General features: G+C 43.3%; 3 protein-coding genes across 11 annotated transcripts; 1 reads left to right on the forward strand and 2 right to left on the reverse strand.

Annotated features, from left to right (window-relative positions):
• Positions 1-9,206: 9,206 nt before the first annotated feature.
• Positions 9,207-9,692, forward strand: LOC121489272 (60S ribosomal protein L17-like; the record flags this gene model as incomplete). Its single annotated transcript, XM_041752068.1, has 1 exon — positions 9,207-9,692. A coding segment is annotated over exon 1 (486 nt), but the record flags the coding sequence as incomplete, so codon positions are not given.
• An 11,574-nt stretch (positions 9,693-21,266) lies between these two features.
• Positions 21,267-57,771, reverse strand: ANAPC4 (anaphase promoting complex subunit 4). The gene is made up of 28 exons (XM_041752794.1): positions 57,469-57,771; positions 54,194-54,299; positions 52,159-52,291; positions 50,607-50,681; positions 50,440-50,466; positions 50,304-50,348; positions 49,533-49,617; positions 48,525-48,629; positions 46,614-46,697; positions 45,189-45,275; positions 44,697-44,761; positions 43,704-43,746; positions 43,495-43,571; positions 41,972-42,072; positions 41,840-41,891; positions 35,838-35,893; positions 33,525-33,571; positions 32,251-32,307; positions 31,847-31,903; positions 29,871-29,964; positions 25,942-26,039; positions 25,310-25,371; positions 25,191-25,229; positions 24,989-25,090; positions 24,129-24,203; positions 23,098-23,271; positions 22,306-22,429; positions 21,267-21,620 (listed from the first exon to the last, which is right to left on the reverse strand). The coding sequence occupies exons 1-28, from the start codon at positions 57,595-57,597 to the stop codon at positions 21,393-21,395; spliced, it is 2,427 nt and encodes an 808-aa protein (XP_041608728.1). The 5' UTR covers positions 57,598-57,771; the 3' UTR covers positions 21,267-21,392.
• Positions 57,772-58,533: 762 nt separating this feature from the next.
• Positions 58,534-109,593, reverse strand: ZCCHC4 (zinc finger CCHC-type containing 4). Of its 9 annotated transcripts, none has more exons than XR_005987438.1 (15): positions 109,461-109,593; positions 107,753-107,871; positions 106,913-106,995; positions 93,763-94,038; positions 93,243-93,323; positions 83,744-83,816; positions 79,878-80,028; positions 78,283-78,383; positions 71,139-71,260; positions 70,838-70,913; positions 69,114-69,165; positions 68,449-68,593; positions 64,409-64,642; positions 61,706-62,025; positions 59,113-61,622 (listed from the first exon to the last, which is right to left on the reverse strand). XR_005987438.1 is itself a non-coding variant. In XM_041753255.1 (14 exons), the coding sequence occupies exons 1-13, from the start codon at positions 109,591-109,593 to the stop codon at positions 68,300-68,302; spliced, it is 1,425 nt and encodes a 474-aa protein (XP_041609189.1). In that variant the 3' UTR covers positions 58,534-58,787; positions 68,275-68,299. The 9 variants fall into 9 exon arrangements, 5 of the variants coding, with proteins under 5 accessions (XP_041609189.1, XP_041609188.1, XP_041609186.1 ...); XR_005987439.1 differs by lacking the exons at positions 59,113-61,622; positions 61,706-62,025 and adding exons at positions 65,314-65,470; positions 65,684-65,832 and having other exon boundaries at positions 64,506-64,642; XM_041753255.1 differs by lacking the exons at positions 59,113-61,622; positions 61,706-62,025; positions 64,409-64,642 and adding exons at positions 58,534-58,787; positions 68,275-68,312.
• Between the last annotated feature and the right edge of the window lie 12,452 nt (positions 109,594-122,045).

Below are 122,045 nucleotides of genomic sequence, written 5' to 3' on the forward strand. Positions count from 1 at the left end.
CACTGCCCCGGGCGGCGAGGTGGGATTCACTCTCCCATCCCCTTCTGATGCTGAGGCCCCAACCCCTGCCCTCCGACTCCGCTTGAGAAGAGGCATCTTCAGTGTCCAAGTCTCACCTGTGGGGCGCCCGGGGGCTCCGTGGGTGGAGCGTCCGACTCTTGGTTCGGCTCAGGTCATGATCTCCCGGGTCACAGGATCGAGCCCCACGCTCAGCGGGGACCCTCTGGGGCTTCTCTCCCCTTGCTCTCCCCCCAACTCTCTCTCTCACTCTAAGATAAATAAATAAATCTTTTTTAAAAAATCTTTTGCACCCCCCCCTCCCGCTCCCCCGACGCCACCATGGCTCTGCTGTACGTGCCACATGCATGCACGATGCAGCCTGTCCCCGGCACCTCTGGGCCAGAAAAGCCGAGCACATTGTCCCAGGAGGACCGGCTGCAGGATGGGCCCAGATCCCCGGTTTTATCAGCAAAACCCAGGTGCCCTCGTCACTGCCTGGCCAGGTGATGGAAGCCCAGAGAGCGTGAGCCACGGCGCATGCAACGGTTCAAGAGACGCTGGAAGGAATTGCCACCGGCTGGCCTGGGCCGGCCCTTGGGCGCCCGCTGGCTGTGGCTGCGACGACCTAACCCAGCTGGGTGCCCATCCTGCCCCCCGGAGGTCCCTGCCAGCCGTCCTCACTGGTGTGGGGCCCCCACTGCGGGGGCAAACCAAGACTCAGACACCGGGCAGGGGTGCTTGATAAATGTCTGGGCGCCTCCGGGGCGAGGTCCGTATGCGGAGGGCTCTGAACATAGCTGACGGAAGTCCAGGCCCTGCCCAGCTGGAAGTGGGTCCCATATAAGCTGAGCCGTCCATATAAGGAAAGCAGAAAAGCGGCAGTGGGAGGAACAGCTCTCCAGACCCATCAGGGGGTCCTCAGCCGGGCCTCTGTCTGACCCCAGCCTCCGCCCTCCCCTCTCCCCCTCAGGGGCTCTCCAAAGGCTGGTTTCTGCCCCCGGGCCTTTGTACATGCCGTTCCCTCTGCCTAGAAAGCCCTTCCTCCTCTTCGTCACCTGGACATCCCCAAGTCATTCTGCAGAACTGAGCCCAGGGGCTGCCCCTCCTCCGGGAAGTCTTCCTGCCTCCCACCCAGGCCATGCTGTCCTGGCGCTGGGCACACAGGCCTGCGGGTGTCTGTGTGCTTGCCCGTCTCCCACCGGACCACGAGTCCTGGAGCTGGGGATGAGAATTCACAGACATATTATCATTTCAGCATCTGGCACATATGATACATGTTTGGTTCATTCACTCCACAAGTATGCGCAGGGCACCCGCTCCGCACCCGCACCTGCAGGTAACAAGAAGGCGAACTCCCTGCCATCACGGAGCCCGGGGACAGACGCTGAAGAGCAATCAGAGGGGGGTCTGAGCATCTGACCCTTGATTTTGGCTGGGGTCACGACCTCAGGGTCTCGAGATCCAGCCCCACATCAGGCTCCGCGCTGGGTGTGGGGCCAGCCGGGGCCCTCTCCCTCTCCCTCTGCCCCCACCCTCTCCTTCTCTTTCCCTCTAAAATTAAAGAAATAGTGATCCCTGGGTGGCTCAGCGGTTTAGCGCCTGCCTTTGGCCCAGGGCGTGATCCTGGGGTCCCGGGATCCAGTCCCGCATCAGGCTCCCTGCGTGGAGCCTGCTTCTCCCTCTGCCTGTGTCTCTGCCTCTCTCTCTGTGTCTCTCATGAATAAATAAATAAAATCTTAAAATAAGTAAATAAATAAATAAAAATGAATTTTTAAAATGTAACCCAATAAGTATAACAAGTGTCACAACAAGTGCGAGGAGGGAAAACCAACGCGGGGCAGGGTGGCACGGATGGGGGTGTGCTGGGCGGGGGCAGCGGCTGCTCTGCAGGTGCCGAGGGAGGCGTGGGTGCGGGCGGCCTGGAGCGGAGCCCTGAATGGAGCCGGGATAGGCCGCAGTACCCGGCAAGCCGACTGCCCGGATTTCAGTGCCAGCTCGTCCCGATCGCCTGTGCTGTTAAGAAAGTCCCCTGGCTTCTTCCTGCCTCAGTGTGCTCTCCTGTAAGATGGGAGCAGCCACGAGTGCCTGTTTCGAGAGCTGGCGAGGCGGCCCATCTCTGTAAATTGTGGTAAAATGCGCCTACATTCAATTTGGCGGCTTAACCGCAGTCAAGTTGTCGCGCAGAGGTCACCACCCTCTGCGACCACAGGTCCTCCCGTGTCCCCGCGCTGGAGTCCTGTGCATGAGCCGTGACCCGTCTCCCCGCGGCCCGGCCACCCCGGGGACTCCCTGGCTCCGCATCCCCCCGCCCGGGGCCCACTCCCAGGAGCCGACCCTTGCCTCGTTTGCCCCTTGGCCGCTGGGTCGCCCAACATCGGGGTCTCGAGGTCCCTTCACGGTGGAGCGTGGGTCAGAATTCCCTTCCTTCTCAAGGCTGAATAATAAGTATTCCATTTTACGCACGCGCCCCATCCCCGGGGAGCAGGAACCCTCCCCAGGCCTCCCCCCACCTCTTCCCCTCCCTCCTCCAGCAGCTGCGGACACTGGGCAGCTCCTGCCTCCTGGCCACGGGACGACGCTGCTGTGAACTCGGGGTACAGACCCCTCTTCAGGACCCTGCTTCCAGGTCTTTCCGGTGTAGACCCGGGAGTAGAATTACTGTGCTGGATCACAGAGTAATTCCATTTTTAATTTTTGGAGAAGCTACCGACCGAACTATGGCCCCTACTGACTGCGCCCTTCCGTGCTCCGGCAACCTGGGTAAGGAGGCCTGGTTCCCGCGCTCTCCTGGTATTGTGTCCTTCCCCCCCTTCCTCCCCCCTTCCTCCCCGCTTCCTTCCCTCCCTCCCTCCCTTCATCCCTCCTTCTTCTCCTCTTCTTCCCTTCCTTCTTTCCTCCCCTCGTCCCTTCCTTCCTCCCCTCCTCCCCTCCTTCCTTCCTTCCCTCCCTCCCTCTTTCCTCCCTCCCTCCTCCTCACTCTCCCTTCCTCCCTTCTTCCCTCCCTTCCCTCCTTCCCACTCTTCTTCCCTCCCCTCCCTCCCCTCCCTCCCTCCCCTCCTTCTCCTTCCTCCCACCTTCCCTTCCTCCCTCCTTCCTCCCCTCTCACCTTCCATCCTCCCTTCCCTCCTCCCCTCCCCTCCCTCCTCCCTCCCTCCTCCCTCCCTCCCCTCCCATGAACGGCACCATCCCAAGGGCATGTGCCAGCAGGTGAGCACCCTGTGAATGCTGCCCCATTGCCAGTCTGGCCCGAGTCCCAGGACCAGCTCCCCCTAACAGTGGGAAGGGGCTACACCCCCATGCCATGTGGTTCCTGGCCCTGGGCTGCATCTTCTCCCTTGTGCCTCTGCCCGAGCTGTCCTCCCCTGGGACGGCCCGGCCCGCTTCTACCTGGCGGGCCCCCTCCTCCTGGCCCCACCCTGCAGTCTCCTCTCTTCACCCCGACCTTTCCTCGGACCGCATCCAGCCTGGACCCCCCTCGTTCGTTCGGTTAGTTCTCTTTCGTTTGCTCGCCTGCTTCCTCTCCTCATGGAGACTCCGTGAGGGCGGGGAGCTTCTCCCCGTGGGTCACTCTTGGACCGACCACCATGAGCACGAGCACGCTGTCTAGCAAACAGCAGGTGCTCAGTATGTGCTGACCCGGTGGATTGGGATTGAATGAATGAGTGAAGGGCATCCCTTGGCCCAGACGGAACAAAGCTCTTCTGGGGTGCCTGACCTTGCCTGCAGAGCACCCCAAGCTGCCAGATATCAGAGTTATTTTTAAAATTGTGGTAAAATATGCACAACGGAAAATCTACCATCTTAATCGTTTTTAAGGGCACAGCTGAATGGTACAAAATGCATTTGTATTGTTGTGCAACCACACCGCGGTCTGGCTCCAGACCTTTTTTATTTCAAGAATGTATTTATTTATTTATTTATTTATTTATTTATTTATTTATTTGAGAGAGAGAGAGAGCACGAGCGGGAGGGGTCAGAGGAAGAGAAAGGGGACACGCAGACTCCCCGCTGAGCAGGGAGCCCAATGTGAGGCTCCCTCCCAGGACCCTGCGATCAGGGCCGGAGCCCAAGTCACACTCCTAACTGACTGAGCCACCCAGGCGCCCCTAGAACTCTTTATGTTGCAAACTGGAATTCTGGTCCCATGGAACACCAGCTCCTCATGCCCGCCCCCCCCCCCCTTATCTCGGCATGTCCCGGGCCAAGGAAGGCCCAGAGACAAAAGAAGCTGTCACACTTCCACCAAGATTTTAAAGTTCCTGTATATCATGGTGATGTTCTTAGTCGCCTCCCCAGTCTCCCATCACCATGGCAACAAGATCCGGTGACAGAAGGGAGAGGGAGGGGCCTTGCCCCTTGACAGCTCCAGAGCTGTGCCGCCATCAACTGTTCTGCACCATATTTGGAAGATCCCAAAGCGCCCAAATGGCTTTATGAGTGGACTTATTTTCACATCCATAGGGTTCCAGAAAGAGCAATGGGATTCTAGAGCAATCCACGGAGGCACGGAGGTAGCGATCTATTCATCGCCTGCCAGTGATCCCGAGGAAACATGGCAAAGAACAAAGAGAGAGGGTGAAGGAGACCTGAACACGTCCCCGGCCTTCTGATTTTACTTATAGATCAAGTTTGGTTTGTTCCGTTTTTAAATTTTAGTTATTTTAGAGAGAGAGAGAATAGGGGGAGGGGCAGAGGGAGAAGGAGAGACAATCTCATGACAGTCTCAATCTCCTGCTGAGCATGGAGCCCGGTGTGGGGCTCAATCCCCCAACCCATGACATCATGACCTGAGCCAAATCGAGAGTCGGACGCTCAACCGACCGACCACCCAGGCGCCCCGTACAAGAAGTCTCACATTGGATCACCTTTCGATTAATATTGGTGCACTTCCTAGTATTTCTCAGTGATAGCCAGCAGGGACTGACAACTCCTGCCCCTAACCTGCACACACTCTTGAGTTGCACACTCTCTGGGTAAGGACAGGGAGCTTGGACCAGGGCAAGCCACTGGCTGTGACGCCACTTGGGTGCCATGCTCTCGGGCCTATGCTCCCACAGTCCTCGTTCAACCACGAAAAGCCGGCACATACCAGGTTGAACTGGATCAGGATGGGGATGAGAACAGCGTGCTTCTGTTCTTCCACTGTAAAAGGAAGCCGACAGCATGACCTTGCCCGTGTTTGCTGCCACCGCGAGCTTAGGATGACATATCCAGCTGGTGCCCACTGCCCACACACTAACACAGCCAGATTTCCCGGAAGATGGCCTTCCCCTCGGGGGAGCACTTGAAGATCGTTACCCCGATGCCTTATGGTTCCCCTGAGAAGGCAAGGAGGGACCCAGAGAGAGAAAGGGGTGGGGGATGGGAACAGAATCCGTTCTGGATGCCTACTTCCCTACTGCCCTCCTCCCGCCCCACTGAGCTGCTCTCATGGCCCCAGGAGACCTTGCACACTAGGCCTCATGTGTTATCGGTCCCCCTTACGATGAAAACCCCAAGTCAACCTGAAGCCCAGAGTCCAAGTGACCTGTCCAAGGCCACACAGTTTGTGTGATCTGAACCCCCAGTGCCGGGGGATTGGGGAGAATAAACGAGGGGGGTTTCAGTCAGCCTTTAGGAACGTTTTACATCACCTTCTTCTTTTTTTTTTTTTTAAAGATTTTATTTATTTATTTATTTATTTATTTATTTATTTATTTATTTGACACAGAGACAGAACACAAGCAAGGGGAGCAGCTGGCCAGGGGAGGGGGAGAAACAGACTCCCCACTGAGCAGGAAGGGCTCCCAGGACTCAGGGCTCCCAGGACCCCAGGATCATGGCCCGAGCTGAAGGCAGACGCCCAACCGACTGAGCCACCCGGGCACCTCTACGTCACCTCCTTTATGTCTTCTTCCTCCTTCCCCCGGCAGGTGTGTGCCTCCACGGGGCTGACACCTGCCACCCCAGCTCCTGCTTTCAGCCCCCTGCTGTCACGGGGAAGTTCTTTGTCAGGAGGGAAGGCGACTTGTATCTGGAAATGGTTCCTCCGATCTTTTTATGAAAACCAAAGCTTGTGCTCTGAGCCTATGATGACACGTTAGGCTATTTAGTGCTGACTGATCCCCATTTGTGAGCAGAGGGAAAATTCCTCCATGTGTACACATCCCAAGTAAAAGCATCAAAACGATCCCCTCCGCTGAGAGTTGAACTGTGTGCCTCCCCCTCCCGCCCCCCACCAAAAAAAAAAAAAAAAGATTTACTGAAGTCCTACCTCTAGTCAAGACCTGGGAGTGTGACCTTACCTGGAAATAGGGTCCTCACTAATAGAGGTGATTAGTTGACGGTGAAGATGAAGTCACCCCAGAAGAATAGGGTGGGCATTAAATCCAACGCGACAGGGTCTTTATAAGTGGAGTGACATGGGGAGCTGGAAGCTGGGCGGTGACAGGGACAGAGATTGGAGTCATGCTTCAAGAAAGCACAGGAACACCAAGAAGCTGCAGGCAGCAAGGGAAGGTTCTTCCCCAGCACCTTGGGGAGGAGCTTGGCCCTGTTGACACCGAGATTCTGGACTCGTGGCCCCCAGAACTGAGACAACACATGTCTGTTGTTTCGAGCCACTTCGTTTGCGGTGTTTTGTTACGGCGGCCCTAGGCCCCTAAGAGGCCTCCGCCGGCAGCAGCCTGCCCTTCTGGCCACTCCGGCCAAGGCCGCTGGACACCCACAAGCTCCCTCTGTCCCCGCCTCTGTCCCCGCCCCCGGGTCCCACCACGGCTCTGAGCAACGCAGCAACCATCAGGGCTGACTTGAGGGGTACCCCAGAATAATCCCCCAGAGGCCCAGCATGGCGCCCAAATCCACACCAGAATCGCACAGCGCTCTTCCTCAAACTGTGGCCCCCCCGGATCAGAATCATTGCAGGGGCGCCCGGGGGGCTCAGTGGGATAAGCAACCGGCTCTTGATTTGGGCTCGGATCAGGATGTCCGGGTGGTGAGATCGAGCTCCCCACCCCTGTGCTCAGTGGGGAGTCCGCCTCTCTGCCTCTCTCTCCCTCTCCCTCTGCTCCTGGCCCCCTGTGCCTGGTCATGTGTCCATGCACGTGCGCACCTGCTCAAAAAAAATTAAAAAAAAAAAAAAAGAATCAATGCAGACAACGGAGTGAAGTGCCCCAGCCCAACGGACTCAGTATCCGGGGCCAGGAATCGGAATGTTCAACCGGCACTTCCTGGTCCTCTTGGCGCTGACAACCGAGAGGAGGCTCCGGGCAGGTTCAGATGCGGCCCGGCCCCCACCCCAGAACGTCCTGGGGCCCTGTGGACACTGAGGCCGGTGGGGGGGAGGGGGGTTTCCCCATGGTCCCCAGACAGCGCTGTACGGGAGAGAGCAGGTCAGGAACAGACCCTCCCGAGGCCAGCGGTGGCTGAAGTGGGAGGGACTTCAGGGGGCGCACAAAGGGCCCTGGGGCAGAGAAGCGCTCAGAGAGGGGACCCGGCAGGGGGGGTGCGCAGGGCCACGGGGGACAGCGGCTGGGGGCACGCGGGGGCCCTCCCTCTCTGGCCTCTCTGAGCCTGCAGGTCCCCATCTGCCCAAAGGAGGCCACTCCGCAGGCACCGAGTGGGAAGGGCACCCAATGCCAAGGCCCCGGGTGGCCCCAACCCCGGGAATAAGGGAGCAGGTGCAGGCGTCCCTGTGGGGGACCGGGCACCAGAGGCCTGGGGACACTGCCCGGGCCACCCACACTCCTGGCCCGCAGCTCCAGCTGCTTCCCCGCCCTCCCCTCCTCCCCTGGGGCTCTCTGGGGTGGACACTGCCCCGACCTCCCCACCCTCCCCACCTCTCCAGCGCTGGGGCAGAGGCTGGCCAGGAGAGCCAAGGGCCCTGGGGCCACCCAGCCCAGGGTCAGCCCCGACTCTGCAGGTGTAGGGGGCGCGTCACTCGGAGACAGGCCTCCCCGCACCCCCGCAGCCCGGACCTCCCCAGGTAAGGCCGGGCCTCCCCTGACACCGAGGCCCCTCGGCAGAGCCTCGGGGAGGCACCTGGCCCCACTGGTGACCTGCAGCCTCCCTGCCCAGGGACTCAGGGGACTGAGGTTCTCAAGTGCTGGCACCCCTGGGGTGGCCTGGTCACCTTTAACCCCTGGGCCCAGCCCTGGGCCTGTGTGGCTCCAGGAGGCTTAGAAGGGGTGGAGGAGTGGAGGAGAAGAAGGGGAGGTGGGGCAGCTGTTGGGAGCCACTGGTCTGGGCCGCGTGCAGGGAGCCCCTCAGCAGGGCTGGGGCTGGGACCCCTGTAGCCGGCCTGGCCCTGGGCCCCGTGTCACCCTGTTGGGCCCCGTTGTCCCCCTCTTGTGGGCATAGCTCTCTGCAGGATAGTAGGATTCCCAGATTCCAGTTGTTTCCAAAGTCCTCAAGGAAGGAGAGGAGTGGCGCGGCCCAGCTCGCTAGGGGGTGATGAGTGCTGGGTGCATGAGGGGGTGCACTGGGGAGCCCCGCAGACAAGAGGGAGCTGGGAGGGCGTCACCCCAAGGCCCCAGGACGGTCCTGCTGCTGGGCCGGGAGCTGGGCCTGCGGGAACTGGGTGTGCAAGGCAGGAGGGCTGTCCCCTCGTGCTCCCCGACCTCCTCCAGTGGCTGCTGGGCCCTGGGGCCTGGAGGGCTCAAGGCCAGGGACCCGGCAGCGGCGGGGAGGGTCCCCCGGACCCCTCCCCCGGACCCCAGGACCGTGGCGAGGGTGGGAGCCAGGGCCACTGTTGCTCGGCCGACAGGGTGGCCACAGCCTGGGCCTGAGCCTGGGCCGCACATTGGTGGGACGCTGAGCCAAGTGCCACCCCGAGGTGCCGGAGCCGAGGGAGCTACTGGGAAGCTCTGGCAATGGTGGGAGGACACTGTGAAGACCGACCCTTACCTATTGTCTGGGGGCACCGACGGAGGGGGGCACCCAGTCAGTTGAGCAGCTGCCTTCAGCTCCACTCACGATCCCGGGGCCCTGTGATTGAGCCCGTGTCCGGCTCCCTGCTCAACGGGGGGCCTGCTGCTCCCTCCCTCTGCCCTTCCCTCCCGCTGCTTGTGCACGCTCTCTCTCTCTCTCTCTCTCTTTCTCAAATAAATAAATAAAATCATTTTTTTAAAAGTACTGTTTCTAATGGCAGAAACTCGCAACAGTCTAGATGCCCGTCAACAGAGGAAGGCATCGCTGTTCCCCGGAGCGGCCTGAGGTGACCTCTGAAAATGGTTCGCTACTCACTGGACCCAGAAAACCCTACAAAATCGTGCAAAGGTTCAAATCTTCGTGTTTGCTTTAAGGACACATGTGAAACTGCCCAGGCCGTCGAGGGTGTGCATATCCAAAAGGCCACCAAGCTTCTGAAAGATGGCACTTTGCAGAAGCAGCGTGTGCGATTGCGTCGCTACAATGGTGGAGTTGGTAGGTGTGCGCAGGCCCAGCAGCAGGGCTGGACACGGGGTCGGTGGCCCAAGAAGAGGGCTGAGTTTTTACTGCACATGCTTACAGATGCAGAGAGTAATGCTGAACTTTTAGGTGTAGATTCTCTGGTCATTGAGCACATCCAGGTGAACCAAGCCCCCGAGATGCGACATAGAACTTACAGGGCTCACGGCCGGATTAACCCACACATGAGCCCTCCCTGCCACATCGAGATGATTCTTACTGAAAAAGAGCAGATTGTTCCTAAACCAGAAGAGGAGGTTGCACCGAAGAAACTGAAGAAACAAAAACTTATGGCCCGGGAGTAAAAATAAAAATAAAATCTAAAAAAAAAAAAAAAAAAGAGAGAGAGAGAGAGGAAGGCATCAATTGCTTGCCATATGCTGACACCTGGGAATGTTCTATAGAGTCCAGGTGACTGAAGTCTAGCTCTGTGCAGCAATGTCGGACAAACCAACGGAGCATAATATTGAACAACGAAAGAAGGTAAGTTGCACCGGGCCCTCTGTGCTGCTCTGTCTCCAATGTGTATGCACATATATTTACACGCACATATGACTTATTATCATAGAATCAAACACTGTGCTATATGATACTAAACTTCAACAACGTATGCAATAGCATAATTATTTATGGAGACAATATTTGTATTAATAGTAGAAAAACATGCCTGGGAATAATAACCAAACTCAGGGAGAAGGGGAAAGGGAGAAATCAGGAAAGGGGTACACAGGGGACTCCGACTGGGTCTGTATCACTTTGTTTCTTTAAAAAAAAAAAATCTGAAGAAAATCGGGCAACATGATAAAATTTTATAAACCTGGGGAGGTGCTCGGGTGCTCATATGACTTGCTCTTCTGCTCGCGGGACTCTTGCAGGAAATTTCGAGGTCTCTAATATTTCATGAATCTCATTGTGGGGCCCTCGGGTGGGCCCCCCGAGTCCTGGAAGATGCACCCTGGTAAAATCCAGTGTTGGCTTCAGTTTGTCTGAAGCCCCATGTGATGCGCGGCCTGCCTCCAGGAGGCCTGGCTTCTTCCCGTGTCCTCACTGGAGAGGCTTCCCCTGCTGCAGAAGGGGTCAGGAAAGCATCGTCCTCCTCACCGGGTACCTCGACGTCGCTGGGACAAGGAAGCCTGAGGACACCGGTGCAGAAGCAATTACTGTTCCAGTAATTATCACACTCGGAAGGGCCCAGCTCCCATCCGGGGCCCTGCGCTGACCTATACACCCTCGGCAGGTCGGGGGTGGTGGTCGTCGTTGCCTGCAGTTGCCAAAAGCAACACCAACCCTCAGGGTTTCGAGAATTTCCCTTTGGGGCAGAAGGCGATGCCCCTCCGAGTTGTTTCCCAAAATCCACACTAGACAGGCATGTAAGGGAAGCTGGGATCAGCCAGGCCTTGGTCCTGACAAGAAAAACCAAAGAGGTCCTTTGTTTCCGACCTCGCAACCCACACCTCTGGAGGTTTTACAGACGAAGAAGAAACAGAGCGTCCAGGAGGTTACAGGGTTTGCCAAGACCACGCAGCCAGTACCTGCTTGCTGAAGCCAGGCCGCGCGGCTCCAGGGCCATGAGGCCTCCCGTCTCCCTGCCACAGGGGGGGACCCCTGGATCCACACCCTCTATCTGCAAACCTGGGCCAGCCGAGGGTCAAAATCCAGAAGGCACCGATTTGAGAGAGTCCGCGCACAGGGATGGCCCTGTCCGTGAGGCCCCCGGGGAATCCAGGACAGCACGCCGCACCGAGACCTCGCAACACAGCCCAGCACAATTACGCATGTTAATATTTCGGCAGCAAAACGTAGTAATCTGCACGCTGGGGAAGGGCGGTGGGAAGTCCACGTGCCCAGGTGGGAAGGCAGTGGAAAGCCCAGCCGGGCGGGCCAAGCCTCCCAAATGAGAAGTTTCATTTCTGCCCTTCCTGTTGTGCCCTTGCGAGGCTCAGGTGGGAGAGATTCCAAAGCATCTGTCTTTGTTTTTTTTAATTTTATGTATTTATTCATGAGAGATACAGAGAGAGAGGCAGAGACACAGGCAGAGGGAGAAGCAGGCTCCCCCGGGGAACCCGATGCGGGACTCGATCCCAGGACCTGAGCTGAAGGCAGATGCTCAACTGCTCAGCCACCCAGGGGACCCAGCATCTTTCTTTATTTTTTATTTTTTTGTATTTTTCAGCATCTTTCTTTAAATTAAACATCACTCTAGTGCCCTCGCCGTGGTCCTCCTGCCCCCATCCCTACCAATTCCGAGCCCCTCCGTGGGCACCCCCTCTTGGGGACCCCCTCCCTACTCTGCTGTAGCCCCCCTCTCTCCTCTGCTCAGCCCATTGGTGCGGCCAGAACCGGCGCGAGGCTGAGGGCACCCGGCGGAAGAGCCAGGCTCGGGGAGGCTGCATTGGCCGTCGTCCCCACCCAAGGTCAGGTGGACACTGTCTCCACTTGAGTCTACTTCAGGATCCGCTGAGCATCAAGTGGTCACAGAGGTAAGAAGGAAATGATGGGCCCCAGGTTTTCATTGGGAGATTGGGAAAAGAGTCATTCATTCATTCATTCATTCATTCATCCTTTCTAGATGCTTCTCGAGCTCCTACTATGTCCCCAGCAGACAGAAGACCCCTGTCCTCATTGGAGAGGGGAGTCACACTTGGATTCAAAATATCCTGTGCAAAGGTGATGGGTGCCTTGGAGGGCAAGAGTTAGGGAGCTCAGGGGCTGGGGCAGTACCTGCGGTTTCAAATAGGGCGTGGAGTTGTGCCAGCAGGTAAGGCGGAGGAGGGAGCCTCGCTGACACGTCTAAGGGAGAGGGTTTCAGGCAGAAGGCACAGGACGCATGCCTGGGAGGGGGGTGGGGATGTGCCTGGAAGGTTCCACATTCAACCAGGAGGTGGGTAGGGCTGGCGAAGAATGAATAGAGGGAAGGAAGAGGAGTTAAGTGTGTCTGAAAGTGTCGGGGTGCGGCGGGGTGCAGAATCACTCCGGGGTTGGTCGTGTAGGGCTTTGCCTTGTTCCCTGAGAGAAGGAACTGTTGGAGGCTTTTTGAGAAGAGCAGGACCAGCGTATTGGTTACAGGGATCACTGTGGTGCCTCCCGGACCTGAGAGTCATCAGACTTGAGCGCTGGGCCTCTGAGTACAGAGGTCCACTATGACCCCAGGATTTTAGGACAGGAAGTATGGTCTGGAGAAGACCTGGGCAGGAGGCCCACGAGGATCCCTCGGCAGGTGTGGCCTGCAGCAGCCGGATGGTGGCACTGCGGATGGAGGGTGGGGCACCAAACCCACGAAGAACTTCAAAAGCACAATCCAGACTGGGTTTGGTGGATTGGCGAACGGAGAGTCTCAAAGACAAGCCGTAGGTTTCCAATCCGGGAACGTGGACTGTGGCACATGTTAATGAAATGACAAAAGTGAATATATCAAACATGAACACTGTTTTTTTTTTTTTTTTTCCTCTTAAATAGGCTCCATGCCCGGGGTGGAGCCCGACAAGGGGCTCAGACTCACCACCCTGAGATCAAGACCTGAGCTGAGATCACGAGTCGGACGCCTAGAAATAAGTCAATCAAGGAAAGACAACTGTATGACCTCACTCGTATGTGGGATTTAAGAAACAAATCCGATGAATATAGGGGAAGGGAGGGAAAAATAAAATAAGATGAAATCAGAGAGGAGGGAAAACCATAAGAGAGACTCTTAAATCTGGGGAACACACTGAGGGTCGCTGGAGGGGACGGGGTGGGTTACGGGGTAGCCAGGTGACGGGCATGAAGGAGGCCGCGTGATGTCATGAGCCCAGGGTGTTCTGTGCAACTGATGAATCCGTGACCTCTCCCTCTGAACCTGATAATACACTATATGTGCATTAACTGAATTTAAATTAAAAAAAAAAAAAGTCATCTGCCTAACCCACTGAGCCACCCGGCGCCCCAACCCATCTAAAGAGCAATCCTTAGATGACTCGGCCGGTGACCTCGGGCCCACTGCCAACCCCACCTCGTACGCGAACGGCACTGCGGGGGTGCTCCGCGCCGGGCTCGCTCTGCTTGCCCCTGACTTCTGGCCATCTCCCACGTGAAACCGTGTGCTCTGGGTTTGCAGCGTTGGTTTCTTCCTTAAAGAAGTATTTTAAATTGCGATAACCCGTGTGACCTACAAGTTGCTTTTTTAGCCTCTTTCAAGCGTGCCATTCGGTGGCATTGATCCTAGTCACCAAAGTCAAAGCTGCCTTCACAAGAGTCTCTGGGAAGCCTGAGGAGCACCTGAGTTACAGACTAGGAAACAAGATTCAGATGATTTTTTTTTAAAGATTTTATTTATTTGTTCATGAGAGATACAGAGAGAGACAGAGGCAGAGACACAAGCAGGCTCTCTGCAGGGAACCTGATGCAGAACTCGATCCCAGGACCCCAGGATCACGCCCCGGGCCCAAGGCGGACACTCAACCGCTGAGCCACCCAGGCGTCCCTCCCCAGGGGACATCTGACCCCATACACAGAGGGCAAGGAGGGACAGAAGAGAGATCCAGGCCACTCCAGCCTGGTGGGCGACAGGTGCAGTCAGGCTGCAGCCAGTAGATCCCCCCACCCCCTCCGCCCACCAGAACCTGAAAACTTGATGCCGAGGCCTCCACGTGGTTCAGTGACTATACCACCCTGGCCTCAACCCCAAGGCTACGTCCTTGAAACAGCTCCAGAGGGTGGGGAGCCTTGGATGACCCCGGGGCCGGCCCATGGGTCAACCGGAGGTCACATCCTCTTAGTGACCTTAGCCAACACAGGATGATCGTGTCACCAGGGCTGGAAGACCCCGGCCCCACCGGGAGGGGAAAAAGCGAAGTGGAGAAGGAAAAGCCGGTGCCAGCCTCGCCCCGAGGGCCCGCCCTGGGAGCCTGGGCCCGGACCCCACTGCGTCCCCGCCCCCCCGCTGTACACTTGGTGACAGTACGGTCCCCCATTCTAAGTGGCAGGTGCAAACGGCAACTGGATCAGCCTCCGCCCAGGACCGCCCGCAAGCCCACCGGGTCAGGTGTGCAAGCATGAACGCAGCTGCGTCCTCGGCCCTTGCAGGTGCCCCGGGAAGATGCAGAAACGCGGGGCCCGAATCCCGGGAGGCGACCGCAGAGCGGCCCCCTGCACCCACAGGCGCGCCCCGCAGGAGGTCACCCGGGCTGGCGCCGGGGCCACGCGGGAGGCCCCCAGGGATGCCCGGACAAGCGCCCCCGTGGCCAGGCCCTGCTGGGACTGACAGCCTCCCTGGTGTCTGCTCCCGTCCCACCTCGGCGACACCCCGGGAGAGCGCCCCCCGCCCTGCCCCGGGCCCCCCAGTCTCCTGAGCCCGCCCAGCAGGGAGCCCGATGTGGGGCTCGATCCCAGGACCCCGGGGCCCTGACCTGAGCTGAAGGCAGCCGCTTCATCGACTGAGCTACCCCGGCGCCAGGCCTTTCCTGTTCTCCTCCGTCCCCCTCACTAGGGTCCTCCCCATTCCTGGGGGACCTCAGGGCCAAGCCCTCTGGGCCACCTCTGGCAACGTCCCTGCAAATGGCCCTGACTGGCCATTGCCTCTCCCTGTCTTCCCCCCCCCCCCCAAATTCCAAGATTCCACAATTCTCCACCTTCCAATCCTCCAGCCCCTGTCACCGCGTCACTACCTTCCCAACCCCTCACCCTCGCTGCCTGGGCCGAAGTGGGTCGGCAAACCCCCAATCCAGATTGCACCCAACACGCCAGCAGGAGAAAATGATCCCAGGAAGCGCACCCCCTCTCAGCTGACACCTCACGTCCCCAGCAAGTGGGGGGAAGTCGCTGCTCCTCCTGTCAGCAGAGACCTCGACGCCTCCTGCACAGGGGAAACTGCACCCTGCTAGGGTGCAAGGGACGGGGTGCTCCAGCCAACGCTGAGCCCTCCCCGCCTTTCTGCCTTCTCAAGGATTTCACTCTCCCGCTTCTCCTTTTCTCTGGAAATGGTCAGTTCCTCCTCCTTTAGCACATCACTGCTGGGGACATATAAATATGCTTTCGTGTCATCAATGTTTGTTTGGTTTTTTTAAAGATTTTATTTATTTGACAGAGAGAGAGAGAGAGAGAGAGAGAGAGCACAGCATGGGGGGCAGCAGAGGGAAAGGGGGAAGCAGGTTCCCCGCCGAGCAGAGAGCCCAACGTGGGACTCGATCCTAGGACCCTGAGACAAAGGCAGATGCTTAACCACAGGCGCCCTGATCTTTTTCTTTTTTAAGCTCCCCATTGCCGTCCATGCCCCCTCCTACTCTTGCAGCAAAATTCTTCACACGTTGCCCGCACTGGCGGCCTCTGCTTCCCCCCTCCCTCCTGTTCCTCCCCAGCTCCCACGGGGCTCCGGCCACCGCCACCCGAGGAACCCAATGCTGTCGGTGTCGTGACTGATTTTCTTTTTTTTTAACTAAAAGCCATCTTTTACATACATGCTTTCTTAGGGTCACAAAAACAAAGGCCTTGAAAATTACGTGGAGGCTGAAAACGAGGGATCCCGATTTGGAAATCTACGCGAAAGGCAGCCGGTGTCCGGGTGGAGGGAGGTTCAAGGACATCGGGGATTGTTACTCTCGGTGGGTGCAGCCTGGACAGACCACGACAGGTTTTTTTTTTTTTTAAGGAGAGAAATGTAACCTGTCAATCGGTTTGCAAATTCGGGGGTTCGACTCATTTGTGAATGAATCTGACTCATTGTAATATTGTTAAAATCTCAGGATAATTTCTCTTTCGTATGTCAAACCAGAGTCCACTTTGCTGTCACCAGCATGTTTGGTGACCCCCGATCATGCAGGATCTCTGGAGCACCCAGCACGTGCCAGGCACCGGGTGTGAGGAAGTAAACAACCTGGGCACCATCTCGGCCACGGGGTTTATAACCTGATTTAGGCAATAAAACAGGCACCAGAGGAGGACATAACAGCAAATCGTGACACCTGGCATGAAAGGGAAGGGGAGGAGAGACTCCTAAAATCTCCGTCGCCTTTTCCGAGGAAGACATAGGCTGAGGAATTGAGAGTGAGGATTAAGCCCATGAGGTGTTGGGGAAGGGCTTGTTCCTGGCAAATGGCACGTCTCAGAGCTCTGGGGCGGAAAGAATTCGGTTCCTCCAGGAACAGGAAAGCCAGTATGAGTCGGGGGAGCCCCAAGACGATGGCAGGGAAGACTTCAGGGGCAAGGCCAGCAGAGCCGTGGGGAACATGCTCACAAACGGAAAAGTGCTCAGGTGCTCAAGTTTTCTCAGACACACTAGCCAATCCTCATCCCTCCCTTCCTCCACTTGTTGCAGCATGTGACATGAAGAAGGCTCCCCTGACGGGGTTTCCGTCAAACATGTCACCTAGGTGTCCTCCTGCCTCCCCGGCCACTCTTTCCAAGTGTCCTCTGATAGCTCCTCCTCCAGCAGGGAGAAAACGGGCTCTGCACCCCGGAGGACCCCGCAGCAATGGTCCTTGCCCCTTCCACGCCCACTCTGTTATGTGGACATCCTGACTTTACAGCCCAAGAGAGGTGTATTTTATATATAAATTTTTTGTAATCCTCCACACCTCTTCCTGAAAGGTAGGCAGGACAAAATGGTGCAAAGCAAGTGGTGGAAGGGAAAACAGGAAGTAACAAGTTGTCAACTTTAGAACGGTTTTTACCATCGTTTGACATGTTGACAGTCACGGATGCCAGTTTATAGCATCTAGCTGGGCTCCTAAACACCCAGTTCTACTATCTGAAAAGTGGAAAAAATACAAATCAAAATATTAATGGTTGCTCTGCAGCAGGAATTGAGATTCAGAACTGAATAAAAACAGTTCCTAAGTTCTCAGCCTGGTTGGGGAGATATGGGAACACTGGAATTGGAAGGGCCTGAGGCACAGATTACAAACTGGTCTCCTTGCTTTGACACTGAAAACGTCTATCAAGCGGGTGGGCTCAGTGTCACGTGGTCATGTGGCGGGAGGACTGATCATCTGTACAGCAATAACCACGCAGAACACTTAGCGTCTGGGGGTGCTGTGTGTTCACTCTGTACCCCCCAGAGCCAAGGGGACATTTATGAGTCGTCATCACCTGTTAGCCAAGCTGCCTGGCCCATACAGACCCACCTTGGCATCCACTGCTCGGTGGGACGTGAGCTGAAGGTTGAAGCGTGGCCCTCTGGGATTCAGTGGTACAGGCTGCAGTGCATAGACTCGGCATAATTAGGCCCACCATCGTTTAAACAGATTTACAGGACGGTGAGCGTGTTGCATGTAAAATTAATCACACAGGGGTCATTTGTAAGGAAAAAAATATATCCATTTTCAATGCATCTAAGGGAGCGGCTTTTAATTAAAAGATGATAGACCTCGGGGATCCCCCGGGTGGCTCAGTGGTTTGCTGCCTGCCTTTGGCCCAGGACTTGGTCCTGGAGTCTCGGGATCGAGTCCCACGTCAGGCTTCCTGCATGGAGCCTGCTTCTCCCTCTGCCTGTGTCTCTACCTCCCTCCCTCTCTCTCTGTCTCTCATGAATAAATAAACAAACAAAAAAAAGTTCTTGGGCAGCCCGGGTGGCTCAGTGGTTTAGCGCCGCCTTTGGTCTGGGTTGTGATCCTGGAGACCTGGGATTGAGTCCCATGTTGGGCTCCCTGCGTGGGGCCTGCTTCTCCCCCCTGCCTGTGTCTCTGCCTTTCTCTCTCTCTCTCTCTTGTTCTGTGTCTCTCATGAATAAATAAAATAAAATCTAAAAAAAAAGAGTTCTTACAAAAGAGTGAGACCATTAAGCAATCATTAAAAAAAAAATCAACCTCTACTAAAAAACAGCTTCCATAGACTATAGAGGTTCTTAATTTTAGTGGGCTTAAGATTGGGTGAATCCGTTAAAAGTCCCTTAAAAAGGCCTGGGCCCTACCCCCACATCTGACTGAGCAGTCTTGGGTCATCCACACATTTGCATTTTTAACCACCGGCCCAGGCAATTTTGATGTGATGGAGTGTGCATCATGGAAGATCCTGTTCTGGTGAGCTCAGAAAGTAAAAAAATATTATCTACATATTTGTAATTCACTTTCTTAGAACTAACTCTTTAACAATGGAGAGTCTCTAAACTGAGTATTCCTAAGAGTTTAAATACTATTTCCTGCTGTAAAATAATCCTTACTCTCATACGATAAAGTTTTTGTGACCTTGACTTCACATAATGCTAAGTACCCTCTCCCTTTGTTCAGTGAGAACTAAAAATGATATGTTGGACAGTCAAATATATATTCTAATAAATGCAATCAGTCTATAATAATTGCTACAAATGCAAGAGGTGCCTAAGAAACTGATTTGCCCCGGAGGATTCATGCAACTCATGATTTCAATTACAGCAGTCTTTAGAAGTATTTAGCACACTTGCTTGCTAGATTTCCTCAAGAATTACAAGTATTTAGATTAACTCAGACAACTATATCTATATCTGTATCTAAGAGAGATTCCCTAGTTACGGGGTCATAAACTCAAGGTTACATACCATCATAGTTTTCTTCATTTATATTCAAATGCTCTGAATAAAGAAGATAAAATGTTTTAGCATTTTGCTAAGTGTAAAATTTTTGTTTTGGAAAAAAATCAAGAACGGAAGGAAAAAAGAAACCTACAAAGCCAGAGAATTAGCAAGACTATTATCACAGTGCCCATTAAGGCACAAAAAAAAAAAAAAAAAAAAAAAAAGTGCTATTTAAATTCCTAAAATATCAACACATTTTATCCTTGAAAAGAGCAGTACAGAATTTTAATAAGTGCTGATCTTTATCAGGTGTCTGATATGCGCCAACCATATCGCTCTACAACACCCATTTAGTCCTCAAACCCTGAGACCGGTGCTCGATTATCCCCGCTGTGTGAAGGTCAGGGCCTGACATCCCACACAGCCTGTGTGGGGGTAAGCCCACCGCCCAGGGTCCTCCAAGCCCCACTTTGCTGGTCATTCACTAAATTCAAAACTCACATTCAGCATCAGCTGCTAAATAAACTAGAAATAAAACGATAGTCTCTATTGCTCAAATTATTTCTAAATATTAAAAGCAAAGTTTCTCATGGTGTGGAAATCATAGCCTAGATCTAAAAATAAAATGATAAAACAGATTATATGCACCACACTTATTAAAACTTAAGACCCAGGGACACTTGGGTGGCTCAGCCATTGAGCGCCTGCCTTCAGCTCAGGGCATGATCCCGGGATCCAGGATTGAGTCCGGCATTGGGCTCCCCATAGGGAGCCTGCTTCTCCCTCTGCCTGTGTCTCTGCCTCTCTCTCTATGCCTCTTATGAATAAATAAAATAAATCTTTAAAAAATTAAAATTAAAAAATAAAACTTAAGATGGAATTCAGATATCAGTTCAAACTCTTCTCCTTTAACATAATATAAACCCAGTTCCTAAATTATCTATCATATGCATTAAAATCATTAATGAAAAAACTATCCTCCTAAAATCAGGAATGATTCACAATTATTTAACTCAATGTTAAAAAAAAAACAAAACAAAACTCAATGTTAAGGTGTCGCTAGTACAGCAGCAGAACTAGTACCAACGCCTGGTTCGAGATGAACGCAGAGTTTGGGAGTCTCGGCTTCAATTCATCTGTAGGCTGCAGCTGCAGAAAGCAAATGTGCCCAGGTCAGAAAATCTTTATAAATTTCACGCTGAAGTCACATGGGACAGATTACTGTCTAATAAAGAACTGGTTGCTCATTGTGAAATTGTAATTCATTCTAATAAGCTGTAATGCCGCCTGAGAGATTACCTGTCTTGCTCACAAAAGCTAATTCAAGACATCTGTACTACGCCATGAAACTGACCGACCACCAAAATGCATTTATGCAAATTACAGATGAATCGTGTTCCAGGCCTGCTACGCACAAGGCTGCCCGCCGCACAGCCGCTCTCCTGAAGATGATGGCTCTAGTCACCGAGCTCATCCACACAACAGTGGCTTCTCTTCAGTTTTCCCTTCAAAACTGACACAGATCAGCCCCACTGAGGTACCTGGGGCACCTAAAGCGTGATGTGCCTCAAATCCTAGCCCAACAGGTACTACTGAAGAAACAGGTGAATGATACGGGACCAGGCAGTTACCCACTCCTGTGGATATAGTATATTTTCCTGCCTGAAAATATTTAAAGCTTTAAAAAGTGATGCTTTCATTCCATGGTGAACTGATACTAGAATTCATATATAAAATGGAAACTCATTGAATATTACTCACTTTAGGAATGAGCACCAGGAAATCAACAAGTGCACAAAAGCTAAATTAGGTTTCATTGATCCATGTTTCTTATGTTCCTAAGGTGTGACATAGAAAGCCACCGTGTGTCTTTGACCAATTCTAAACAGGAAAATGACACATCTAAATGCTGCCAATTCAAAGAATTCAGAGCTCAAATCCAGTAACAAAATGAGAAGATAATTATGTAGGTGTCAAGCGGTGTTTTTGCTATTTAGATCATAAAGACAGTATCCATCTTATTTAGCATCACAGTAAAGCAGTATAATTTTGAAAACATAATTTTAAAAGCATTATGGAGACCAAGAATCAACTAGAAAGGGGAAGATGGAAAAATAGGAATAAATGTTATCTACACATTTAAAATACTAAATGCATCAAAACCTCCCATGATGAATGACTGTTTAAATGTAATTTCTTCCGGAGAGAGGGATGATTCCTGACACCTATCTTTTAACAGAAAAGACTGAAATATTCTTCACATTCGATTTATGTTTTCTTTAAACATGAGTTGTGCACACAGTATTAAAAAGAAATCTTAGCAAAAAGAAAGTCTATCATAGTGACTATACTACCGAGAGAAGATGAAGAGGACTAAGGAAAAACTAAAACGTATGGTTTATTTCCTTGTGATACAAAGAAAATTAAAAGTGGTCCAAAACACCTCAGTCCATCTCCCATGTCCTCCCTGACGTGATGAGAACATACAAAATAATGGCAAGTGAGATCAGGAGTCTAGCTCAGGGTCAAGTTTTTCCACTTTGATGACGATCTCTGGAGCTAAGGCAGCAGCACCGGCTTGTTGATTCTCCGCCTCCGACTCAGACAACACTTCTTCCTTTATTTTCACAGGTTTATTACCGGCTTCCTCCTCTTCATCTGAAGATTCATCGAGCTCCCATTCATCATCTATGTCCATTTCAAATACTCTCACATGACGGAGATTTGAGCTCAACTGGAGAAAAGGTCAAGCATAGAATTTTTAAATTAATAGCTTAACTAACACATAATATACAAGAAGTCAGAAATCTGAAGAATGGTTTTTGATGAAAGTTATTTTCCCATGGATTCACAACAAAATCACCTCACTTAGCCTCATTTGCTGCAAAAGGATCTCCATATACCACAGCGACAATTTCATGATCATTGAAATCTAGGGGTGCTTGGCTCAGTCACAAGAGTGTGCAAATCTTAATCTCAGGGTCATGAGTTTGAGCCCTACGCTGGGTGTAGAGATCACTTTAAATAAACAAATAATATCTGGAATTGTACGACTCATTAAGCTTTCTCAGAATGAGAAAGCTACAGAGCCAAGACTACAACATGTTCATAATCAATAAAAGCAATACATCACAGGGACGCCTGCGTGGATCAGTGGTTAAGCATCTGCCTTCAGCTCAGGGCGTGATCCCAGGTCCGGAGATCAAGTCCTGCATCAGGCTCCCTGTGAGGAGCCCGCTTCTCCCTCTGTCTGTGTCTCTGCCCCACTCTCTGTGTCTCTCATGAATAAATAAATAAAATCTTAAAAAAAAAAAAAAGCAGTACATCAAGAAATGTTCACACTTCCTGAAAGGACCCGAAAGATCCAAAGTCACGTCCTCCTGTTATTCTTGGTCAGCAAACAATCTATAAATACTTACCACACAGGACACTTTGCGAAAACCATTCCCAGCAACATATTGTGCTTTCATACTTTCCAATAGTCGCCAATGCTTCTCAAAATGCATGGTACGTGTGGGAATAGCACTGCACTGTTCATCTAGCCTGGAGAAGGGAAAAACCAACCCCAGAATGAAAAAGTGATCTCCCTGGTTTATGAAGGGTTGTATCATTGTCCACCAGGGGTTCGACTTCTACTAATATTCCCATTTCCAGTGTAATTCTCAGCCACTGTGTAAAAAGCTGCGACCCTGTATCCTAGGAAAATACTGCAATTCCAAATAGCCAGAATGGCATCTTACTGAGGTTTCTGATTCCTTTTCAAGGAAAACAGACCTATTTTTAAATTAGAGAAGAGAGCCACTCACTTAAATCTAAGAAAACCAAAGTCGTTTCTGGAATTGGCTGTATCCCCTCCATATGGCTACTGAGATTCTAATTCTGAAAGGAAACCAGTGAGAGCAGTTCTACTATTAACTGGGGTTAACTGCTACCCTTGAAAATACAACAGAAGTACCATTCGCCATTCCAAATAATTCTCCACTTGATTTCACCAAGTACTTCTTGATTTTTTTAATAAAGCAAAAGGGCAGAAGAGCTGTTGAAGCCAGTATTTTTTTAAAGAAAAAAATGGTACTTCTGCTCAGCTGACTTTACTGCCATCCCTCGTAAACATGGTCTAGCATGCCTAAGGAATTAGAATTAGAATGTACGAGACGCATTAAAAAGCACCTGTTGTGTCCCAAAGACGCTCTTATGAATGAGTGAGTCACCTTGTGGAGTAAGCCCCAGTGAACTGATACTCTGCAGCAACTTCGCTGTCATACACCGAAGACAACGGCAGCTGGACCAGGAGTCTATCTCTTCCTTCGCGCCCCACGGTGTCTTTAAGAACCACGGTTACAGTTTCATCATCATAAAACTGTGCGTCTAAGCAGCTGTAGGTGCTGGAAGTGAAGTACTTTCTGTTACATCACAAGTGATTGGGACTACTGAGAAAACACTCCGGTACCACGCAAAAAAATTGATGAAACAAAACCCACGTGACATTCTGTACAATTACATTTAAAATATATCCTTGGTTTGCAGTAAAATCAGTTACCGACAACAGTGATGATTATTCACTAACGGAACTAGGCTCTAAAAATACGTCATCATGGAAAAGGAAAAATCCGTGAGGGTGAGGTTGATTCACGGTTCCGGAACACTCCTGACACCAAGTCAGGCCTTAAACCTATGGAAATTCCATGAATGGCCCCTTGTAGATATACTGGCTAAACAAGCAGGCTCACTTGACTGAAAAGTAAGATTTACAGATGAAGAGTCACAACAACTTCAGAGATATTATCATAAAAAACTCCTTTTATGTAAGGAAAAGTGAGTGAGAGAAGGACTGGCCTGTGATTAGCATCCATTCCACAGCCTCAGGGACGACTTTGGTACTGTTAGCCTTTTATTCCTAAGAACATCCCAGAGCAGTGAGAATGATGCCACCTCACATGATCGTTGGCCCACATGCCCCCTGGAACCACCTTGCTTTTTTAACAGACAGAGGAGCTCAAGAGTATCAATCACAGGAAACCACAGCTATATAAATTCCTCTAAGGCAGGACGGTTCTATTTGACCAGTAAGTCAATCAAAGTATAACCTACGTAAGCGATCCTGTCCCGAGCTGCAAGTTACAATGGCCTCCTAAGCGTAACGTCACTGTCCGAGTCTAACCACATTTCTATAATTAAACATACACACCCATCATATGTATGCACATGTACACAATCTCATCAAACGAGATCCAAGATTTACCTTCTTCTCACTTTTTCTGTTGTGGCATATGTGAAGCTCCCAAATTTAATAGCAATTAGTCCGTTAGTTACAGATCTTGAAAAAAGAAGGGGGGAAGAAAGAGACTGTGTGAGACAACCTGGATAGCCAATCATCTAAATGCCTGAAAGAACACGAGCCACTGTTAGTATGTTCACCCACACAGCACGTCCCCGACCAAAATACGTCATGCTCACTCTGCAGCACTGACAACTCATTTAAACACCTAGATAGACAACCCTACATCAGAATTACAACTTGGCTTAAAATCTTAGTCACTACAGTAGCTAGAAACCTTACAGAATTAAGGACGATTGGAACAACCAAATTATTTCTCTTTGGCCCCATCTTGGGTGTCAAAACATTTCCTTCAAATTCAGATTAAAATACTATCAGTATTTCTGTACGTGATCTTATGTTTTAGAACTTTTATTTCAGGTTCTCAAAGAAGTCTCTATAGGCAGGCCTCTCGTTTAATGAAAGGCATACTCAGCCTGAGGCAAAAATCCTTTCGATAAGGAACCCAAACCACAGTTCTGAACTGCTCCAAGTTCATGAGATACCATCCTGAGGGTTCCATTGTCATATTTTTTTTAACCCTAAAGAAATCCTGCATGTCACAGCTACACTTGCACAAAAAATCATCTAGCATCAGAGGGGATCATTCAGCTTCTTGATTTGGCGTTATCATCCTAATGACGTGAAAACACCCTAAAAGAGCAAGTCTAAGTCAAAGTCATAAGGCAGCTTCATTGAACCCCAAAACACTGGGGAAGGAAGCTGTAGGTTTTATTATTAAAAATCATACAATCTCATTCTCTAATTCAAACTTTAATACTTACTGGGAAATATCAGTATGTCTCCTTAAGATGCACATTTTATAAAGTGAATCTTCCAGAATAGTAAAAAGAAGATAATGTAGATTTGAGGTTTTATTATTCCACCTAAGGGAAAAAAATGTAATGTCAAAACCTGATTTTTAGCTATCACTGCAGAGAACAAGACTGTATTGCTCACATGAGATGGGGAGAAACACATACTTACAGAAAAGGAAACTTGAACAATCTGCGTGTGCAGTCCTGACTAGAACAAAAGAAAAAAAAAAAGGTTAAGAAAAATTAAACTGGCTGCTGAATTTTACCACCCAAAAAGTAAACAATTACCTTCTAGCATCCCTATATAATGGAATACAGATTGCTTGATTCATCGATTTTCCAATTACGTCCTAAATAAAACATTAAAAATACAATGAAAGTATTTACATACACACAGATACTCTACAGAAAGTACCTGACCATCATTGTTCAAATCTAGTAAAAAGCCATCTAGATCACCAAGCTTTCACACAAGAAACTTCAGTGACAGTCATAACAGCAAGGAAAAGAGACAGAAGAAATTGTGAGCTGAAAAGGACGCTGGGGAGAAGCGTGCATGCCAGACTAAGAACCCCCATCCCATCCCCAGTCTCAAGGCACCGACTTTCCTTCCTGAGAATGAGACACAACAGCTCTGTAACCAAGACCCTTTGTAAAAAGTCTGTTCTGGGAACACATAAAATAATAAGGTTGCCAACACTTTTGATAGCCTTGTTATTTGTTTACTTTTTAATTTATGTAAGAAACTAACAATAAGAGAGGAAATGTTAGGATGAACCAAATGAACCTGGCGATTTTGTTAGCCAAAAGCTGGATCCCGGCGTTTTCATATGGCTCACCTTAATGACTATGATCGTGAGTCACGTGTTATAGACACCCTCCCTCCTACACAAAGACATGCGTTTGTTTTTCAAACTTACTGCTGGTTTTTGCAAGCACAGATCAATAATGTTCTCCATCCGCCTTTTCACAAAATGCAATGATTTTCGAGGATAATACGGAAACAGCAAAGGACTTTCTGGTTTCAAGCAAAAAGAGAAACAGAAACAAAACCACGAAGCTATAGTAAACCAAATGATTAGGAGAAAATAATCTCTTGTCAGAGCCAGTCCGCACAGCTTCTGTGGCCGTGGAGAGCCCCCTGGCCGCTTCACTATCCCTTTGCACGACCTCATGACAATGACTGTGGCCTTCCGCCTCTCTTCCATCACCCCCTGCTGCCAGCCCACTAAAACCCACCACGCTTACTACAAGCCGAGTCCCGCAGCTTGGTACTCTAGTCTATTTTCCCCACCAAACTCTAACGGTGTGCTTCCGCTGGGTGTAAGAAGGGATGATTTGGGAACCACAAGACACAGGGTAAAACAGAGTTCTTTCTTCTCTACTCTTTGCCACAATGGGGTGACAAAAGCAGTCCACTATTGTTTTGGGAGAGGTTAATAATAAAAACAGAAACAGGAGGCAAAAACTAAAGCTGTGTCTTTTTTTACTTTTCAAAAGGCTACCCTACCAGGAGAAAGTGATAAATAATTGTTCGCTGAGAGCAACTATGCTAGATTCCTTTATATGTTATTTCTATTGCTCACAACAGCTGTACGAAGTAAACATCGCACACTCCAATTTATAGATTAAAAAAATGAGGTTTACCCAGGAGGTTTGGCAAATGCCCAGTGTGAAAATGACAAAACAATCTATACCCGTGAATCCAACCCTCAGACTCCCAAAGCCCACCTCTTCTACTGAGCTCTGTAGGCTTCCTTGACTCGAGGCATCTCATGGCACAGCTATGCTGGACAAAATGAGTTTTAATCACGTTAACATTTTAACCTCCCCACAGGTGACAGATGCTGTGAGAGCAGAGAAAGATATTTTTGGTCTTTGTCCCTGGCTCCTGGCACAGAACTTCAAAAATCCTCAGAATTTCCTGACTGGTAAGGGTGACAGGAACATCTTTCGTTGTAATGAGGTGAGTCTGGGTAGATCCCTAGATGGCTTCAGGATGAGAAGTGGTCACCAGAAAGGACTAAGTCCCGATGAGAAGCCTGGACTTATCAGCCCTTGTACCCCAACTTCCAGGGAGGGGAGAGGAGCTACAGTTGAGTCCAATCACCGATAGTCAGTGGTTTCCTCAATCAATTGGCATAATGAAAACCCCACAAAGAAGCCCTGACAAGCGGGTTTCAGAGGGTCCGTGGGAGGGTGGCAGGCCCAGGGCAGGCATGGAAGCTCTGAGCCCATCCAAACCCTGCCCTAAGCATCTCTTCCACTTGGCTGTTCTGACTTGTCTCTCTATAATAAAGCAGGAAACCTAAATGAAGTGTTGGTTTTGTAAGCCATTTTAGCAAATTATCAACCTGCAAAGAGCGGGTGGCTGTGGGGACAGAAGTGTGGGCCACCCAGGGACTTGATACTTAGGACTGAAGTCTGACACGTGGGCAGTCTCGGGGACCGAGCCAGGGAACCTGTGGGCTTTAGCACACACTAACCTGTGGTAGTTAGCATCACGACTGAATTGCAGGACACCCAGTGGGTGTCAGAATTGTTGTCGGGAGTGTCAGTGTCACACGCTAGCATGCTGACTGCTCGGGAGCTGAGCGTCAGGCATTAAGTGCTTTATCCACATTTATTTCATCGTCACAACCGCTTTTCTGCTCTACAACTGCCTCGCAATGTGGCTGAGGGCAGATTGCCTCACATCTCTGAACCCCAGTTTTCTCATCAGTAAAATGAGCAGATTCCAAACCCTGCTGCCCAGAGCACCGACTTTTACACATCATGCAACACTGGCTCTCCTTCACTTATCCTGTGAAAGTACAAAATACTTAGCATGTGATTTTTGCAAAGTGCTAGACAGATGTTTCATGAAGGTTTTCTTAATAGTTCCATAATGATGGGGGGTCTAGGTGGTGCAATCGGCTGGGAGTCCAACTCTTGGTATGGCTCAGGGTCATGGCATGGAGCCCTGTGTCGGGCTCAGTGCAGTCAGCTTGGGATTCTCTCTCCCTCTGCCCCTTCCCAGTGCACCTGTGCACACACACTCTCTCTAATAAATAAATCTTAAAATGTTCATAATGAGAGCCCATATTTCTCCACACTAAGAAACTAGAGAATTAATGAGTTTCTCCCCGTTCACATAAAACCTCAAGGTTTTAAGATATGGAGTTAATAATATGAAATGTTATCTTGGTTAAACAGGACCCCCATAGGGGAGCCTGGGTGGCTCAGTAGGATACGTGTCTGCCTTTGGCTCAGGTCATGACCCCAGGGTCCCGGGATCGAGCCCTGTGTCTGTCTCCCTGCTCAGTAGGAAGTCTGTTTCTCACCTCTCCTCCCGCCCCTCCCCTCCATTCATACTCTCTCACTCTCAAATAAATAAATAAGTAAAGTCTTAAAAACAAACATGGGGCCTGTAGCTAAGATTAGGCCTTCCTGTTCATCCACAGAAATGAGATGAGAAGAATAAAGGGGTAGGGTCTATTTTTAGCTCAATGAAGTTCTCAGGACCATTATCAGCCCACTCCCAGACAGGGTCCAGGTGCCACTGCTGCTGGCACATTGCTGTCAGCCCTCCTCAGGCTGTGGAGGCATCCTGAAGAAACACAGCTGTGGGCTGAGTCGGCTGTACCTTTATTCTCCCTCTACTCAATAACTAACTGACATCAATAGATCTCAAGCAATACAGAATGTCCTTCTCTGAAAAAGAATTGGGGCAGCCCGGGTGGCTCAGTGGTTTAGCGCCGCCTTCGGCCCAGGGCATGATCCTGGAGATCCGGGCTCCCTGCAGAGAAGCAGAGCCTGTTCCTCCCTCTGCCTGTGTCCTACCTCTCTCTGTGTCTCTGTTTCTCATGAATAAATAAATACAATCTTTGGAAAAAAAAAAAAAAAGAAGAAGAAGAAGAAGAATTTGGACGTCTAGGGTTAGAACAAAAGAGGAATAAGCCAAGTTCTGGGCCTCAGAGAATTCTATCCTCCCCGATCTATCTTCAGTCATTCATTTATTCAGATAAACAGCAACCAGATAGAAGTAGCAGAGCTTACCACTGAGTCGAGTTAAAAACTCAGGCTTTGAGGTCAGCAGACCCTGTGGGTCCATTATATACTAGCTTCTGTGATCTTGGGCCTTCTCTGAATTTCAACTTCCTTGTTAGAAAATATGGTAACAGGTGCCTACTCCCTGGGTTTCTCAGAGCATTCAGGGAGGAAATATGTGCATGGGGCCATTACCCTAGGGATCTAAGAAACTGATAGACTGTAATCAGAGCACTCTTTTTTTTTTTAAATCAGATCACTCTTTGAGAAAGCAAAGAAATATTGCTTCAAAAATACTTGTATCTAAAATAGTGAAGCTCGGACTTACTTAGTGGTTGCTATTTTGTGTTGCATCTCTAATAATTTTGGATCATTTTACTCTATCAACATTTCAAGATCCTAGAGAATGAGAGGCACAGGTAGTACACATGAAAAGCTACAATCTCAGGAGAAGTGTTATGCATCACTAGGCTTTTAGGAGTTCACAAATTGGAACTGGCCAAAGACTTCTCTCACCAGCAGGCTCTATAATTTTTTTCCCCAATATCCTACTTTTTTTAGGGCACAAAACAAGACAGTATGAGAATACCTGAGAATAAGCAATCTTCCTACATCACAGTTCATTTCAGAGTGTTTTCTACTGTAGTAATGTCATATACTATTTGTTATTTTGCTACTTCTCTAATCAAATGCAATAGAGCACAAATGATCTAAAGAACAGAGATAAATATCCAATAATTGTCCAGCAATACTCATAGCTAATATACTGCTCTCAAATCAAGTATAAACACAGCCAAAATCCACTGGGTTCATTAACTACCTTTAAGGTGGTTGCTATTTTGAAGAAAATCATACCACTGGTTTCCTTCTGTGTTAGGGGGTGACACAAGATCGTCATCTTCATCTTTCAAGTACTAGAATTAATAGAGAATCAAAATTTTAAATGTCATACACCAAAGAAGGAGGCTTTATATTTATAGACTTTATATTTAACACTATTCTATTTAAATGATTCTGTTTTACTGCCAAGGGCTCTGAAACTATATTGCTATTACTTCATGCAAAGTGACCAAAATTCACTAAATGCTGAGCCACTGAGCAAACTGCAAACCCCTGAAAGTCAGAATGGTACAGATGCAGAGACCACACACTGAGTTTAAATTTGGTGTTCCATGTTCACGAAGTACATTTTAATCTTGCGTGTGTGTATGCATGTGTTATAAATGAATTTTAAAAGTATCAACTACCAATCTACTCTAGGGCAGGAGTCCTCCGAGTATGGTCCACAGACCCCTAGGAGCTCCAAAGATGCTAGGATCCATGAGGTCAATACTATTTTGAGAATTTCAAAATATGTTTTGCCCTCTCAACTGTGTGGACCTTGGCACTGATGGTCAAAAGCACAAGCGGGAATAACTGCTGGGGCCAGGCGGCAAAGCCTCAGGCCATACTATGGGCAGCGTATTCCTGTTTGCAGCATACTGACAATTTCACTTCTTAGTTAATGGAGCTACTAAAATGATCAATTTTATTAAATCTCAATCCTGAAGTACAAATCTTCTAAAAATTCTGTGTGACAGAACTGGAAGTATACACAAAGCACGTCTGCTGATACCTAAGTACGATGGCTACCCTGAGGAAAAACGTTTAAGAAATTGTTTTAGTTGTGAGTTAAGCCAGGCCCTTTGTTGGTGTTAATGGAATTCCATTTTTATTTGAAAGAATGACTGGCAGGTAAGCTGTGATTATTCGTATGTGGGCATTTGGTAGACGCTTTCTTGAAAATAAAGCAAGCCTGTCACTTTAAGCAAAACAACTGACAGTATTTGTTGCCGACGATAAAATTTAAACATTCAAGCAAAAATTAAAATTTCTGAAAATCTGTATCTGCCACTGTGCGCTTGACAGCCATAGCACTTAAAGATTTTCTGATGATATTGGTACGGATATTCATAATATCAGATTTCTCGATACTGCATGAAGAAAGGTGTCAGCATTTGGAAGATCTGCATAACTCAGTAACCAGTATTTTCCAAATGATCAATACATAATATTACAAAATCACGCAGGGGTAAAAGATCCATTCAAAGCCCAAGACAGATGAATGGATTTTAATGTATCAGAGTATGAAAAGTTCACTGATGTAATTTTAGATTCCACATTAAAGCCAATCTTTAAGACACTATCTCTTATCAAGACTTGGTATAATAACAAAAAACATCCACAATTACCTGAAAAAGCCATTACAATACTTCTCCCTTTCTAACACCCCTGTGAGGCCAGATTTTCTTTGCAGACATAAACCAAAAAAACCCATCACAACAGACTGAAAAAGCATCTATGAGAACCTGTTTTCTATTAGGCCAGACATCGAAAAGATTTGCAAAACTACAAAACAATGCCACTCTTCACTAAATTGCTTTGTAAAACAGTTATTTTTCATTAAAAATATTTATGTTAACATGTAATGTTTAAGTAGAATTATTGCTACTTTTAAATAATTTTGTATTTAATACCATAATTGTCAATGCCTACTAATATCTACCATTGATAAATATAACCCATATTAACAAAAACTCTCCGGGGTCTTCAGTCATTATTAAGAGTTCTGAGAGCAGAAGTATAAAAATGGCTCCTCTTTTTGGTCCTTTACTAAAAGTACAGAGTTGCTATGTAAGCTGGCATTGTATTATTTTCTAGAAATTTTGGATAATAAAGACTAACACTGCTAAAGTTTTAACGTTAGTTTTTAATAATTTCTAAAAACAGTAATAACTAAGTTCCAAAAGCCCATACCTGACCAACTTTTTCAACGTTAAAGTATTTTCCTTTTCGATTATAAAGGTCTGGAGCCTAGAAAGAATAAGCATAAGCATAGTTTAACTCTTAAGTCAACTCACAAAAGATATAGAAAAAATTCTTAAACTTAATGAAAAGCTTAATTTTTTAAGGGAGCTGTTAGTAGCAGTTATCCTATTTTTTTTTTTTTTTTTAGAGATTGTATAACACACATCCAAACAAAAGCGGAGTTTATAAAGCCTCTAAAGTAAGTATTTCCATTAATTAGTTCAATAGTTTAAAAAGCACAACTGCTAAAAATGTCAACTAAGTTGGATTAAATGTGATTACTTCTCACCATTACCCAGGTTTATTTCAATTCTTTTCAAGAAAACAGCATTATAGAAATACCAACTTCCTACCTCATTGAAATGTTCCGTAAGAAATTCAGCAACAAATGTGATATCTTTTTGAGTCATCTATCAAAACCAAAAAGGAACAAAAAGAAAAACAAATCAAGACAAAAGAAAGCTTCCCGATATAACCTACATTATGTAATAATAAATGTGACCTTTTTTACTATCTTCTAAAAGCCATGGTACAAGGAGGCAAAGTTCCTTCAAAGAAATATCAATAGAAATCCAAAAGAGTATGCAACTGTGAAAATATGAAATCTCAAGGCTCTGACAAGCATGTAATTAAACATTTTAAACCCATTTTCCAATCAGCTAATCCAACAGCTACAGAATTCCTGATGGTCTAAAGTTGGTTTATTATTTTAGGCCTTGTGGTAAGACTGTGTGTGCAGGGTCCTTGCTTTGGAAGAGGAGGCTGTATGTCCAGAGGAGTCTTGACCTGAGTGAAGACCTACAACCCAACAGTGATGCTTGCCTTGGGGTCGATGTCTGCTTCCTGCAGTGACCCTACCGCCACCCCACTCCAGTTCTTCAGGCCTCACAAAATTATACAAGGAGGTTACTCCTCTCCCCAACAATTAACACATTTTATTTCCCCAAACAAAAGTAACAGTGATATCAGAGAAACAGCTACCGTGAACCCTGTTTTGCCAGGCCAGTCATCCTAGCATAAAAGACCTGCTCCTTGTAAGAGTCTCAGAATGGCAATCCCTTATTCTTGCAGTCCACTGGGGCTAATTTTAATGCTCTCCCTTTTCTCAGGCCCCATATTATCTCATCTATCTGAATCAGAGTGCGGGCAGAGGTGAGGATGAGTGAGCCACAGAATTCAGGTAGGAATCTTGCCCTAATCTGAAAGGCCTTACTTAAAGCAAATTCCACTGCCACTTGTCACAATCCTTACCGTCGGAGAAACCACGGTTTACCAGATATCAGCATTGGGACTAATATCTAAAGTACCAGATTTCCAAGGAAATAAAATGCATTCAAAACTTAAGGAAGTTATAAATATGGAACAGAAGCACCCTACATGATACAGAATACAAAATCTTCTATAAACATGAAAATTATAAAATTAGATAACCATGGCAAAGGTATTTTGCAAGATGAAAAGTAAGTAAAACAAATTTTTTAAAGAAAATATCAAAGGCTCACTAAGATGTATTTTAGTGTCTACAGCCTGACATCTTGGAAACTAGCAATGGTGTAAGAATACCAAGAGGAGCAGCAAAGCTGAGCTCAGCTAGAGCAATATTCAGCACACTGGGAAACATTACTACCTTATTCAGCTCCGGAAGCACGTGGTCTTCCGTCATTCTCAACATTGCTGGAAATATAAATTAAAAAACAATCTTTAAAGGAAAGCTACAGACGTTATTACAGATACATTTCAAAGACTAAATGTGTTTCACTGGCCTAAGTCTTCAAGAGTCAAGGAAATCTTTTCACCAAGGAAAACAGATTTTCCTTCTAAAAACTAAAGCGTGAAGACTTTAAATTTGACTTTTATTCTCAGGTTCAGAATGGCTGGTCTAACGATTCTAAACTAGTATTTTTTGTTTTCTCCTTCAACTCAACCCACTGCCACTCCAGACAGTTCGATGTGACTGCCGCCTTGTGTGAAGACTACGTATGCGGGGATTCATTCCTCTCCTAGCATATGATGTTTCTTTTCTTAAAATCTGCAAGCAACTCATTCCTCCAAAAGCCTTAGAATACCAAACAAACATGTTTCTTTCTCCTGGGTTTTGGCTACACAAAGATATTTGTACTAAGACTTATGTGTATATACTTACACTTACATACACGTATATTTATAGACTCTCTTTAGTTTCTGCGGCTGATTCATTTTGTCCTTTCAGAGGGCTGTGTTTTTGTATTATGTCCACCAGAGTCAAGGAGAATGCTGCATGTGCTTTTGCATAGTGTTTGCATATCTCCCTTAATTGCGTTCGGTCAGGAGTGAGCATGCTGGATGTGATTCTGCACAGATAATTTTAGAAACTGTTCTCAATTAGTTTAAACTTCTAAATTATCTGAAAAACAAGCCAGAATCTAGTCCACTCATTCATTCATTTATCTGCCCAAAAATTACTCACTGAGCATAGCAGGGGTGCTGGGGACACAGCAGTATAAAAGAAGTTCCTGCCTTCATGGAGGCTACCTTTCAAAATGGAGCAAACCGAGGCAGTACAGTCAACGAATGGCAGAGCCAGGATTATAATTAGACCTCTCGTTCTCCCATCCAGTGTGCTTTCTGCAATGTTCCGCTCTAATGATAAGGACTGAGCAGTAATTCATTTCTCTTCTAATCAGGCTTCTCATTAGAGTTAGGACATGCAATAAGACTATAAACTGCCTCAACTACACCAGTAATTACAAGTAAAACCAAACCTCTTCTGTAAAAGAAAATTATTTCAAAGATCTCATTCAGTTTTAATACTGTAATTTATTCTAATCAGCGTCCCTGATATTAAACAGGCTGGCCTGATAAACACTCTGGCTCCCCATTCTGGCTAGCCTCGGTATGGTTTTGAGAAAAAATGAAGAATTTCAAATGCCAACATCTGTGGATCCCATTCTTCTTTTTTTTTTTTTTATCACAAGCAATTATATTAGGCTGACAAATACAAGGCTGTTTATAAGATATCAGAATTGAAGATTTAGGCATTTGTTTAAAAGCTGTGAGCATATTACAAATAATTTACCTTCTATTTTACTCTTCAGAATTTTAACATGGGATAAATCCCATTTGTAACTAAATTTTCCTGTGTTGAAAGGGAGCGTATGTTGGATCATTTCAAGGATATTAAGGTGGGGTGGTTTACAAAAATAGTACAAATGGGACCTCCATAAAATATGCACACACTGTAGAGTAAGCAATAAAACACTTATTATCAAGTTAATAAATACCAGTTAACTACCTACAATGAATGAAAAGACACTGTGGAGACCCAAAGAAACACTGTAAATGGTCCGCATTCTAGTTAGCTAGGGCATTAGTGTCTGACAGAAAGGATACTGCAAACCTCATTCAGTGCTGTCCAACGTGGTAGGCACCAACAGTGTGTGGCTTCTCAGTACTTCAAATGTGTGTAGCATGATTAATGAACTGAATGTATAATTTACATAATGTCAACTAATTAAAAAGTCATAGGTGGCTATGGGACACCATAATGGAAGGCATAGATATAGAAACAGAAGATCAAGGAACAGCTCAGAAAATACACTACTGAAGGGCAGAGGCTCTATCTTATTTTTTCCCCCTCTCTTTTGAAAAAACCTAACATCTACCAGTGCCTAGTACATAGCAGAGATTCAAAAATGTTATTTTCACCCAAGGAGACACTACAAGGTTAAAAAAAAAAAAAAAAAAAAAAGGTTAACCATCAATGAGTGATAGGGACAGCTGATGCTACAAGTTATCTCCATGGGGAGCTGGGGTTGGTGATACAGAAGAGGGGTCACTTAGGCCATTCTCTCTTCCTCTTACTTGAAATTTTACCAGAGTAACTGAAATATTCTAAATTGGTACTCCCACAATTTTAAAAGAAGTGTTAAAGTAATAAGAATGCTTCATTCAATTAACTTACCCACATAAAGCCAGCGAAAAAATGCTTTGAAGTTTTTCATACTACTATCTATAACTCTGAAAAGATAAAAATAAAAGAAATCAGAAAAAAAAACACGCTTTGAAGTTTTTCATGCTATCTATAGCTCTGAAAAGATAAAAATAAAAGAAATCAGAAAAAAAATTATGTGCGGTTCATGTATCATCGTTCAACTGTTGTGGGATATAATAATCCTTACCATTCTATTTTATCCTATCTGGAGGACATTTAAACCTTTGATTTTACAAATCAAACACATACCTAAAAATAAAGCTTCAGAAGAGCAAATCCTGGTTCTTTTCAAAAACAAAGCAAGTCAGATTCCAACTAGTTATAACAGCCTTGCCACAAACTGTGTAATAGTCTTTCCAGCATTCAGTAAAGTATGAAATCCTTTTCCAACTTTGCAAATAAAAGAAGTCAGAAAAAACGTTTTCAGCATTATTCTCAGTTTAAAAAAATATTCACTGGTCAGTAAGAAGAAAAAACATCACACCAACAGAAAATCATCATAAATTTGTACTATGCCACTACCTCTGGTATCAGTGGACATGATTTTTGGAAGTCAATTTTTTATGCTTTCAGTAACTGACCTCAAAAACGGAATTTTCTTGAGCTTTACAGAAATGCACAACCCAAATTACGTGTTCTAAGTGGAAGTCCTGTTCATTTCGATGAAAAAATCTCTAAATATGGACAGGGGTATCACTTTTTAAAAATCTCTTTAAGCTCACATCTACAAGATAATTAAGCAACTAATAACACCTTTTCTTCCTAAATCTCAAAGCCCCTTCCTTTTTTTTTTCAAAGGATGTTGCAAATTTTTTTTTTTTTTTTTTAATTCACGAGAGACAGATTGAGAGAGAGAGGCAGAGACACAAGCAGAGGGAGAAGCAGGCTCCATGCAGGGAGCCAGATATGGGACTCGATCCCGGGTCTCCAGGATCACGCCCTGAGCTGAAGGCAGGTGCTAAACCGCTGAGCCACCCAGGGATCCCTCAAAGCCAAGCAAGAAGTTTCACACTACTGGGGAGGTAGGTCTCGTTAACCCGGCTCTTAGAGTAAAAGACTTGACAAAAAAAGACTGACGTTTCTTATGTTACCAAGCAATATGATCAAAAATTCTTAGGGCAGCCTGGGTGGCTCAGCGGTTTAGCCCCGCCTTCAGCCCAGGGCCTGATCCTGGAGACCTGGGATCGAGTCCTATGTCGGGCTCCCTGCATGGGGCCTGCTTCTCCCTCTCCCTGTGTCTCTGCCTCTCTCTCTCTCTCTCATAAATAAAATCTTAAAAAAAATTCTCTTGTGGCAAAAATGAAAAAAGAGAAGGAAAGTTCCTTTCTGTCTTTCCTAATCAATACTTGGACCTCCCCTCCCCTGCCTTGGGCCATCCCTACTCTGCTACAGGCTAACATCAAAATTCTCACTGCCTCAATTTCTGTCTACAACCTGAAATAATGCTATATTCAACTTACCTCAAAGGAGCAAGAATTTAAATAAACTACTTTTGTTCATGTTGGAAAGTTATCACAGAAAGCTTAATATTTTATGCTTACTCTCTGCAAACATGGTGAACCAAAAGATAAATCAACATACAGGAAAAGCAGTCATCTCTCCTCTCGTTTTGTCTTCTGAGCACAACCTCTACCATCTAAAACCCCATTAAGATGATAATGGAGTGGCAGGAGGGGTGTGTTATAAACTCCCTAAAACAAAAAGGACAGTAGGAAAGAAATTTCAGAAATGTCAGGAAGGCTGCGCAACAGAGGCGGCCACGTGCAGGACACGCAGAAGAGCCAGGAAGGAGCCACCTGCCCTGTGGAATCCCAGGGACACCCGGACTTGGACATGTCAGGTTCCATAGCAGCCCCAGGATGACGTGGGGCTGGACCCGGTGCAAAGTGAAATACAGAGCAGTCAGTATGTTCTCTCCCCCACAACACGAATGCCTAGGGGTCTACCTTCCAAACAAAAGCAAACGAACGGGGTTCTTTCAGGAAACCGAACAAGCTGGGAAGAGCTGAGGTGGTTGGTGTGGGCACTGGTGGCCCACAGCCAAGCTCTGGCGCTCCAGGACTCAAGCCGGCTTTCTGCAGCCCTGTCTCAGAGATTCCAAGCCAACCTGCAATTGCCTCTTGAATAAAGATCAGTAAAGGAGGGAGCATCAGATATGAGAAGAAAGCCTGCAACAAGAGACCAGGGCAAACAGAAAAGTGACCCAGGAAGTGGAGATCATTCAGGCAACGGCAGACTTTTAAAAATATCTAATTAATGTCCTCCGAGATTTGCGAAAACGTCACCTACAAAGCAGGAGCACAGCTTTGAAAAATGATTAAAGAAATTGGAAGACACTCTGGGAAACTGAAAGACAAGGACTGCCATGACAAAGAATCTGACACAACGGTTCAGGTCACATCACGTCCTCCACCTCAGCTCGACCACCTATTCCAGAGCTTACAGCCTAGACCCCGGCACTGGCAACTTGAACCCTCTAAACCTCAACGTCCAGCAAGCCACTCAGCAACAACCCCAGTCTTCCCAGCGACCGCTCTCCAGCACCCCAGCTCTCGTGTCACCAAGACTGCTGCCCACGGCCTCCGCCACCTCTCCTCCTGCCTCACTCACTCCGCGCCCTCCCTTCCCTCCTGAACCAGCTCCAATTCCAGGTTCATTTTAATCATGCCCTGGCTTGAATTCCCTCGTCCCACGTTTGCTTCACCTTGGTCACCAAGCCCAGCAAATCCAACCGCTCACGGGTCCTGGGCCCTGGCAGCCAGCTGACCCCAGCAGAGGAAGACAGAGTCTACACTCACGTAAGCACTAACCAGCATCCGCCCCTCGCTCTCCCACTGCACTACACAACCGGGTCGCGGCCTCTCCTTCATTCGTAAGCCACCTCCCCACTCTTACCTTCCAAGGGCTGGCACATTTCCTGTTTCATGAAGACAACGAACAGTTGGAAGTGAACCTCCCCCAGCCCCCGTGTGCTCACAGACTAGTGTCTGTGACTCTTCCTGTAGGCTTCTCCCCCGTAATCATGGATAAACTATTTTTCTAGCCCAATTCCCCAATGCACATGGCCGTCCCCTCCCATACTCTTAACTCCAGCACTCCTCTCCTCTCTTCTGCCATCATCAGTTGTTCCCCTTCTGGAGAACACCCCTTATATATAAATATGCTCTAATTTCTCCCATCGTAAGACAAAAAACAAAAAACAAAAACCCAACAACTATTTCCCACGACTGGCCATTTCCCTTTATAACAAAACTCAAGAGACTACATTTTCTATTTTCTTTGCACCTGCTCTCATTCTATATCCCAACAGCACCCAGGACTCCGTGACATGGTTCTGATCAAGGTCACCAATAACCAATCCTAGTAATACTCTGATTATCTGTTCTATTCTTGATCTTAATCTTGACTTAGCATTCTTCCTTACAATGCTGCCTTTATTCTGCCTACAGGAGACCTACTCTCCTGGTCCTTCTGCCTCTCCAATTTCCTTTGCGAGCCGAGCCCTCTATCAATCCCATTCCTCAATGTTGGAACGCCCATCACTCAGTCTTCTTATCTGTCCTCTTCTCTAAGCACACTCACTACCTCTTCTGGCCTCATGGCATGAAGTAACACCAACATGTTGACAGCTCCCAAACTAACATCTCCAGCCTGGACTCCTCCCTTGAATATCCATCTTATCTCATCAACAATGTCTTGGACGGTTCCGTGAGGATATTTAACAGACATTTCAAATTTAATATGGCTAACACACTGACCAAGTCATCAAAATTAACATCATTAAGGAGGAGCCAGACAGGCATCGTTTGCCTCTGGATATGACACCTTGAGAAGGACACTCCACCGTTATATAATATTCTGGCCAGGGATGTATAACCTGAATCTAATCATAAAAATACCAGATAAAACCAAATTGAGAAACATAAAACACACATATATGTTTTATAAATTATCTTCCAAGTCTTCTCCATTTCAGTAAATGTCAATCCTACTCTTCCAGGTGCTCAGAACCTAAACTCCTAATTATCCATGGCTCTTATTTTACCATGCACATAGAATCATTCAGCAAATCCTATTATTTCTACTTTGAAAATATACCCAGATTTTGACCTCTCTGGATTCCAGCTACCATTTCTCTTTTGGCTTCTATCCTTGCGCTCTTATAATCTATTCTCAGAATTAAGTAAATAACAAGAGAATCTTTTAAAAACCTAAGTCATATACTGTCACTCCATGACCCTGATTGCTTCGTCTCAAATCCAGAGTAAAACCCAAAGTCCTTCCAATTGTCTACAGGCTCTACACAATCTGGCCTATCCTCCAAGACCTCTCTTAACTCATCCTCTATCTCTCACGCTCTGTTATTCAATTCACTTTAGCTATAGTGGCTCCCAACTTAGCATGCTCCAAACTCAGCATCTTCACATTTGTTGTCTCTTTTACCAAATACCAATGACTCACTCCTTTCAACATCATCTTCTCAGCGAAGCCTTCCCTACATAAAATCACACCCCCGAGGTCCCTCTTCCGTGCTTGGTTTTTCTCACCACTAATTATACTATCTGACTTGCTATATATTTTAATCATTCATTCCTGTATTGTCTATCCCACCACATTAGAATGTAAGATCCATAAATGGTATTTTATCAGTTTTGTTCACTGCTATATTCTCAGCATCTCGAATTATGTTTAAAATATAGGTTAAGTACTTAATAAATGTCTATGATGAATGACAATGTTGGGTAATTAAGAAAATTTCTCAAAAAAAAAAAAAAAAAAAAAAGAAAATTTCTCATGAAACAGAAAAGACATAGATATGAGAAATATGTGAGGAAAAACAGAAGACAAGGATTAGCTAATGGCTTAATACCTGACCCAAGTTTCTAGAACAAAAATCTAATTTAAAAAAAGAGAGAGAGAAAAAAAAAATAAAAAATAAAAAAATAAAAAAAGAGAGAGAAAAAGAGATTACCAAAATAGTAACACAATAGAATTCAGGTTCTAATGGTATTTTCTTATTATCAGCACAATGAAAGGACCCACATCTAAAAACACTACTGTGAAATTTCAATATATCAATGATAAAAAATGAAACTTTAGAGATGAGAAACAAACAGAAAAAAAAACTCTACAGAGGGATGAGAATCAGAAGCACCGGACTTTCCATTAGCCACAAAAAGGCTGGCACACAAAGGAGCAATACTTACAAAATTCTTTGAGCAAACGAATTTTCCCCTTCATCACCCTATACCCACTGGAAACCATCAATTATGTGTAAAGGAGAAAAGATCCAGAGTTTGTTGTTTTGTAGCTATTTTCTGAGTAAGTTACTGGAGGATGTTTTCCAACAAAATGATTAAAGAAAGCAAGCAATAAAGGAGATCCTAAGTCTGGACCTAACTCGTGAAAGCACTGGAGTACCTATGTGACAGCTGCCAGGAGAGCTGGAGCAGCACATCCAGATGGGTGCCGAGGTGGGGGAGGGTAGGTCAGAGGAGGAGATGTCAGGGATCGAGGGTGAGTCCAGGGGGTGATACTGCCCTTGAGACAGGGGAAGAATCTGAGGATGTGACAAAGGCAGACAACGCAAAAAGAAAGAAAACAAAGTCTAGGAAAAACAAACACAGATAAGAATTTCTAAAACTGAGTAAATAAAAGAAATGCGGTATAGTTATTATACAACTTAGAAGTGGGGAAGTCACCTTCAGAAGAACTAAAAACAGACACAGTCAAAGGAATTAAAAGGATTCCCTCTGAGAGGGGATTGGAGTGAGGATGGGGGTAGGGAGAGTAAAACACCACTCTGATTGATGAGACTGCTGGGTTATTGGCTTGTTTTAATCATGTGAAGGCAATAATTTTGATAAAAATTTAAAAGACCCATTTTAAGAAAATCATGACAGTCTGCTAGGTTCTTGCTTATGAGAATAAAATATTTTCAAGCCAGTGATTCTAGGTATCCCAATACTTACTGAAGCAGCTCATTTGCCTTGAGTATGAAAGAACCCACAGCAGTAATAGCATCTAAAGAGAAGTAAATAAATATCATTTGTCAAATAACTCAAGTGTGTTTAATGTATTCTATTGAAAAATTAAATTACTACCTTCAATTCCTGCAGCATCTAGTCCAAGAGGTTCGTATTTTTGCTTCCATGAAGCCATTCCTTTCAGTTCACTCAAGTGGTATAATAAAGACTCGGAGCCACTATCAAAACAGAACAGAAAAAAATTCTCATCATTACTATCCTCAAGGTGGCAGACAGCTACTACCTGACCTAAACATTTCCAAATTTTCAGAAATAAAAACTGAAAGTAACTTAAATTTTTTCCTATGGGAAGTGATCATTTTTTGAAATTTTCTCTAAAAACTGTAACAGAATCATTTGGTCATCCTGACGACTCAGATGAATACATGAGCATGAAATTAAATTTTACAAGATCACATTGTGTTCTACAGTTAGCCCTGGCACTCTAAATAAAGATAGTCAGATGGTCATCTTATTCACCCAAGAGCTGTGTATATAACATCCAACAAACATTAAGTTTTGACTTTAAACCAGGCACTAGATACTGGGGACAAAATGAAAGGATCCTCATGGCATGGACAGTCTCACGTGGGGAGGACACTCATAACCACAATCAGATAGTATATCATTCCAACAATCATAAATGACTTGAAGGAAATGCTCACAATTGTGAGTGTAATGGAATAATACCTGAACAAATCTGGGGAATTAGGGAAGGCCTCTCAGAACAGGTGATATTCGAGCTAAGGGGTTCAAGTAAGAGCAGAGTGGGAGTGATCCACAAGGCAAGATGGATGCACAAAAGCCCTAGGTAGGATGAAAATAGGTCAAGTCCGATAAAGCCACGAGTGTGCATGAAGCAGAGAGGCAGGTGTGTTAAAGGCCATGCAAGAGTCTTGGTCCTGTAAGCAGTAAGAGTAACCTGATGAGACCTGCTGTGGGGAATACATTCGAGGGGCACAAATGTATTTGTGGACTAGAAACCAGGCTGAAGGGCACTGCAGTGATCCGAGGCTGAGGTGATGTAGTGAGGGCTAGGGAATTCAGCATAGAGGGATTTATCAAAATTTAAGTCAAACATTGAGCAGCCACAAGCACACTGCTTGTGGTGAGGGAGCTGTGGATAGACATAGCAGGAGACCTGAAGATCAGAGAGTCTGGCTGTGACTGATGCTCAGTAACTTCAGGCCGGTTTGGATTTGTTTCTTCTTGTGTAAAAGGAGGATAATCACAATCAACACCTTGCCAAATGCTAAATGCAAAAACACGTAACATGCCTTGTAAACTGTACAATGATAAACATACTGAATTTTCGTGCTCAAAAAGGGGTATATGCCTTTTCAAAATACACCTCCTGCTTGTCTGAGAAAAGAAATCCCAGACAGAGAGCTCAGCCCGGTGAAAAGATGTTTGAAAATTATTTCATAAAGCAGAATTACTGTTATTGATTCTTTAAACCTTGGGCATCCCAAGATTCCCCTCAAGTACCAATGCAACAATTTTAGTTAGAAAAAGCTCAAAAAGAGAATGCCAGCTGATGAAGAACACCAACAGCAAGTACATGTAGACATAATACCAAAAATTCGACATCACCTTCATACCTCTGTAGGTGGCTTATAACCAATTTCTGGATACTGGAATATGATGATTCTATCGACTGGCCAAGCTTCTTTAAGCCCTAAGTGAGAGGAAAAAATACATTTAGCATATAAGTAAGCTATTGTGTGCTGCTCTAAAAAAAAAAAAAAAAAAAAAAAAAAATCAAGAAAGTGCACATAGCCATTTAAATAGAAAGATATTTTAACTGTACCTTTACTGTTAACTGATTCATTAAGAGGGTCTGAAGTTCAGCACTACAATGAAAAAGAAAGTATTTTTAGTTTTCTCTATCCAAAATGTGAATGCATCACTTAAAACTAGCAAATTTCAAAATAAAAACAACATTTTTAAACCAAATAAACAGAAAGAAACAGTCTAACAAAAATTAAGACTTTGTTGTACTCACAAAGGAAGAGAGAGAAAACAGGAAACAATAAAGTCCAGAAACAGACTGAAGTATATTCAAGATGTACTGAATGCTAAAAGGGCATTTCAAATCCATAAGGAGAAAGTGTACTACTCAAGAAATTATGTTGGGCAATTATCTAAACCTTCAGGAAAAAACAGGTTAGTCTTCCATAGCATACAACCAAATAAATCAAATCTGGAACATGTAAATGGAATAAAACATGAACTATAAAAAAGAAAAAACTCTAGAAGAAAATACAGAACAATCTCTGAATACTCTTAAGATAGGAAAGGTAGGGATCCCTGGGTGGCGCAGCGGTTTGGCGCCTGCCTTTGGCCCAGGGCGCGATCCTGAAGACCCAGGATCGAATCCCACATCGGGCTCCCGGTGCATGGAGCCTGCTTCTTCCTCTGCCTGTGTCTCTGCCTCTCTCTCTCTCTGTGGCTATCATAAATAAATAAAAATTAAAAAAAAAAAAAAAAAGATAGGAAAGGTATTTTTAAGAATAACACTAAGATTTAAGAATCTACACTAAGGCAGATACCATAAAGGAAAAGATTGATGGGGTCATAAAAAATTAGAATTTTTTTTACACATTCAGAAAATACATACATATATTACAGACACAGAAAATGATTACATTTACAAAAATGCATAGAAAAGTCTAGAAAAACATCTATTTTTTATTTTTGTGCACTAGAATTTTTTTTTAAATGAATACGAATTACTTTCAAAATAAAAAACTATTGTACAAAAAGAAGAAAAAGCAAGAGCACCTAATAGGAGTTTTACTACCTTGCTTTCCCCCACAACAGCAAGTGCATGAATTCATCTTGTACTGAAGTGGTTGTGCTCTTCTCCTAGATAAAATGGATAAAACCATGACACGTATTTTAAAAATCATAACCATATGTATAATTCAAAATTAAAACTAGAGGAGCATGACTCCCCTCCTTTCCCCTAACCTTCCTTCAAATCCTTATTCAAATTGATTCTGTGCATGTCAGTTAATGGAAAATAGCCAGTGGGCTCTTCCAAAACCTGTTCTTCCTCTCCAAGCCCCACCGGCTCAGCCCCACAATCCTGGCCTGGCCTGGGCTGTCCCACCATGAGGGCCCTTCCTCCCTGGGGAAATGGTGTGAGCTTAGACTGAGCCATTTGAAAGAAATCTTGACCTTTGCCTTTTACAAACCCGACCAGTACCCCATCCCTCAGGCAGCTCATCAAGTCAATGAGGACACTGCGTCTCCTCTTACTCCTTCCAGGGGGAAATGTCACAAACTTTACCTGCACAAACTTGGTGAGACGAGAATCCATCTGCATCAGTATTTCTTCCCATGCTTCACACATACACGTGAGTGACAAATTTATATACTATTAACAAGAAGGAAAAAATATTAAAATACTAAAAATAAAAACTATGTAAATTAATATGCTAAGTAATACATACTTCCTGCCAGCTTTCTCAAAGAAATCCAGAATTTATTTCCAATCATTTTTAACTCAGCCTGCGAAAGAGACCACAGCTAAGGCTCGATAACCACTTAACTATCAAACGTTCCAAAATTCAGCTTTTATCTGGTAAAACAGACATCCTCCAGCTTTATATATATATATATATATATATATATATATATATATATATATATATATTTCATGTACATTGTCAAAATGCTGGTTTAGTCAGCTATTCCATTTTCAAACAGAATCCTTAAAAAGACACCGATCTCCAGAAATCTTTGACATCAAGTAAAGTCTGGGATTGTGGCAGACTGAAAAAGAAAGGCCACAGTCCTTTGTAGCTCCTCTATCCAGACACAGAGCCCATCCTCTCCAGTCCCTCAATCTGGGCTGGCCTTGTGTCTTACTGTGACCAACACACAGCAGAAGTGACATGGAGTCCAAGGCCTCAAAAGGCTTTGCACATTCCCACCTGCACTCTTGACACCCCTGCTGCGGCCACCACTTCACGAACGAGCCTGGACTAGCCTGCTAGGAAATGGCAAACATGGAGCCACCATGGCTAAGGGACACTCAAACCAGCCCGCTGGCCACTGATGCATGACCAGGCCCAGCTGAGATGGGCTGAACCTGGCCTGGATCAGCAGAACCTTCTAGCTGAGCCCAGCCCAAACTGTGGAGTAAGATACTGACCCGCAGAATCATGGGCTAATTTAGATTGGGTTTATTATGCCTAAGAGTAAATGGTTATGAGGCCTGTTTTTAATAACACTTTATCTGCAATAAGACTTTTAAAATTCCAAAATGTAAGTTTACTTAGGGGAATATTTTAAAAAGATTCAAACTACTTTTTTCTTTTCTTCCAGAGAAACAGATGGGTGGGAAGAGATTTTCAATTAAATTCCTTTTTCTCTGGGGCGCCTGGGTTGCTCAGTGGTTAAGCATCTGCCTTTAGTTCAGGTCATGATTTCAGGGTCCTGGGATCGAGTCCCACATTGGGCTCCCCTCAGGGAGCCTGCTTCTCCCTCTGCATAGGTCTCTGCCTCTCTCTCTCTCTGTGTGTCTCTCATGAATAAATAAAATTAAAAAAAAAAAAAAACATTCCCTTTTCTGATTAATGGACATTATAAGATTACCAGGAGAGACACGTTATACCAGATAGCTTCACAGACAAAATTTGCAAGTGTTTTATTTATAGACTATTAGAAACTTAAGAGTAAATATTCACATAAAACAAGCTATAAATAATACCTGTAAAAGTGCTGAAATGTGAGTAAACTTTCTAGCCATCCGAGTTACTTCAGGTAAGAAAGAATACAATAGATTGGTTTCAAGCTGTGAGATCAAAATAGAGTTATAATCAGAAACACTTCTTTTAATGATAAATCAGTCCCTGTGAGCTCAAAAAAAAAAAAAAAAAAAAAACCTGCTCCCTTTGAGATTAATACTTTGGAGATTACAGAATAGAATCTTAGAAATTTTCTAATCTGTCATGTTTACCTGTGCACAGATTCCACCCCCCTCGGTTAGCAATCCTATCTCCCTAGCTAAATAAATATAATAATCTACTTTGTAACACTATTAGAAATTTAAAAATGATTGCAAAAATATACATAAAAACTTTTTAAAGAACTATAGGCTACTGATAAACACAAGTTAATATCTATTACAATGCCATAGAATTATATCTCAGTAAAGTGGTTATTTAAAAAAATATACATTACAAACTTCAAAGAAATAGTGAATTATTTTATTATAGCACCAAATGCAATCCTAGATATTGTGTTTTCACAGAACTTTAAGATGAAGAGCAACTATTATGGGGAATCAGGAAGTCAAGAGTACCTGATGCTCTGAATATAACAATGAATATTGAAAGCATCATACACAGTGCATCTTGCATCTTTTTGTTCTACTTGTTTGAGAATTCATGCATCTTTAGGCTATGTGGTTATTTGGCATCAAAATTAGGGAAGGGGTGACTAGCTGACTCAGTCGGTAGAGTGTGTGACTCTTGATCTTAGGGTTTTGAGTTTGAGCCCTGTGTTGGGTGTAGAGATTACTTAAAAATAAAATCTTAAAAAAAGAAAAAAAAAATCTAAGGAATATTTTCTTACAGGCAAGGCTATAATCTAAATACTCTACAGGAGATCACATGGTCTCCACAATCTACAATACAAACAGCATACAGTACAAAAGATTTTTCCCAAAATTAAGTGATCATCTTACACAAGAGGCAATGTGTTGGTTAAGAGAACTGACTCTGGAGCCATACTGCCCAGTATCACTTCCCAAATGAGTGATACCGAGCAAGTTGTGCAGTTTCTACTTATCTATAAAATGGGGATAATAATAGGACCTATTAGGTTGCTGTGAAGATTCAAATGAATTATTACTGAATCATTCAGTACTTGGTACATATTAAATAATTGAGAAATCTTAGCTTTTATTATTATTTGGATCAGAGTCCTAAGAATATATCTGGTATAGGGATGCCTGGGTGGCTCGGTCAGTTAAGCATCCAACTTGGTTTCAGCTCAGGTCACAATCTCATGGGTGGTGAGATCCAGCCCTGTGATGGGCTCTGTTGTCAGCACAGAGTCTGCTTGTGACACTCTCCCTCTCCCTTTGCTCCTCCCCCTGCTCACACTCTCAAATAAATCTTAAAAACACACACACACACACATTTGGTAAAAGGTAAACTGTACAGCAACCAATTAACATGGTCATTAATAAACTATTAAAATACTGTTTTTATAAAAATACACTGGGCCCTGGGAATAATAAAGTGTTCACTAGAGTAAGATTCTATATATGAGATTTAGAAGCTCCAAGTTAGTTCTTCTTTTTTTTGCTTTAATGACCATTAGAACCCAAAGATAAGGATAATAAAAACCTATAAAACCTTAAAAATAGGGATCCCTGGGTGGCGCAGCGGTTTGGCGCCTGTCTTTGGCCCAGGGCGCGATCCTGGAGACCCGGGATCGAATCCCACATCGGGCTCCCGGTGCATGGAGCCTGCTTCTCCCTCTGCCTGTGTCTCTGTCTCTCTCTCTCTCTCTCTGTGACTATCATAAATTAAAAAAAAAATTAAAAAAAAAATAAAATAAAACCTTAAAAATATATATTTACTCTCTGCTACTACAAGATTTCCACACTCACCTGAAAGTATGAGACCTCTGAAGCACCACCAGCAGAAACTTCTGTGACCACTGATAATGATTTCAAATCACTGGATAAACATAATGCAAGACAAGTACCAACAATCTGTAAAAAAGTCAAATTCCCCAGTCTACTTAATATCATTGCTAGACTGCAGCTGCTTACCATACAGGAAACAAAAATTCACAGAATCCTACAAAGCAGAAACACTCATGCTTTCCAAAAAAAAAAAAAAAAAAAGAAACACTCATGCCTGACGCCTTCCATGTGTATGTAGGAGATGCAAGGTGTGTATCCACCCAGACCACATGGAGAAAGACAGACACAGACATAAACACACACACACACAGACCCCTCCATCAAGGGTCCCAAATCAGATGCTGGAGAGCCTACAGTATATTTCGTCCCCTTCAGGAATGGCAAGAGTAGGATGGAAAAGATGAGGAGAAGACCGAGACTTAGGAACAGTAACAGACCTGGTACTAAGTATAAGATCGCTTCTCACGATGTTCATCACATTCCCATCAAAACTGTAGCTCTCACCCTGACTACAGGCTAGAAAAACATTACATCATAATCAAGTGTATTGTATCAATCTTTTTGTTAAGAAAAACTTGGCTCAGGGGTTGAGCATCTGCCTTCGGCCCTTCGGCCCAGGGCATGACCCTGGGGTCCCGGGATCGAGTCCCACATCAGGCTCCCTGCATGGGGCCTGTTTCTCCCTCTGTCTGTGTCTTTGCCTCTCTCTCTGTGTCTTTCATGAATAAATAAAATCTTAACAAAAACAACAAAAAAGAATAGAAAAACTTGACTAATTCCACTAATAGCATAGATACCATATCACTGCTATTTTATCTTCATAAGAAAATTAGCGTCTTAACATTTATAAATGAATAATTCCAATAACTGAAACAAGAAAAAAAAAAACCCAGTGTTGTATTCTTTTTTCATAAATCAGGTAATACATTCTAAGAGAAATGATATGGAAAATTTTAAAGGAAAACTTACCCCCGTGACTCGAGCAATTTTGAACATTCCATATGCATAAAGCTCGATAAATCCAGAACTTCCTCCAAGGACAAGAATATTAAGCCTAATTAAAAGTAATGTAACAAGCTGAGGACAACAGAGAAGATTGAGTTCTTAAACCAGGATATAAACTGTTCTTGCTCTCAGATAATCTGCATGCTAAGGCTCCCCTGTGGGGAAATTGAAACACCACACAAATTCACCAGTTCTCAATATTCAATCATAGAGGGCTTATTCTTTTTCTCAAAGGGACATAAATTTGCTCTAGCTTAAAAAACATCAGTTTATAGTAAAACAAGGCCACAGTATTTTAATGAGTGTATTTTTTTTTAACAACGACTGTATTTATACACTCTCGATAACACGATCCTTTTCCCAGTTAATACAAAGTGCCATCAGTTGTATCATGGCTCTGATACTAAATGTCCTACAAGGGCTTAAAAAAACTTGGAATATTTAAATTTAAATTTTAGAAACTCTAGTAACTTCTATCCTCTTTTACTTCTTATTAAAATAAACAAAGGTGCAGTATAGTATTATTGAACTTCACACAAAGACTATACGATAAAAGTATGTAACAGAGGCTAATGTCTGTATATTATTCTGAGGTGTTTGTAAGCAGAAAAATAGAAGGATGCACATAAAGTAACTGCCCTTGAAACTCCAAACTGCCCTTGAAACTCTGTCACAAGTATCAAACATCAACTTAAAGAAGTTAGACTTGTTATTTAAGATATTTGCAAGATTTACCTGACGTCTCCCAAAAGCTTGATAATTTCATCAGAATTTTCTTCACTAAAATATAAAAATAATTGTGTTACCTTTCAACTACATCTTTCAACTAATAAAAGATTATTTTACTTGAAAACAAAAAAGGTATACTTGCCTAAAAATTTTTGAGGTGTTGCTGTAACTGGAGAAAAACAGAGACTAGTGTAAAAAGCAATAGAAATATATTTTTTAAAACACATGAGAAAATTATCACAGTGTTCAAGGTAAAGGAAAGAGAAATCTACAAGACAGATTCTAATGAAATTAAACTCTGATACTTACTTTTTTGGCAGTGTGGGTAATTTAGGTAAGAGAAGATTTGATTCATCCTCAGCATTATAAAAAGATGTCAGAACACTGAGAAGAAAAGCAAAGAAGAGCCATTACAAAAATACCAAAGATTTTACTTGTTTTTCCATTAAAAAATACTTTTTAAAAAAATTGCCCAGTTTTAGACATTATATATATTACCAAGTAAACAGATATCACACGTATTTTAAAATGGTAAAGCTCTTCTAAGCACTGATACATTCACATGACTATTTGCAACCCTAGATTATCTGATAGTGCATTAATCACTGTTGTATCTATGAATTTCAAACACTGAGCTAGATCCTTATTATTCAATTTTTTATCAACCCCCTTAGTTAATTTGAAATTAACTTAAAACTTGATTAGAAAGGAAAAACTACTGTTAAGAAAATTATCACATTTCCACATTTATTTTCAGTATTAGCTAAAGCCACTCATCCTTTAGGCCATCTTGAGTGCAAACCTGGTATATGACTTGAATGCAAAGTAAGGGAAACTTATTTTCATGAAACCAGGAAGGTATCAGGACCACAGACACAGAAAGAACTCATTCAGCATCAAAACAGAGTACTCAGGGGCACCTGAGTTAAGTGGCTGCCTTTGGCTTATGACCCTGAGGTCATGATCTCAGGGTCCTGCGCCTAAGCCCTGCATGGGCTCCCTGCTCAGCAGGGAGCCTGTTTCTCCCTCTCCCTGTGCCGCTCCCTCTGCGCTCTAGCTTTAATGAATAAATTCTTTAAACAAACCAAAAACAATAACAACAAAAACCCAGAATACTCAACTTAACACTTTTTGTACTGAGGATGTTTACTGATAAGATGCCAAAAAACCCCAAAACTCCAAAGGAAATAGATGGCAAAAAAAAAAAGAACAAAGAATCTCAACTTGCTAATAAGTAACTTTAGTTTCTATTACTTAAAAGTACAAATCACTATCATATGATCTCATACATGGAATTTAAGACATGGGAAGGGGGAAAGAAAAAAAGGAGAGAGGGAAACAAGCCATCAAAGAGAGAAGAGATATGGATAGAGAATAGAGGGCTGCTGGAGGGAGGTGGACAGGTGGACAGGGGGTGGGCTAGATGGGTGACGGGCATGAAAAAGGTCACTTGTGATGAACATTGGGTGTTATATTTAAGCGATGGATCAGTGAATTCTACTCCAGAAACCAATATTGCACTAACTCCCTTAAGTTTAAGTAAATAAATAAATAAATAAATAAATAAATAAGAAACTAAGTACAAATCAGTGACTTTAACCACTAGATATTTAAAAAGCAAAGAAACATCTTAGCCCTTCAGGCATCATTGCTCCAATAAAGAAAACAGATTTTTTTTCAGAAGGAAAAAAAAAATCTAACAAAGCATTACAAAATTTCATCTCAATAATCTGAAAACGCGAAGTTAAATGCAACATGCCCATGCTCAACACTCAGATACTCCCCAGCGTCTGTTGTAAAACACGGAAACTGTATGACTATCCCACTGTGGCTACTGGGAGCTCTCTTTCCACTCCTCTACCTGCTTTCTGCAGTCACTTCCATCCAATGCATACAGGAAACTGGGGCCTCCACAGAGAAGGAGTGCAGGCTTTCAGGTTTTTCTACATCACACAGAACGATTTTCTTGGTGTCAGCAAGAGCAAAGGCCAAAACTGAAACAAGAAGAAACAATCAGGACTAATTCATTTGAGAAAAGGAGATGGCTATTTCATTTCTTGCCCAGTTTTACTATTTTAAATGCATCATAATCATAGAAATTATTTAACCTAAAAATCCTTCCTTTAAATATTATTTTTAAAAATGGGAAGATATATTTACATGTAGTTATGCTGTTATCTAAGCTTATTTCCAAAGGCTCATAATCTCATGAGCGACCTGCTACTTTCTCATGTACTGCACTTCACATCTGACACATCAGAGCCTCTGGACTAGAGCCCTGCTTCCAAGCAGAAGATACAGAACAGGTCTCAACAAACAGTAATATCCTATCACCAAGATATGCTGGTCTTGCAAACATGTCTACAAGGTAAGAAGCAATTCTATCTACTTGGTTCTTAGAAGGTTCAGTATTCCCTTTTGTTCCTAACCCTTAATGGGAAATGAGGCCATCAAATGCTGATCAGTCTTCTTCCTTTCACTGTGGCTGAATTATCTAATAGTTTCTCCAGATACATACATTATTAATATCTTCCTAATACATCAAATTTAAGAATTTCTAAGTAGAGGGCTATGCATTTCACTGTGTATCAAGACACACAATTTTGTGAGATGTGAGGCAACTCACATCTCCTCTTCTTCAAAACAATTTAAAGCAGTCTTGAATACTCATTACCTAAAAAACCTTATTTCACTGCCCAAAAACACAAAGTATTTTTTTTTAAGATTTTATTTATTCATTCACGAGAGACACAGAGAGAGAAAGAGAGAGAGAGAAGTAGAGACACAGGCAGAAGGAGAAGCAGGCTCCATGCAGGGAGCCTGACGTGGGACTTGATCCCGGGACGCCAGGATCATGCCCCAGGCTGAAGGCAGGCGCTAAACCACTGAGCCACCCAGGGATCCCCAGCATATTTTTTTAATGATAAAAAATTCATCTACTCATATACATTTCAATACTCATGGACTTTCATGATTTTTTTTTTTTTTTTGAGATTCTGGTATTTTTGGATGAAGAGTGCAAGATCTCATGATGTTACTTAAAAAGCTCTCTAATTTTACACATATCTTTTTTTTTTTTATAAAAGATAAAACGAGAGCTGAACAAATTGAGTACAGACAGACAGTTGAGGCTTTCAGGGCGTTTTTACAAACTCATTTATGTTTACTAGGAAAAAAATTAAGCAATGAGGAGTACATACCATTTTACAAAAACAATTCAGCTTTTTTTGTGTAAAAGCACCAATGATAACAGATTAATTTTAAGCTGTATAATTTACAGCATTTTATTGTATTGACTGTATGTGTACCAGAGCTCAAATAAAGACTCTCATTGTAAAAATAACAAGTGGGACGATAAGAGTTCAGTCGTCAAAGCCATAAGAAGCTACAAAATAAAGGGCATGAGGAAAACAGGAAGAATGGGGTCAGAACTGACAGTCCTTCAGGTGAAGCATGCATTTGTGCTGAGAGAGTATGAGCTACAAGTTTAGCGCTAACATACATTTCTGGGAGAAAAGACCACAGTGAACAGACTAGTAAATAGCAGATAGGACTTGAGCCATCAGTGCAGGACAAGACAGTGCAAAGAAGCAAAGCCTAAGTATTTTGTATATTCTATCAGATTTCATTCTAGCATCATCTTTGCCAAGAAGTCCAATTTCACTGTAGAGCGATCTCGGCCAAGAAATAACATAATAAAATTAATCTCAACTCAATGAAAACACTTTAAACCTTCCAAAAAGAAAGTTCCCAAACTGATATTTAGTATACAATAAGAATATAATAAGAACAATAAATTCTTTCTGGAAATAAGCTTTCTCTACAAAATACTTTTTGTGAACAAATATAATAATAAAAACAATAATATAGTATTTTTTAGAAAATCCTATCATTACGTTTGCCATCTGGCCTCCAAGCGAGACAGGTCACTTCCTTTCCTGTATTTTCATTTGGTGGAAAACTCCAAACTCGATGAAAACTTGCAAGTCGATGAAGTAAAACCTAAGACAAAACACATAGTGTGGCAAAAATTTAAAAATCCATTTCCAAAAATGAAATAAACTTAGATCCCCACTATAAAAATCTTCAAAACTAATCTCAAGCATATTTAGCTATCAGAAGAAATTAGAAGACAACAGGGTCTGAATGAACTGAAGGTATCATTCAAGGAGATGGGTGAAACAAGACCTAATTTAACCCTGTACTCTACACACTTTCCTATGTCAACAAGAGACTTATCTTTTAGAAAGAAATAGTTGTCCAAGAAGATGGTGACAAAAAAAAATAAGGAACGTAAGTAGCACTAGAAAGGTGCTGTAATAGCCAAGTAACACCCAAGTAACACCAAACTTGGAATCAGACACCTTGGGATCGAATTTCAGCTGTTACTTACTGGCGGTAGATCTTGGGACAAGTGACTCAGCCATTCTAAATTTCCACTTCCACATGGAAAACCCCCACCGTGGAGGGTCAAGATGTGCCCCACAGTGCCTTGTGATTTAAAAATAAGGCTGTCCCTACTCCACGCTCTACACAACCAATGAAAATATGGAAGACAAAGCCTCAGAACTGCACGTGGCCCTGAAGACCCTCCCACACCCTCTCAGGACGCCACTCCCACAGCGGCACCTCTCCGGGCCTCAGCTCCTAGCCTCCTTCACTCCGGGCACACTGGGCCCCACAGGGAAGCCAGGACTCCCAAGGAATCCTTCATTCCCTAGACTCTGCACTCTTGTCTGAGCCCATCTCTGCCATCCCTTACTTCTGAAACCCTTCTTCTGTGTCTTCTGGATACAGCGCTGCCTCATGGTCAGGTAGCACCAAGATCCCCATATCTTCCTTCTCTTCTCCAAAAAGTGCTTGTCACCCAGAGACACTGCTTTCCAGCAGGATTCTCAGGTGAGAGCTGTTCCCTATCCCATGCTCCCCACTCTACTGGGCCAGGAGATGAAGTAGGCTTCCTCCTTGATGTCCGATGACATCTCTGGATGACTTTTCTTCTCTAAAATCCTCCAACTCTGAATCATATGCAATCACACAAGACCACCCACTACCCCTCTTAATCATCTAAAGCCCCCTTGGCCATTTCCCTCCTGCCTGGAACATCGGGACTCGTGTCATGCTTTCCAACACCATTCATCACCATTCTTGGTGATTTCAAGAGCTACGGTGTCCTGGCTTTCCAGTTCCCAACTACCTTTCTTCCCGTGATCATGTCTTCTACTCACCTGTCACTCCCAGGGTCATGCCCTTGACCTTGTCCTTAACAGTTACAAGTGCTGCCATAAAGTTTCAAACCTCCCACTTTCCATCACTGCCTCTACCCTTCTAGCTCATCCCTACTAACACTCAACTTCAATTCTTCAACCTCACCAAGCCATATAACACACGATTGCACCTACTCGTTGTCCCTCACTCACAACCCCCCCCCTTCCATACTTAATCGTGTTAGAATCCAAGGACCACCATTACCATCGCTCCTCTTACATGTAACTTTAGCTCCCTTGCATCTCTGTCGCTAATGTCACACTTGGAAGACAACACCCTGGTGAGACCCAACCATGCCTATACCCACGCAGTGGAACAGAACAGCAGAGACACAACCATGCTCACTAGATTCCGTCAAACTACAAGACCACTAACCTCCTGTGGCTCTTAATACTGACCAGCAATCTGTTTTTTTTGTTTTGTTTTTTTTTTTGGTTGTTTTGAAGATTTTATTTATTTATTCATGAGAGACACACAGAGAGGGGCAGAGACACAGGCAGAGGGAGAAGCAGGCTCCCTGCAGGGGGCCCCATGCAGGATTCGATCCCAAGACCCTGGGGTCACTCACGACCCGACCTGAACTGAAGGGAGATGCTCAACCGCTGAGCCCCCCAGGCGTCCCCTGACCAGCAACCTTACTAAGTTCCCCTAGTCCACTTGCCTCATGAGCTTTTCGTACCCCACACTTCTCCAACTACCAGTATTTTCTCCGCCCTCACTCCTAGACGGTGCTCCTCCTCCTTCACTGAGGAAAGGGACACAAAGGCCCGCTATGACATCTACACATCTAGTCCCACCGATCCCCTCCTCTCCTTCCGTCCTGTCCTACTGCTACTGCTGCGGCTGTACTGTCTGCACCCCTCTCCGGAGCAGAAGAGTTCCAGGGCACGGTGGCAGAGGACAGCGACCAGAAGGGGACACGGGGGCCTCGGGGAAGGAGGCAGCAACGCCTGGTGGGAAGGTAGCAGCGGCCATGCCCGCGGCTCTGCAGGCTGCTACGCATCGCTGACCCCTGGGGTCCCAGCTAGCCTGCACAACTCCTACCTGGCGGGCAAGTATCGGGGAAACCTGCCAGGGAAGCAGGAGACACGCAGCGCTGAAGGTTTCCTTACAAAATGGCTGCCAGGTGAGGGACCCGCAGGACAAAGGTGGATGCGGCGGTGACCCGTGATGAAGCCGAAGGTGACTGGGAACTAGAAACGCCAGGGGACAACACTCAGGTGCGCCCCGTGGGCCCAGGCCTGCATCATTCCCGTGCTTTCAAGGTGTTTTGGTAGGAGTCGGCCCCGCGATGCCCCGCGATCCCCCGCGATCCGCAGGACGAAGCTTGGACAAGGGGCGCCCGGGGGGCTCAGCGGCTGCGCCTCTGCCTTCGGCCCAGGGCGTGACCCCGGGTCCCGGGATCGAGTCCCGCCTCGGGCTCCCTGCACGGGGCCTGCTTCTCCCTCTGCCTGCGTCTCTGCGTCTCGCTCTGCGTCCCTCGTGAATACATAAAATCTTTAAAAAATATATAAATAAGAGTGAAAACTTGGCCAAGAGAGTCTAGATCTTCGAACGTGCCGTGGGATGCGCCGTCTGAGGCCCGAGCATGCCCAGTGGACGAGCCACACGTTACGGGCTTCCCAAAAGCCCATTTAACAAATAAATGACTAAACGAGACTCAGACTCGGGGATGCGGGCGCCGGCGAGCGACTCCGCCGTGAGGACCGCCGTCCTCGCCTCGAAATACGGGAAATGGGCCCATCCGGGGGGCCTCCCGCGGCCGCTCCCGACGCGCTCTCCTAAGGCACGGAGGGGGCGGGGCGGCCGCGGCCCAGCGAGTGCGCACGCGGGGAAACTGAGGCTGGGCCCGGCGGCACGCGCTCGCCGTGGCGGGCTCGGGCTCGGGCTCGGGCTCACTCACCTCGCCGGCCGTGTTGGCCAAAGCGATGAGATCGCGCTTGGGCGACCAGACCAGGAAAATGATCTCCTGCGGCAGCTGCTTCTCTCCCACCACCCGGAAGGACGGGAAGCAGGTCGGGAAACGCAACATGGGGGCGGCCCTGCGGGGACTCCCCGGTCGGACGCCGCCGAGGCGGTACCGGGGGCCCCTCTCCGCGGCCCGCGCCGCCCCGACGACCTCCCCCCGCCTCCCCGCTCCTCCACCCGCCGCGCGCCCGAGCCCCCGCGCCGCCCGCCGCCCCGCCGCGCGCTGCCGGCACTTCCGGGCACGGACTTCCTCGCGAGAGGACCCGGCGGCGCGCGGGGCGGGGGCGCGCGAGGGAGCGCGCGGAAGGGGCGGGGCCACGGGGCCGGGAGTCGGGGGCGCGCACGGGGCGGAGGCGGGAGCGCGCGGAGGGGGGCGGGAGCCGGGGGCGAGGACACGCGGACGGGAGCGCGCACGGGGCGGGAGTCGGGAGCGCGCGGGGAGGCGGGGGGCACGCGGAGGGGAGCGGGAGCGCGCGGGGGGGGCGGAGGCGGGGGCGCGCGGCGGGGCCCCCCAGCTCCAAAACCCCTGAGCGAGCAAATAGCTAGATTGTCCCAGTAAGGCCCGGCGATTGACAGGTGGTAGCAGCCCGTAGTGCGAGGGCTGTGGGCTCACCCCGGCCTCCGCCCGGGACAAAGGACCTACAGGAACCCTGAAAGGCTTCCGGTTGGGCTTGGCCAAGGCGGAGATGCGGGTAGACGCGGCCACGTGTCGAGGGCACAGGGCAGGCGGGCAGGGCGGCGGGGAGCGAGGCCCGTGTCGGGGCCGAGTGCACCGTGAGGACCCCCAGGACCCCGCGAGGTCAGGTGTGAAGGGGAGAAGGCAGGGCCCGCGCACGTGGCGATCGCTGCATTCAGGAGTGGAAGCCGGAACTATGTGGGCTGTGACTCCTCCAGGCCACGTGGGAGGCTGTCATCTTGAGGGGTCTAAGTCATGACATAGGTGAAACAAAGTAAAAAATTGACTGGCTGGAAAGAGATGAACGTAGATCGGTGTTAGAATCTCTCATCCTACTACGGTTGCATTTATTAAATGTCCAAAAAAAAACAAAACAAAACAACCCAACTCAAAGTGGCAGAAGTAATAACTAGAATGTATTGGTTCATGTCCGAGTCCTGAGGCAGAGCCAACCTCAGGGCAGGCTAGATCCAGGAACTCAGGAGACATGGAGGACCAAGCTCCGGTGTACATCGTCATGGAGCTGGCTCCCCACGGGTCGGAGGAAAGCTGCCAACAGCAACTGGACCTACACGCTTCTGCGTTCAGAGAGAGAACAAAGGCCTCTTCACCAATCACAAGACCAAAGTCCTGAGCTTTGCCTGATTAGACCGAGCCCTATCATGAGCCTAACCTGCAATCAGTCACAGGTACCGGTATGGAACAATGCCCCATAAAAAGTCCTCCCCAGGGATCCCTGGGTGGCGCAGCGGTTTAGCACCTGCCTTTGGCCCAGGGCGCGATCCTGGAGACCCGGATCGAATCCCACGTCGGGCTCCCGGTGCATGGAGCCTGCTTCTCCCTTTGCCTGTGTCTCTGCCTGTGTGTGTGTGTGTGTGTGTGACTATCGTAAATAAGTAATTAAAAAAAAAAACTTAAAAAGTCCTCCCCAAGAGCTGGAGAGGATGTCAGTCATCTCTCTTCCAAACCCCATGACAGGCACACGTTGGAGAGGATGGGAAAGATCCTGCCGACACAGCCAGTCAACACTGTTCAACGGGACACTCAATCACAACTAGCCAAAGGATAGGTTTTTGTTTTGTTTTGTTTTTGTTTTTTTTCCCAAAGGGTAGTTTTAAGTATAAAGGTATTTGGGAGATGGTCCATCCTGCCAGAGTGAGTCTAAATCCGGGGTGTTTTGTCTGTCTCTGCGAAAGAAATTCAGAGACCAACTCATGTGATTCCAATCTGAAGAACAGTTCTAATAAGAGCTACAGAACCAGTATTCACAGGTATGAAAGCTCTCCTAAGGAAACAAAGGAAAGTCATCAGCGTGGTTAGCACTTTTACAAGTTGTTTACAAGAGTGAAAAAATGCAAACAACTTAGATGTCCAACCATAAGAGGCTGATTTAAAAAAAGTACATTATGCCCATACTGAAGAATAATACTATTGAAAATATAAACTGATGTTCAGATGTTTATGAAAAAAAGGATTACAAAATGCTAGGTAGTCCCCATTCCATTTTTTGTGGGGGATATTTTAGAGTGTGTTTATATAGCTATTTATGCAAAAATTTATTTTTGAAGAACATACACAGAAGTTGTGGCAGTGCTTATCTCTGGGAGGTAGGACTGGAGAGGCTTTTCGTTTTGATTTACCTGGCTCGTGCATTAATTGTAAAGTCAACAGCTGAGCCCTTTGTCTTTCTGTCCTCATTAAGCACATAAAATATTGTCTGATTTCTCTGATTTCTCCTACTCCTCACCCCTACATTCACAGGTGAAGAAAGTGGCCCATCTACTCAGGCCTAGTCTCTTAGAGACCAGCAGATGTTAGGCCTCTAATCTGCAGTGGTATTAAGTAACCAAATAGTGTGAGAATCTTGTGCCTGTCCAGCTAACAGGATAATACTCACCTCTCAGAGCTCCGAGATCTGCTTGCTCACTTTGGGTGTTGTTCCCCCCTCAGTCGTGCTGAGTTAACATTTATACTAACTCACCTGAAATCAAACTGTTGAGATCTCATCTTCACTTGATTGCAATGACCTTCTTAGCTGACCCTTGACTAATTTAACCCCTGTCCTCATGCTCCAATTAAAATCGCATCAAATAGGTGAAATTGGATTTTCCTTTGCATTTTGTGCAAGCTCTCCTTACCTCGGCAGCTCTAAGCATCTTAGCTTCTTACTCAGGTCGCCCAGTTAGGGTTTTGAGACCTCACACAGTATATTACATGGCATCTCCACTCACTCAGTCCTGATTTATGAGCAGCTACCACTTGGTGGGTGAGCCAGGGTGTTAGTCAGCCACCCACTTCCTGGAGTCGTCGTGGGGAGAATTAGTGAAGTCACACGTGCAGCAGCTGTTGTCTCTGACATTAGTGTGCAAAGCACAGCTCCAGGAGCTAGTGAACACACATCACGGTGTCCACAGGCCACTGCTACCAACGAGTTTATCTGGACAGGGGAAGTAAGTACAAAAAAGTCAATCTAACACAAGGCATAGTTTAAGTACCTTAAAAGAAGTAGGGGGAAAAAAAAGAAAGTAGGAATGGGAATAAAAGACATACAAACATGCACGTTTTTATTTCACTGGCAAGAAACATACTATTCCAGGAGAGACAACAATGGGGACATCTTAAGGGAGGCAGCATCACACCAGGACCCTTTGTGGGCTGTGATTTTATTTAAAAATTAGACTTCTCCTAGATGTCCTAGTATTTTGTAGATGACTTTGAGGGGGTCAGACATCAACCTACGTGTTTTTCTTAAAATTACCTCGAAAGCTGAATTATTCGAAGTTTAAAGGTTCTCAGTCTTGCTCACCTAGTACATCCCAATCATTAACACACACCTAAACCCTCAGTAGGAAGACCGTCTTCCTACTGACTCTAAGTACCCTCCAATATTGTTTCAGCCTGTTGTCCTTTTTTCAGTCCTTCTAGGAAAGAGGAAAGACCGAGCGGAGCCTGGGTGGTTCAGTCAGTTGAACGTCCAGCTCTTGATCTTAGCAATCTGGTCTTGATCTCGGGGTCGTTAAGTTCAACCCCGGGCGTGGAGCCCACTTTACAAAAATAAATAACGATTAAAATAAATAAATGAAACAAAGAGGAAAGACTAAGACCTCCCCGTGTCTTAGGCACACCTGTTAAGAACTGAACAGTACCCTCTAAATCCAGATGTTGAAGCCCAGCCTCCAGTACTTCAGAATGGGACTGTATTTGGAGATGGGACTTAAAAAAGGAAATTAAGGTAAAATGAGGCCATGTGAGTGGACCTTAACCCAATCTGATTAGTATCCTTAAAGAGGGAAACCTGGACACAGAGAGATAGTAGGGAATCATACGCACAAAGGAAACACCACAGGAGGCTAAGGAGAGGCAGCAGATCCAAATTTGCCAACACCTCAATCTTGGGCTTCCGGCCTACAGAACTGTGAGAAGATAAATTATTGTGATTTAAGCCGCAAGTCTCTGATAGTTTGTTATGGCAGCCCTAGCACATGAATACACCTACCATATGAAGACTTCTAGAAGATTCCATGCTTTCATCAAATTCTTTTGAGCATCTACATAATGCATGAGAGATATAAGATGGTATAAAATGGGTATGGACATTAAGAAACTGAAATCTTTTGGGGAAACACAATCTGTAAGCCTAATCACAGAACAATACACGAAAAGTGCCTGAAATGTAGTTGCAGAACACCTCCAGAGAGGAAGGTATGGGATGGTAGCGGGGACACAGCCTGGACTTCCCAGAAGACAGTGGGACTCCGGCCAGGGCCTGAAGGCTCCATAAGACTTTAACAGGTGGCCAGATGGAAGGAAATACTCCTGGAAACATAAAGAAGAGGAAGAGGTGAAAACAGTGGGCATATTGGAGAAATAAATCAGAAGTGAATTAGTCTATCAAACTAAATATAAGAAAAAACTTGAAATATGATCACTCAGGGCCTACAAAGTGACTCTGGATTTCCTTGAATTTTGGTTTTTTTTTTTAATTTTTTTTAAAATTTTTTTATTTATTTATGATAGTCACAGAGAGAGAGAGAGAGAGAGAGAGGCAGAGACACAGGCAGAGGGAGAAGCAGGCTCCATGCACCGGGAGCCCGACGTGGGATTCGATCCCAGGTCTCCAGGATAGCGCCCTGGGCCAAAGACAGGCGCCAAACCGCTGCGCCACCCAGGGATCCCTGAATTTTGTACTATAAGCAAGAATTTTAATGAAATTTAGCTGTAATAATTTAAGAAAAACATCCTTGTAAAAAGCTTAGAAAATTTTAGGTGTCTAATTTAGGGATTTTCCTCAATTGCTGTTTTGAATAGGTAGGTATCTTAATATTCAGAAATGCATATTTCTAATTAGAACAAATAAACTCATCTCCCATCACACTTTACATCCCAGAGACATTTTTACATCCTATTCTTTACTACCTGAGAAAAGAAAGAAGCAGTTAGTTCTTAAAATTAGTATTAATTGAACGCAAAAGCAAAATCACCAAAATCTTTTAAAGATTTATTTATTGGGGGGGTAGAAGAGAGAGAGAGAGAATCTCAAACAGATTCCTTGCTGAGAGCAGAGCCTGACACGCTGGGTGGGGGAGGAGGAGCTCAATCTCACATCCTTGACATCATGACCTGAGCTGAAATCGAATCAGGGAGGGGAACACTCACAATGATTCTGCAAAAGGTTCCTATCTCACCCAGTCACCTCTAAATCTACCCTTCCGATCACCATAGCAGCCCACGTGCAAAAGGGGGTAAGGGAAGTGCTTTTTTTTTTATTTAAAGGTTTTATTTATTCATGAAAGACACAGAGAGAGAGGCAGACACGGGCAGAGGGAGAAGCAGGCTCCCTGCAGGGAGCCCGATATAAGACTCCATCCAGGGATTCCAGGATCACACCCTGGGTCAAAGCCAGCCGCTCAACTGCTGAGCGCACCCCCCACCCCCCGCCCCCAGGCGTCCCAAGGGAAGTGTTTTCTGATTCTTGTTTAGTCCAGGGGGCTTAGCTCATCTTTTGATATCGCTGGATATACAGCCCCATCCACTGATCAGGGCCACCCTTAATGCCTTCCACACCAGGCATCAAGCAGTCCTAACTTAAAGACCAGATGGAATTTCATTGCCAGATGGGGTGCAGTTCTTGCACCTTCACTCACAGGACTGTAGCTAAGCCCAAGCAAGCATGCTTCCAAACCTGCTCTAAAGCAGCTGTTTGGGAGTAAGAGAAAAGTCATTATGCAAATGAAAGCAACCAAAAGTATGCAATCCTAAGGAGATCACGTCAGATACCCAGCAGAGAAAGGGGAGAGGGCCTGTGTGTTCTCAGAGTTCAAACCCAGCCCCTTCACTACAGTGATACTGGACAAACATATGATTACCATTAGGGCCCCATACCCATCCATCTGCCCTTGTTAACATTTCTCACTCACGGAAATGAGAGCCAGGCACATGTGCCTCATTTAACATAACCATAAAAACAAGCCTGTAATAATATAATTACATAATAACAAAGAAATGGGCTGTGAGTGAATGACCTGGCCAAGGACATACAGTCAGGAAGGGTTCATCAGAATAGGGACGAAAGGTTTTAGTCTCCAAACTATCCTGCCTTCTGCTACTACTTTTACAAAGAAATAAATTTACTGCCTCAGTTAAAAGACATGGAGTTGACGGAGCGAGTCCTAATTCTAGACATCTCATTCATTCTACAACATTTAAGTGCTTCTACACCATCAAAGGACACTGTAAAAAGGACTTGACAAGTATTTAATAATAAAACCATAATTATAATCTTTGTATCTTAAGACTACTTTTTGGAAATTCTTTCCATCATCTTCAGATTTTGTCTAAAACTAATTGTTCATTGTACTTTTCTTTGCAAGAGGGGTTGAAGTCATCATACAATATTTTGATACTTAGAACATTTCTGTATCTAATTTAACATTCTTGTGTTTAACATAAACCAGACTTCACATTCTCACTTTCATTTTTCTTCTGACACTTTCTGCAAAAGAATGCTGCATGCCCGTTGTTCAAAAGAGGCCCAAATCATGTGATTGGGAGAGATTTAAAGTGAGAAAAAAGGCACACAGAAAGATCTGGTCAACCAGCTCAGGATGGAACACCTCCCCATGTCCCCAGAGAGACTGCTGAGGTGTCCATAAACCAGCAAATACTACCTGCCTATTGTCTGGCTTAGAAAGGTGCATACCTTTGAAAGCAACAGAATTTAAGTCCAATGTGGCCCTTTCTGAAAATGGCATCAAAGGTTGGACAATAAATCTTTCTTATTCTCGAGTCAATGGACATTTAAGAGCAAAGATATTGATGGGCTCTTTCTCTCCTGTTCTTCTTCCTTGTAACAGATGTATGATTCATGGATTGTCCTTTAGTGATCCCCATTTTCATCTTATTACTTTTTCTTTGCTTCTGCTTTCTGACAGCTCTGAAAAACAAGGTGCTAAATTATTTTGCAGAATAAGCATAGTGAATTATGTAATTATGTTGGAATTTAATTAACCAGCTGACCAAATAAGAAAACAGAAGGAGAAGAATTTACTGTATCATAAGCATAAATCCTCAGAATCCTCACCATAATAACAAGGAGACAATCAGAGGCCTGACTAAGCAAAATGCTTAAGTACAGAAATTTCTCTGAAAGACGGTTACTACAGATTTATTTGGGACAAACCCACCAGAGGTAGAGCGTCAAGCCAGGAAAAGCCATCCACTGTGCTTAACCATATGGTAGCCTCTGGTCAGCATGTGGCCACCAAGCACTTGGAATGTGGTAAGAATATGTGCTCTACACATAAAATGCACACCGGATATTGAAGAAAGAACACAAAATATTTTGTCAATAACTTTTATATCGATTGTGTGTTCAAATAATATTTGGGACATATATTATTTGAAATTTAAAAACAGTAAGGCCAATGAGGTATGAGGGTGTTTTGCTGCTATTTTGGTATTGGTACTTCTGTACTGCTCAACCCAGCATTTCAATCTTCAAATCCTTTTGAAAAATTACATTTTTCAGGAAAAGGACCGATACATGTGCCAGTTAGCAGAGGCAGAGAAATGAAATGGCACAATGGAAAAATGGGCAGCACTTACAGAGGCCCATCTTGTAAGCTCTACAGCTAATTTTCCTTTCCTCGATGGGTCTAAAAGTCCAGACAAGTGCCACACAGGATGTCCACATGTTGTGGTCTTTGCCTTCTTGAGTGACGAGCTTCACAATGATCGACTTGGAACTCACGCTCTAAGAACACTACACCAGAACAAAACAGATTCTTAAGCTTCTGGTGCTCTCTGAACTAGGTTCCAGACAATCTATAGCTGAGAAAGATTCATTCATTTTCTCCAAGCTAGCAGAATCATGCCATTTATCATATCACGAACCAAGGAAAGGGCTGGGGCTGCCACCACGGGCAAACCTGGAAGATCCCCAAGGGTACCCAGCAGTATCTGTCATTAGACTCACTTCTCCTAGACCCCAAGTCCTAGAGAGAAGCTTATTCTTCATCTTCCCAAGACCAAAATCCGGCAAAGGACCTTCATGTATAGTATATGATCCCTCAGTGGAGCAAACGCAGGCCTCGCTTTTTGTTCACACAACATATATAGTAAGGGCTGGAAATACAAAAATGAGAGGCATAGTCTTTGACTCCAAGGATCTGGGAGACTGAGACAAGGTAGATGTCACTTATCATTTCCCTCCCCCAATTTTTTTTTTGGGGGGGGGGGAGAAACTGAGGCTACGAAATCCTCTGTGAGGAACCAGCAGAACCAGCTTGATGCTAGAACCTGTGTTCTTAACTACCTTGATACTATATACTCTCCTAAATTATTCAGATATGTGAAGTGCTAATAAGCATAATCACTAAACAAACATTAGCTATTATTAGTAGCTCCACATGACTATTCTTCAGAATTTTGTTTGACAACTCCATTTTTTCTTATTTAGATTTTGGATTATACAGTGGGTAACCTATCAGTTCAAAAATAAAACAAATACCACAGCTATCTTTATACTCTTTTGTATGTTATATAAATCTCCTTTCCCTCCAGCCATTATTTTAAGTAGGCTAATGTCCTGACAAGGGATGATTTAGCAAATTTATTAAGTATAATCTCTTGATGGCACAATGAAGCTGTGTGTGCCTGTAAAGAAAATTCAAACAAATTTTCTTCGGCTTATCTACTTATAAGAAGAACTAAACATGAACCAGCAGACCCCACTAGAGGACACAGTAAACAAAAGCAGAAGAAAATATTCATTTGTAATATGAATAAACAAACTTTCCAGATATAAAGTCTTTCAACTGAGTATAAACTGCACTGCTTGAGTATAAATCAATTATTTTGTTTTGCCTTAAAATTGAATTGACCTAGTGTTTGTCCTCTAAATTATAGGTATTTATGTAATGATAAAAATTATTAACCACAAGAGGGAGCCAGCACCATTCCACTTCATGAGCAAAGGCAAATTAAACTCAAGAAAAACAAATTAATATGACAGCTATGAGATCTTTTATGCCATATATGCTAAAAAAGGTGATTTAAATTATTTTTTATCATTGTAAAGAAAAAAATTTGCCTTGCCAATTTCATTAGGAAAATTTTTTGAAAGCCATCCCTGAAGATAACTGTTTGCAGGAGTTTAGGAGTCTCTTCTGAGAGAAAAAAAGTAATGCTATTTAAGACTTATCAGGTATACCACATCCTAATGGATTTGCTCCCTGAATTAAACTTGATAAAATCTAGTACTGAAAGATACTAAATGATTTCCTTCAATGAAAACAATAGGATACTACTCAGCAAACTAGCCCAAGCTACAGAGGAGCCAACAAGGAGCCTATAAGACATTAGCAAAACACAAATTAAGTTTCCACATATCATAAGATCACACACTGAAAGTCTAAGCATATTACTAACTCTGTTTGCGACCACAATTACCTTGTGCGTGGGGCAACAATCCCATGCCACTAGCTTATTAGGTGGTCCTTTATTCCTAAAGGTTTCTAAGAAAAAATCTTTTATATACTACTTAATTTAGAAACTTTCATTTCTACCCTGGATTACTTACTGGAAATAATTGTTTAAAGTAAATTTGATGAAAAGTGATGGAAAAATAAAACAGTAGGCAGAATTTAAATAGCTGGGCCTTACTGGCAAAAACTAATTGCCACTGACTAAAAAAAAATTAACAAAGGGAAAAGAATTCTAATACAATCATAAATAACATTAGATATTTCTAATACTAAGAATTTTTTTTTATCACAAGTCGTAAGATAGCTCAAAAATGTTATGCTGACCTCAATTCTCACAAGTTTTTTTTTTTAAAGACTTATTTATTTATTCATGAGAGACAGAGAGAGAGAAAGAGAGAGGGAGAGAGGTAGGGACAGAGGCAGAGGTAGAGACAGAGGCAGAGGGAGAAGCAGGCTCCATGCAGGGAGCCCGATGTGGGACTGGATCCCGGGTTCCCAGGATCACGCCCTGGGCCAAAGGCTGCGCCAAACCACTGAGCCACCCGGGCTGCCCAATTATCACATAATGTTAATGTGTGCTTTTCATAACAATAAAACAAGAAGACTCAATAACTATCATCCCTTATAGGTTTTTTTCTAAGTGTAATCATTCAAATGAGCCCAGTTGAAATAGCAATGGTTTTTCTAAATATGCTGTTGTCATCGGTATAACTTTGCTCTGAGTGATAACCAAAACCAAATATTGGTCGAAAGAAGTAAAAATAATCATAGAAAAAAAGTGGTAAAAATTAAAATTTTCATATTTAAATAGTAAATGATTTTTTTTGAAGTCTGATATAATTTAGAGATATCTTCATTTTCCAATGTGTTCACCGTGGGATTACACACTACATTCCATCTGAAATGCCTTCTCTAGCCTCGCCTGCTGTCATGTGTCTGCACCCGATCTATCCTGACTTAAATATCATGTCCATCAATAAAGCTTGGGCTCTCTCCCCACAAATTATAATTTCACATGACCCACAGGACATATAAAGTTAATCAGTTTCTACCTTATACTTTGGTGATTTTCATGTCTTACCTGTAAAAATGTTAAGCTCTCTTATTCACTCCCCCCATCTATGCAAAAAATAAATAACAGTAAGACAGCAAATAATTCAGCACTTCTGAATCCTTAATGCATACTTTTATAGACTGCTTTATACAAATCACAGAAGGAAAATTTTTTTCTAGGCAATAAAAGAAGTCAACTCACCTGTTCACTTTCTTAGATGTAGTAATTTTAGGACAAGTACTACGTTTATGGTCTAATTCACCACAAATAAAGCAGCCATCTTTAGGGCCCCCGCAAGAATGATCTGGAAGCGCACAGTGACCACAAATGCTACAGTGGATCCAGGCTACAAAATAAAAATTAAGTCTTAGAAGAAGTTCATTTAATATAATTTTTCATTTGATCATCCCTTATGACAGGGAAGCATGAATAGTGTTTAGTTCAGATAATGTGACCAGTTGGCATTGCTGGTTATAATTTGGCTAAAGAGGCCAAGGTTAAGAGGTCGGAATCCCACATAACCCAGCTAACTTCTTTCTGATATGTGGCAACAAATGCAGCCCTTCTTCAATGAGTCATAAGCTGAGAGCCACTGACACAATGGGGGCTGGCTGAGTGACACAAAGCCCTATTAAAATAAGCCAAACCAAATGCCACACTGAAACAGGTTACAAAGTCATGTCTCCCTATGAAGGAGAGAGTATGCACTTTGGTAACTGCAAAAATTAGAAAGCAAGTAAATCAATGCCAGTCTCTATATTAATTTTTTTCCTCTTATAAATACAATTAAATAAAAATCCTATTTAGGTGAAGAAAAACTCTGAAATGTTTTCATAGGCTCTCAAACACTAAGTTTAAATACTTACAAGGTTTTACACACTTTTTGCAGAAAAAACAATGGTTCCATTTCCTGCCATCCTACAAAAATAATTTTTAAATTATGTTTAATCCATCATTAAAAATCAAGTTCCACAATTAAAAATTAAAATGTCTTATTAAAATCTGTGTAAATTATTCATTCCGTATTTCTCACTTTCCTGGGCTTCACAATTAAATACTTTGATTTTAATCTATGCATTTCTCCACTCAACTCAAATGTCTCCTTGATGGGCCCCAATTTTCTTAACTGGAAAACTAGGGGATTTATCTACATGATCTTGAAAGTCCACTCCAGTTCAAGCAACCCAATCTACACAAAGAAGGACTTGATGAAAATTTCAAGAGAATTAATGATTCATAACTTTTACGTGTCTATGCGGCATAATCCTTCGTGAAATTCATATTTGAGAACTTCAGATAATTTTAAAAGATAGAGATTATAGGCTACTGTTTGGGTAATGTTAAACCTGTGAAATGAAACTACCTAGAAAACTATATAAGACACTTACATGTCCAGTTTCATGACTATTATATAGCACACGCTGATGAATCCCAACAGGTTAAGGAATACTGTTCCCCCATCACTCTCCCACATGCTCCTTCAAAATCCAGCATTCCTCCTTCCCCACCAAGTAACACTTAGCCTGGTTTCTGTAATGGACACTTCCTTGCTTTTGTTTATTTTTACCATTTGTGTGTGCACCTCTAAATAAAGAAGCTTTGTTTTCCTCATTTTGAGATTTATAAGACCTGGGCATATATATTTTTTTTTAAATAACACAGAGAGTTTCTAAACTGATTGAAATTACATGTAATCAGATGCACTACCACAGTTAAAAACAAGTATAACCAGTCATAAAATTGTGAGGTTATGTAAAATATACTTTATGATAGTTATAAAAATACAGCGTTTCCTTTGGAGAATTATTTGTGCGTATGAGCCAAACTAAACCTCACATGTTCTTTCTGACTGGATTTAGTTAAAATAAACAGGTCCCCTTAAGGGCCATCCCACCTCCTTAAAACAATAAATAGGAGGTATGTTCCCGTAGTCCTTCCTGATCTATAAAAACTGGGAAATACTTATCTACTCGGGCTTTGTGCAGAGTGACTGAGTTAATCCATGTATGGTAGGAAAGATCCTGGCACATAAAAAGTACATAGTATATGCTGTTATTATTTCATCAGAAAAGGGAGAGTATCTTATAGTTCAGTACCGTATTTGAAGCATCTTAATTTTACCCTCAACAAAGTTTAGCATTCCTCTCGTGCCTTATCTGAAATACTCCTACTTTAGCAGTCATAGATGCCTCACATAAAAGTGAATTCAGGGGTGCCTGGGTAGCTCAGTTGGTCTAGCGTCTGCCTTCAGCTCAGGTCATGATCCCATGTCCATGGTGTCAGGCTCCCTTCTCAATCTACCTTTGCCTCCCAACCCCCCCATGTGTTCTCTCTTGATCAAATAAAGAAAATCTTTTTTTAAAAAAAGTGAATTCAAACAACTGTTAATGATTATGGAGGTACCTATTTTTTAAAGCCTGTTGTACTTTATAATTAGAAATAAAATATTGTATTGAAGTATAATTAGTAAATGATAATATGGTAATACAAATTATATCATCAAAATAAAAGTAAGCAAATGTAATGAAACTAGTAAGCTAAAATAAACTGAGTATGTTTTAATAAAAATGCATTCTATAGAAACCTATACCTTGGAGGTGCAAGAATTACAGTGCTCACAATGTTGATTCTCTAGGGAGATGTATCGTTGACACAAAGGGCAAAATCTAGGGAGGAAAGAAACATAAATCAGCTGCATATTCTCAGGAAGACTCACAGAGTAGACAATTATTACAAAGATTGAGTGTAATCCAAATTCAATATAAAATTATAGACCAAATTTAAAAGTAACAGAAGAGCTATATGAGCCAGTATTAACAGCATTTTGATATTAGATAATGGAACTTTATTTTCAGTGACTCATGTATTTCAAGGCCTCACTAGGATCTTACCTGTACCCTTCTTCACTAGGAAGGATTATTTTGTTGGGCGGAATATTGGTGAAAATACGCACAGGAGACTGTTTTCGACCTGTCTTCCCATGTTTATAAAGTGCATGATTATCATAATCTACCTAGAAAGTTTAAAAAAATTGAAAAAGAAAATTTATTCAAATGAGTCAACGTCAATGAAGATTTCTTAACCAATAAAGAACAAGCTGATGCTAAGATAGAGTTAAACCAAAGTATTTAAGAAGAAATTCTTAAAAGCAAGAGTTTGCTTATTCATCAACAGACTCAGAACAGCCTCTGTGGAGGTGAAATTTCATTATAGAAAAGGTAAACTTTTCTATAAAAGGTAAACTGGTTATAGAAAAGGTAAACTTTTCTATAAAAGATAACCTGGTTATGATAAATTCACATTGCCTGGTATTAAGAAAACAACTATAATCTTTTAACCAATACAAAAGACTTCACAAGAAGGCCTATTACATAATTAAGAATTTTACCCTTGGAGATGTGTGCCAGCTTGGCTGGGGCTTTTCACCCCTGTGTGTGAAATCCGCTACATGTCAGTTCTCAGGTCAACGAGTCTTGGTACAGCCTTACTCTGACCCCCTACCATTCGCTATTTGACCTCTACATCCTGGCAGGGCACAGGTTAGGGACCAGGGTGTGGCTGTGCCGCTCACTTGTTGTGATGTGAGGCAAATTTATGTAATTCTCACCCAGAAAAGGAGGTTAGTGAGCCCTGCCCCAGAGATGCTGTGAAGGTGATGTGAGATAATATGTGTAAAATGCTGAGTTCAGGGCCTGGCATACGGTAGCGGCAGAAAGATGCAGATGAGTTGTGACTGTTTCAAACATCTACCTCTCCTCAAGACCCCAACCTCAGCCTTCAGGCTTGGCTGATCATCTTGAAAGGAAGCTGAAGCTAACAGGCTCAATTTCTATTAGCTTCTCACTCTCATCTCCTTCTTCAACCTCTCTGGTTACCCATACATGTTCTCACTTTGCTTTGAAACCTGCTCTGAACCCACTTGGTCACTAAGTCCATCTTTCTTTAGATCAATAATTCTCCACGTGTTGGGTCTGGATCAGCAACATCAGCATCACCCCTGAGATCTTGTTAGGAAAGTGCCTCTCGCCCTGTCAAGGACCTAACAAAACAGAAGTTCTTGGGAGTCAGGCCCCACAATCTGTATTCTTCACAAGCCCTCCTGGTGCACTGAATGTTGAGAATCACTGTTCTAGATTATCCACAAGAATACCATGAGATTTTTATGAAGTCGGTACAGGCAGGAGCCCAATGTTCAAATAAGTTATAATGAGTTGTTTAGATTCCAGACAAGAATACGCTTAAGAATTTTTCAGAAGAACTGGCTTGCACGCTAGCTCTATTTAATAAGCAAATCATAAACATGTAAGGACTTAATGATAATGGAAAGAGAGGGCTTTAGTAAGAAATTCTGAAGTTCTCCTTATGCCCTACCACATTAATAGGCGAACAAGTTCAGGAAGACTGATCAACAAGCTTTAGCAAGGGCGGGTGGGGGTGTAAGTGTTAGAGACCCAGGGAGACAAAGGACAGTGTGGGACAGCACTTTATAAACATGGTAAGTGCTAGACAAGGAGACCCAGCTAGACAAGGGACAGTGTGGAAAAACCACCCCAAAACCAAAACCAAAACCCTGGGGGCTCTGGTTCCTGTCAACATGGTGAATCCAGTCAAGCGTACCGTATGAAAGCTGGCGCTGGCCCAGAGCTGCCCTGTACAGAAGTGTAACATCCTAACAAGGAAAGCATGAGGTTAGATCACATTTGAAGTCCTGCATTCACTGATAAAACCAGTTCATTTCTACTGAAAGCAATGGGAATAAATAGGATTCGTTGTTTAACATTTTGTGGGTATTTATTCAGAAAAGCACAAACTGGAAGGATCTGATAGCTATTTTATCACTGAAGGGGTGTCAGTGGATTCGAAATTAGACTAAGCCTTTATTGCTTTGGAGAACAGAAGTAGGACCAATGGTTAGAAGTTAATAGGGAGCATATTTTATCTCAATATGAGAAAATTTTCTAACGATTAGAGCTATTAAATAAATTGAATTGCCTTGTAAGGCTGCAGGACTTGGCTCACTGAAAGCATTCAAGTGAGGCCGGACGACTGCTTGTCATGAATTTAGTGGAGAGGATTATTATGGTGGGAAGTTAGCCTACGTTACACCCCTAATGGTTCTTTCCAACTTTAAAATTCTATGAATATATGTCACCTATTAGAGGCTAAGATACAAAAGCAGATTTTACTTCAAAACTACCTTAAAATATTAATGTAAGTAGTTTTCTTTAAAAATGATTTAAATTCCCAATTATTCCCTAATGCATTCCTCTATGTATTTAATAAATATATGACACCTTATTAAATTCAACAAAGATATTTTGAACATTTATGGATGTCATAGGAAAAAAAAAATCTTCCCAAGAGAACCTTTCGAAGATCTTCAAATGTTGGAAGAGAGGGCCTTAGAAAGATTTCTAGTAAATGGAATATCCCATGTAATACAATAGACAGCAGATGGAAGAGAGGGAAAGAAAGAACAATTTCTTTATGGTTACCCAAGGAGTCGAAAATGTATGTGTCAGGAAGGTAGTTGATTGCTTGATTTTGCATAACCTAATTGAGATTATTATTATTTTTAAATGTGGGTTTGTTGTGCTAATTAACTATAAACATATGGTATGTAAAACGCATGCTGCTAGGGTAAATTAATGTACCTCTAACATACATCCATATTTCATAGCTTCATCCACACAAATAAACGTCCTATGGAAGCGCTGTAAAGCAAACACAATTTTGCAAATTGCATATCACTAGTGGTAGAGCTGATACACCATTTTCCCATCATTATCTCTGACATTTCACTCACAATGATGATGAGAGGCATTTTCAAATAGAAAATTTCTCCCATGGAACTGATTAATGTGATGAAGTACTGTATAGAAATGAGGGAAAGCACAAAATCTCTGCGATTCTTAACTTTTAATTTTATCTATACGCAAATTTCTTCTGTGACATGAGACTGAAACTAGTTATAAGGAAACCAAGACTTTCAAGTCAACAGACATTTATTTTGCACCTACTACGTTCTAGGCATCCTGCTGGGAAACAAAGATGAAATAAGACAAGAGTACTTGTAGTTCGCTAACTCCTTCGGGATTGTGTTCTCCTTAGTTTCAGTGTATCAAAATATCGCCATCAGCCAACTTCCACCAGAGCCCTGTCAAAACATCTTCATTTCTGAACGTGAAACTAACCTCGAAAGACAGTTTTCTACACAGGAGGAGTTTTTAAAAGATAGCTATAAAAAAATAAAACCCAAAGCTCTACTTTCAACAATCTAGACAAATGTCCGACATTAGGGAGAAACAAGAGATCACAGCACGTTCACAGTGGAAGGGAAGTGAGGCCACCTAGTTCAGATACGGTAAGTACAGGACCTGAATGCCACCACACCCCCACCCGGCCCCTGTGGTGGACACCACTAATCCATCACACACCACTCCCTGCCACCAAGCCTGATACTCTCAACAAATTCTCTGGAAAGTCGCTACCAATTTATCAGGCTTACCACTAAAGCACTAAAAGTGGAACTTACCTGCCATCTCTTTCCTGATTCAATCACTTTATTTTATAGGTAAGGAAACAGAGACCAGGAGATACACTGACTTCTCCCAAGATTAAAGAGCCTCTAAAAGTCAGTGTGCTAAGACGCATACTTCTGACTCTGAGTCAGAATTTCTTATATTATCACATTCTTCCTTCCTACTCTGCCCTTAATAAAACTCTTGCTTTTCTAGGTCTTTGATGACTGTTTTATTCTGTACTCATCAAGTGCTTTATCACTGAAGAAGTCTACATAATTTATATTTTATGAAGATCTGCAGCATTTCTACCTTCCTTTTACCTGAAAAGTATTTTGAAAAAAGATTTAGTGATTTGGGTTTGTTTGTTTGTTTGTTTCTGCATTGTGGTTTAGGGGGCTTATAATCATCTTAGGCAATGTGAGAAAGAAGTTCTAATCACAGTCTATGGCAAAAACCTGTGAAGGAGGACAAGAGACTTTCAAATTTTTCATTTGATGAAGACAGCTAATATACAAAACAAAGAACTGCTACAAAACCAGGTTAAAATAACAAGAGAGAAAAGGAAGAAAATAAGTTTCAGAAAGGATAATAATAATACATCCAGAGACATTTTCAAGGAAGAAAGAAGAAAAGAGAAAGAAAAATAGATTATCAAGGTGAGGTACAACAAATAAGGTTTATAAACACAATAGGAGATATGGTACAATCAGTTTCTCCAACTGCGCATGCAATGGGCAGTAAGTGTTCTTATCTTCAGTAGAAAGATAAGATTTTTAGGAAGAATGAAGATTTGTTTCACAGCTTTTATTCTAGTTTTTCTTTTCAGAGTTTGGCTTTCTCTTTACTAAAAAAAAAAAAAAGACTGCTTTTCACCCTATCTGATATGGCCTATCTGATATGGCCTAGTTTGAAACTTTTTTCACCAATACACTGAATTGTATAATTATTTTTAATAAGCTTGGACCTTGGGACTATTTCTCAAAACTGAGACTCCAGTACTTCCCCAAGTTCCGTTCTAGTAACTCAGGCCATCAAAACAAGCCATGGGTGGTTTCTCCACATTAACCTCTCATCCACTCTACTCTGGATCTGCCTTTTTTTTTTTTTTTTTAAGATTTTATTTATTTATTCATAGACACAGAGAGAGAGGGGCAGAGACACAGACAGAGGGAGAAGCAGGCTCCATGTAGGGAGCCCATGTGGGACTCGATCCCGGGTCTCCAGGATCACACCCCAGACTGCAGGCGGCGCCAAACTGCTGCGCCACGGGGGCTGCCCTGGATCTGCCTTCTTTGGCCTCCTCGCCATTTCAAGCTCTTGCCTGCAGTGAAAACTCATTTCTAAATGTGCACAGAACAGTCTTCTGAGGGATCTTATGGTTTGCAATTTTAATGTTTCATATACTGTACCAAAACACAAAGAAACAAAAAAGCTCCAAAGAAGAGTTTTACCCCCACTCAGAGACTATCTGAATGGTGACATTATGCCAATGGTCTCAACAATGCTGGGAGCACTTATCTTTAGTCTATTTTGTTGTGTGTCCGGGACTAGGCTATGCCTTTTCCTGTATTGTCTAATTCCTAAAACCTCATGAGGCAGATATATTATTATTCTGCTCATTCAACAGGTCACATTAGCTGCAGAGAATTAGATAAAATGTGTAGGCCTAAAGAGTAAGTGGCAGAACCAGGATTAAAACCCAGTTCCTTTTCAACTCCAGAGTTCATGCTGTTTTTCATTCAAAATGTATTAAGCACCTCCTCTGTGCCAGACGTTGTACTAGAAGATTATTCACTGTCAAAGACAGCAGGCGCTCCTGCCAACTGTAGTTTATTTAGTTAACATCTTTAGGATATGTCCGCTATTTCAGCACTGCAAACCTCAATACTAGAAGTACCCCTCAGACAAGAAACAGAAAACTATGTGCTCTAATAATGAAAGTAAACCAGATTTGGGAAGAATTATGATCTGGACTTTGCCTAATGCAGAACTCAAGAAGTCAGATTAAAATGACTTGTGCTATATACTTTGGAAAGGAACCTGTTATATACTTCAGTAGCCATAAAAATGTCCATTAAATGAAATTTTTGGAATTCTATTTCAGTTTTGGAAATTTATTTTAAGGAAGTTATATAAAATATGGAAAAATTATATGAATAAAAGATGTTTATGGTAGCGTTATTTATAGTACTTTAAGGTAAAGCAACCTGTGTATCTAAGAAAAAAAATATAACCTGCTAATCAAATAATATAATGTGATTAACAGTGGGCACTTGGGCGGCTCAGTCAGATTACTGTCTGCCTTTGGCTGGGGTGATGATTCCAGGGTTCTGGGATCGAGTCCTACATCAGGCTCCCTGTTCAGTAGAGAGCCTGCTTCTCCCTCTCCCTCTGCCTGCCACTCCCCCTGCTTGTGCTCTCTGTCAAATGAATAAATAAAATCTTTAAAAAAAAATAAAGTGTTTAAAAGCATAAAGTCTATGGAGCTACATTTAAAACTGTACACTTGCATAAGACATAGTGAGGAAAGTAGAATTCGGATTCATCTGCTATGATTAAAAACCTACGTGTCAAATTATATTTGCTAGTTGGGGTGGAATCGCAGGTAGGGTCTGTCCTCTCATTTTTGGTAACACTGTTTCTTTCAGAGTCTCTAAATAATTTTCATAATGGTAAATGCCTTCAAGATTAGAAAGATTAGATCCAAGTGCTAGCTTGGAACAAGGAGTGGAGATATTTTCCATGCCAGGGCTGAAAGCCTTCATAAAGGCAGTCCATTGCCCAGAAAGCTCAAGTAGAAAAGTGTTATTACAACAGAGGAAGCAGTGGCCACTCGGTGACCACACATGGTGATGGTGACAACGAGGTTAACTTCAGAACCCAAGGAAATGAATACAGGAAAGTGGAAAGGAGAAGCAGGAGTAGAGGGCAGAGACGGGAAGGAGAGCCAGTCAATTTTACCTTGAAATCAGCACACTCACCCACACAGACCTCAGTATCTCTGCTTCTCTGATACCCTGCCACCACGGCCACACCTCCCTTCAGAGCTCCTGGCATCCTCTGAGTGGCACAGTAGAGTGTACATGACATTCCACTGACCAGAAGAAGCGACTGACTTCTCTACAACCTCTGAACAAAACCCCTGTTCATAACAATGACCCTGGGGTACCATGGCATCTTCTGGTGATGGTAAAGGTCAGGTCAGTCTGTCTAAGACCTAGCTGCGCTGCAGGATCACCTGGGAAGCTTGGTAAAATGTGGCTTCTTGGGGCTTTACTCTCTTATTGAATTTAGTAGGTTTATTTTGGTACCTAAGAATCTATAGTTTTAGTAAACCTTAAGAATTACCTTTAGGAACCTCGGGATTAATTTACATACGGTACAATTTTAGTGCTTAATATAGCCAGTAATATTTTCATTTACTAAAACTGATGGATAGTCTGATCAGAATATTTATGTAAGCGGAATATCCATTCGTCAACCACGTCAGAAAACAGAATTTTTACTATACCTGGTAATCCAGCATGCAGAAGCTTGGAAAAAACTGACGAATTCGGGATTCAAAAAAATAGGGGAAAATCCAGAATATGGGTAGTTCTTTGTGACTGCTACCTAATGAATCACAAAAAAGGAGAAGAAAATAAATTGTTATCTAAAAAAAACAAAACAGCTGTAACTGCAAACCCTCTAATATTAGAAGAAACTGCAAGTGTTTTCAATGCACTTAAATCATACAAAAGAAGAGAATGTTTACCAGAGTGTCATTTACAACTTGACCTTTCCCAAAAGTCAATGGAAATGTGCTTTTACAACTAAACACAGTTATAAGGGGTATATAAAAGCAATCCTTACATGCATATCACTATAGTCTAAGTAAAGGCAAAGATATCACCAATAAAGTGGGAAATGACAAGGAGCCTTGCTTGGAAGCCCCAAGGTCACTGTCATGTGGTGGCAAGAAGTATGGGCTAGAAGGCAGAAGGCCTTAGGTCAGGATCTCAGCTCTGCTACGACTCGTTATATCCATTTTCAGGGATGAGTCAATCTTTCCTGAAGCATGGGAGATTCTTAAAAAACAATCTTAGTCAAGAATAACCTTTATGACAGATACAAGATGTAGCTATTATGTAGCCCAATGCCAGGTACTTTCTATATATTACCTCCTTACAATAACCCCTAGAGTTAGGCACTAATAATCCCATTTTACAGACAGGGCAACTGATGCCATAAGATTTAAGGAATTTGTTCAAGTTCAGGCACCTATTAAGTGCCTGAACTCAAATTCAAGTCCACTGAGCACTTCATTGCTTCCTCAATTAACACTGACCTTATCTGTTCTAATAAGTGGACTTAAGACTATGAGTCATGTTTCAGATTTCTTTTGCATTCTCTCTCCAAAGCACACTATTCACATAGCACAATTAAAGGAGAAGCTTGATGACAAACTCCTGACACTTGTACAGTTTTTCAGTTTGCAAGCGAGAAACTAAAAAACTGACTGTGCCAGCTAATTAGACAATTAATTACTCTGAAGGCCTAAGGCACTTTTGAGCTGAATAATAACCCCCAGCCACTAACCCACCTCTATCTCCGTGGTATCTATTTGTCACAGATAATCACTCACGGCTAGCGCATACCCAGTCATCCTACCCAAACCATGGCACAGTTTAGAGCTCTGAGCCAGAGGCTGGGGGCCCTCCTGGAGCTCTGGACGAGACTTTAGGAACATGGAACGTAAGGTCCATGAGGGCAGGAACATGTGTCCATCTAGTTCAGTACTCTATTTCCAGGACCTAAACAGTATCTGAACACAGGGGCCACGGAGTAAATATTTATTGAATAAATGACAACAGTGTACTGCTATTCCTCATAATGTTCCCTTACGCTCACCTACGAGTCATTTTGAAAACACATGATTAGAATAGTGCAAAGTGTATCATGCTAATGAAGTCTGCTACCTCCTCAAACAAGCCTGTTTCTAAAAACACAAGAACCCAAGACATGTATATTTTATCAGTGCTCTGATTCACTGAGCTCTGCTAATATTTGACAGGAAGTAGATACACAGATACATGTTTATTTTGCAGTAAGTAATAAATTACACACCTTCGCTTTGACCTTCTTTCCACATAGCAATTAACTTCTTGAATGTAACAGCCAGAGGTTCAACCAAGCCACCAAAAGGAGGATCTGTCACCATAATGACTCCCTCACCTTTATCTTCCTGTAAAAATGTTCTGCATACTTCAAGGGCAGCCTGGAACAAATAAAAATTCATTTCTAAATGAGGACTAGAGGGAGGCACTTCATCCTATTTGGAGAAGGCATGAGGCTCGGTCCCACTGTTTCTACCGAAACTTCATCCATCCTGCCACCCCAGAGTCCCTCAGTGACATCCAGAAGCCTCTCTCATTCGGCCCCCATGAGATTTTATCTTTGGGTTCCTTGATAAGTGGGTTTTTAAAATTGCAAATTCAAACACCATCACTATCAGAGGACTACACATTTCAAATGGTTAAATTAAAAAACTAAATTTAGTAACCTAGGAGAGAAAAACTCATTACCCATGAAGACTATCTAAAACGCTAAATTCAATCCCACAAACAGAAGCAGGGACTGAGCCAAACATTGGAGACACAAAGACAAATACGACCTATTTTTTTCCTGTCTGGTTTGTCCACCACCACAAGTTCAGTTTAATAAGAGCTACACGTTACCAGTTACTTCACACATGTTTTTGAGCACCAGGTACAGGACAGACATATTCAGACATGCACGGTGAGGAAATGAATGAAAGTCCACAAATAACAAAGCTTATCCAGGCCATGAAACCATGCAATTAACACATTTTCCCAACAGACTAACTGAAGTGTTTTTAGTAATTGTAAAATTAACATTACGCACTGTCTAGGATATTTATTATTTTCTGCTTTGGGAGAAGTTAATAAGAGATATACCTATAATCCTAACTCCAGTCTACTGACTTTGTAGTCGTTTTCGAGTACTCATCTATAAAAAGCAAATCAACACGGTATACAAAATAGCCCGAGACTTTAAAGCTTAATGGCATTTTAAATTTTAATAAAGCCATATGTACTTTATAATAAAATATATATTGTTCTTCCACTAAATCAATTTAGAAGACTCAATTGATGAGAGGAAAAAAACCACAACACTCTAATCCCCTTTCCCTAGCAGAGTCTTTATTAACTTCCTACTGGAAGTCCTAGAGCAAGGGATGGCGTGTCAAGAAGGTTAATCATTTTTCAAGTGCTGCCTGGCACTTCCTTAACCTGCCTTCACAAACAAGGACTTAAAGTACAGACATTGTTATTGAAAAACTTCCAATTCCTTAGACTTAAAAGTAGGAAAAGAAAAATAAACAAGTAAACTAAACCTAGACTCTTGGCCAAATTAAAAAACCAATAGAGTATGTCTGTTTGCAGGTAAGAATCAATGGTGTGAGGTCCTGTCATGACCTGCTGAGGGTCCTAATGTTGACCACCTATAGAAACGGAGGCTTGCTTATGCCACCAGTGTTGACAGTACTTTAACTCTTCCCTTCATTTCAATCATCATTTTAAAAAGTGCTTGGTACTTTATTTTTCTTTTTAAAAGATTTATTTATTTATCTATTTATTTTAGAGAGCCCGCGAGTAGAAGGGAGGTGTAGGAGGGGAGGGAGAGAGAGAAGCAGACTCTCCGCTGAGCAGGGAACCTGATGCAGGGCTGGAAGCCAGGACCCTGGGACCATGATCTGAGCCAAAAGCAGACACTTAACCAACTAAGCCACCCAGGAGCCCCAAAATGCTTGGTACTTTAAATAACCATCCCCTGTACATACTTCAACTTCCTTGACCATTAAGGCATATGACATTTTCTATTAGCTTAAAGACTGCATGATTTTCTATGAGAAAATCCTGCACAGGGAGCTCCTGCTTTTTAATTCAGTGGGCTGTGAAGTGCTTATAGGCATCAATGGAGGCTTATGTCCCCCAAAGCGCCCTGCACACCTTCACAGGCCCCTGGTAGACGCTTAAATACTCAAGTGATTGATCAGTGGATGGTAAGGCTCCACTGAAAACCTTGACTCAGAAAGTAGGCAGAAAAAGGGCAGATAGTAAAATCATCCAAGACAACAGTTTTCTGTAGATCAATCTCTACAGTTGCAGTGCTATTTAAGGCTGCTCCTAAAATATAGAGAAAGGAAAACCTGGGCTAGACGATTATTTTCTTCTGGGAAAAATAAAGTGGAGCTCAGTCTTGGCAGCATATTCCAACCATTATTCTAGAAACTTATAAGGTAATTCCACAGCTTTCAATAAAAGTTAAAAAGAATTTCCTAGGAAAAGGCTGATTACATGTTACATTCTTAAAATAGAAGCAACAGTCAGCTGTTAGGTATTCAAATGTCATTTCACTCTTATCTCACCATTATTGTTCAAGATAGAAAGCAAAATCATGGTATGGCATGAAAAACATAGAAGAATGAAATACAAAGCCAGGCCGGACCACAAGGTCATCTCTGACTTCTCATCCAGTACACGTACCACCAAATCTCGTTTCCATCTGTGAAATGACTACAGAATCCACCTCTCTCTTCCCCACAGCTACTGGCCTAGCTGAGAAGTCCACTGTGGTCTGTTGTCAAGTGAGTCTGCAATTCCTCTCTCTCCTTCACACTCATCTAATCGGTTCTCAAATCCTAGAGATTATCGACCACATAAGCCCTTTGGGAAACTGTGAAGTATGTCTAATTCTAACTGCTGTTTATTTCATATTTGCTTTCCACGGCTATCGCAGCTAAAAAATATATATCCCAATGCTGACTGAGGCTCATGGAAGGAGTACACCATTGGCTAGACTGGATCAGGAGACTCTTTTCCAATCCCAACCAACAATTCAGAATTTGTTTTCCTTGTCTGGATACAGTTTTTTAGTTTTGCTTGGTTTTTGTCCTATTATTCGTTAATAACCTAAAACAACATATACTTCTACATGGCTCACAGTTTTTTTTAAAAATTGATATACATGCATAGAAGGATATGTGCTTCTGGTAGTCTTGATCATCTCAAACAGTTGCAGCCAACTTCCTGTCAGGTATGATTACTCGGTTGGATATAGTTTTTATTTTATAATAGGACTGGCGAAGAGCTCAAACTAGAAGTATCAGCTCTGCTATGTTGTTTATTTATAGTGACATTACTAACATCGTATTATTGAAAGAAGCTACCCCTGCTATACATGGATGGTCTCCTCCATTATCAACATTCCCCACCAGGTGGTACATTTTCCACGACTAATGAACCTGCACTGACACATCATTATCACCCAGAGTTCACAGATTAAGGTTCACTTTCAAACCTAATTTTTAAGAATTAGTTTAATAAAACTATAAATCCCCTTAACTGCAACATGAAATTTACAAGGGAGGCAGACATCAAACAACTAACCACAGAATTATTTAATTACGGCATCATATAGCAACAAAGAAGAACCTGACTTTGTCTGGGGCTCAGAGGAGGCTAGAGAAAGTGACTTGGAGGAGAGCTCTAAAAAATGAGGTGAAGTTAACAAGGCAAAATGAGACTAGAAGGCAGAGGGAACAGCATGGGCAAAAGCCTTCATGATGGAAAAGCCAGTTCCAGGTGAAAGTCCTACATCCTGAACGTGAACATAACACCAGAGCATGGAACAGAAAGATGGATGGCGACAGAGATCAGATAGGGCCAAGCCATTGGGGCCTTGGTAGGAAAGTGGGTCTGTATCCAAAAAGCGGTAAAAAGTCACAGAAGAAGAATAACACAATCACTTCTAGATGTTCAACACACACACAGTGGATGAAAAAAAATAAATACCAATAAATGGTGAACAGCCATGATTTGATCTTGAAGAACTCTAAGCAAATAAGAAAGGAGGTACTCTTAAATTTGCTCTTCCACAATAAAAAGGATAACGGTCATAATTCTTACCTTTCCATCAAAGAAGTGATGGTTAAACATGTTATAATGGCAAAAGCTATCTTCCATATAAAACTGTGAATACCTGTAAAATAATTTATTACTGTAGTTATCTGTCCAGTTATGGCTACACAGTAAATAAATACAAATTAAAATTTTAAACTATGAAATCACACCTTTAATAAATTAAGCAACTTCATCATTCCTTAGTTTTTTGAAATAAAGGATACTTTCCCCATATCCCAGGGAGTCAGTGATAATGAATGGATATCAAACTTAAATTATGTTCCCAATAAGCCAGTGAAAAAAACTACAGAAGACGCAAATATAAAATGCACAACGTACCTTCAGACTATAGAATTATACAGAAACAATGAGATTACTGATAGACTGTTATGCAATTTAAGTTCGAGATGGGTTGGCAATTAAAATACATCTCTCATACTTAATAATTTTAAGAAAAATACTGAATCAACATTTCTGCTCAACAGCTGTTAATTATCTTCTGTGGTTAACAAAAAAAATGTTTAATACAAAGCATTTCTTGTCTATTGCAGATTAATTCTATAAAATATGCTTCTCAATATATATATAACAAAAATAAGTATGTACATTTCATATTTACTGAATTAGTGCCAAGAGAAAGAGAGATATTTATTTACTTACTGAACCATTTTATTTTTCTAACATCCTACTTTAAAATACAATCAGTAATGAATGAGGGATGCCTGGGTGGCTCACTGGTTGAGCATCTGCCTTTGGCTCAGGGTATGATCCCGGAGTCTCAGGATCGAGTCCCACATCGGGTTCTCTGCATAGAGCCTGCCTCTCCTCCTTCTGCCTGTGTCTCTGCCTCTCTCTGTGTCTCTCATGAATAAATAAATGGAATATTAAAAAAAAAAAAAGTAATGAATGAGTGTACCAGCTTTGTGCATTAACATTTTATAAATTTTTGCTAATTTACTAAAAAATCATAGCACATTATGGTTTAAATTGGCATTTATTGATTTCTTACAAGACTGAATTTTCTGTACTCTTTAATTGTATTTGTATTATCTGTCTTTACGTCTTTCCCATATTTATGTATATGGGTCTTGTTAGTTCTTGCTGAATTCTGAGTTTTTTTATATAATATAGAAACTTCTTTATTATGATAGAATTCTGAACTTCTAAAATTTTGCTATAAACAATTCACGTAAGAACCACACCACCCTTCTATAGAATTCATAACCTAGTGGAAAAAATCAGGGACCCATGCTGAGTTACACAACTTCTTTAACCAAATCATGAGAGTGGCACTTTGCTTCTACTTCTGCTCTGTCCTCCCTTACTATTCATAACTGACTCACCCCCCAGTGGAAAGCCCTGCTTTATTCTCTCCCTATTACACCGTGGTTAAAATGGGCTCTAGGGGGCGCCTGGGTGGCTCAGCCAGTGAAGTGTCTGCCTTCCTTCTGCTCAGGTCATGATCCAGTCCCATGTCAGGCACCCTGCTCAGCGGGGAGCCTGTTTCTCCCTCTCCCTCTGCCTCTTCCCCTATCCTCACTCATGTTCTCTCTTGCTCTCTCTCTCAAATAAATAAAATCTTAAAAAAAAAATACAGGCTCTACAGTCAGTCTGGTTTCAAACACTGGGTCTCAGGGCTCCTGGGTGGCTTGGTCGGTTAGGCATCCCACTCTTGATTTTGGCTCAGGTCCTGAAATCAGGGTGGTGGGATCGAGCGAGACATAGGACTCCAAGCAGGTTCCCTGCTTGTCTCTCTGCCGTCCCTCTCTGCTCCTCCCTGTGATCACTCTTGCTTGCTCACTCTCTCTCAAAATAAAATCTTTAAAAGAAAACACTAGTTATGTCACTTATTACCTAAGTAAACTTGGTGAGTTATTTAACCTATCTGAGCCTGTTTTTCATCCACAAAATGGAATAATAGTGCCTACTGCATAGAACTTAAGTGTAAGTGAAACGATGTATGTAAACTGCTTATATATAAAGGAGCTACATAGCATATACTGAAATGTTAGTCATTGCTATTTTAATAAATATCAGCTATAATGATTTATGTCTTAATTCCCCTCATATTAGGGAATTATGCTTATGTCCAACCAAAATTTCTTTTTAAATTTTTTTTTTAATTTTTATTTATTTATGATAGTCACACAGAGAGAGAGAGAGAGGCAGAGACACAGGCAGAGGGAGAAGCAGGCTCCATGCACCGGGAGCCCGATGTGGGATTCGATCCTGGGTCTCCAGGATCGCGCCCTGGGCCAAAGGCAGGCACTAAACCGCTGAGCCACCCAGGGATCCCTCCAACCAAAATTTCTCCTCCTGTAGTCTAAACCCATTTCTTCTTGTTCTGTAGAGACAGAACAGCTGTTCATTCTAAGTACAATGTCCCTTAATATCATTTGAGACACTTAGTACATCTGCTGATTCCATAAAACATAAATTTGCACTGAAAAAATAAGAGGTTTGGGTAACTGAAAAACATTCAAACTATATATTTTAACCTGATGAACATTCCAAAAACTGTGGACAATGTCAATTATTAATAAACAAATGTCTTCCTAATAAACTAAATTCCAAATAACTGATAATACATAATATCAGTTATTTTATGTATATCTCAATATTAGTACCACTGTGGGTCAACTATCATTTGAGGATTTTCTTCTTTCTTGCATTGCTTTGTAACAAAGGAAAATACAATCCCTTTTAAAATATATTCCTACTCCCTTTTCACCTTTTTGTATTGCTTCTCAAAGACACAATAGTCATTTTTTAAAAATTAAAAACGAAAATTTTATTTACATAAAATTCAGCCTAGCACACTTGTCCAAATCATTCTGGGCAGCAGTGGGCAGAGTCAGAGAGAGAATAAAGCCAAGATTTCAGCTCTGAGTTTCCATCAGATACAAACAAGGGAGCATAATTTTTCATATTTTAAATTATGAAAAATCACTGAACATTACCCTCTTAAAATGAAATTGGCCTCAAAGAATTATTCTCTCTATTGAATAAGGCAAACAAAACCAATCAGAAATGCATGCACTTGAAAACTGCAAAAGGACATTCATTTAATTTGGCCATTCATTCTCTTTAAATGAAAGTCAGTTACCAAGTGTGAAACATGCTCTATACACAGGAAATGTAATCAAGAGCTGAATAAAATTAGTCCATGAAATGAACCTAAGAAATTCATTTTTTTGATATAACTTTATTTGGATGATAGTTTGCCAAATAGAGCTTCACATCCTTCATGCTAAAATTGGAGCATTTAAAAATCCATCTTAGCAAATGTTAACTTCATATCTTAGACCACCCCCCCCCCCCCCCAACAAAGAGAATATTTATAGCATATGTAACACTGGAGTTGAGGCAGTTCTCTGAAGCCTTGGACAGACCTTTGGTAGGGCAACAAACCAAAAAAGTGTGAAAAGTAACTACTCACTCTCACTCTGTATCACATAGGAACTTATTCCTGATTTAACTGTGGTCCTAGCAAAAAATACAAATCAACTCCATACCCTGTAATATCATGAGTACAGGCAACAGATACAGTTCATTCTGATCACTACTGTGTTTTAATAAATGAGCTCTCTCTCTCTTTTTTTAATTTATTGTGGGAAGGGGGAGGGACAGAGAATCCCAAGCAGGCTCCTTACCCAGCTCAGAGCCCAACACGGGATTCAATCTCACCACCCTGAGATCATGACCTCAGCCATGAGTGGTACACTCATGTGGGACAAAAATCAAGACTGGGACACTTAATGGAATGAGCCACCCAGGTGCCCCAAAGAGCTCTCTCTTAATACCCAATGTCAACCTTTTACAGAACTGACTCAGTATAAAAGCAGCTAAGCTGATTAATACAACACCTTCAGTTTTTTGTTTCCAAAACACACATATATAGATATGAAAGAAAAAAGTATCAGTACATTCAGTAAGTTACAAAATAACTTTATGCACATCCTCTACTCTGTCCAAGAGATTTAAATATACAGTCCCAAGAAATGTAAAACTATAAGACAAATAGCTTAAATGAAAAATTAAGGGTCCAAATAAATCTTTCAAATTAAAATTTGAATTCAGCTATGATGAAAAGAGTTCCAGTGAGTGGTTGTACAACAATGTGAAGATATTTAACTTACTTAACATTACTGAACTGTACACTTAAATAACGTGGTAAATTTTAACCTATGTGTATTTTATTACAGTTTTTTTTAAAAAGTCAGGACACTAGCAGTGAACAGTACAAAATGAAATTTGAAAAACAATTTAATTTATAATAGCAGCAAAAACAATATTTAGGAATAAGACACGCTAAGACTTGTATGCTGAAAACTACAAAGTATCATTTAAAGAAATTAAAAATGACCTAAATAGGGCAGCCCTGGTGGCCCAGCGGTTTAGGGCCGCCTTCGGCCCAGGGTGTGATCTTGGGGACCCGAGATCAAGTCCCGCATCGGGTTCCCTGCGGGGAGCCTGCTTCTCCCTCTGCCTGTGTCTCTGCCTCTCTCTCTGTGTCTGTCATGAATAAATAAATAAAATCTTTAAAAAAAAAAATAAAAATAAAAATGACCTAAATAAATGGAAAGACCTCTTATGTTCAAGAACTGGAAGACTTAATATTAAGATAGAACTAGCCTCCAAGTTAAAAAAAATGCAATGAAATCCCTATAAAAATCCAAGCTGGCTTTTTTATAGAAGTTGACAAGCTGATCCTAAAATTTATATAGAAAGGCAAGGAACCCACAATATCCAAAACAATCTTGAAAAAGAATACAGCTGGAAGACTCACACTTTCCAGTATCAAAACTTACTACAAAGCAACTGTAATCAAGACAGTGTGGAACTGACATAAGGACAAGCATAGGTCAAATGAACAGAATTAAAAGTCCAAAAAAACCTGCATACATTTATGGTCAATTCATTTTCAGTAAGGTACCAAGACAACTCAATGAGAGAAAAATAATTGTTTCAACAAATGGTGCTGAGGCAACTGGGCATTCACGTACAAAAGAATGAAGTTGGACCCCTACCTCACACCGTAAATGAAAAACAACTCAACATAGATCAAAGACCTAAATGTGAGAGCTAAAATCATTAAATTCTTAAAAGAAAACATTGTGAAATATTCATGACCTTGAATCTAGCAATCATTTCTTAGATATGACACCTAAAACACAAGTAACCAAAGAAAGAAGAGAAAAATTGGACACAAAAGTGAAAAGATAGCCCATGGGAAGGGAGAAAATATTTATATATCATAAACCTAGTAAGGGTCTAGTATCCAGAATATATTAACTACTCTTTCAATTTAACAACAACAAAAAGACAACCAATTAAAAAACAGGCAAAAGATTAAACAGACCTTACTCCAAAAAGATAAACAAATGGCCCATAAGCATATGAAAAGATGCTCAGCATCATTAGCCATTGATAAAATGCAAAACAAAATCACAATGAGATACCACATTAGACAGACAATAGGGGTGCCTGAATGGTTCAGCTGACTGAGCATCCACTCTTAATTTCAGCTCAGGTCAGGATCTCTGGGTTATAAGACCAAGCCCAGTGTTGGCTTCCACGTTGGGGTCCGTGTTGGGCATTGAGCCTAAGATTCTCTCTCTCCTTCTAGCCGCCCGAATGGAGACAATAAATTATTGTTGTATAAGCTACTCAATATGATTATTTTGTTATTGCAGCCCTCGCAAATTAACCCAATACCCACGAGATAATAAAACCTATATTCATATAAAACTTGTACACAAATGTTCATAGCTGCATTATTCAAAATAGCAAAAACATGGAAGAAACACAAATGTCCATAAATTGATGAGCATATAAACAAAATCTGTTATATCATTGTAATGGAGTATTTATTCAGCCATAAAAAGGAATTAAGTACTCATACATGCTGTAACATGGATAAACTTTGAAAATATCATGCTAAATGAAAGAAGCTAGATAATAAAAGCCACATATTGTATGATTCCATTTTTATGAAATATCCAGAATAAGCAAACCTACAGAGATAGAAAGTAGATTAGTGGCCGCCAAGGGCTGGGGGAGGAGGAAAAGAGATCACTTTATTTTTTTTAAAAGATTTTATTTATTTATTCACGAGAGAGAGAGAGGGAGAGTGAGAGGCAGAGACATAGGCAGAGGGAGAAGCAGGCTCTACACAGGAAGCCCGATGTGGGACTCGATCCCTCGACTCCAGGATCACGCCCTGAGTCAAAGGCAGACGATCAATCACTGAGCCACCCAAGCATCCCGAGAGATCATTTATTAAAGGAAATGTTTTGGAATTACATAGTGGTGACAGTTGTGCAACCTTTTGAATAACACTAAATACCTCTTCTTTCTATGTGAAATATGCCTCAATTTAAAAAAAAATATGCCTGATATATGGTGGGGAAAAAAAGACTATATGATTCTTACTTTTTAAAATGTTTGTATGCATTAAAAAGGTCTAAAAAGCCAAAATCTAAAATGTTTTGGGTGACAGTATTAAAGATCATGTCTCTTTAGAAAGCTAAAAAAAAAAAAAAAAAAAGTAAACCAGAAGATCCTTCAAATTTGAACAAGACGAGTCAGTTTTTTTCTAGTTTGTGTATAAACCAGCCCACTGCAACTAAACCTTGAAAAAAAAAAAAAACTAAACCTTGAAAAAAGCTTGACTTAAACAAAATCAGAATACAAATTGTATGATAACTTCAAAGAACCATACTATTAGAAAGACAACACTGTACCATTTTCACTGAGGTAAAAGTCCCAACGGTAGGAAGTGGGTGCTGCTGACAACTGACACACATTATGTTAAATAATTTGGTTGTGGACATGTGATTATTATTTTTGTTTGCTGTTTCTCATGCACCTATGTAAGTGAGGGTTTCCTGTGGTGAACCCACTCTATGTAGTTGGTCAGGGCTGCCAGGGCATCCTACCTGCGAGGCCACAGAGAAGGCTCTGGAGCGGGCATATGACTCCAGGTGAGCCATCCCTCCCTGGAGCTATGCTGCTGGGGCTCAGGAAAGAGTGCCTGTCTCCTGGACAGTTGAGCTGGGACTACATAAGCTGAAAGCTGCAGCTGCCAAAATCCCTGGCAGTGAGCGTGAAGTAAACTGGAGCATAAAGCTAATCCAGGGAAAGACACAACAAGAGGTAGAGAGAGAAGGATGGAGCGCGAACAACAGTGGGCAAGGCCCAGGAGCTCGCGTGCGCCAAGGCCTGCTATATCTTAGGCTCTCTGACAGACACAGATTTCCAGGGCTCCGGTGTAAGGGGCCTGACTACGGAGTGCCTTATTCTAAATATGTGAGTAACCTGCAAAGCCACTATTGACTCACATGCACCTCCGTGGAACAGGCACAGGGGTAGGCGGAGAAGGGGAGACACAGAAGGACGACGACCGAGAAACGGGCTGTATAAAAAACGCTTATGTACAGGTTACTTCCGGAGGGCATCTTAATGTTTGGAGCCAGACTGACGGGGTCTGAACCCTGACGTGGCCACTCAGAACTGTGAGGTCAAGTTATTTCACGTCTCCACAGCCCGGGTTTCTTGTCGGCAAATGAGGAGGATGCCAGCACCTCCCTTACAGGGGAGGCTCTTGTGAGCACTGACTAAGGCAGAGCAGGGTTTGACACAGGACAAGCATTCAGCGCCAACCCCAGTTATTGTCCATATTGTTTTGATAAGAACGCCAAAGTTAAACTTCTACCCTTAAAATAATACCTTTACGGTAATTTGACAGTCATTCTTAAGGAAAGGGATGTGGTATTTACAACAAGAATCCGATACATCTATACAGTGGAGTGTTAATACAGCCCTGTTAGATAGTATGCGCTGGATGAACACAGCAGCATGTGAAAGAGGCCACACACTTAGGACGTATGGCAGGATTCCATTTCTAGAACACACACAGAACACACAGACCACAGAGACAGATCATCAGAGGAAGTGGGGAGAGGGTTTCTTTTCAGTGTGATGGGAACATTCTGGAATTGGATAAGGGTGACTGGTGCAAAACGTAATGAATATACCCCAAACCACTGGCATATATACCTTAACTTGGTGGGTTTTCAGTGCATTATATCCCAACTTAAGAAAAGGAAATTGAGTTTTTCTTTAAAAAGTCTGTTTTAGGGATGCCTGGGTGGCTCAGTGTTGAGCGTCTGCCTTCAGCTCAGGGCATGACCCCAGGGTCCTGGGATTGAGCCCCACATCAGGCTCCTTGCAGGAAGCCTGCTTCTCCCTCTGCCTGTGTCTCTGCCTCTCTGTGTGACCCTCATGAATAAATAAATAAAATCTTAAAAAAAAATTGTTTTATCACCTATGGAATTCCACTGTACTGAGCATTACTCATGTTAAGTGGAGATTAGTACTAGTCCTGTTAATAAGGAATGAGAGGCTACAGAAAGTGTGGCTTATTTCTGAGAAACACAGTTACTTTTATTAGACAATCTAAAGTTGACCTGGAAATCTAAAAATAAATAAATTAAAAAAGCTGTACTTCATCTTGTGACTTTTTACACTTCAAAATTCTGTCCACCTTGTTTTTGGGGAGAGAAAAGCACATGTAATTTCCTAGGTTCTCTCTAACAAATATTGGGATACTGGCCAAACAGACTATCAGATCAAGTAAAAAAGAAATGCAGTGCTTGCCTCCTTCAATGTATTCAAGAACAGGTAAAAGATACTAAGAACACAGTGTTTTGTAGACTCACCATGATCTCATGGAATTCAAACAGTTACAGAAAGTAGGAAGAGTAATCCAAGTTTATAGGATCCCAGAGACTGTGGATGGACACATGAGCTTTTCTTAATTACCACCTGCAGGGAGCTAGCTACCAGGTGTGCTCCTCTGCCAGTTTCATCTCCATTTGTCCCAACACATCAGATGCCATTTAATTCTAACCCTGTCCCACAGACTCGGATCTATTCATTAATCCTCTGCTTTAAGACCTGTCTATTCCCTGGTGGCACTCCCTTGACTTTAGGCTACATCCAATGAAAGACAATATGCACATCATCTTGTGAAATATATTAAAATAAATTAGGATAAATAAAATGCATTAAAATAAAATATATTGAAAGAATTAAAACAAATAAATTAAAAATACATACATACTAAATAAGTATTAAAATAAATATATTAAAACATCATGATGAAGAAGTTCAGAATTATCTTTGAAAAATAAGTGTATGAAGAGAAATTTCATTCAGTAAGAATTTATCTCTAAATTACAAGCCCAAGTCAATGAGACACATTCATTGAAAAAATTTAGGAAGCATATCCAGAAAAAAAAAAAAAGAAAGAAATCCACTGCCATCTTGTTTGAAATACAGAAGATTACAAGGGGGGTCTATATGACTAAAAAGGTGGCTTCTAACCAATTACTACTCTGAACGTTAGAGGATTGTAATAGGTAATAATTAATAAGAGAAAAACATTAAACAGAAACAGATGACAATGAATGACAGTAAGTATCATACTCTATAAACCTACCGAAAATCAATATCCAATAAAAGGCTTTTAATGTTAGATTTCTTGTCATCTGATGCTTTCAATCTGATCAGCTCATGTAACCTAAAACAATTAATGAAAGCAAACTTAATAAGGAATTAGAAACGCCATAGATAATTAGCAAATAAACCAAAAAAATCCCACTGATGTTCTCCTGGTATTTCTAGTATTTCAATGAAACACTGAAAAGAATTTGGCAGATATAACCAAGATTTCAGCTTTTCCAATGTAGAACTTATTTGAAAACGAGAACTCTAAAGTTATAAACAATTTAAGAATCAAATCAGAAGCAATCTCCTATCATTTATCAGAAATCTGTAAGGACTTTTTCTCAAATGTAATATAGACTACAAACTCAAGAGAGGGACCATGCTTTATACTTCTTTTGTATATTTAAAACTGCATGCCATGTCCCAGAACATAGCAAACAACTACTTGATTATTTTTTCTTACAGCTTAGATAGTGGGGATAGTAGAAGGTTTTAAAAAATATATAGCATACCTTGGTGTTCCAACACAGAGCACTCTTGTGAATCCAAGGGTAGGAAGTAGGTCTACCAAGAACTGACAGCTCCGATCAGCAAACAAATACTGGGCATTTGTCTTCTTGTTTTCCAATGGATAAAGAAGCTGACTTGGCCTTCTTAACTGGGTGATAGAAATATCACCTACTACCCGATGCTCATGATGCTTCTCCCAATCGTCTGGCAACAGCAACTGCTGACATCTTTGACAAAACTTTCTCTGAGACAAGGGCAACTCAATAAACTTCAAGTACCTTCAAGACATAATTAAACACAAGGTAATATATTACAAGTTTATTGTTTTAAAGACTATTTCTTTTTGCTGTTTTTAGTATGCAAAAAATATTATTACTTCCTAAGAGTACTGTGTAAAGAAACAAAGGTTAAGGAAAATCTGTGGAATGTTGACTAGAATTTATGTCTGGCTGCATACCTACAAAGTAGAAAAGAATCAGCAATTTTATAAGAATTGAGATGCTCCAATTCAGTCACTGAATGAGGATCAATATCTATTTAAAATGTGAATATAATATATTACTCAAACAACTTAGTAGTAATGGAGTCTACTATCACGTTTAAATTTATTGACAAATCCATGTGTCCTAACTCTGAAGTGTTAAATAGTCTGGCTCAGTATGACAGTCATTTTAAAATGAGAAATTAAGATCATTCTTCAATTTTTTATGGCATACTTAGCAAGAAAAATTACCTCTTAAAAGAAAAAATGTTCCTACAAAGTTCCTCTATTCTTAGCAGCACTGAGGGAAGCAGTTCTGAAAAAGCTCAACCCCCAAACAGCAAGACAATATCCAAAGCATTAAAAAAAAAAAAAAAAAAAAAAAAAAAGAAAAGAAATACTGATAGCCCATCTGATCTCTTCCAAGACATCCTATCTGATATCAAAGTTACCACTTTGGGTTTTTTTTTTCCTTTCATTTTATTAGAGATAATTAGAGGGAGAAAATAATCACAGTACATTATTTTAAAACTGCTGATTTTGCATAGCAGTACCAGCTATGAAATGAGGGTAAGAAAACTAAAGAAAAACAAATGACATTATTGAGGCCTGTAGCGGGTCGGCAATGTCTAAAAATCTAAGCATGTCAAATACCACACTAAAGGATTCTGAGTTTGAGAAGAGAGTCACACGGTTTCAACTGAACTAACCTCTAGAACTGCACTGTAAAAACTGTGAACTTCACATAGAATCAAAGTGGGTTTTAAAACTTTTTATATCTAAGCACAGCTTCACTTCAAAGCACCCAAGGCAGTGACAAATCGATATTCTGAATGGCTACAGCAAGAAATAAGCTTATCGTGCCAGTAATTTAAATGTTTCTATTTCCATGATAACTGTGCTTCTGACAGCTTTATCTACGGCTGGAAAGAAAAGGGGAAGAGATATTAGAGGAAACTTTTATAGTAATTCAAAGTAAGAATGTCAGGAGAGAAAAGGGCTCCTAAGACACAAAATGTGGTAAAAAGAACCAGTACGTTCTCTGGCAACAGAAACACTGAATTTGCTACTATTACTTTTTGTTATTAAATGTTAAGGGCTAAAGACTTCCACAATCATCCCTGATAGGGTAACAGAGACCAGATTCACCATCCTGCCCCTTAAAACCTTTTCTAAACAGACAAAAGATATGAAAGTACAGCTGTAACATAATGGGACAACTGGCAGCCCAAACGGTGAACAAGAGAAGGGAAGAGATGAGGGGGTAGGTACACCTGCCTGGTTTACTGCCTGTGGAGGGCTGGCAACACGGGGACAGAGAGCCCAAACACAACTCAATGAACCCATGAGGCAGAGCAGAGAAGTGCTGGAGGCCAGGGCAGCTATAATTCCTAGGGCAGAGCACCTGAGAATCAGAAAGCAAGAGAGAGAGCGCTCCACGGTTTGCCATGACTCCCCTCAAGTTTGTAGCTGAGGACTGAGCAGCCCATGCATGTGAAGAAAGTACCCAGAGTGAGGGAGAGAAATCACTGGAAAGGAGCAGATGGAATAATCACCAGATAGCCAACAGGGTACACAATGGTTGTCTACCAGTGAGTCCAAGTGAGAAACCTCACGAAACACAAGCATCAGGTACAGCGCTGAGAAGGGTAACCACCTCAGGATGGGGGAGCAATTAGCCTTACCCCCAAAGGTGCTCTAGTCTTGCCAGAAAGCTTAAAGATAAGTCTTCAAAAGCAAGGGACAATGAACCTTTTCTGTACAGGACTGGGTAATAAATATTGAGCTTGGCAGGCCATCTGGTTTCTCTGTCACATCCTATTCTGTGATTGTAGCACAAAAGGAACTGCAGATTCAATGTAAATGAACAGGCATGACTAAAGTCGGCCTGCAACCTGTAGTTTGCCAAATCCTGCTCAAGAGTATCAAACTATAGCCAAGCAACAACGGTGTTCCAGAACAAAGCTCAAAAATACATAAAGGAATAAAAAATACCCAGGATACAACGAGGTAAAATTGACACTGTCAGCAATGAATCAAATACCACCAGGCATATAAAGAAACAGGAAACATGACCCATGACTAGCAGGGAGAAAAAGATCAGTTCAAATTGAGTAGAAATGACAGAGGGCACCTGGGTGGCTCAGTGGTTGACCATCTGCCTTTGGCTCAGGATGTGATCCCGGAGTCCTAGGATCGAGTCCTGCATCGGGCTCCTCAGGGGGCCTGCTTCTGCCTATGTCTCTGCCTCTCTCACGAATAAATAAAATCTAAAAAAAAAAAAAAAAAAAAGACAGAGATACTATAATCAGTAGACAGAGACATGAGTGCCATTTACTAGGACTATACCCCATATGTTCAAATGGTAGAAAAAGGCATGAGCCTATTAAGTAAAAACATAGAAAATGTTAAAAAGACTCAAATTGAATTTTAAAGATTTTTTTTAATTGTCTGAGCTGAAAAATACCTTGGATAGGATTAACAGCAATTCAGACATTACAGAAAAAAGATTAGTGTATATGAAGGCACAGTCTCAGAAATTATCCAAAATGAAACACCAAGGAACCAAAATACATGAAAATGGCAGAAATAATTTTGAAAAAATTGTGGCTGAAATTTTCCAAAAACTACATCAGAAGATTCAGAAAGCTCTGAGAACCTCAAGCACAAGAAACAAGAAGAAAACTACAAGATACATCTTAATTAAATTATTCAAAATCAGTGAAAAAGAAAATCTTAAAATCAGAAGAAAAAAAGACACATACAGAGCAACAAAGATTAAGAATGTTATCATATTTCCCACTAAAAACAATGCAAAAAAAGATGACAATGGAACAATATCAATTCCACACAAATTCTTCCACTACACTGAAGAGAAAGATACAGTTCTCAGTTCATTTCATTAGGACAAGCATGATCCCAATACCAAACCAGAAAAAAAAAAATTAAAGAAAACCAAAGATCAATAAACTTCATAAAGACAAACTCAAAAATTAATGGGCTTTTAGCAAATCAAAACCACAATATATAAAGAAGGTAAGAGATCAGGACCAGTGTAGCTTAGCCCAGGAATGCAAGCCTGCTTCAATGCTTGCATTCATTCAGTGCAATTCACCATATTAACAATCTTAAAAAAAAAAAAAAAAAACCTCATTAAATGAGGAAAAAGAGCACTTGACAAAATCAATCATTCATGAGAAAGATTCTCAGAAAACTAGGAACAGATGAGAACTTCCACAACATGATAAAGGGCATCTGAGAAAAACCTACAGCCTAACACTACATTGGTAAAAGACTGAATGCATTATTCCCAAGATTGGGACACAGCAAAGATGTCTACTCTTAGCATTTCTATTCAACATTGACTGGGGATTCCAACCACCTTGATAAGACAAGAAAAAGAAATAAAAGGCATGGATTGGAAAGGAAAAATAAACAATTTATTGACAGACATGACTGTGTATGTAGAAAGTCCTGAACCAGTAAGTTGCTAGAAACCAGTAAGTAAAATCATGATTACCGAATAAAAGATTAATATACATAATCAATTGTACTGCTCATCGACTGGCTAATTTACACATGACCAATCTTAAAATCACACAAAGTGAATAGCCAGACATTATCTATCTTTCAATGTAATACAAAAGGAAATAAACCCCATTACTTACAAGAGTATTGCCCCCTAAAACCAGACTTGAGTCTGATGATACCACTACAAGAAATACAGGGATAGAATAAATGTTAAACGTTCCAGCATGTAATCAACAAATACAGAATGTGAGGAGTTCTGTAGGACAAATTACTCTGTTTCTTCAACAAATGATTAAAGGTGTGAACCAATTACAATGCATAAACCCTATCTGGATCCTGATTTGAAAAACCAGTTATAAAATGGCACTTATGGGCTAATCAGAGAAACATGAATACTAACTAAACGTGACTACTAACATGTTATATAATATTAAGGAACTGTTCATTTTTAAGGTATTTTAACAGTATTGTGATTATCCTTTTTTTAGAGGCCTTACTTCTTGAGATACGTAAAGTATTTACAGATAAAATTATATAATATCGACCCTGGAGGTCAGGGTAGAAGGTACAGGTGAAATAAAATTAGCCACACATTGATGAGTGATAAAGCCGGGTGTGGGTGTAGGTGATTCTTTATACTGTTCTCTCTGCATTGGTGCATGTCTGAAATTTTCCATAATAAAAGACTTTAAAAAGTGCTTTAAATAAAAGGCAGTAATTAAACACAACAAAAATAAACAAAGATGACCTCAGAAAAATACTAAGCAAGAAATAGGCTGTACTCAGTCCAAAGTTGTGTGCAATTTGGTTTTTCATTCTTTTGCAGTGGGAATATATAATCTGGGAAACTTCTCAGAACTGAAGAACATGAGTTTCCAGTTTGAAAGGATTAACCTACTACCCAGCAAAACAGAATATAACAGACTCACAGCAAGACAGGTAATCATGAAATGTCATACTCATAGGAATAATAAGATTCTAAAAAAAAAAAATGACAGAGGGATCACACAGGTCACGGATTATTTATGTGCTTGAGAATGAACTTCCTGAACTTGAACTTTTCAACACCTATAATGAAGACAAAAGTAAATGGAACACTGCCTTCCAAATTCTGAGAGAAAAAGATTTCTAACCTAGAATTCCATCATCTGCATAGGTATCCACCAAGTATCAGCACAGATAAAAGTATTTTCAGAAACACAGATTTCAGAATTGTTGGATAGTAAAAATCAGGTTGGCCTCAGACTTCAATACCAAATTTAACTCTAGAACAGTGTTCCTCACAGAGTGGCCATGCACCGGTGCTGGCAATCACCTGTTACCAGTTCCCGATGAGACAAAGATAGATATTAAGAGTATGTGTTTAGAAATTTTTATACCACTTAAACAGAGTACTTTTCTGTCTGTTCGAATTAATAAAAAATGTGGGCTTGTAGTCTGTATGTCTTCTCTTTTTTTCATTTTATTTCCTAGTAATTTATTTTCATTCTATTTACAGAGTTATCTGATCCTAATGGGTAGGGAATAAAAACAAGAACATAAAACAAGCAAACAAACGATTGATTCTTTAAAAGAGATCATTTAAGAAGTACTGCTCTGGGGGCATGAAGCAATCTTGCAACTGTCCCCCCCAAAAAAAAACATATAATCTAAATAATCTTATAGCTGGATCAGTGCCACTCAAGAATAAAGGAGGTAAACAAATATTTGAGGACTTGGAAGAACTCAGGTTATCTAGTGATATAATCTAGGTCCTTAGTAAAGAAACTGCAGGACAACTGAATGCCAGGCAGAAAGGGCAACCATGCCAGACTGGGGCATTTCTGAAAGCCCTAGGACAGATTTCTCTAAGAAGATGAAACTAATGGATTATGGTACATCTGAATGTTCTTAAAAGATTCAGACAACTGGCAGGGAGTTTGCAGTTGAAGCAGTGATAAGCACATAAATAAGCAAATAGCAGCTATAATAATAAAAAATCCAAGATTATTATTAACTCCAAAGAAAACAAAAAGCTGTGTAGGAAAGAAAAAAAAAACATGTTTTATTATGTGGTTTAGTTATGAGCAGCACATACATGGTTATAATAATGCAAATACTAAAATATGAATCTAATCAAGTTATGACATAACCATATAACAAACGGGGTAGGAAAGTGGTATGGATTATAGTGGGGGATTAGAGGTGGAGGGGAAAGGGTAGGAGAGGAGAAAAAGAAAAACTCTCATCTTCCACAGAAAATAGATAACTTCAAAACTTGATAAATGAAGAACAAGCAACACAAGCATGTTTTGTATTTCACAGACAGGAAGGTAAATTCTAAAATAATTAGCCAAAAGAGCTGACTATCGTTGCTTCTGGAGAGGGAGAAATACACAGGTGGAGACAGGGGTGTTGTTCTTTGTAAAACCTCTACTTGGTTTTTTGAACTATTTGATTCCATTGCCACATACAGATTTTATTTGTTTACTAAAATTTAGTCCACATACCATACAATCACCCTTCTCAAGCGTACAATTCAGTGGTTTTTAGAATGTTCATGAAGTGAGGAAACCATCACCATAAGCTCATTCCAGAACAATTCCATCACCTCAAAAAGAAACCCTGTACCCATCTACAGTCACGCCTCATTCCCCAACCCCAATCCCCAACCTCTAGCAACCACTGATCTATTTCCTGTCTCAACAGATTTGCCTGCTTGCGATATTTCACATAAATGGAACCATACAATAGCCACATAGGGATTTTGATTTAATATCTCTTATTAAGGGGCATCTGGGTGGCTCAGTGGTTGAGCATCTGCCTTCTGCCTTCAGCTCAGGTTGTGATCCTGGGGTCCTGAGATCAAATCCCACATCAGGCTCCCTGTAGGGAGCCTGCTTTTCCCTCTGCCTGTGTCTCTGTGTCTCTCATGAATAAATAAATAAAGTATTAAAAGATTAAATAAATAAAATTTCTGATTAATATGAGACTTTTATTTAAAAAGCAAAAAACCACTAGAGGATGAATTTTAGCCAAATAGGAAATAAATGAAGGAATTACAGCAAAAGGGCTGTCAGTAAGCACTGAAATCATTTAACCACAGAATAAAAACAGAACAATATGGGTATTACAGTTACAGTAAAAATGAAAATAATATGGGGCACCTGGGGGGCTCAGTGGTTGAGCATCTGCCTTCAGCTCAGGGCATGATCCTAGGGTCCTGGGATCGAGTCCCATGTTGGGCTCACACAGGGAGCCTGCTTCTCCCTCTGCCTGTGTCTCTGCCTCTCTCTCTGCGTGTCTCATGAATAAATAAATATTTTTAAAAATAATAAATAAATAAAAATAATATAAATCCAAATATAAAATGTGGGGGGAAGTCCTAGAGAAAGTGGGAAATAGTAGAAGTATACTGATTTTCTCATGTGATAGAGTCAAAGGGCAAAAGATATCATTTAAAACTGAAAAACCAAGTAAGAGTTCTAAGCAATACTCAAAGGCATTAAAGGTTATCCCTAAAAAAAAAAAATAATCAACCAGCACTGGATAGTGATTGTAGAGAGACTGGAAGATGAAATATACTAGTCCATCATTTTTCATTTTTAGATGTAAGAAGGCAATCTAAAAAAAAAAAAAAGGATTAAATATAGCATAAAAAGCTACAAAGGCAATTGTAAGAACAAAAAAATAGAAGAAATACATGTTTAAAAAAAGGAAATATACACCACACAGTGAAAGGGAGCAGAGAAGTAAAAAAACCAGAAAGCACAAAATAATACAGCAAAATCAAGACCAAGCACATCTATTATGTCCACCATGCAACTGAACTAAGTCTACCCATTAAAAGAAGTCTACCCGTCAGACGGATCACAAAGCAAATCCCCACCATTCCATTTCATCACTTGTAAGACGCATATGTTTTCACACTTTAGCATCTATGACACTGAGATATGATACATAATGCCATCCGCCAGACGGGGGTCATGGCGTAGCCAGGATGGTCCCCCCACGTGCAAACCTCCCCTGGCCCTTCATGCAGTCAGTCACCTCTTCGGCTCAGCACAGCCACTGCTAGTACCACACTCCAGTGTCCCTGCCACCACCTACGATTTCAGTCCCAAAACGCAAAGGTATTACATGTGCAGTCAGGAGCTAAAACGGAGCAATAGAGCCTATGTTTGATATCGGGAAAATAAATACTAACGTTGAAAGAATGGCAACGATCAAGGGCTTTGCAGGAAAAAAGAGAAGCAAGATCCCCACGGATAAAGCTGTGTCAAGTTCTGCTCCTTAAACACAATCAGAAGGACTGCCTATCACTCACCAGGAGATGCCAGCTGAGGGGGAGAAGCTGCCAAATCACCAGGAAGAGAAGAAGGTTCAAAACCATGAAGGACTGGTGCGCAATTCGCTCATACACAGGACTCTCTACCGGCACTGAGGGCACCAAGTTTAATTACTTTTAAACAAAGGAAAAGAGAAGTATCATTAAACAAACCTCCACTTGCACATCTCTGTGTCTTGTGGGGATTGTTCCTCAGAGAGCTTCCCTGCTAGTTTGTTAACCTTTTCTTTCTATTCAAAATCATATCATAATCATTCAAGTATATTGCTTTAAATTTAACGGAAACAAGGTGTTTTAGAAGTTCGGTAGGAGGCACTGAAAGGCTGAGGATTACTCAGCGCTCCTTCCCATTCGTACTTTCTACACATACCCCGGGGCAGAAGAAATTCATTCTGCCGCATGGCTCAGCATGATTCACAAACTGCAGGCTAGCATTTTGAAATGTCATTTTTATTGATCTCCATTTGATGTTCCATTTGCCTTTCCTGGAGTAGACGAATTATGTTTATGGCATTCCCCTAATAGCAGACCTTGAAAATCTGAGTTTAAATGAGCTCAGAAAAAAAACGTAACGAAATGAAATATCAACTGAGCAAAACTATATGGATGCACATAAATTAATGCTTATTTTAGCATTAAAATATATCTTCTCTAAGACTTCATAGGTCACAATAAGGTGCCAACATACTACATAATAAAATAACATTTGAGGGAGTTAACAGGCAGCTAAAAACTATAAGAAAGTCAAATCTCAGACACAAAATGTAAATCTGTCAACTGAACACATGAAATATAAAGCATGGTTCAAAGAGTGAGATTAAAAAAACGATTATCAAATCCTATTCTGTAGCACCTAGACATCTGTGCAGCACTACCAGCTCCATAATAAAAATCAAGTAACATAGGCTAATTTATTTTGCTAGCTACCATAATTCCTTTCTAACAATTTGGAAAAGAAATTATCAATGAAAACCTATTGTTACTCCACAGTGACAGATGAAGGTACGCACTGCAGAATAGGAATTATACTGAAATGCATTTTAATACTTTCAAATGGAGTAGTTATTTCATAAGATAATTTATAAATGAGTTGTAGAAAGTTAACTTAGAAAACAATTAGTCTCGAGTAATAATACATCATCCTTAGGTTCATTTTCACATGAGGATGAACTGCCAGTCTCAATTTTCTCACCTCAGAGAATAGGTAACTTACTAACATATAATAAATTAGTAAGCCTCTGATTTTAAAAAGCCAAAATTATAAATTTTTAGAGGAATGACAGATTTCAAATGTTTTACTCCACAGAAAGTCTATAAGAAAGCATAACAGCATCCATCACAAAATGAGGCCGTGAAAGCCTCACTTCAACTTTCAGAAAGCTTCAACTTCTCCCCATCCTCCAAAATCTGTTCAAGTCTCATGCCCTTAAACTGTACCAATCAGTGAAGGCATGAGGTATCTGTATCACGGCTGACTTTCCAGAACACTCAGTTTTTTCTATAAATATTTTCTACGTTTAGCACATCCTTCTTAGCAGTGCATTATCTTTGCATATTTCAACTCCACTACTAACATTTCAAGGTTTTTTTGAGCCCTCAACAAAGAATGATTATGGATGGATGGATGGATGGATGGAAGGAAGGGAGGGAGGGAGGGAGGGAGCAAGCTTGGCCAACAAAATCCAAGGTTATGGGTTACAGATGATTTAAAATGTTGAAAATTATTTTATTAAGCTCTCAAGAATCAGCACTAGATTACAGATGAAAGTATGACCTCCAAGAAATGGCCTCTTGAAAATTCTCTAATACTCCACATTTTAGCCAGTGTTTTTATTTTCTAATTAACATGAAAAATGAATCTCAAAAATTATCATCAAAAAACCATACTCTGGCAGTACAAAGACAGAACAATGATTTAGCTCCAGACTAAAATTGTATTACACAAGGAAACAAGATCATCTAGATTTTCCTACAGGGTTTAATTAAATCACCAATATCCTTATGTCATAACATACAAAACAGGCTTATCAGATAAAATCTGTAAGCCAAAGGACAAGAGATTATATATATACATTATGGCTACAACCTTGTAAAACAAACTTTTGCACAGGTAAAAAGAAGCTAGAAGAAAACACTACAAAATGAACAAGGTGATGATCAGTTCAAAGGGAGAAACCATGGATAATATTTTTCTACTTTCTGCATCTTTCATATTCTATTTTGTATCATTATGATAATCTCATTATGACATATCCCTATATTACTCACATTTTATCTACCTTCTTAAATCTCCTTAAATCATTACCCATATGTTAATCACTATCTACTTTTATGTTTAAAAATAACATTTTAGAATAGAGGTGTAAGTGTGAGTCACTGCTAAGTCGCTCTAGTAGTAAGAGCTTAATGAAGACACTCAATTTCTCCAGGCCTCAATTTTCTCATCTAAGTAAACCACCTTAGCAAGATTAAATAATTCTCATGTCTAACACAGAGTATGAGCCGGCTCACGGCAGTGCTCAATTTACATTAATTCCCTTGTAAATATTTTTTGTTTTTGATTGCATTTCCATATATTAAGTAGTCATCACTGACAAAGTACTTTAGTTAGGGGTGGTCAAGTTGGGCACCTGGGTGGCTCAGCGGTTGAGCATCTGCCTTCAGCTCAGGGTGTGACCCCAGGGTCCGGTGGCGCAGCGGTTTGGCGCCTGCCTTTGGCCCAGGGCGCGATCCTGGAGACCCGGGATCGAATCCCACATCAGGCTCCCAGTGCATGGAGCCTGCTTCTCCCTCTGCCTGTGTCTCTGCCTCTCTCTTTCTCTCTGTATGACTATCATAAAAAAAAAAAAAAGAAACAGCCTCCTCTATCAAAAGACTTCAAAATGTAAAAAGTTCAAGAAAGATATTTTTAATAGAGCCCAGTTCCTCCTTTCCACTTAACATAGACAAGATAGACAAGATCCCAGAATCCTTCAAACACAGCAGTCCAGGTAACCAAAGGAGTTGACTTTAGAGTAAAAACCTATTTGTCACCAGCATCCCAGACGAGGGGCTTCTTAAAGGGCTTCTACCAGCACATACGAACAAGGCCCTATGACACAGGAGGAGGTGGCTTTTCACAAGTCTCCAAAAAATTAAATCTAGGATTCAATTCCCAGTCACCCAATAAAACATATTTCAACAATGCAGACTCTCAAAAAGATACGTTCACAGCTTTCAAAAAATGTTTTAGTTCTCTTAGTATTTCAGAAAAGAAATATGGTAAATCCCCATAATAGTGGATATGACAATGAATTCCTAGCTATATCATCCAAAGCAAAGAAAACAAAAGCAAAAATTTAAAAGCTGGACTCCATCAAATTTAAAAACTCTTGTGGGGCAACCCCGGTGGCGCAGCAGTTTAGCACTACCTACAGCCCAGGGCGTGATCCTGGAGACCCTGGATTGAGTCCCGCATCGGGCTCTCGGTATGATGCCTGCTTCTCCCTCTGCCTGTGTCTCTACCTCTCTCTCTGTCTCTATGAATAAATAAATAAAATCTTTAAAAAATAAAAAAATAAAAAAAATAAAAACTCTTGTGTATCAAAGGACATCATCAAGAAAGTGAAAAGGCAATCTACGGAGTAGGAGAAAGTTTATACAAACTGTCTATCTGTTAAGAACGTAAGATCCCTTAACATATGAAGAACTCCAGCAACTCAACAACAAAAATTACAATCCTATTAAAAATGAACAAAGGTCTTGAACAGACATTTCTCCAGATACATAAATAGCCAACACGCACATGAAAAGATAATACTCATTAGGGGACCAAAATTCAACACCACAATGACATATCACTTCACAACTATTAAGATAATTTCAGAAAAAAGAAAATAGTAAGTGTTGATAAGGATATGGAGAAAGTGGAACCCTTGTACATTGGTGGTGGAAATGTAAAACAGCGCAGCCACTGTGGAAAAGAGTTTGGTGGTTCCCAGAAAAACTACAGAGGGGCACCGGGGTGGCTCAGTGGTTGAGTGTGTGCCTTTGGCTCAGGGTGTGATCCTGGGATCCCGGATCCAGTCCCACATCTGGCTCCCCACAGGGAGCCTGGTTCTCCCTCTGCCTGTGTCTTTGCCTCTGTGTCTCTCATGAATAAATAAAATATTTTTTAAAAAAACTACACACTGAACTACTATATAATACAATAATTCCACTTGTAGATACATATGCAAAAGAACTGAAAACAGAACTCCAACAGATAGTTGTATTCCAATGCTCACCGCAGCATTATTCATGAGCCGAAAGGTGAAAACAACCCACGTGTTCACTGATGGATGGATGAACAGGTCAACAAAATGTGGTATGTGCGCGTATCGTGGAACATTATTCAGCCATTAAAAAGACAGGGTTCTGATACGTACTATGTAACACTGATGAATCCTAAAAACACACTAAATAAAATTATCCAGGCATAAAAGGACAAATATAAAATTCTACTTATATGAGGCAGCTAGAGTAATCGAAACCATAGAGACAGAATATATAGAGCTTTTCAGGGTTTGGGAGGAATTGGAATGGCGAGTCCCTGCTTAACAGTATCAGAGTTTCTGTTTGGGGTGATGAAAAGGTTTTGGAGAAGTGTAATTGTGAAAACTGCACAACACTGTGCATATAATTAACACCACTGAACTGTATACTTAAAATTACTAAAACGGCAAATTTTATGCAATATATATTTTACCATAATAATAAAAAAAAAAAGGTAAATGCAAAGGCATACAGAAAAACAAAACAAAAATAATACATAAAAATGACACCACATCAGCACCTTTCTGCACACTGCGTTCGGGAGAGAGGAGGCTGACATTTTCGGTTATGAGCTTCTCGGGCAGCAAGTCTAGCTCCTGACAACTGGAAAGGAATAAGAATGCCATTTAATAGACCACCAACCTTACGACCGTCCCAGTGGTATCACACCCTGACATTAAAAAGCCAATTACCGCAGCTTAATGTTGTAAACGGGGCGTCTATCTGTTTCAGGGAAAAACAAAAACAAAACACACTAAGCTGCCAGCCAGTTCTAGAGCAGTAGGATGCCGTACCTAACACCCTAAAGCACTGAGGGATTATCCCACACACGGTGATTTTAACAGGTGTGCAGAAGAGTCATACACACGACTGTGTCCCAACAAGCCTAACTAAGCTGAAATTTTTGTAGACAGAACCTTCTGAAACTTTACCTGGCGAGGATACCAAGCTCATAACTGTATCTCTAAGCACCTTCATCGATCATACGGTAGCTCCATAAAGGATGCTCAATACACATTTTAAAAAAAAAAGTTTTTTTTTTTTTCTACGACACTGCCTGGACTGATCACAACCTAAACTGTTTGGGATAAATCTGTATTTGCCAATAAAGGACTGGCCACCCAGTACTGACACCTCAGTGTCCCTAAAGGGAATGGTCTTTGAGACAACTGTTCACATCAGTACTCAGAGGTGTATCAACTCCAGTCTTTCGAACACAAACCCCAGCGGGTCTTCATCTGTCTGAAGACATTCGCCTCGTTTAATGCTCAGGCTGTGTGTGTTTTTACCGGTTTGGGCATTCGCAAATTGTCAAGTACATCAAAAAATTGGGAAATGCACGTCCACGAAGCTGAGATACCTTTTCGTCTTCCCACTGAAAGAAATTACAGTCTTTTCTATCTCTGCAGGCTGAGCAGGCATAGAATCTCCGCGTTTCTTCTTTCCCTTGGTTCACCTTTACAAACAGAAGCGTGGGCCCTAGTTTTGGAATAGGAGGGGGGAAAAAAAGCATGTCAAACAGCGGTCGTGTACATCAGGTTCCTAGTTTTCGATGCTTTTACAGAAAACTTGATTTGGTGTTATGCACAACTTGTCATGATTAAACCCATCACTCTGTTTAAATACTTTTTTTTCTTTCCTGTCCCATTTAGGCACTGATCACCCAAGACATTACTCTTGGAAACTGGTCTCGGGCAGCCCGGGTGGCCCAGCGGTTGTGCACCCGCCTTCAGCCCAGGGTGTGATCCTGGAGACCCGGGATCGAGTCCCGCGTGGGGCTCCCTGCATGGGGCCTGCTTCTCCCTCTGCCTGTGTCTCTGCCTCTCTCTCTCTCTCTGTGTTTGTGTCTCATGAATAAATAAAATATTAAAAGAATCTTAAAAAAAAAAAAAACTGGTCTTTCATGAAATAAAATCTTAAAAAAAAAGAATCTTCAAAAAAAAAAGGGAAACTGGTCTCTCATGAAAAAATAAATAAAATCTTTTAAAAAATCTTTAAAAGTGGTCTCTCATGAATAAGTAAAATATTAAAAGAATCTTAAAAAAAAGAAAACTGGTCTCTCATGAAATAAATAAAATCTTAAAAAAAAGAATCTTAAAAAAAAAGAAAACTGGTCTCTCACTAATAAATAAATTTAAAAAAAAGAATCTTTAAAAGAAACTGGTCTCTCATGAACAAACAAATAAAATCTTAAAAAATAACCTTTAAAAAAAGGGAAAATGGTCTCTCATGAATAAATAAATAAAATCTTTTTAAAAATCTTTTAAAAAGTGGTCTCTCATGAATAAATAAATCTTTAAAAAAAAAGAATCTTTAAAAAAAAAAAGAAAACTGGTGTCTCATGAAATAAAATCTTAAAAAAAAAAACGAATCTTAAAAACCTGGTCTCTCACGAATGAACAAATTAAAAAAACGAATCTTTAAAAAAAACTGGTCTCTCATGAATAAACAAATAAAATCTTAAAAATAACCGTTTAAAAAAAAGGGAAAATGGTCTCTCACGAATAAATAAAATCTTTTTAAAAATCTTTTAAAAAGTGGTCCCTCATGAAATCTTTTTTAAAAAAGCATCTTTAAAAAAAAAAAACTGGTGTCTCATGAAATAAATAAAATCTTAAAAAAAAAAAACCTTTAAAAAAAAAAAAGAAAAGAAAACTGGTCTATTTATTTAATGAATAAATAAATAAAATCTTAAAAAAAGAGAGAGAGAGAGAAACTGTTGTGCGCAGACGGCAAGGCCGTCGCGGGCGCCCCGGGCCGCCTTTCTGGGGAAAACCTGAGCTTTCGGGGTTGGGGCCGCCTCCCCCACACCGGGGGCGCCACCCTCGTCCCTCAGGTTTTAGGGTGAAAAGACGCCGGCGGCCCCCGGCCTGCCCCTCCCCCCAGCCCCCCGCCCCCGGCCTGCCCCTCCCCCCGCCCCCGCCCCCGGCCTGCCCCCCCCGCCTGCCCCCTGCCCCCTGCCCCCCGCGGGCCGCCGCCTAAGGGACCCGCGAGCCCGCCCCCCCCACGCCGTGGGGCGGAGGAAGCTAAACAGCCGCCAGCCCCGAGACGCCCAGACGCGCACCCACCGTGGGGGCACAGCGGGGCGGGCGGGGCGGGCTCGGAGGGAAACACCACCTCCACCCCCGAGCTCCCCTGCCGGCCCGGGACCCCCGCCGCCGCCCCCGCTCCCGCTCCCAGCCCGGCCCTGGGCGCCGCCATCTTCCCGCCACCGTCCCGAAAGCCTCCAGCGCAAGCCGAGGAGGCCGAGACAGAGCGCCGCCGCGCCGCCCGGCACGCACAGCGCCCCCTCGCGCCCAGGAGGAGCGGAGGCCGCCGCCGTCGGGCAGCGCCCCGCCCCGCGGCCCCAGCCCAGGAGCTCAGGGCGTCGGCGGCGCGCGGGCGACTTACCGCACCTGTGCAATGGGCTCACCTCGTCTCTGCGCTACCCTCAGCCGCTCCGACGCAGCAGCACTTTCTTTTATGGTTGTGCTCGTTTGGTGTTTAAGCTGAGATTTCTTGTTTCTACACTGGATCGTGAGATACTTAACGGTTTTCCACCTTGTATTTCTTTTTTTCAGATCTTTGGTTGCTTTTTTGTTTGTTTGTTGTGCCACCATATGATTTTGTTGACATGTTTTCTTTGCGCGACATTTGTTCAAATTCTGATAAAATTAATATTTTCCCTTAAAAAAAAAGAGAGAGACATAGATCTTGAATAGCCTCTTGGGGAGTCATCCAGAAGCAATTCTTCACATAATTGATGACCTTGGCTTCCACTCTGGGAAGAGAACCACCTTTTTCTATACTTGCTTGCATTTTTGCTTTAATGTCTTCTACAGAACTAGGGCCGTTCGGTGCTTTGGGAGTCTTTTCCTGTTTTTTTTTTTTTTTGAAAGATTCTTGACCTTTTGACCTTGGTGTTGATGGTTTTGAGTCTTTTCCATTCCGGGTTTGATTTTTGTGCATTTTTTGCTGGAGTATGTTGCATAGATTTCTTTACTGGAGCCTTTTCTTCAGCTTCCCCGTCTCCTCTCGTAAGAATACAGCCAGATGAGATGACTCTTGGGAGCAGAGATTCGGTGGGGTTTTAAGGCCAAAGGGGCAGCGTCACCACCACCGGCCCCTGACCATAGAAACACCTGCAGCAACCGCATTTGAGAAAAAAACATGCTCTTCTTTTCCCAAAGTCAGAGTCACACTGTCCTCTTCTACCACTTGGGCAGCGCTTCCAATTGCACGATAGAGTCACAGATCTATCGACATTTATGCATCAGAGACACAGAGAGAAAAAAAAATACAACTGCCCCCCCCCCTTGCATATGACATGATCGTCTACGTAGAAAATGCCAAGGAATCTGCAAAAATAGTTCCCGCCGAAACTGAGTTCGGCAGGGCTGCAAGAGGGCAGGTGAACAAACATCTGGGAACCAATCATGCTGCTGTGTTCCAGGAATGATCCCGCAAATGCCCAAAACTAGAAATAAAGCGCCACTCACCACCGCTCAGAGAAATGCAATGGGTTGGGTGTAAATCTAACAGAACACGTACAGGACTCCAGGACTCGTTCGCAGAATGCTACAAAATGCTAAATGAAAAAAAAAATCAAAGATCTGGATAAACGTAGAAACTGTGTTACTACGTTAAGAAAACGACACAGTGAAGCCGTCAGGCCTCCCCGGGTTTACTGCACGTACAAGTTCAACACAATTTCAGCGGCTCCTGGGTGGCTCAGTGGGTTAGGCGCCTGCTCCTGCGCAGCCCCTGCCCCCTGGGTCCTGGGACACAGCCCCACGTTGGGCGCTGCACTCGGCGGGAAGTCGGCTTCCCTCTCCCTCTGTGCTCTCGCTCGCTCCTGCTCTCTCTCAAATAAATACAGTCTCTTTTTAAAAAAATGTCTTATAGGTACAGATTGGTGACCATTGAAAGACTTCGTCACAAAGTTTGCGATTGAGTTCATGAAATCACACCACCGAAAACAGGCACCGAACCTGCATTTTGTGGTTCTCTCTTCAATAACTGATTAGTCTATGGGGTGCCCTATAGGAGCAGGCCAAACCAGTATGGATTTGTGGCCCTCACAGGTAACCTTCCCCAAACAGTAAAAGTACGACGACGGTTGACCCAAATAAGGCAAATGAGAGAGTGCTCCTTAGTGGGAGAGGATTTGAAGGTTCCAGAAATAAGGCAGTTCCCTCTTTTCTGGGAGATAATTTAGGGAAGAAAAAAAACAAACCACTCCCCCAATATTCAGATAAGACACAGTAAAAGTCATGCGTGTTGAGTATTTGCTGAGAGGGGCCCAGATAGGAGCTCATAACCAGAAGCTGAGAATATTTCTTTTTATTGTGTGTCTGCACAGGAAAATCCTTGGGCGGAGGGACGTCGGGGGACATAGCAGGATGCTCAAGGGAAACCAGCGGCAGAGCTGGACGCACGTCCCCGAGGCCTGCGCCAGAGCCGGGCCCAGGCCTCTCCATCCCGCAGAGGGGAATCTCTGATGCCACTAAGACGGGCCTGATTCGGTGACCCCCTTCCCCGAGGATGTGGACAACTCATGGAGCTTCCCACAGGGACCAGGAGGGCTTGCCCCCTGCTTTGGTAGTGGGGTACAAGCACCCCGGCCTCCAGACCTACTGCCGAGACAGGCTGGGAGCCCGAGGAGCATGTCGCTGTGAGGCCTGAGCAGCCTGCCCTTGCACCAGACCCCGTTTCCTTGGGAGGCCAACCCTCTCCACTTTAAACCCATGTGGTGGGAGCGTCCACAGGGCCAGAGGGACCGGCTTGGGTTTGCGCGGACGTCGGGGCGCGGGGAAGAGACCGCAGAGGCAGATGTTGTCATCGTAGTGGCACCTGTCATGCTGCTCTTTCAGGTGGCACACGGGCTGGGCCCTCCCATCCTGGCAGGCCTGGGGGACTGGCTTGTCCGGGGTCCCCTTGGCAGGATCATCCGGCTCAGCCCCACGTGTCTCTCATCCTCCTCCTGGAACCGGTGCACCCGCCTGGACGCGCCTTCCTCATGGGAATGGCAGGAGCGCAGGAATCAGAAGAAAGGGACAGGCGTCTGGAGGCGCCTGGAGGCCCGGGCTCGGGGCCCCGCTGTCCCTTCCACCGTGTGCTTTCGGCTCGGGCAAGTCAGGGGGCCAAGCATTCTGAACACGGCAAAGGGCGTGGGGCGGGGGGTGAAGAAGTGGAGCCGGGAGCAGGATCCGGCCCGAAGCACCTTCACTGCGGCAACCACGTGGCTGTTGGCATTTGTGGTGGTTGTGGGTGTCGCGGTTTCCCACCGCTAAAGGAGCACCTGCCTTGGCAATAAAAAAAGAAGAAGAAAAGGCAATTAAAGGAAAGCAGAGAGGCAGCCCGGGTGGCTCAGCAGTTGAGCGCTGCCTTCAGCCCAGGGCCTGATCCTGGAGACCGGGATCGAGTTCCGTGTCGGGCTCCCTGCATGGAGCCTGCCTCTCCCTCTGCCTGTGTCTCTGCCTCTCTCTCTCTCTGTGTCTCTCATGAATAAATAAATAAAATCTTTAAAAAAAAAAAAAAGGAAAGCAGAACTAGGAAACAGGAATGTGTGAGGACAGCATATGAGCACCTAGATCCAGCCATGCCTGAAGTTTTCATTCCTATGGGTCAGAAATTCCTCTGTCTCCTTGAGCCAGTGCGAGTTGGGGTTGGTTCTATAAACTCCAGCCAAGATTGCCGGCTCTATGGCTCTACGGCTGCGGCCCTAATAGGGGACGGGTCTCTCCTTGGGCTAATAGGTGTTGAAACCCTTTGCCAGGCAAGACCCGCCAGCCCTGCTCTACCTTCTCCTTGCCACAGGCCCTGTCCTCGTGCCCACCGTCCTCCTCCCCTCTTTCTTCCACACCCCACCCCGTCCCAGGACCCATCTTCCTTGCCGCCCCAAAGCCAGTACCGGGAATCCTGGGATCAAGTCCCACGTCAGGCTCCCTGCAGGGAGCCTGCTTCTCCCTCTGTCTGTGTCTCTGCCTCTCTCTCTCTCTCTCTCTCTCTCTCTCTCTCTCTGTCTCTCATGAATAAATAAATAAAATATTTTAAAAAAAGAACATGGGGTTCCTGCACACACAGCCTGGGGTGCAGGTGCTTTTGCGAGTGGTCTTTGGATGGAAAAACATGCAGAAGTGAGAGGAGCAGGAAAGGGCAGGGGCCGAGCCGAGGCAGAGAAGTCGCGGTCGGAGTCGATCCTCAGCCTGATGCAGCTCTGGTGTGTGACCGGCCTGTCGGCCTTGCCTGCGTTCCGGGGGGCGGGGGGCCTCCTGTACCCCACCATCACTCAATCCCAATCCCAGACTAAGCACAAGCCCTCTGTGGGGCTTCAGAGAAGATCCTTAAAGGAACTGACTCCACTGGGAGATTTGTCTTATTCTTTGCTCTGTGTCCCCCCTTCCGGTGGAATGCAGGTGTGACGAGCGGAGCTTCAGCAGCCCTCTTGAACCTTGCAGTAAGCGTGAGGCAGAAGGCGAAACGGTAGGAGGAACCGGTCTAACTGCACTTCTTTTAATGTGAGAATAAACCCCCATCTACTTAGGCAACTTGCATTTTGTGTTTTTTTTCCTTTTTTTGCAATCCAACGTAACCTTAGCATAGGCTTTTTAAAAAATGGCACTTTGGGTTTCAAAAATGTGATCTGCAACTAAAATTAAATACACTAATATACTCTCCAGATTATGATGCTTCTCCCTTAAAAAGGAAAAGATTGAACTTGGATAAATGACTGGAAAAAAAAATGCCACCCGTGTGTCCAGTGCCCTAAATCTGTAAACATTTCACCCATCTATCAATTCCCAGGAGCTGTTGTCAGACTCATTTTGCACATGAGGGAACAGGGTCTGAGGTTATGCAGGTAGGAGTGAGCAAGGATCGTTGGCCCTGGAGTCGCCCTGTCTGGGTTCCAATCTGGCTCCCGCTCCTTAGGTCAGGCTACCTTAACCTTTCTGTGCCTCAGTTTCTCTTTCTGTAGCAGAGGGATGGTTATAAAGACCGTTGGGAGGATTAAAAGGAAGAACCCAGGCAGCGCCTGGGTGGCTCAGTCGGTTAAGCATCTGACTTTTGATTTTGGCTCAGGTCATGATCCCAGGGTTACAGGATCCAGCTCCGTGTGGCAGGGGCTGGGGGACGGTGGGGGGGGGGATATCTGCGCTCAGCAGGGAGTCTGCTTGAGATTCTCTCTCTTCCTCTCCCTCTGCCCCTTCCCCCTTCTCTCTCTCTCTTTAAAATAAATAAATCTTTATAAGAAATTACAAATAGAAGAAAGAATCCATGAAGAGCACTCCCCAAAATGCCTGGAATGTAATGAGCAATTTAAGAAGCTCAGTTATTCTAGTGGCTCAGGATTAGAGCTGAGACAGGGTTTGAACTAAGATCTCTGGGAGCCCAGCGCTCAGGGTCCCGCAGGCTCAGCTTCTGGGATGGAGCCTCCTGCCTGCCCCCCTCTTACCCGTTTACCCAGTGAACACCTAGTCCTCCCTCAGAGTGGCTTAGACATCACCTCCTCCAGGAGAGACCGAGCCCCCAACATTGGGTCAGATGCTCCCCTGAGATGCCCCTGCAGCAGCCCGAATGTGCCTGAGTGGTTTGCATCATCACTCCACACCAAAACTGCCTAATTGCTGGCTGGTGTTTCCCTCTACACTGTAACCCCTTGGACAGCAACGGTTGTGCATTATTATTGCATCCCCGTTACTAACACAGGACAGACACTTAATACATATTTACTGGGCAAGTGACAATTAGAATCAGACCCAGAAGGGACCACTGAGTCACTTCATCTAGTGATTCCAACAAGAACCATGCCACCTCCCAGGGAGCATTCTGGGAACAGGTGGGGGTGTTTTTGGTTGTCACTGGGTTTGAAGGGAATTTGAAGGGTAGGGGTTAGGGGCCGAATGATCTTTAACAGTTGGCACAGTCCCGTGCAATGAAAATCTGGAAAGACATTTTGGGAGGTGAATAACCTCTTCCTACTCATTTGAACCTAGAATCCAACTTTGATTTACACAAACACAAAATAATTTTCTATAATTTTAAAATATCTGAATACGCTGGGAATGCAACTGCTGTGTATCAAGGGGGAAATTATACTTTGCTTTGCCCAGAAAGAAAAAAAGAAGCATGCCCCATTGTGGAAAACTCGCATGAGTGATAGCAACATGGCTCGTGTCATCTGAGTCCCCCAAACAGCCCCTCTGTATCTGCCTTTATAGCTTTTGCAGTCACCACACTGTATTGGTCAGCAAGTTCTGGGTAACACGCCAGTCCAAAAGAAAGAGGCTTAAAGCAGCAGTCATTCGCCCCCATGCATCTTGGGTCAGCGGGAGGTTGGCTGGTCCTGGCTGGGCTCAGCTGGGTGGTTCTGCCGCAAACTTGGGTCAGCTGGGCTGGGCTCCACACTTGGGTTGGGCTCAGGTCTGCTCCAGGCATCTCACCCTGGGGAGAAACTCTCCTCGTGATAATGGTGGGGGTACCAGAGGGCGATTCCCGCTGCGCAGCATGTTTCAAGCCTTAGGTCAGTCGCCTGCCATTATTCCTCTTGGCCAAAGCAGGCCACGTTGGCAAGCCCAAAAGTCAACGGGTGGAAAAATGGAAAAATGAAAGTATTCTCCCCTGGAGGTGGAGGTGTAGAGTGAATATTTTTGAGCAAAAAAAACACAAAAAACAAAAACAAAAACAAAAAGGAATCCACTTTAGTAGTGACCCCACAGGACTCTCCTAATTTAGCTCCGATTATGAAATCTCCTGCATAAATAAAAAATTCAATTTTGTGTTACTTCTCTTAAATCCAAGCATAACTCATTATAAGAAAGTATGTGCATCTCACTACTTTGTTATAACAATGAGGTCATGCTAAGTGTTTACATACGAAGCACATGTTTTATTTTATTTTTTTTAATTTTTATTTATTTATTTATGATAGTCACAGAGAGAGAGAGAGAGGCAGAGACACAGGCGGAGGGAGAAGCAGGCTCCATGCACCGGGAGCCTGATATGGGATTCGATCCCTGGTCTCCAGGATCGCGCCCTGGGCCAAAGGCAGGCGCCAAACCGCTGTGCCACCCAGGGATCCCGAAGCACATGTTTTATTTTAAGCAACTGTCCTCTTATTTTAAAATATTTTACAGGGGAGCTGGGTAGCTTAGTCGGCCAGGCGTCCGACTCTTGACCTCAGCTCGGGTCTTGATCTCAAGATTGTGAGTTCAAGCCCCACGTTGGGCTCTGCCCTGGGCTTGGAGCCTACTTTTAAAAAAAGAAAAAAGAAAAGGCATGTTACATATTTTATTTAAAACCAGGTCTTTAGGTAGATTATATTATCTATGAATTTCATTTTAAGACAGTCAAGGGGGTCTACAAAGCCTTTTTTACGGAAAGAGGACAAAAGGTAAAGGGTGGGACCACAGAGGTAATGCAATGTTGTCCAGGCTGGTGAGGGGTGGGCAGGACGATCGAGTCACAAAGCCTTTTCTGATGTGGGGAACAAAGGCAGGAGAAAAATTATTAAATTTCCTTACTGCCTACAGCCCACTGCAAGTCCTTGAAACAGGCGGAGGGACCTTCCTCTAGGGCCTCAACTGCCTGCATGGTCCTACGTTGCTGAGGGCAACGGGCGCTCTTAGGCCAACCCCCGGGAGCCTGAAGTCTGCTTTAACATATAAAAATTCCTTTGGAGGGACGCCTGGGGCTCAGTGGTTGAGCATCTGCCTTCGGCTCAGGGCCTGATCCCTGGGGTCCCGGGATCGAGTCCCGCATCGGACCCCCCTGCAGGGAGCCTGCTTCTCCCTCTGCCTATCTCTGCCTCTCTCTCTCTCTCTCTCTGTGTGTGTGTGTGTGTGTGTGTGTGTGTGTGTCTCTCAGGAATAAATAAATAAAATCTTTAAAAAACAAAACAAGGAAAATGAGTGGTGTAAGTTGAGGCAAGCTGTTTAATATCTCCGGGCCTTTCTCAGGTGTACTACGGGATCATATCCATGGTCCGGCTTGGCAGGAAGGACGGGGTGAGATCAGTGCGGGACAGTCAGGGTCCTGGCGGGAACAGGTGCACGCCCGAGTGGGAACGTTGAGGGCAGTGTTATAGGGGACTGTCCACCAGCTTGGGGGCAGAGTTCCGTCCGGCTCCCCAGGGACTGTGCCTTCTCTGGGGCCTATGAACAGCAGGGAGCCGTTCCCACTCCTAGGCCTATGGGCCAAGGGGAGACAGGGCAGGGCCGGCCCTGCAGGGCACAGGGCCTCAGTCACCATCCCAAGCCCACAGGGCAGGAGCCGGGGGATGAATTCTCCAGCCTCGCTCTCCTCCCTTGGGCCTCGGAGCGCTCATCCGTCAGGGGCTCCTATTGGCAAAGCCAGAGGTGACATGTGGAGCTGCCTGTCGGTGGCGTCCGTGCACCTGCCACCCGAGCATAAGCAGGAGGAGAAACACGGGAAGCAGATCCCGATGGGCAACTGGGAGGGGTCCAGCGTGGAAAACGCTCAGCGCAAGGCAAAGCGAGGACTTTATAAATAGGTAAACACGGGCATCCACACAGGGGAAACTCGAACACCTGCCCAGGTGATGACTAGAAGCTCCACTAGAAAGAATCTAGTTGACCTTGGCAGGGAAGGAGAAAAAACCCTTTTTCTTCTACCCACCTTGGGTTCTCTGGCCTTGGCCCTCAGTCCGTAAATTAGACTAACAAGAGGCAGATTAACAAGAGAAAAGAACAAGCAGCAAGTTCATGAGCAGGTGCCACGGGCTGGTTAGTGCCCGGGTTTAGAGGCATCCTAACAAGAGAACAGTGTATTTTTAGAGACGCGGCCAGATAAAGGCAAAGGACTTTGAGCTTCCAGGGGCACCGGGCCGTGGGAAGGCAAGAATATGGGGAGACTGATGGTAGAGTCTAGAACTGTCGCAGGTGGCGGGGGGGCGGGGGGGCATCTTGACAAACTCTGTCCTGCCTTTAGGCAGGTATAGGGGAAGGCAGAGGGCTCTCCTTCTACCCGCTTCGACTCAGAATCCTCCTCGGCCCCAAGTGCCGTATTTGGGAGCAACACATTCTGCTACTTTTCAACCTGTTCAAGCCGGAGTCCAGGCCTCTTCTTTTTACTGCATTCTTCTGCAGCTCATGCCAGATTGCTGCGCCAGCAGCGTGATAACTTCCCCCTCTCGGAGCCATGGTTGCCCTCGAAGCATTAAGGGGGATCCTATCCAGAAAAATGAGCAGCATTCTAGCTAGATTCCAGCTCTTGTGCAGCTGCAAGTCCTGAGGCACAGCACGGATGGCAAGTTAGAAACTATGCTAAGGGGACGCCTGGGGGGCTCAGCGGCAGAGCGTCTGCCTCCGGCCCAGGGCGTGACCCCGGGGTCGCGGGATGGAGTCCCCCATCGGGCTCCCTGCAGGGAGCCTGCTTCTCCCTCTGCCTGTGTCTCGGCCTCTCTCTGTGTGTCTCTCAGGAATAAATAAATAAAATCTTTAAAAAAGAAAATTAGCTATGCTAGGGCAGGGGCGACCTTGCTTTAAACCAGCCCCTTGGTTCAAACGCAGTTCCCGACCACCCTGAAGTGGCGCAATGTAAAGCCAGCACCTGCAGGGTGGACTAGCTTCCAGGAGGCGTCCCAAGCCACAGGATTCAGCGCACAGCCTCTCCGCATCGCGGTGACCGGCTCAGCCCCACCGCCCGCAGGTGCACCCGCGGAGCCGCCCAGGCCCAAGGCGCGCGTCTGGGGCACAGACGGGGCTCGGGGCTCGCGCTGCTCTCTGCTTTCCCAAGCTTTGAGTTCTCAGGGCCCAGTGGGGGCCCCGCAGGCGGCCGGGGAGCCCCAGAGCGCTGCGCTGGCGGGGACTGGGGTGGGAGGGTTGGGGGGGCGTCAGGATTCCTAACAAACCACTTTTGAGATGTCGGATCCCTTCCCAGGATGGGGTTTGGATTCATCTCCGACTTGTGTCCAGTGCGCTCGGGTGACTTTCGCTCCCCAGCCCAGGTCAACCCGCACCCGCACCGCAGAGGAGGTCAGGGTGGCCTTTTGGTTCCAGACCTGCTGCCTGGCTCCAGGAAACACGTTTTCGATGTATTCCAGGCATGTGCCCTGCACACATGGTCTCTCTGCAGCAATCCCAAAGCCACAGACACGGATACATGGCCTTATTCCATCATCTAAAGCCCCAAATCCTCAAATGGCATTAATTTGCCATTAATGTGCACCATACGCAGACAGGTGCTTGGATAGAGACCCAACCTAGGACTACCAGAATTTGTGGTTTTTTTTTTTAAGATTTTGACAGAGAAAGAGAGGGAGGGAGCAGAAGAGCACAGAGAGGGGTTGGGGCAGAGGGAGAGAGGCTCCCCACTGAGCAGGGCTCAGGCAAGGGGCTTGCCCCCAGGACCCCAGGATCATGACCCGAGCTGAAGGTGGACGCTTAACCAGCTGAGCCACCCAGGAGCCCCCAGCTACCAGAATTTGTACCAGGCTTTTCACAAATTGCACCTTACGTGGCCTTGTTACAAACCTCTGAGGTGACCATCCACTTGTGTGCTTTATACACGGAGAGAAAGCTGGTTTGGGAGATTGCAAGATCCGTCCAGGACACAGAGCGAATAAGGGGCAGAACCAGGGCTTGAAAACAGGTCTATTCCAATTTAAAATTCATAGAGGAGAACTGTGGCGCACGAGCGAGTTATTGAAGATAAGTGACATTAGCGCCTAAGTAAGTTTATCATGTTTTGAAATGAGGAAAGTCAAGTCTATTGCATTACTTGGTGTTAGAAAAAAAATGTCAAAGCTTAAGGATTTACTTTCTCAAAGAGCTCTTTACATGGATTTTGAAACAGGCTAAAACTTACTGAATAAGAATGATGCTGATTAATAATGCAGTTTGCTTAGATAAATTCACTTTTGTTATATACTTTCGCTGTTCAATCCATGAGCCCACTTAATATTTGGGGATCTTCGTATGAAAAGCAAATGCCACGAGTAATAGCAAAATAGCTCACAGCGAAGAATGAAAGCTCACGGAAGTGAAATACACCTTTGTTCTAAGTTATGAATTTCACTCTTGAGATTTTAGGCTTAATCAATATCATTCATGGCAATATTCTTTTGGTAATGCCATTAGTACATTTGCTTGATTAAAACCAACTCATCTTTATCATCCATCATTCATCAACATCATCATCATCAAAAAAGACAGCTCACTTAGAAAAAGTCATTGATAAAGATGGGACAAAAATTAAATTTTCAAAGAAATGGAGGGGATCGAACCGTCCTCTACACAGACAAGAATTTTTTTTTTTAAGATTTTGCTTATTCATGAGAGACACACAGAGAGAGGCAGAGACACAGGCAGAGGGAGAAGCAGGCTCCCTGCGGGTAGCTCGATGTGGGACTCCATCCCAGGACCCCGGGGTCATGGTATGAGCCAAAGGCAGCAGCTCAACCACTGAGCCCCCCAGGCGTCCCTAGACAAGAATAATTTTTGATTTGTGAGCAGGGTTCCTACTGCCATAGCTCTCTGGTTCCTGTGGGACTTCCTCCCCTACCATGATGAATTCTTCAATAAAAATGAAATATCTTTTATCTAATTCTTGATGTACATGCAGTATGAAGTATGCAGAATCATCCTCGAAATATTCTTGTCAAAAATGTTTAACTTGAACCTAGTCCAGCTTTCAGATCTCACTTCCAGTTTATAGAAAATACAGGGGATAGAAGATCAAGCTGAACAGTAAGAGGAAGCAGATTCAGATGTGGGGGATGTGCCAGCAGTTACTGTCATGGGGAGAGGGAAGGAATTGTTCTAGGTTAGAAGACGGAACAAACACATGCAGTGAATAAAATCTGACTATCCCCAGCCAAGGAAATCTAGCTGTAAAATTATGTAGTTAGCAAATCATTGAAGATACTTGAATATTGTTGATATAATATAGACACGTTGATATTTTTCAGAGAGATGATGTGTAAATAGGATGACCGTATTCTCTCTTTCTTTTAAAGGTTAGGAAGAGAACACATGAACGAGAGAGAAAGAGCAGGAGCAGGGAGGGGCAGAGGGAGAAGCAGACTCCTGCCTGGGCGGGGAACCCAACTCGGGGCTCGACCCCAGGACCCGGAGACCACCACCCAAACCCAAGGCAGATGCCCAACTGACTGAGCCACCCAGACGCCTACATTGTCGTCTTTCTCCTTCAATGTGGTCTCTCGGCATAACTGGCATGGCCTTCCTCGTGGCGTAATGGACTCGGGGGAGTTGGACGTCTTACAGGGGTGACTTCCAGGGGGGGCAGAGGCAAAACCCCCAAAATGGCATAGCTTCACTTTCACTACCATTTTGACGTTTGAAGCAAGTTGCAAGGCCAGTGCAGACTGAAAAGGAGGAGAGGCAGACTGCGCTTCCTGATGGGGGGGGGGGGGCTCACGTTTACAGTGGGAGGAACTAAGGACAGCCATCCTTGGGGACCATCTCCGCCCCACTTGCAAAACACAAATATATCACGCTGTAGGACAAAAGCCACACCCTCCACAGTCCAAGTGAAATCTAGACGTTGCAAACATGCTGCTATTAGAAATAATCGGTTGAGAGCTCCAGCCAAATGCAGCCAAGCGTTCAGTCTACAAAGCATCTACTTTCTCTCCCTTGTGTGTAAGGAACTTACAGGCTAAGAGGCAAAGGTAGAAAAGGGTGGGTGTAAGA

The sequence above is a fragment of the Vulpes lagopus genome, chromosome 4, assembly GCF_018345385.1.
Source record: "Vulpes lagopus strain Blue_001 chromosome 4, ASM1834538v1, whole genome shotgun sequence".
NCBI lineage: Eukaryota > Metazoa > Chordata > Mammalia > Carnivora > Canidae > Vulpes > Vulpes lagopus.

Bases quoted from the DNA above. Each gene is read 5' to 3' on its own strand.
- ANAPC4 (XM_041752794.1), bottom strand. From the start codon at position 57,597: ATGTTGCGTTTCCCGACCTGCTTCCCGTCCTTCCGGGTGGTGGGAGAG. The intron at 44,762-45,188 runs GTAAAGTTTGTG...CATTTTATCTAG, and splicing joins GTCTCACCAAGTTTGTGCAG to GAGAAGAGCACAACCACTTC. The intron at 29,965-31,846 runs GTATGGGCTTTT...TATTAATTCTAG, and splicing joins ACGTTGAAAAAGTTGGTCAG to TACTTGAAAGATGAAGATGA.
- ZCCHC4 (XM_041753252.1), bottom strand. From the start codon at position 109,593: ATGGCGGCGCCCAGGGCCGGGCTGGGAGCGGGAGCGGGGGCGGCGGCG. The intron at 94,039-106,912 runs GTGCTGATGTGG...TATGTCTTGAAG, and splicing joins CGAACGCAGTGTGCAGAAAG to GTACTTGAAGTTTATTGAGT. The intron at 69,166-70,837 runs GTATAGGTTTCT...TTATTTTTGTAG, and splicing joins GTAATTCTTGCACCTCCAAG to GATGGCAGGAAATGGAACCA.